Below are 144179 nucleotides of genomic sequence, written 5' to 3'. Positions count from 1 at the left end.
TGAGTGGCTGATTAAGAAATGCAGCTGCTGACAAGCAGGAATTACCTCTAAAAAGCATTGCAAAGTGTTTCAGCTATAGAAACACAGTCCACAACCCGCCAGTCCAGAGGGCAGAGATGCCCACACAAGGCTGAGCCCCGGCAGTGGCCCAGGTGGACAGCTTCCACCCAGCCGGACCCTTGGGACAGGACCACAGGGAAACCCAAGAACAAACAAAAACGAACCATGTTCAGCTTGTCACTTCCAACTCAACTGTCTTAAACACCTGGGTTTCCCTGTGACATCTTGTCACGGGCTGAGTTGTATAACCCTCGCCCCTCCCCAACTCATATGTTCAAGTCTTAACCATTAGCACCTTCCAATGCGACTGTATTTAGAGATAGAGTCTAAATACCCTAGAGTGGTAATTAATTTAAAGTGAGGTCATTAGAGTGGGCCCCAGTCCAATATGACTTGTGTCCTTGTAAGGAGAGGAGATTACAGACACAGAAATGTACAGAGGGAAAACCATGTGAGGATGCAGGGGGAATCTCCAAGCCAAGAAGAGTGGTCTTGGAAGAAACCAATCCTGATGACACCTGATCTTGGACTTCTAGCACCTGGAACTGTGAGAAAAGAAATTTCTGTTGTTTAAGCCACCCTGGAGAAGGCAATGGCACCCAACTCCAGTACTCTTGCCTGGAAAATCCCATGGACAGAGGAGCCTGGTGGGCTGCAGTCCATGGGATCGCTAAGAGTCGGACATGACTGAGCAACTTCACTTTCACTTTTCACTTTCGTGCATTGGAGAAGGAAATGGCAATCCACTCCAGTGTTCTTGCCTGGAGAATCCCAGGGATGCGGGAGCCTGATGGGCTGCCGTCTATGAGGTCGCACAGAGTCGGACACTACTGAAGCGACTCAGCAGCAGCAGCAGTAGCAGCAAGCCACCCAGTCTGTGGCACTTTGCATGGCAGCCCAAGCAGACAGATGTACGCCCAGTTTGCTTGTTCTGTGTGTTTAATGAAAGTGAACTGATGCTTTCATTTGTCGTAAGGAAAACAGAGGGGATGTGAGAGCCGATATCACTCATCTCGAGCCCAGCCTCACGGATGGGGAAGGGACTCGGTTCTCTGGACTGAAGAAAGGGGCAGATACTGAGTGACAGCCAGGCTTAAGGATAAACTCTTCACATATGTAAAGCCCATGGCAACTCTGAGAAGCAGGCATTGTTATCCCCATTTCACACATGGGGAAAACAGTCCCTAAAGTCGGTCATATATATGCAGTGGCAGAAGGGAGATAAAAATCTGCGATGGTCTGACTCCAAAGATTATGCTCCTCCCTCCAACAAGAACCAGTGAGATAAATTCTGGGAGGCAGGTATCCCCTCTGATGACCGAGTTCTGTAGCAGTGAGAATGAATACCACTTAGCACGCGTGGTAGGAAGTACCTTAATTAGAGGCATCCAGGCAGGGGATTCAGTTTCCAGTCACACACGTCTGCTCCAACACAGCCTGGTTGTAAGGTCACACTCTTACACACACACACCTCCCACCGCCCTGACTCACCATGCACCCAGGAGATGGTCTGAAGCACTGAGGGGTATAACTTGAAAGTGAACTCCCAAGTGGTTCCAGTCTGTCATTGTGGGGGGTGTCGCTGCTGGAAATCCTTAGAGAAGGGAATTGTGTTGGATGTTTCCAAACACTCTTCTAAACCCTAAAAGCCCTCAGCTCTTGAACATCTATGGAGCTTTGACAGGACACACAGCACTTTGGCTCTGCGCCTCCAGAACATTCCCCAGAGCCGAGGTCAGGGTATCCACCGGATCCTCAATGACCTCAACCTCTTCTTGCACAAACACAACAAAGGTCTGGCTAAAAAGAGCAGCAGAGGGTGTCCAGAAATGCCCTGGGTAGATTGAAACCAAGGCCCCAGGAGGCTGGATTAAAAGTTTGCTGTGTTTATTCTCACTTGGTCAGATCCAGGAAGAAAAGTGGAGAAGAGAGACTGGGCTGGCAGGTCGGCAAACCCCCCCCACCATGTGCCCCCTACATCCTGTTCCAGCTGAGGCGGGATAAGCCATTCTGCCATCATGATCCTGCCAAGAAGCTAACGACAAAGGCCAGGCTGATGGCCCCAGGCCTTGCAGCCCTCTGGTTCCAGCTGGGGTCACTCAGGCCCCCATGGAAGCTCAGCCTGGTCCTGGGGCGAAGGAAGGAAGGGCGGGCACCTGGCCAGCAGCACACGGGCTCAGCGCCCAGCCAGCAGGGCCACTCATCCCCTGCTGACCCAGGGCCTGGTGCCAACGATGTGCATCGCCCTCCATCCACTTCCCTTTCCTGCTTCCTCTCTCCCTCCCTCCTATTTCCTCCAAGCCTGTGGACCTTCATCCTCTCCAGTTCTCTCTAGCGCTTGCTCCAGAAAAGAGACTCAAGTCTGGACTGGCAGCCCTCTTGGCAGAGAAATTTCACTATAGGTCTCAGCTGTAACTTCCGCAAGCTGTAACTTTCCTGACCCGCCAAGATTGGGTTTCAGGCTATTCTGCTGCATCCCAAAAACCTTCTCTCTCTCTCTTTAGTGGCTAAGTAGTGTCCAATTCTTGTGACCCCATGGACTGTAGCCTGCCAGGCTCCTCTGTCCATGGGATTCTCCAGGCAAGAATATTGGAGTGGGTTGCCATTTCCTTTTCGAGGTAACATGTATGGCATTGCCTTGAATTATCCATTTACTTACCCTCTGCCCTACCAGAATATAAGCACCTTGAGGGTTGGAACTGTCTTTTTTCACCCTTGTATTCCTAACACCTGGCATAAGAGAGAAACTCGAGCCGCGTTGGTTGAATCAATGGATGGAGACAGATGGAAAATGTAAGGGATACGGAAGACCTCTCCACCCAAGACAAAGCCCATCCTCATTAAGTTCTACCTCAGAGGGCCTTTGGGAATGTTCAGGAAGATACTGATGGATGATCTTGATAGGAGGGATTTTATCCAAGGATCCGAAAGCTGCCCTCTCCAGCCTACAGAGGGGAGGGAGGACAGAGCGGCTCCAGGGTCTCCTGACTGGCAGGGAAAAGCCTGCAGCTCCAGGCATCTGATGACGAGAAAGGAAAATGGACACAAGAGGAGATTATTAGCACTAGTTCATGTACTCCAGCACATTAAAACATCAGAGTTGGAGCAGAAAAAGGTTTACTGCAGGGCCAGGAGACGAGTGGCTCGTGCCCTTAAAAACAAAACAAAACAAAACCCAACCTCCCAGAAGGGTTTTAGCAAATCACCTGGTGGTGGAAGGTGGGGGGTTCGAAGGTAGGTGATCAGCTTGTACACGGATTTTCCTACTGGCTGATGGTGAGGTAGCAGGGTGATGTTAGAGCTTAATATTATCAGACCCTAGACTCCAGGAGGCCTGGGGCTATGTGCTCATGGTCATCAATTAGCTAACATCTTTCATTTGGTGGGGGGGTTTTCACATCTGCAAAACAACTCAGGATATTTGTATCAAATATTACTACCTGGGTATTTCAGAGAGGGCCTAAAGCAAAATATGAGGGGGGGTCCCATGAGGGCTGGCTCCTATATAGGATGGAGGCAGGAAGGTGAGTCCTGCAAGCTCAAGGACAGGGGAAGACCAAGCAAGAGCCAGCCCCCTGACCCTAGGCTCTGCCCACACGAAGCTCTCAGGCGCACGAATGAATGTTGGCTGAGGATATTTGTAGCGATATCATATTTGTCTTTTCTCTGTCTGACTTACTATACTGAATATGACAATCTCTAGGTCCATCCATGTTGCTGGAAATGGCATTATTTCATTCTTTTTATGGCTGAGTGATATTCTACTGTATATACATAGCACATCTTTATCGATTCATCTGTCAATGGATATATAAGTGGTTACCATGTCTTAACTACTTGGCTATTGTAAATGGTGCTGCAGTGAGCACTGTGCTGTATGCATTTTTTCAAATTATAATTTTCTCCAGATATATGCCCAGTAGGGTTTCATATGGTAGCTCCCTCTTTAGTTTTTTAAGGAACCTCGATACTTTTCTCCATGTGGGCTTTCCCTGGTGGCTCAGTGGTAAAGAACTCACCTGCCAATACAGGAGACACAGACTCGATCCCTGATGGGGGAAGATCCCACGTGCCACGGAGAACCTAAGCCCATGCGCCACAACAATTGAGTCTGTGCTCTGGAGCCAGGGAGCCACACTACTGAAGCCTGCACAGCCTAGAGCCTGTGCTTCACAACTAGAGATGCCACCACAATGAGAAGCCCACACACCACGACTAGAGAGCTAGAGTAGCCCCTGCTCACCGCAAATAAATAAAAGCCAAAGCAGCAATGAAGACCCAGCACAGCCAAAAATAAATAAATACAATTATTTTAAAAAATACTAAGATATAAAGCTTTTTACCTTCTTCTGTGGGATTCCCTGGTAGCTCAGTTGGTAAAGAATCCACCTGCAATGCAGGAGACCCCAGTTTGATTCCTAGGTCGGAAAGATCCACTGGAGAAGGGATAGGCTGCCCACTCCAGTATTCTGGCCTGGAGAATTCCATGGACTGAATAGTCCATGGGGCTGCAAAAAGTCAGGCACAACTGAGAAACTCTTACTTCTTCACTTTCTTCTGCAGTTGCTTTCTTGATCTGTTATGGTGTCTTGTTTTGTTTTTTAAAGAACTTAATTTTTTGTATTATAGTCTTCAATTTACAAAAAAAAAAATGATGAAGATGATATAGAGTTCCCAGTTTCCCTTATTATTAACATCTTATGCTGCTGCTGCTGCTGCTGCTGCTAAGTCACTTCAGTCGTGTCCAACTCTGTGCGACCCCATAGACGGCAGCCCACCAGGCTCCGCCGTCCCTGGGATTCTGCAGGCAAGAACACTGGAGTGGGTTGCCATTTCCTTCTCCAATGCATGAAAGTGAAAAGTGAAAGGGAAGTCGCTCAGTCATGTCCAACTCTTAGCGACGCTATGGACTGCAGCCTACCAGGCTCCTCCATCCATGGGATTTTCCAGGCAAGAGTACTAGAGTGGGGTGCCATTGCCTTCTCCACATCTTTTGCTAGCATGGTGCAATTGATACAAGTAATGAACCAATGATGATACACTATTGTTGATTAAAGTTCACACCAGATTCAAATTTTCTTAGTTTTTACCTAATGACTTTTTCTAGGCTAGGGTCCTATCCAGGACACCACAACACTTTTATTCATCATATTTCCTTAGGCAACACTTGCTGTGACTATTTCTCAGACTGTCCTTGTTTGGATGTCCTTGACAGTTTTGAGGAGTGTTGGTCAGGTATTTAGTAAAATTCCCTCTATTATGATTTGTTCTATGTTTTCCTCTTAATTAGACTGGGGCCACGGGTTGTTGAAAGGAAGATTGTAGCAGTAAAATGTCGTTTTCATCGCATCATCTGAAAGGGGCATGCTCTGCAAAAGACTCATCACGGTTGATGTTGACCTTGATCACCTGGCTGATGCCGTGCTTGTCAGATTTCTCCACTGAGAAGTGACTCTACGTTCTCCCCCTTCCCATGCTTTACTCTCTAGAGGGAAGTCACACATACAGCCCACACTACAGGGTGGAGAGGAAGGTACTACCTCCATCAGGGTGGAGTATCTATGTAAATTATTTGGAATTCTTCTGTGGAGAAGGTTTGTCTGTTCTTCCCTATTTTAAAAATATATCTATTTGGCCACATCAGGTCTTAGCTGCAGCTCTTGAATTTTTGTTGCACCATGCAGGATCTTCCGCCGTAACACATGGACTCTCCAGTTGCCATCTGCGGGCTCAGTTGCTTCAAGGCATGGGGATCCCAATCCCCCAATCAGGGATCCAACCCACATCCCCTGCATTGCAAAGCCAACTCTCAACCACTGGACCTCCAGGGAGGTCCCTGCCCATTTATTTTTATATTCAGTCATGTATTTATATCAGCATGAGCTCATCAATACTTATTTTATACTTGGTTTATAATCCAACACTGCTTTAGTTTCTTGCTCAGATTGTTTCTTTCCGTTAACTCCCGTGCTCCTTTGATATCCTAAACAATGCTCTCCTGCACCCTGGCTCCCTTTCCATCTGTGTATATTGACAAGAATAGATAGGACATTTGACACTGAGACTGAGCCACGGGAATTGAAACCCTGGCCCTTTCACCTGTGTGTCCTCTGCAAGTTACCTTGTCTCTGAGGCCTCAGTTCTTCATCTGTAAAATGGGCATCCTGACTCTCCCCCCACTGAGCTGCTGTGATGTTCATGGATGCACGTAGCACAGCTCCCTCCTTGCCGGAAGTTTTCCACAAATGGGCTGCATTGTCACTGAGAGCTTGACTCTCTGAAACTGGCCCTGAGTTCCAAGAAAACCGGAGAAAAAACCTCTTTCGCTAAGTTGTAGAGGGCAGCTTGGGCAAGCTCTGCATCCCTTATGCCAGAAAAGATTCCCAGGTGAAAATGACCTTGGTAACATCTATATCTCAATAAAGGTTCTTTCCAAATATTCACCTCATAAATGAACTGTCCAGAGAACAGCTCACTGAAGCCACTTATATCTGCAGACTTTTCTGCCAGCAGGCCAGGGTGACCTGCAGTGGCCTACAGATTAGGCAGATGTCTGTGCATGGCGATTCTGGACCAAGAAACGGGTTGAACAGCACACCCCTCTCAAACAAACGGGTGTTCCTTGGCCTCCACCAGCCTCCACTGCTTTCTTGTAGCTCCCTGGAAATACAGGCTCTGAGAATAGTGACTTCCTGTCCATGGAAGGCCTCTGGGTTAAGGTCAGTGTCATCTTCAGGCCTGAATACCTACCTAGACCTTCTGAAGATGATGCCAACACTGCCTTCCCAAATTGACTTCACACACTGGGCAGCCTCCTTCCAACCCAAATTGTTGTTCATGAAATATATTTTAGGGTTTCAGTAGCCACGGGCCAAGCTCATCTCAAGGCTGTAGATAGTTAAGACTCCTGTGTGATCTTCATAGAAAGCATTCCCATTATTTATTGTTGTGTAAAAAAAAAAAAAACCCAAACTTCGTGACATGAAACATTTTTTATTATTATTACTGCTATTATTATTGTTGCTTCTCCTACTGTTATTATCTCTCATGGTTTGGGAGGATGGCAGGCTCAGCTCAGTGGTTCTGTCCCACAGTTATAGTAAGAGCAGGGCTGGAGCTGGAGAGGAAAGCCTTCTTCACTCGGATGTCTGGCGATTGATGCCAGGGCTATTGGCCAAAACACCTACATGTAGCCTCTTCACTTGTCCTGGGCTTCCCCACAGCTAATGTCCTAAAAGAGGAAGAATCAATTTGAACCTGTATCAACCTTTAGGACCCAGTCTTAGAAACTCAGAGAACCACTCACCCACACTCTGCTTGCTGAAACAGTTGCAAACCCCAGCCAGGTTCAGGGAAGGAGGACAAAGATTCTGCCTCTTAATGATGGGCCGTGCGGTCACACTGCAAACAGAACACGTGATGGGAGAGGCCATCACAAGCATCTTTTGAAATACACCCTGCCACAGCTATAAACACTCTGCTGTAATAATTCACAGCCTTCAGCATGAAAAATGCCCTTATGCTCTCCTCCAGGGTCCCCAGATCTCACTCCATTATGGCAGCAGCTTAACTTCCAGGAACGTTTCATCTAAACCAGGCCCAAACACCAGTGAGTTCCCGTGGTATGGGTCCTCTTCTACGGGGTCTCCACTAAAGACCCAGAACCAGAGTGACAGATTATCTGCCCCTTACACACCCAACACACAATGATGGGACAAGCCCAAGATAACTGTGGTACGCACTACTGTTCAAAAAAAGGGGACACAGGAGACAGGCCAAAGTAACTGGATCAGAGCAATTTCTCAGCTACATGTACAAAAGATCTGAAATGCAAAAATGTGCGTTTATTCCTACAAGTTGTCTTTCTCATTCTAACCTCAAATTATTAGCCCTTAACCCTGGGAAGTGCTAAATGGAAGAGAGATGAGCCTCTGGAGAGGGTAAAGGAAGAAGTGGAATATCTCTTGGCTCCTGTTGGTGATACTCGGCCCCCCACGGTCATGGAGCTCTATCAGCTGGCCCATCCTCATGACCACACCCTCCTGGCCCAGCCCTCTGGCAAATGACCACACAGCACTAGTCTCATATCTTCTCAAAATAAACTGGGACATAGAAGTCGCTGTGATCCAGTGTTGGTGCCAAGTGGGGAACACATGAGTCTAAGGCTGTCAGCAGTCATCTGCTGCTTCCCAGGGGGAAGCCATCTGTAGAACAAAGCCAGCGGCAGCAGGGCACAGAGCCCATGACTTGAGTGAACAGAGCCCCAGTGATGCCATGTGAGCCAGACCTCTACCCCAGGGCCTTCAACCAATAATAAATTCCCTGCTTTGCTTAAGATATTTGGGGCTAGACTTTTATCACTTGCATCTGAAAGCATCCTAATTCACATCCATTTCCTCCCCAAGTTCTCTGTTTTCAGCTAAGGCCTGACCTTCCATGGGCCCTCTTCATCCTTCTGTAAGAAGGGGGAAACCCGTGAAGTGTATACTCCATTCTCTAGCCATGGAGCATTCTCTGGCCTTTCTCCTCCAGTTTTTTCAAGCTCTGGAAATAACTGGAAGGTAACCATAGCTCACACAGGACACCTATCTCCACTCAAACTCAAGCCTGCCCCGCCACCAACATTGACCGTGACAGTGAACGATCCCCCAACTGTACACACACTGCAGAGGAAAGTACTAAGATGGTCTCACAAGACAGTTGCATGTTTGGTGTAGACACCCCCCCAACTCTCACCCCCCCCACCCCACCCCTGCCCGGACTCTGCCCCCACCAGGACCAGCCACTCTCCCAGGGCTCTGCCTGTCGGCTCCTCTTCCATATGACTTGGAAGCTGCTGCAGGAAATGGCTCTTTAATCACTGCAAAGTCCCTCTTGATTGCAAAGATTATGTCAACCTTTGGCCTCGGCCTCTGGGATGCCGTGAGTAGGGCCAAATGAATTTGGTTTGGTGACAAATTTAGAAGTCAGTGACAGGGAGTCTAGAGGGCTCTTTGCCTGAGGCTCATGGCCCCGCAGGGGCACCAAGAGCCCATGCGTGAACACCAGTGGTGCTGGGCCCCTTGGCTCCAGCAGCAGGCCTGGACTCCCTCCAGGCTCAGCCGACCACCTGAGCTTGGTTTGGTTTTGAGTGAAGAGACAGTGTGGAGCTTTAGAGGAGGAAGACGCCTTTGGGTGAGTCATCTGGCTACAAAAACGCACCTGGCTCTAGATCTTTCCACAATTCCGAGGAGGTTGAGGCTGGAGGCCCCACTGGCCAAGTTTTGGAGACAATAGAAAATGTTTCAGCTGCTGAGGCCGTCTGTACCCAGTGTCCCTGCATGGACACCCTATACTTTAGACTCCATAGAAAAAGGGCCTAAAAGTAGATCCTTCTGTTTCAATTTTGCAACTAGATTTAATGTGGAACAGAGAAGAAGAGTTGGGTGACATAATTGATGTACAAACCCTAAAGTTAGCATAGTGGAATAAACCTGTGCCAAGGTGTAAACTTATGAAGCAAAAGGGAAGACTAAGACCCTGTCCAGCTTAATCATAATGAAAAGGATGAAACATTTAACTAAGGCTGTGATCAAGACCGTGCAAGGTCACAAGCAGGCATGCCAAGCTCGTGAGCACTCCGTCTTGATCACATGCACACCCCCTCTTGATCACAGGTGCACTCTCTTCTGATTATATGATACCCCTTTCAAAATAACTGGGATTATGTATGAGAGCAATTAGCAATGCTGAACAGCAGCGTGTTCAGATTCCAAGACTTCCAGGCCTGTGTAGAACCAAGGGCCTTGGATAACAGAGGTCTGGGAAAGAATGACGAGGCCGGGGGGACAAGGAAGGTCACCTGTGCCAGATGCAGCAAAAAAGTTTGACTCATAAGCCATTTGGGGACCTGCCCTCTGATGCCCACCAAACTCCATGGCTCTCCCATTCTGCACTTTGACCCCAGAGAAGGTTACACATAAGGTATGACCCAGGGGAGGGGCAAGAAATTTCTTTCTGATCCTGAATATATGTCATTCACTTGCATAGACATGCCAGTGGGCTACAGGTTATAGCAAGGTTGGGATTCACTATGGCCATACCACCTCCCAGCATGTAGCTATAACTCCATCCCCTCCCTTCCACCCAAGAAAGCTACTGTCCATGTCAGCCGATTAGCTACTGCCATTAATAAGCTACCTATGGCTCAGCTCATGATAGTTTTGGATGCCCAAGATGGCAGACCTCACCATTTGAGCGGCCAATTCAACCAATCAATGGCATCAGCCTATGTCACATATCCACTCCCAAAAGACCTCTCCTCCAGTGCTCTCTTCCTTGGTGGTGCGTCCTCAGCCTTTGAGCGCGAACCTGAAAAACACTGGATCCTCATTTATTGGAAAGCCTGTTCCCAGCCAATACCCAACAGATTCTCTGATGCACCATGACATGGGGTTAACAGCGACCCCAATTCTCTCCGACTCTTTGCGACCCCATAGACTGTAGCCTACCAGGCTCCTCCATCCATGGGATTTTCCAGGCAAGAGTACTGGAGTGGGTTGCCATTTCCTTCTCCAGAGGATCTTCCCGACCCAGGGATCGAACCCGGGTCTCCCGCATCTTAGGCAGATGCTTTACCGACTGAGCCACAAGGGAAGCTCTCCAATTCTCTCCAGACACATTCATTTATTTGATGAGCCTACTATGTACCAGACACTCTTCTAGTAGCGACCGGAACAAAGATCCTCGTCCTCAGGGAGCTTACAGTAGAGACTGTAAACCTAATAAATAAAATAGACATTAAAAATAAACCTAATAAATATCCACAGTAGAATAGTATGTTATAAGTTAATAAGTGTTGGAGGAAAAAAGACCAAAAGGACAGGTAAGAGGGTTTTGTTTGCAGAATTGAACACGGTAGTCGGGTTTTGCTTTGTTTGTTTGAGCACGTACTTGAAGAAAGTGAAGAGATTTAGCCAAAGGGACAGAGAGGGAACAGTGTTCTAGGAAAAAAGCAGAGCCAGAAGGAAGCCCTGAGGAAGAACATACATGGTACCTGTAAGGAGCTGCAGGGGCCACTGTGACTGGGACCGAAGAGCCAGAGGGAGGCCAGTGGAGAGGAGACTGGAGGGGAACAAATTGTTCCAACCAAAAGGGGACATGTCCCACTCGAGGCCTGAGAGGCAGGACCTTGCATAGTCAGGCAGAGCCCCAAGAGCTTCTGCAGATCCAAGGCTCCAGGTAGACCTCCTCCTGCCTTCAGTCTCCACCCGCCTTGGTCCGCAAACCCAGGACCAGCCACCACACCACAGGACAGGCTTCTCTCTCTACCCCCAACTCCCACAGAAGCCACCCCACCCTCACCCCTCAGCCCCTGGCCCTGAGACCAGCAGGAGGGCTGAGGGCCGTGAAGAACCAAACAACAAAACTCACCCTGTCAAAGTCCTTCCCTTCAACCCGGTCCCAGAAACCTTAGAGGACAGATCCAGGCTCCTGGGATCTCCAATCAAAAGCTGGTGCCCACAGAGCAGGGGCCAGCCAGGCCCGGGAGGTGGAGTTCTTACTTCCCAAGCCACGAGGACCCAGCGGCCATCTGGCCAGGCTCTGCACGGCCAATCAGACAGAAGGCAGGTCGACACCAGGACCGCCAAGGGCACTGGGGCTGCAGGAGGTGTCTGAGGCAATGCTCCCCAAGTGCTCAGGCGTAACTGAATCAGCCTTCTCCAAGAGGGAAAGAGCACATTACCAAGCCCCTGATGTGCCAAGAGCTCCTTGGACCTATCTCCTTCCCAAGCCTCACCATCTCTGTGTGCTCAGCCCCGTTACAGCTAAATGGCTCTATTTATTGCCATCCAAGTTTTTTGCTTGGCAGGGCCCCATGGTGGCTGACCTAAACCAACAGTGACAAGTGGCTACACGCAGCCTGCAGGCGCCCAGCTAGCTGCCATGTTTTAGCATCTTCACTTTCTCCTCTTTCTCACACACAAACATCTTCTATGCCCTGTGCAAATCAGGGCGCAGAAATCACTCTCAGAGCAAGAGGACTAGTGGAAGAGGCTTCGATGAGTCACCGGGACAATGGCAGAGTCACTGGGGCTCCCTGCACCTCAGCTTCCCTTCTTATGAAATGATAGGATCCAAAAGTCACCATTGGAAGGGCTGCTACAGCTCTGAGTTACAGACAGTTCAGTGCTTTGAGAACAAGAGGAGACTTTGAACCGCAGGGAAGAACTGAAGGATTCGGAGGCATGGATCTGAATTGCTTCTCAGAGATTGCTACAAGCAATGAGAGGGGTTGAGAAAGAGAAACCCTCCCTAGAATTACCCTTTAGCTCAGACTCCCAGTGTATCCAGAGTATGGGACCGAAATGAAGTTCTGATGTTGGGTTTGGAAATCGAACGGCATCTTCACTCACTGGGGTCAACTTCAGCCAAGCTAGGGACTTGAAACTCTGATCATTAGGAGCACAGCTGTGGGTAGAGAGAGAGTGAAACCAAGGAGTCTCCCCTCAGTGGCAGAAGGCTGATGGGAAGGGTTGCTGAAGTAGAGAGACTGGTTTGGGCCTCCAACATCACTGAAGTGGGAAAAGAGGGAGGAGGGACTGACTTTGGGTGAGAAGGATGAAGATTTTTATTTTGTACATGTCTAGTTTAGATCGGAAATCAGGAAAGAGGTCATGGTGGAGATACACATTTGGGAGATATTTGCAAAGAAAGATAGAGGAGGGAATAGAATAAATAAATGAGAAAAAAATCTAGAGGGCATAGGGGAATATACTGGTTGTTGCATTTAAGAGTTGAGAGATGAGAGAAGGCTGAGTAGGCAAGAAAGTAGGTGAAGAAGAGGCATCCAGAGTGGTAGGAAGAGCCGCAGTGACACTGCACTAGGGCAGTCATGGGTACTGGTCATCAGACTCCCCTCCAGGAGTCCCAGGGGTGGGGACTCCTGACTCCTCTTTGTAGCTAGCGGGCATGTAGGACTGTTTTTAGCCAATGAGCTGTAAGTGAAAGCAATCTGTCATGTTGAGCTGGACATTTATAGCTGGTGTGAGACACCTGAGGGTTCCCTTTCCTCTACTGGAGTGACCACATTTCCAGTAAAGGCTGGGCCTTGAATGAGAGGGCATCCAGCAGAACCAGAGGTCATCAGGAGTGAGAAACCAGCCTCTTTGCTTTAAACCATTGGGATTATGGGAAACCACAGCCTGGCCTGGCCTTTTGTGATGGACACACGTGTGGAGGAATTTCTAGAAGGAAGATGATGGCCAGCATTGCTGAATGTAATAAGAGTGAGGAGACCAGGAAAAGTTGTTGAGTTTGGCAAACAAGTGGATGTCAGCGACCCTCATGCTTGGCTTGTGTGCTCAAGAACCAGACTACAAGGCATTAAGAAATGAAGTCTTGAAGGCAGAGGATGGAGACTTAAATATATGGGGGAATGTCAGAAAATAAATGAGGTAGCATTAGGGCCAGCTGGGTAGAGGAAAGGCTTAAGTTTTTGTTCCTAAGAGAAGCCAGTGAAGAAGCAAAAGAATAATATGAATGATGGTCTGATTTGCCCAAGCTCATTACTTCTCTGTCTGGTCAGGAAGCAGAAGAAGCAAGAAACTAGACCCCCTGCCCCTGCAACAGTTTCCTTTCCTGGCTACACACTCACTCCAGGAGCTGACCGAGGGTCCAAGGGACTGAGCTGAAATTGGCAGGGATGGGGGAGCACAGAACAAGAGAGGAAGCTCTTAAAAAGATCCTGGTAGTAGAAGGATGAAGGTGAGATGGAGGAAATTGATGGAAAGATGACCATCTTGAGAAAACTGGGAAATTGGCGAGCCCCTAAGGATTAACCTCCAGGACATAAGTTCCTAAATCTATAAAATGGGACCGACCCTTGGGGCACAGGGTCATGGGGAACATAAGAGAGGATATTGCAGGCATACCGATCAGCTTACAAATGGCAGGGCTCCATGCACATGGGATGGAATCGAGAAATGGAATATTTCTTGCCATACCAGGAAACGAAGAATGTCACAGTCATCAGCAATTGCCAACGTGGAAGGTGAGCTGGTAAGCCCTGAGGAAACTCAGGAAGGAAAGAATACTTCCTAGGGGGTAAGTTCCTGCCCCCTAGCAGCCATCAGACTACAGGCACTCCCTATAGTGAGCAGGGAGGAGGCTCAGGATGTGAAAAGCACTGGATTCTGGCCCCAGATAGCTGAGGTGCATATCAAACGCATGATTTCAGTGAGCCCAGACTCTCGAATCTTCCCATACTCAGAAAAAGCACAAAATTCCTTTACTTGGGATATCTGGCTTTCTTTAATTAACAATAATCTTTTGATGTCCAGACTACCTACCCTTTGTAGCAAAACTGTTATAACACCAGGCTCCTCCCCGCCCCCACCTCCTCACAGCTGTTCTCTCCCATTACTTGAGATGCTGCCTCCTGGGCTTAAGGCCTAAAAATTTCCACCAAATAAAATATAACTCTCAACTATTAGACTGCTTGTATTTTTTGAGTCAAAACAGTCATGGCTGGAAGCCACTGTTTGAGATATCTTTACCCAGAGACTCATCACCTCTGTTTGCTGCCAGTGAGACTGAACTCCCAAATCAGCCACCATGGCTTGCCAAAGAGACAACCTCAGGTCTACACCAGCTGTACACAGAGTTCTTGCACACTCCAGGGTGGGCAGATGTGGGAGACCCCAGCTTCATCTGCAGCCTCATTCCATGATCCTGGGCTAAGTCAGCTCACCTCTGTAGACCTCAGTTCCTGGTACATCACATGGGGAAAATGGGACCAGACAACTTCTGAGAGGCTTCCCTGCTCTAACATTGTAAGATACAGTGAATCAATTAGCCTTCTATTTGTACTTCTTAGATAAATAAAGCATAAAACTATTTGTAATCAATTAAACCTAAAACAGTTACTGTATTATCAAGTAGATGAATAGACACAAAAAAATAACAAAAGAACTAATAACTGTCAAGTGATATTTTAGATCTTTAATCCCTTTCACTCGGTTCTCAGCCCGATGACACACTTACTTTGGCCACATTAAAACCCCTTTACTGCCAACGAAGGCTCCAGCTGGGCCAGCCAGCCAGCGACGTGCCCTCTCACTGGCCAGCTCAGAGCCCCCCTGTCCCATGTCTGCCTCTAACAAATGGGCTCCAGCTGTGAGATGCCTGCAGCAGGCAGTGCACACGTGTCCAAGCCCGCCTGTGACTGCAGCCCACTCCAAGATGGAGAGAGTGTGTCACTGGCGCAAAACACATAAAATTAACACTTGGGTCTGTGTTCACCCTGAACTTCATCGTTGTTACCAAAGACACATGCTGAAATGCAGGAAGAGGAATCCTAAACTCTGGCCTGCTTCAGCTCTTAGTCCGGTCCCTTCCAATCACACAGCATAAAGTCAATCCTGAGATACCCTGGGGAGGCTGATACTCAGGAAAACTTCGCCTAACCTCTCCCATCAGTGTGTGAGCCAATCAACCTCTCTCTCTCATACGTATACACACACTCACACCTACTTCAGTAATGGCTACCAGGAAGTGTTGGCCACGGTTCCTAGAGCTGACCCACTGCTTGGGTTTGATTTTTCCTCCTCTCTCAGTGGCCTGAATGGAGTCAGACAACCTTGAAGACGTGGTCATAAATTAGCCGATGCCTGTGATAATAGAACCAGTTTCTACTGAAGGTACCACCCAGGCCCCGCTGCCTATTGAGGGCCAGCTTGGCTTCTGTGGCCTTATGCAGGCAAGATGCGTCTATCCTCAGGCAGCCATAGCTCATTTGCACATCCAGTTCAAGTAGGCCATGGCCTTCTGGGAAAAGTAGAATTCCAGGCTGAGCACACCCCACCACCCTAGGAGCCTGACCCGTTTCCTGGTATGGCAACTGTGTGACACCGCTGGTGTTGAGGTGAGCCGCGCTGAATCCTTGGTGGGGGTGGTGGGGAGGGAGGTCTGGGGGCAGGCAGGGCTCCCTGAGAAGTCACTAGGCCTGAGGCCGCCCTGCTTGTCCTCATTGGTATGCTACTCACCAGCTGCCCTGGGAGGCTGGGGCCAAGAGGCTCTGGCTGCATTTACTGCAGAGGTCCAGGGCCGGCAGCGTGCAAGCGCTTCTTATTTATTCAAGCAGTGCCGAAGCCACGCACTAGGGCTCAAGGGTCCTGATTCTCATCTTAGTTCCTTCCCATCTCCACGACCTAAATGGAGAAGGAAAGGTTTAGCTCTCTGAACATCACTTTTCTCCTCTCTAACATGAAATGTCTGCTCTGGACCTTTTCTACAGTTCTGGGTCCCATACAGACACTTTACTGTATAAACTTACTTCAGGGGCCAGATCTCACAAGCAGGGGGTAGAGGGAAGACCATAAAAGCAGGGGAACTCACTTCAGAGGTGCGGTGGAAGCTTCTGGCCTTCGCTATCGCCCTGGTTCCCCACCAGAGTTCTAGAAATTCTGCTGGAAGAGATTCGAGTCCTGAGGTGGGGTATTTATTCAGACTCCACCCTTAAGGGACCACCACTAGAAAATGGAACACTGGGGCAACATTTATTCATTCATTTCTTTGTCTCCTCCTGCAGAAAGCTACACTCCTTTAGCTACAATTCACGGCCTTCGGAACAATCTGGCCTCATTTTGCTTTTTCAGCCTTGTGCCCCAACCTCTTCTACACACATCTTCAGCTCAGACTCAGGGGCAGACTCACTCTTCCTTGAACTTCCCTTCCATCATCCCTCCTCTTCTCACAGGGAGAGCATCATATGCCCTTCATAGATCAATCTACCTCTTCAAAAGAAGGTCCTGAAGGGCTCCCGCAGGGAACTCCCTCCCTTGGGTGTGGGGGTGGTTCTCATCTACAGGGAGAGGGGCATCCTTACTCTGCAGACCAGAAGGAAAGAAAGGGGGGCTCAGAGTACCGCTGGCAAGTGACTTGGCCACAAGAATGTTAAGACATCCATGAGGAAATGCCTTTATTGAGACAGAATCTTCTGGTTGGAGTCTACCTAGAACTAGAAACTGAAAAATTTAGGCATGGTGTCTGAGAAATCACGAGCCCTTTAAGACGAGAAGGCAGATGGCAGAGATCAGAAACTACGGACTTGGAGGATGTGCTGTGAGAGCCACGGCTACTGGAATCCTCTGTGCCATTTTTCCCTATTCTTTTCCATCAGCAGTCAGTCACTCTCTTCTGAAATTTCTAGTCTGCCTCGGCTGCTCCAAGGAATATCAGGGTAAACTGACTTTTAGGGTAGAACCCAGGAGTAGGGTATTCAGTAAGAACAGCAATATTTGTTACCATGAATATCTTGATGAAATAGACAATTTTTAGGAATCTAAAAGTTACCAAGATTGACTCAAGAAGAATATTCTCTGAATAGACTATCAACCATGAGAGAAGTTGAAAATATTGTGGAAGAATTATCTCTGTAGGAGAGAACTATTTATAAAGAATTTTCTTTATGCAAGCTCAGTTTTATGGATGAATCCTTCCAGATTGTTCTAAAGCAGAGGAAAAAAAATGGAAAACTTCCCAATTCCTTGTACAAGGCTAACATAATTTTATGATAAACCTAGGAAAGATAATATACAAATATATGTATAATGTTATATATGTGGTACTGTATATGTATGGACACACATACACACATATACATATACATACAAACACAGACAAATCCTCCTTATGAGTATAGATTCAAAACTCCTAAATAAAAAAACCAATAAATCAAATCCAGGGGCTATTAAAAGAACAATTCACTGTGACTAATGCTATGTTTGTCCCTGGAATGTAATGATGATTTAACATTCAGAAGTATATTCTACTCTACATCAATATGTCACAGAAAAAGCAATGAGAGATACTAGTGAAAGTGAAAATCCCTCAGTCATGTCCGACTCTTTGCAACCCCATGGACTCTAGCCTGCCAGTCTCCTCTGTCCATGGAATTCTCCAGGCAAGAATACTGGGGAGGGTAGCCATTCCTTTCTCCAGATCTTCCCAACCCACAGATCAAGCCCAGATCTCCCATTGCAGGCAGATTCTTTACCATCTGAGCCACCAGGGAAGCCCAACAGGAGGTACAATTTCATTAAAAATAGAATAAAGGCAAGGATGACTTCTATCACTATCATGACTATTTCTAGCTAATAGCATGAAGCAGAAACTTAATATTTTAAAAAATTCAGGAAATCAAACCATCATTATTTGCAGAAGATACTATATTCTACAAAAACTATCAATCAATCAATCCAGGAGAAAAACTACCAAAACTAATAAGAGTTTTGTTGTGTAGTTGCTAAGTCATGTCCAACTTTTTGCCATCACATGGACTGCAGAATGCCAGGCTTCCCTCTCCTTCACTATCTCCTGGAGTTTGCTCAAACTTATGTGCATTGAGTCAATGATACCATCCAATCATCTCATCCTCTGTTGCCCTCTTCTCATCCTGCCCTCAATTTTTCCCAGCATCGGGGTCTTTCCAGTGAGTCACCTCTTTGCATCTGGTGACCAAAGTATTAGAGCTTAAGATTCAACATCAGTCCTTCCAATGAATATTCAGGTTTGATTTCCTTTTGGATTAATGGGTTTGATCTAAGGTGAATAATGACAAGTTAAAAATACACAAATCTATAGGTTACCTATATCCCAAAAAAGCTAGCTAAAAGTTAATTTAAAAATACAATGGGGGCAGGGAGAATTCTATTTAAGTGAGCAGAGAAATAATAATAAACCTAAAAATAATCTTAATGAGAAAACATACAAGGTCTATTAAAAATATTTTTTTAATATTTGAGAAAAAGAAGCATGTTTCCAAGGGGAAAACAGATTTTTTAAAAAATTCCTTCCCCACCATTTTTCAAGAAGAGTTACACACGGCAGCAGGGGAACAGTGAGGCTTGCAGGCCGTGTTCTCATGGGGGCTGTCTCCTCACACTAGCAGTGGGAGAAGGCACAGATCACACCCCACTAGCCACATCCACATGTAAGGATTTAATGTCCCAGAGAGAGGAAAATTTATAAGCTTTAGAAACATGATAGAACATGAAACACAATGATAATACTTGAAATGAGCCTGGGAAACTGTGAACCATAAGTTCTCTTGGTTCTCCGACTGTTCCAAAATCACTAGTGATTCATTAAGGTAGGAAATTAAACAAGACTGTGAATGCCTTTTCATGGAGAAAGCAGCCAATATGGTGTCAAAGTTATCTTTGTCACAATGGTCCCCAATCATATAAAGCCTATACCATCGGCTGTGGCATAAAGCCCCAGGGATAAAAATAGTATGGGGCTGCCATAAGAGTTGTCAGAGGGACTTCCCTGGTGGTCCAGTGCGTTAAGAATCCATGCTTCCATCCAGGGGTCTCGGGTTTGATTCCTGGTTTGGGAAGTTAGATACCATACGCGAGATGATGGGAACAAAAAAAAAGCAAAAAAGAGTTGTTAGATAAATCACTCAGACAGGATGTAATGCCCCAAACACAAGATTATATGAATGTATCACTTCATAAAAGTGGCATCATGCATCCATCAGTGAGAAGAGGAAGAATTAATTAACTAGTAGTAACAGCTTCAGCAATACGTGAACCGTGAACTCCCTGATGTTCAGCTGGTTTTAGAAAAGGCAGAGGAACCAGAGATCAAATTGCCAACATCTGCTGGATCATCGAAAAATCAAGAGAGTTCTAGAAAAACATCTATTTCTGCTTTATTGACTATCCCAAAGCCTTTGACTGTGTGGATCACAATAAACTGTGGAAAATTCTGAAAGAGATGGGAATACCAGACCACCTGACCTGCCTCTTGAGAAATCTGTATGCAGGTCAGGAAGCAACAGTCAGAACTGGACATGGAACAACAGACTGGTTCCAAATAGGAATAGGAGTACGTCAAGGCTGTGTATTGTCACCCTGCTTACTTAACTTATATGCAGAGTACATCATGAGAAACGCTGGACTGGAAGAAGCACAAGCTGGAATCAAGATTGCCAGGAGAAATAGCAATAACCTCAGATATGCAGATGACACCACCCTTATGGCAGAAAGTGAAGAAAAACTAAAGAGCCTCTTGATGAAAGTGAAAGAGGAGAGTGAAAATGTTGGCTTAAAGTTCCACATTCAGAAAACGAAGATCATGGCATCTGGTCCCATCACTTCATGGCAAATGGATGGGGAAACAGTGGAAACAGTGGCTAACTTTATTTTCGGGGGCTCCAAAATCACTGCAGATGGTGACTGCAGCCATGAAATTAAAAGACGCCTACTCCTTGGAAGGAAAGTTATGACCAACCTAGATAGCATATTCAAAAGCAGAGACATCACTTTGCCAACAAAGATCCGTCTAGTCAAGGCTATGGTTTTTCCATTGGTCATGTATGGATGTGAGAGTTGAACTGTGAAGACAGCTGAGTACCAAAGAATCGATGCTTTTGATCTGTGGTGTTGGAGAAGACTGTTGAGAGTCCCTTGGACTGCAAGAAGATCCAATCAGTCCATTCTAAAGGAGATCAGTCCTGGGTGCTCATCGGAAGGACTGATGTTAAAGCTGAAACTCCAATACTTCGGCCACCTCATGCGAAGAGTTGACTCACTGGAAAAGACTCTGATGCTGGGAGGGATTGGGGGCAGGAGGAGAAGGGGACGACAGAGCATGAGATGGCTGGATGGCATCACTGACTCGATAGACATGAGTCTGAGTGAACTCTGGGAGTTGGTGATGGACAGGGAGGCCTGGCGTGCTGCGATTCATGGGGTTGCAAGGAGTCAGACATGACTGAGCGACTGAACTGAACTGAACTGAATGGCAGCTGGCTAACTTTTGAAGTGGGGGAATAAATTCTCAATTCATTCTTAAGTGAAAATAATTTCAGATGAAGAAAGAGTTTAACTGAAATTAATGAAAAAACTAACTAGAAGACATAGACTAGCAGAAAGCATTGAAATTACATGAGAGTGAGGATGCTTGTTTTGTTTACTGCTGTGTCTACAGCATCTGAAATAGTAGTGCGTGCTACATAGTAAGTGCTCTATGAATTTCTTGGAGGGCTGAACAAATGAATGAATGAATCTTTTTTCCTTTATACATTTTCTGGTTATATACTTTGTCATCTTTTCTGCTAGGGTGTTTTTCTTAATTGCTATAATTTTTTTATTAACTCGCTATGTCTCCCTACATATTAAAGATAATAACTCTCTGGACATTATTTATTGCAAATGTTTTCCCAAATTTGTCTTTTACCTTTTCATTTATATGAGTTATATACATTTCCATCCCCCAGAAATTATTTATAGAAAGTCTGTCAATTCAGTCCACTTTATTTTTTAAATTCTTTTGACTATTATCATCTTTAGAAATTCCCTCCCCATCCCAAATTGCTGAGGAGGCTGAGGCCACTCCCAGTGGTCTGGTCCAAATTATTTCAACTGTGGGGCTATTCCATCCTCTCCTGGGGCATCTGATCCAGAGGGTTTCCAGTCCCAACAAGATTCATCCAACCCCCAAAGCTCCCTTTCCAGCTCACTCTTTTGCATAACCACAGAGTGAGGTCATGTGTTTAGGACCATTGTTCTGTCACCATGGAAATGATGAGAAGTCAAAGCACTGGCAAGAAGCCTCCCACACGGGATGAAGTCAAGGAAGATGGAGAGAAGAGTAAGGACCAGCCCATTAACCAGAGAACCCCAAACATCCCAAGTAGCTCATGAGGTCATCCTCACGTACACAGTTGTCACGCACACACACCCAGGTGTCAGATCTGTTCGGAAAGCACAGAACCGGGCAGGCAGCGACAGCTCCTATGCAGCACGTAGCCTTAGCAGAGAAGGTTCCCATCCCTTTTAACCGCGGGGGCTTCCAGCCTGACTGAGCTGGCTGATGGTTTCCTCTGAAACCCTCAACTTAGCTCTCCTATTTTTCTCAGAACATAACCCCCTGTTCCCAATTACTTCGCTACATCATCTTCCTGCCCCCTGCAGATTCAACTCCTCAGCCACTCTCCCCTCTGCTTCCAGGACAACCATGCTAAGGCAAGAATCTAATCGCCTTACTCATCTTCTAAAATTAATTCGGTGATTAACCATTGTCCTAAGGGAAAAAGATCTAAATTCCTTAGGAGGCTATTCAGACCCTTCATAATCTGGCTTCTGCTCCTATCTCCAGCCAACCTCTTACCGCACCCTTCTTCGTACTCTGTTCCAATTGCGTTCTGCCTGGCATTTGAAAATGCTGCGTTTTCCGTCTAAATAACTGCCTTCATTGATACCTACGGTGGGCAGAAACCTTTGAAGGTGGCATATATATTCTCATATACAAGCTTCCCAGATGGCTCGGTGGTAAAGAATCAGCCTTCCAATGCAGCAGATACAGGTTCAGTCCCTGAGTCAGGAAGATCCTCTGGAGTAGGAAACGGCAACCCACCCCAGTATTCTTGCCTAGAAAATTCCATGGACAGAGGAGCCTGGCAGGCTACAGTCCACGCAATCACAAAGAGTTGGACAATGACTGAGCACACACACACACACATATCCTCATGTTTGAGATAATGAAATTAGTAGTCCAGAGTGGTTAAATAATTAATACCAGGGTAATACAACTTATAAGTAGCAGAGCTGGGATTCAAACTCTGATCTTTACAACTTTAAAAGTCTTGATCTTTCCACTATCTGGTGTGATTGCCCTTCTCATTTCGGTCAGAACTGTTTCTACTTTTAGGGCTGAAATCCCATGTTCTGGAAACCCCTCATTCCCCAGCAAACTGGGATAACTGACTACCCTGATACTTCTTCTGCCTCCTCCAGGAAGCCTTCCAAGACCACCCCATGCCCCAAGAAGTATATTTTCTATCTCCTGTCATATTGCTGGACCTGAAAAATCACCTATGTCAAAGTGCCTTGTCTTTTTATTAGTCTCGCTTGCTAGAGGACAAATTTCTGATTATTGAACCATGTTTGGCCCCAGGGCATAACAAGGAGTAGGGGCTCAGTTCAATTTCTGTTTGGGTGATAATTGGGCAAATCTGACCAGAGCTGCTCTGTGGGTAACCAGGAGACCAAGATCTTGTGAGAAAAGTGTTTTCCACAGATAATTCTGCAGTTAACTCCAGAGTGGGTCCTGTCTGGGGTCTCCTAGTCAGCAAGCATAATAAAAGAGTTTGCTGTGCTCAGCTCTATCATGGGCCATTATCGGGTCTGTAGGTACAAACCTGACCCAAATCTGCTGCTGCTTTGGAACCGGTTGGCATGTCTAACACCCTCCTTTCAAATCTCTGGGAACATTGGGTTGTGGGACGCATTTATACATCTGTCCTGGGAGAGAAGGAGCAAGAGAAGGAAATATGCAGAATTTACAACTTTCCAAATGATTTCTGCTCTGAAGTCATGATGATGCTTGCCCTCAGCAACCCAGGAGGGAACTGCTTCTCTACCCTACACCTACTCAAAACCTCTTCCACTCCCACGTGCCCTCTGGGAAGACCCGTTGCCCTTAGAGAAGTAGAATGAAGGTGGCCTTGCTCCAGCCTGGATGATCCAGCCCTGGTGAGCGGGCAGACAGGAAACAAAAAGTGACAGAAGAAGAGATGTCCTATTGTTCACTGTAAGAAAGAGCTCAGGTGCAGACTGGTTCTGATTTATCCAAACACGTCCCACTGCTCTGACGTGCACCTTCTGGAATCAAAACCACCTGACACGTGTCAAAACACCCACATCACTGCCCACCGACAGCATATAACATCTCTCTCTTTGCAGAAGGGACCACTGTTCAATCCAGTCGCCGCCTTCTCCTTCCTACCTTTATCCCATGATGAAAGCTCTCCTCCCACAGTGACATTCTGGAAGGGCTTGAGGAAGTAAGAGTGAATAATAGTCATCTGAGCACTTGGGACAAGCACAGAAAAGTTCAGGGATGAGAAGAGATGATGGAAGTGGGAAAAACTGGTGCCCAGAAAACTCAGGAGTGAGGCCCACAGCTTAGTGGGCCAACCATATCATTTGCATCAACAGTCATCAAAAGGAGAATACGTTTATTATTCCTCAACATGACCTGCATGCGTGTAAGAGTCACAAGCGTTCATTTGCTCCCACTGAGCTCAGGACTCAACATCTGGAGTCGGAAGGGTCGTGATGATGAGTCCCACCGTGTAGATGGCAAATCTGAGAAGGTTGAACAGTGTTTCTGGTCCTCAGCTGCTTAGAACTGGAGCTCACATGTAAACCCAGGGGTGTCTTACTGACATATTATTTATTTAGCTAACATTCTTGCAGCCCTTACTGCAGTCCAGGCGTTGTTCTGGCCTCTCATTTAATCTTTCTCATGGTCCTGGGCTCCAACAGGACCCTCTTTGTTCCAACAGCATCTCCTTCAGCCGCTTCCCTCTGTCCCCTTCCTGTACTGCCAAATATCTTGATAGGTACCTGTGACAACTGAGTGTTGCCTAACTTACCACACAGCCTCCTTCAGAACCAAGTGGATACCAAGGAGACTGTGTGTCCTAACTGGGTTTCTCCACCACTTGAGCTAGACCATGCTCTGAGCATCCTCTGTGTGCTGGGCCTGCAGTCAGGAACCATGGAGCTCAAGTCCAGGCCCGCTCCCACCCCTGCAACCTTGTCCATCTGAATCCCAGCAATCCAGTGAGCCTGTAGGAAAGTTCAGACTGCTGGGAGAGCCTGAGGGGGAAGCCAGCTGGGTGCGGGGGTGGGGGGTGGGAAATGGATTCAGAGGTCAAACACAAGATAGGCTCAAAGGATTGTATCCAGTGTCCCGGCTGGCAGAAAACATGGGTACTCGCTAGCCAAGGAAGTGGTTTGGGCATTGGCGATGGCACTTCTCCTTCACACCGCAAGAGGTAAACATCCATTCAGCAAGATGGACGGCCTCTCACCACATTTGGAAGAGTTTGTTTTCATGAAATCCCACTGGCTTTTAAAACTTAAAAAAATAAAAATAAAAAAACCATTACGACTTCTCAGGACCTTTGAGAGATTTTAAAGCAGACACAGCCCCAGACAGGACAACAGTCTCTCTTCTAGAAGGACAAAGCAAGGAAACCCCTGCAGGGACTCATGCCCACCTGCGGGGACTATACTCTTATTACCAGGGCTCCGCCAATTCCCGTCCCTCCTCTAAAGGCTTCCTTGGAAAAGCCAACACCAAGCTGGCACCAGGATGGCAGAGCCACTGGTTGCTTCCCGGCTGACACTGCAGGTACAGGTTCATCCCTCATTTGGAGGGCAGCCTCCCTCCAGTCTGGTCCCAGGATTCAGCTCACCATGGAAGTTGGGCTGAGCAAGCTTCACGGGTCTCCCCGGTTTCCTGGGTTCAGAGAAATCTAATCTCTTTTGCTCCAGGAGAAACCTCTGCTCGAAGAGGAGAGAAGTTCAGTTATGAGTGTGAGAAGCTCACCAGGCTTCATTTCTTCCCCACAGTCCCTCACGGGGCCGCCCTCACCCAGGGAATCCCAGATGGAGGGGCTGGACCTTTCGAAAGTACTCTCAACTTGTCCAGAGTCAGGAATGTTCTACCATCCTTCTGGCTCTGCCCGAATCCCTTACTGGCTTCTTCAGCTGCTGGACGTGGGGATATGATGATTACCGCTCTCCCAGCAGCCAGGACCTAGAGGATAACCATCCTAATCCCGCTTCAAGCACTCGAGCCTTAAAGAGCTCAATGTGTGAAAAATAAAAAATCCTGTAGAGAAAGCCCTCATCTGCAAATGCACAGTCAACCACTTCCAAAGTGGCACTGGCCCGGCTTGTGGGTTACCCACAGGCTTGTTAGGGGCCCCAGAGCCTCCCCTATCTGGGCATCACCAGGAGAAGGGTAGAAGGTGAGTTTGGCGGGTGTCAGAAAGCTGCTTGTTTCTCTGGAGCTTCCCTCCTGGGTGACTGGAGATGGCAGATGGATTTCTGGAAATGGAGGACCACACCCTGTCGGGAAGAAGCAGCGGGAGCACCAAGACGGGATGCTCTAGGGCGGGGCACCCTCTGACTACAGCAGGGGGAGGGGAAGGCTGTCATCTTGCAAACCCGGGGCCTCCAACAGGCTGACTTCCAGGACACTGATGTGAGTTCTGAGGCACGAGAGAGGCCCTGCAAGACTCCACCACGCCCACCCGCCTTAGTGATGGGGAATTCCCCAAGGAGGGCAACAGCTGCATGCCGCCAAGAAAGAGGAGAGCGACCACTTAACGCTCATCCTAAAGGAGAGTGAGCAGCTTCTGAAAGCAGATTTCATTCATTTGAAAGCAGTAAACTCCAGAATAGGGCTCCCCAGGTGACACTAGTGGTCAAGAAGCCACCCACCAATGCAGCAAACCAGGGTGCAATCCCTGGGTTGGGAAGATCCCCTGGAGTAGGACACAACAACCCACTCCAGTATTCTTGCCTGGAGAATCCCATGGACAGAGGAGCCTGGTGAGCTACAGTCCATGGGGTTGCAAGAGTCAGGCACGACTGAGCAACTGAACACACACATACACGCAAACTCCAGGATAATATCAAAGAGGACCAGAAAGGTACACCAAGATAAAGTTGAGACGACCACCTGATCCTTGGGAAGCCCGGTGTGACCCAGAAGTATGGGCTGGGATGCCTACAAAGTTGGGGCAGGATGGGTCTCTGTACCAAGAACAGTCTTTGGCATTTTGCAGGCAAGAGATCCAGTGAAGGCCTAGCTCTAACAGAGAGAAGAGAAGATGGGAGCATTTTAAGGATTTCTTGAAAACCTTGATGCCTCCTTCCACTGACCCACTATTTACCCATGAAACACCAACATTAGCAGTAAAATCCTTTAAGAAGAAGCAAGACTGGGCCCCCAAAACCCAGCAACACTAGCATAAGTTGGCACCCACTTGGTATTATTCCCAAACTCCCAGTCCCCCTGAACCTTGGAATTAAGATAAAAAACCCTGATGATAATATTAGCATTAAAGAGCCTCCACCACCTGTCTGAACTCACTTCCTGCTCCTGCCCTTCTAGCTACATCCACTTCTTTGCTGTTCTTTCAACACCCCCAAGTGAGTTCAGCCTCAAGTCCTGTGCACCTGCTGCTCTGTCTTCCCAAGACACTGTTTCTACAAATACTCCATGGCTCATGCAGTCTCTGCATTTAGATCTTTACTCAAACGTCAACTTCTCAGTGAGGCTGTCTCTGGCCATTCCATCTAAAACTGAACTCCATACTTACACCACTTCCCAATCACCACTTTGTTTTATTTTCCATCAGCATCCATACTGATATTTAACAGACCATAAACACTGCATTTATATCCTATTTAATTCCCCAACCAAAACACAGGCCCCATTGAGGACAGGAGACTTTGACGCTATTGCTTGCTGCTCTATCCTCAGGGCCTAAACAGTGCCCAGCAGATTGTAGACATTCAATAGATATTTATTTAACAAGTGAACCAGCTATTAATACATCCCACCATGTTTGATGCTTTGGAATGGTAGTGTTGGAGAAGACTCTTGAGAGTCCCTTGGACTGCAAGGAAATCCAACCAGTCCAACCTAAAGGAGATCAGTCCTGGGTGTTAATTGGAAGGACTGATGTTGAAGCTGAAGCTCCAGTACTTTGGCCATCTGATGCAAAGAACTGACTCATTTGAAAAGACCCTGATGCTGGGAAAGATTGAAGGTGGGAGGAGAAGGGGACAACAGAGGATGAGATGGTTGGATGGCTTCACTGACTCAATGGACATGAGTTTGAGTAAACTCCAGGAGTTGATGATGGACAGGGAGACCTGGCGTGCTGCGGTCCATGGGGTCACAAAGAGTCAGACACAACTGAGCAACTGAACTGAACTGATGCTTGGGGTGGGGTCTCTCTGCTTCTGCTCCTCAGACCAGCGTTCACTTCCCCAACCTGGGCAGTCACATTCATCTTCATCCCAAGCCACAGAGGACAGGCGAGCTCCAGAGCTAGATTGAGCCTTCCCTTCTGAGTTTTGTGCTTGGCTGTGAGCCCAATCAACATTCCTAATGTCACATGCACTAATAATTAGCATCTTGGACAAACTTCTTCCCTAGGCCTCCTTCCTCATCTCCGGGACATTCTGAACACTCAGCTGGCAATGTTGAACACTGAAGGGTCATGACTGAGGTTTGAAAAACAAAGCAATGATGACAGTATGTACTCTTCAGAGCCCTCCCCACTCTAGGCCCTGCATGAGCGGCGGCTGCCTTGCAATGTCCTCTGACCCTCCAACTCCCAGGAGGATGAGTCTTCCCTCAACATGTGTTCCATGTGGGAAAGAGAAATTGCAAGTTTTTCTGAAGCTCAGGGGCAAGTTTATTTTTAAGTTATGCTCTGAGGCAGGAGACAAAGAGATGCCCCAAGACTGAAAAAAAACAACCAGGACCTGAGAGAAACACTAGAGACACAATTTTCATCAGTTTTAAACCAAAGTCCAGATTGTTCCACTTTTCTGTTGATAATTAACTTTTTCTGTGGTTCCCCTGTTGCCATGGTAACCCATCAACAAATATGTGCTACGGGAGGAATTGGATGGACTCAGAGGCAGAGGGTGGGCCTTCAGGCCAAGGGGAGCCAATCCCCCAGGCCAACCAGCCTGTCCGTCATCCACTCCTTGGGTCTCCAAGACAGGGACTCAGCAGCTTCCTACCTGGGTTCTGGACACTGTCCCTGGGCCTGCGCACTGTGACTCCTCCCTCTGACTAGCATGATCACGCTCTCACATCTTTACTTCCCTTCAGTTGCAGTAACTCTTCCTCAGAGAGGCCTCCCTGGCCATACTCTAGATGTTTCTGCTCCATCTGCCCAACAAATAGATTGTATGTTGTTAGCTTCAATTCTTTGTTGCAATCATCACTATCTGAAATGATGTTCCTTTTTTTTTTTTTTCGCATAAGACACTTTATTTTTAAACAGAGTGACACTGGTTTAAAACATCATGTACGTTTCATGTGACCTACATTGTATTGAAATTTATCTTTTTTAAAAAAGAATTTTATTTATTTATTTGGCTGCTTCAGGTCTTAGTTGTGTGCACGCACTTCTATCTAGTTGTGACACTTGGGCTCAGTACTTGTGACTTGAAGGCTTAGTTGCCCCCAAACATGAGGAATCCTAGCTCCTTGACCAGGGATCAAACCTGTGTCCCCTGTATTGGAAGGCAAATTCTCAAACATTGGACCACCAGGGAGTCCCTGAAATGATAATGCTTATCTGTTTGCTTACATACTGTCAATCCCCTCCAGTGTTTCAGTAAACTAAGACCCTTCTGTTTCACCCAACAAAATATCCAGTTGTCGCCATTTAGTTGTATTCGACTCTTCTGTGACCCCATGGACTGTAGCTCACCAGGCTCCTCTGTCCATGGAATTTTCCAGGCACGAATACTGGAGTGGATAGCCATTCCCTTCTCCAGGGTATCTTCCTAACGGAGAGATCGAACCTGTGTCTCCCGCATTGGCAGGCAGATTCTTTACCTCTGAGCCACCAGGAAAGCCTGTAATATCCAGCCCAATACCTAATCTTATTGAATGTATGAACTGATGACTTCACACAAGAGAATGAAGGCCCAGAAGTAAGGCACAGACTCAGAATCACTGTAGCAGCTACACCAAGGAGTAGGGGAGGGCTCTGTGTATCCCTGCCCACAACCTGCATCTTCCAGCCCCAAATCACATGTTGGCTTTGGCACCTGTAGAGTGAAGTCTCAGATCTGTGTCATCCAGTCCAGCCAGGAAGATCTTGAATCATGGCTGCTGTGATCAAGGAGCTGGACTTTTCATTTTATTTTAATTAATTCAAAATTTAAAATGGATACTTGAGTCAGTTATCAGAAAACTTCTAGCTATGTTTAGAAGGATTGGGGTATGTGAATCTACTTTTTCAACACTCAATTTTGCGAACTCTAAATACAGATCAGGTGTTGCCAAGAAAAATTTTGCATTTGAATTGAAAAGTGCTCAAAGTGTAAAAGATACACTGGATTTTGAAGGCTGAGCACAAAAAAAGTAAAATATCTTGTTAATGTTTTTCATACAGATTACATGTCAACACGATAATATTTTGGATATGTTGGGTTGAATAAAATGTATTATTAAAATTAATTCACGTTTCTTTTTGCTTTTTAATGGGGCTACTAGAAAATTTTAAATTACATATATGGCTCCCATTATATTTCTATTGGACAGGGTTGCTGTGCAACAGAACTGAACATCTGACTTAAAAATGGACCCTGTTTGAGATTTAGCAGCAGCAAAGCTGCAGAACTGTTAGAAGAACCTTTCACTTATCAGTTTTGCCCCTGGGATAGTGGGGAAAAAGTCAAGGGTGCAAAGGGCATCAGCACATCCTTGGCCCAACAACCACACCATGGACACAACCCACACCAGCAAATTAACCAGAAGATTCAAGTTCAATACTCAGAGTTCCTTGGGATCAGGTCAAGAGTCTGTCGTCCTGTCTCACACAATCACCCTGTTTCTTTCTTTGTTGTTGTTGCACTGGGTCTTTGTTGATGCACACAGGCTTTCTCTATTTGCACTAAATGGGGGCTGCTTTTAGTTGAGATGCACGGATTTCTCATTGCAGTGGCTTCTCTTGTGGCGAAGCACAGACTCTGGAGCACGGGCTCAATTGTGGCGCATGGGTTTAATTGCTCCACGGCATGTGGAATCTTTCCTGACCCGGGATCGAATCTGAGTCCCCTGCATCGGTAGGCAGATTTGTATCCACTGTACCACCAGAGAAGTCCAGACTGTTTCATTTCTTCTCCAAAGAGAAAAGGAAATATTCTTCCCCACTCTAATAGGACATGCTACATTTTTTATTTAGGTTAAAAGGAACTCCCAAATTAATTTAGCTGTATAAAGATGGGTTTCCAACTATGGACAAGAGTTCTGTGGAGGAATTTTGATCATTTTGTCAAAAGCACCCTCTAAACTAGTGGAGGACTTCCCCGGAAGTCTGGTGGTTAAGGCTCTACCTTCCAATGCACAGTTTGTGGGTTCGATTCATATGGAAACAACTAGAAAAGAGGCTTGAGAGGCAAGAGGGGTCCAGAGTCTGGGAAACCGTTTAGGGCATCTCTCGGATAATAAATTCAGCTGAGGAAAAACCGGTGGTAAGCAAATCATGGCCCCTTGTTTTGAGAGATTGACATTTCAAAAGGAGTTAAGCTTCACCCAGCAGGCAAAGAGTTAACAGATTTCAATGGGCCCATATGAGCCTGTCTCTGTGGAATGAATGAACTGGGTTCACTTGCAGTTTGGACCTCCCCACCTCTGCCTTCTTACCACCTCCACAGCCCCCCAGAAAGTTAAGAGCTAAATCTAAGCTCTTCTTCAGCCTGGGAAAGATTTACTTCCAGATATCCATAGGCCTAGGCACCCACAAAAATGTGGGGTGCTCAACAGGGTAGTGAGAGTCCTTCTTGTGGGAAAGAGAGCTCCTGAGGAAGGCACCTGGCCCACATCAGGGCAAGGAGGGTGCCCCCAACACAGAAGGCTGCCCAGGAACCAAATAAGAGGCCACTCTCACTCGGAACCTGTAGCATCTGGGATTATCACTGCTCTTTGCCAATTAATATCTGTGGTAGGCAAAACAATGGCTTCCCAAAGAGGCCCATGTCCTCATTCCAGGAAACTGTTCCTATGTTAAACTGGGTGGCAAAGGGGAATTGAGGTAGCAGATGGATTAATCAACTGACCTTAAAACAAGGGTCAAGTTGACAGAGGCAAGGAAACAGAGATTCCCCAGGAGCCTCCCGAAGGAACACAACTCTGCCAACACATTGATTTCAGCCAGTAGTGAGATCCATTTTGGAATTCTGCCCTCCACGATTTTAAGATAACAAAATTTGTGTTGTTTCCAACCATTGAGTTTGTGCTAATTTGTCGCACAGCAACAGGATACTAATATACCTTTCTTTCCTAAAGAAAAGAAAGTGAAGTCGCTCAGTCATATCTGACTCTTTGTGACCCCACGGACTGTAGCCTACCAGGCTCCTCCATCCATGGGACTTTCCAGGTAAGAATACTGGCGTGGGTAGATCCAGGAGATCTTCCCGACCCAGGGATTGAACCCTGGTCTTCCACATTGTAGGCAGACACTGAGCCACCAGGGAAGTCCTTCCTAGTTCAGTTCAGTTCAGTCGCTCAGTCGTGTCCGACTCTTTGTGACCCCATGAATCACAGCACGCCAGGCCTCCCTGTCCATCACCAACTCCCAGAGTTCACTCAGATTCATGTCCATCGAGTCAGTGATGCCATTCAGCCATCTCATCATCAGTCGTCCCCTTCTCCTCCTGCCCCCAATCCCTCCCAGCATCAGGGTCTTTTCCAGTGAGTCAACTCTTCACCTGAGGTGGCCAAAGTACTGGAGTTTCAGCTTTAGCATCATTCCTTCCAAGGAAATCCCAGGGCTGATCTCCTTTAGAATGGCCTGGTTGGATCTCCTTGCAGTCTAAGACATCCACAAATGCCCACCTTCCTCCTTGAGCCGACTATGAGAGATGAAGAAGAGTTTCTCTGCAGCAAATAAAACCTGGTCAGGTATTTGGTTCAACATTGAATGTATTTTTTTTTTAGGGTGTCATCTTAAAAACATATCCGCAACCTAAAAGTTGAGAGTTATGTTTTTTTCCATGTGAATTTTTAGGACTTCAAGTTGGGAGGCAGCATCTCAAGTAACCCTAAGAGAACTGCTCTGAGGAGGCAAGGGGGCAAAGCTAGGATATAGAGGAGTTATGCAACCAAGGGCAGGTATCAGGAACATCAAAAGATTACTGTTAATTAGGAAAAAAAACAGATATCCCAAGTTAAGGAATTTAACGCTTCTCTATGTATGGGAAGATGCAAAAGACTGGGCTCACTGAAATCATGCCTTTGATTTACACCTCAGCTATCTGGGGACAGTATCCTGTAATTTCACATCCTGAGCTTTCTCAGGGCTCACCATAGGTTGTGGCTTCAGTCTGATGGCTGCGAGATGGCAGGTATTCCTTTCCATCCTGAGTTTCCTCAGGGCTCACCTTGGAGAGCCGCAATCACTGACATCCATTGTTTGCTGCTATGGCAGGAAATATTCCATTCTCAAGGGTCTCTCCTCTCCCTCCCCCTAGAGGCTTTTTCCAGGAAGCCAGTAACCCAGCTGCCTGCAAGGCCCCAGCCCTAACCATTGAGCATTATATACTTCACCTCTTTCTGTGGCTGTCATTTCACACTGACCTCCCACCCACAGATGAAACTGAGAGAGAGGGAATCATTAGGATCAAGGAGAAAAAAAATACACCAATTCTCTGAAGAATTTATTTACAGGGCAGCAGTGAAGAAACAGACACAGAGAATCGATTTATGGACATGGGGAGAGGGGAGGAGAGGGTGAGCTGTATGGAAAGAGTAACATGGAAACTTACATTCAGTTCAGTCGCTGTCATGTCCGACTCTGCGACCCCATGAATCGCAGCACACCAGGCCTCCCTGTCCATCACCAGCTCCCGGAGTTCACTTAGACTCATGTCCATCGAGTCAGTGATGCCATCCAGCCATCTCATCCTCTGTCGTCCCCTTCTCCTCCTGCCCCCAATCCCTCCCAGCATCAAAGTCTTTTCTAATGAGTCAACTCTTTGCATGAGGTGGCCAAAGTACTGGAGTTTCAGCTTTAGCATCATTCCTTCCAAAGAACCCAACGGGAATTTGCCATGTGGCTCAGGAAACTCAAACAGGGTCTCTGTATCACCCTAGAGGGGTAGGGATGGGAGGGAGGTTCAAAAGGGAGGGGATATATGTATACTTGTGGCTGATTCATGTTGAGGTCTGACAGAAAACAACAAAATTCTGTAAAGCAATTATCCTTCAATAAATAAATAAATAAATACACCGATTCCATTTTCTCTATCCATGGGGGTAGGCCAGGAACCAGCCTTTTCAAACAGGTCCTTAAGCACATTCATCTCCTTCCTTGGTTCTACAGATAAGGCAGTAAGGACCAAAAATGGCAGGAACTTCCTCAAGGTCACACAGCCAGTCAAAGGCAAGGCTTGATTAGAACCTGGGGCCCCTGATTCCCAGGCCAGGGCTTTACAGTCTCTCCTGTTCTATTTGCAAGCCATTCTCAAACCAAAGATTTTTGAAATCTTCCAAGCCCCACGACGCAGGGGAGCTGCTCCCAGGGTTCCCCTGGCCCTTCCCATCTCCTCCTTCCCCTGTTCACCCTTCCCCCAGGGCTCCCTCCACCGCCCTGCTGTCAGCTTTTAGCCCCTTCCCAAATAGTTCAGGGCCTGAGACTTCCTGGGCTTAAGCAGGCGGCACCAAGGGCTTAGGACACATTAGCTCCTCGCAAGAAAGAGCTGTTGTAACCACAGCCTTCAAGAGAGCTCAGTTTTCCGGTCTCCTGTCTTCCACCTCGCGGTTGGTCGGGCAGAGCCCTTAAACCCTCTGCGCCCTGGTGCCCTGTCTCCCTTCACGATCCTGGTCAGGGTAGAGCAAACCCCACCTCTCCTCCCATTGGTGGAGTTCTGCCACCTCCCAGCATCCATGAACTTCCTTTAAAGATCATTGTATCATCAGAGGCCTTGGGAGGCTCATCCTATCTCCCCATCTTGCAGCAGATGAAAGATTCCAGTTTGCCGCCGAAGCTCAGAAGCACACCTCATTCTTTTCCAAAACTCAGCCCACCTTAGGGCACATGGGGCAGCAATCCTTTAAAGCCACCCTCCCCCTTTGGGTCCAAGAGCTGAATATCTGACCTCAGCCCCTGGTGCCTGGTGTTCAAGACAGAAGTGCTGGAGCTATTTGCATCTGGCCTTCCCTTTGCCTGCTCCCCACCAAGGCTGCTCCCCCTTCTGCTTAATTATGCAGTAACGAACAACAGTGCTCACTGAAACTAGGGCGGCTACTTGCCTCTGAAAGTCAATAATTAGCCCCATGGGATCAACAAATACTTGCAGGGCTCCCCCTGCCCCCCACAGCTGCTGCTGGAAGCAGGCAGCCTCTCCAAGCCCCACTCTGCAGGTCCAATCTGGAATGCATATGTTTCCCTTCCATCATTCACTCCATCAAACACAGCAGGGTAGGCCCGAGGGGGCGGGGAGGCCACTAGAGTCTCCCTCAGCCTAGAGCATCCTCGTTATAAAGGGATGTTGTGTTTGCAGGTAACCAACCACCCCCTGAGCATCTGGGAACACTTTGAGTGATTGCTGGGGAGAGAAGAAATTTGGGTCATAACTAATGATCAACATCCCCTTTTAATCAAATGAAGCCGTCATAATGTGTCTATCCTCCAGGGGAACAAGGCCCTTTCACCTCCCAGAGGTCTGCGGTAGCATTAACCTCTTCAGGTAAAACTCTTGCCCAGGTAGAAGGGAAGAGGGGCAGTTGTCAGACACTGAGGGCCCCTGTGCTGAGCAGCCACCCATGAGTTCTCTCCTTTCTCCCTGAGCCTTTTCAGATCAGCACTTCCTGGCCTTGAAATACCTGAAGGGCTCACTGAAGCCCAGGGTGCTGGCTCTACCTCCGATTTTAGCTTCAGTAGGTGGGGAATGGAGCCTGAATATCTACCTATCAGATAAATTCCCAGGTGATGCTGGTACTGCCAGTTTGGGGGCCACACATTGAGAACCAGGGTTAAAGGAGGAAAAGACTTCCATTTACAGTCTTCTATGCAAAACACCCTTTACAAACATCATGTCATTTAATCCTCATGGAAACCCAGTGAAGTATGTGTTGTTGTCCCCATTTTACAGAAGAAGAAACTGAGGATCAGAGAAAGGTGAGTACTTGCCCCAGACCCTGTGATCGCACCACTGGGGTGAAAGAGCTATGATTTAGAGGCCAGGTCCCTCTGATGTCAAGCCCTTAGTCCTGCCATGGAGGCAAGAGAGATTGCAAGTGCTGGAAAGATTCAGAGAGCCAAGTTCATCTCTCCCCACCACCCCTCATTGGGGATGCTGTGCCTGGCTTGACTTACCATCTGCATACAAATTATTGCCACAGCCCTGAATCCTTCAGGAAACGCTTCCTAGTCTTCCCTCTGATCCCCACCCTACCCGGTGACATCCCTTCTGCCCCTTACTCCATGCTCAGTTGCCTGTCTTTTCCTGTCCTCCCTTGGCTTACATGAGAGCATCCCTACCAGTCCCCAGCTCCTCCCAGGGCTGCTTCTCCTCCGTCCAGTTCAAGAAGGGGTTTGTCCAATAGGATCTTATCCAGCACCCCACCCCAGGGTCTCCAGGAAATGGCCTTGGCTTGTCCATCATGGTCAAGCTCAGAGCTGCTCACCATAGGCACACACTGGCCTCTCAGTAATGGTTTCTGAGAGAGCCGTCATCCTCACACCCCTGTGTCCCCAGACAAACCTCTCAAGCACATCGCTGACCACTCTTGACACTTCTCCCCAGTAAGAATCATTGAGAACTTGCTAAGAGAAGGTGCAGGAGGCAGAGGAGAAGGAAGGAGAAGCGAAGGGGCAGCACATGGAGCTCTCGCTGCGTGTCATCTGTTGTTCCAAGTCGACTCAGTGTGTAATAACCCTCTCCATCCTCCCAACAGCCCTGCGAGGGAGGCACACCACTGTGACCACCATTTACAGAGAGTACACGCAGACTCAGAAAGAGAAGAACCCTGCCCGGTGTTGCACAGCTGGTGGGCGACAGAGCTGGGAACCCGGCTTCAGAGCCCATGCCTGCAACCATGCTCTCTCGGCAGAAGGAAAGAATGGCAACAAAAGATAAATCCCCCACTTCTGGCCCTCCAAGATGCCCTAGCCCAGCCAGGGGGCAATGAGAGCGGTAGCTGTGGATATGGTAGAAGCAGCAGGAGTCGAAGGCCCTAGCAGTAGGTATTAGCGTATCGTCAGCATCAATATTGATGTTGTTACAATAACAACAGTGACGGGAAAATAACTGCCATTTGTGGAGTGCCTCTACTAATGGAAGAGACGGAATAACCTGGTGAGTGGGGCTGCAAATCCCCGAGCCAGACTGGATTCCAATTCCAGCTCCTTTTCATAACAGGCTGTATGATGGGAGACAAATCACTCAACCTCTTGGTCCCAGATTTCTTATCTGTGAAATAGGGCTGCAGGTACTTCCTCCCTCCTGCCTGTCTTATAGAGACTGAATGAAAGAATCCATAGCAAGTACTTAGTACAGACCCCAGACACAATAGATTCTCCACCCACGATGCTAGGAAGGAGGTGACAGAGGCAGAGTGCTTTAGACAGGGCATCTGCCTCGGCGCTCTGGGGTCTGAGGAGGGTGACAGGCACCATGTGAATGCAACGAAAAGCCCAGAGAGGACAGCACAACGCGGGGTGGATGCCTCTGCGTGAAGGATCTGAGAAGGCTTCCCGGGGCTGGGGCGGATTTGAACAGTGCCCGGTGAGGGACGGCCGAGCTCGCCAGGACGAGGCTGCACAGACAAGGCGCAGGTCACTGCCCGGCCCTTTCCTCCACCATCCACCCTCCAGACCCAGTCCAGCCGCCAACCCTGGACGCGCAGCCTCCCTGAGCTCTCCTGCCCTGACTCCATTTTCCCTCATCTCTGGAACGTCCTCCTACCTGTCCCTTGGTAAAGAGCTAAAGTCACTCATGCAGCCCTAGTGTTCTGAGATGGTTTTCCTGGAATACGTGGGCAAGACTGTTGTATCAGCTGGTTAAGAGATTGCTGGTTAGGCTCACTGGTGGTGGTGGTTTGGTAGCTAAGTCGTGTTCGAGTCTTGCAACCCCATGGACTGTAGCCCGCCAGGCTTCTCTGTCCATGGGATTCTCCAGGCAAGAATACTGGAGTGGGTTGCCATTTCTTTCTCCAGAGGCTCACTGCTAACATGTTTTTGAGACCCCGAGGATAGGCCATGCTTTGGAGCCAGCTTCTCCTCTTTGGTCATTCCTGTAGAGACTCCCAGGGCCATCCTGGAAAAAGAGGAGAGATACTTCAATCAGCTCTTTTGACACAAGGCCTGAGTGGCACTGGCTTAGCCTCCATGGGACTAGTCGGCTGTGATATGACAAGCTCCTGGGGACTTCGTCTGGAAGCCCTTCAGCCTTCCTTACACGCAGTTGCTCATCTGCTGAGGAACTTTTGAGCTGGGTGTCTCTTAATCAGCCTTGTGCAAGGCACTGTGAAGATATGAGTCCCCACTCTCCAAGAGCAAGCGGCTTATGAGCAGAGGTGTGGCAGAGCTTCAGGTGAATATAATTATTTGAAGGCACTAAGTGCCAGAAAATGGGAAAGAAACATTCTGAGTCCACGGATGTTGTGCTAATAATTTTCATCTGAATTGTCTCATGAACCCAACAGCAAACTTGTAAGGTAGGTAGGTAAGTTCCCATTGCACAGACAAAGAAACTGAGAATCAGAGAGGTTAAGAAAGTCACCTGAGGTCACACAGCAAGCCTGAAACCCAGGGCTGTGTGACTGTTCCCAATACCCTGGTTGCCTCTCTGTGATGTCAGTGTAAAATCAGGGAGGAGGAAAGGAAACACACAGGGCTAATTTGGTCAGAGAAGGCTTCTCAGAAGGGGTGAGACGTGTTCCAGACAAGGGGGTGAGCTGAATGATAACAGGTGGAGGTGAGGGGATGGGGGAAGAGAAATGCAGGGAAATGTAGCAGCAGAAACAGAGACGAGGGAGCTGAGAAGCACCCGGTGTGTTAGATGGCAATAAGGAGGCTCCCAGGCTGCTAGGAGGCTCCCCACCTAGAAGGTCGGATTGGAAGGGCTCCACGGGACTGACCAGGAGGGCCTGCCTGATTGGGCTAATTGTGCTTTCTTCTGGAGGCAGTGGGGAGCCATTGAAGCCTTTTGAGCAGAACTATGGGATAGGAAATAGCCCCTTGGGAACATCACCTTGGCTAGGCTGTGCAGGCTGAGCAAAGACCATGGAAGAAATGCTACTTAAGGAGACAGTTACCATCATCCCAAAGGAACAGCAGATTTGTTAAACAAATTTCAAAGTTATGAGCCAACAATGTATGGGTGGGGTTATTTTTTTTTTTAATCTAAACTACATTTCGTTAAGATACGATTTTCCAAATGTCAGGAAAAATGATCCATGTTAACCTCCAACTGTGAAACTATTACACAGGCAGAAAAACATCCTACTTTTGCCCAAACTGCAATAAAAGAGAGTTCTTGGTTCAAGAAGCCAGGGCAGAGAGTGACTTTGGAACCAGGCTGCCACTTAGCGAAGATGCCTCTTTCTGCTCAAGGAATCCCCAGTCCTCCTCACTGGATCTATTTTAATAACATAATGAGGGTCTTGCAGCCATGTCCTCCAAACTTCCCTGAGAATGCACCCCTAAGTGCCTCAAGATGTCCAAGGAACATCAAAGGAGAGGAGAATTATTCTCTGGATATACCATAGGATACAAATCCTGATATCCCACTGCTGGGAACAAAAAGCCAGGACAGCTCCCGCGGTGCCCATAAAAATTATGGACTCAGAAGATTAACTGGCTCTGATGCTACAACGCTTTAGCCAACCATAACCTGGCATTTTACATTGAAGAAAGAAAAAAGAAAGATGCCTTTATTAATACTGCTTGCCAAATTTCCCGTGAGTCCCAAGGAAGGACTCTCTTTGGCCTTCATCTGCTCGGAACCCTGTGTTAAACACTGCTGTCTTCTCTCGAAAGTAAGGCCAACGTGAGGTGTCTGGAGAAGGTGCCCTTTGGAAAACGAAGAGCCCGCTTTCTGCCAAAACATTCACCTGTTTGTCAGCTGCACGCCAGACACGCCAGGCTGAGCACACAGGCCAGAGCCCGTACCATCTCAGGGCACATCCTGTGAGTTCATCTGGTCCCTGCACCGTCCCTGTGAGGCAGGGGAAAGACAAGTATGATGCAGATGGCTTTGCAGCCATGGCATCTGAGTCTGGATGGAGGCCGTCGAGATGTAGATGGAAACAGCTAGAAGAACAGTCCTCCTGGCATGCGCTGGCAGGAGGACACCCTGGCCTCAGCTGTGAGGTGACTAGCAGTCCCAGTTAGAGACGGGGGCTAAAGACTCAGAGATAAAATGAAGGCCCTGCCCTTCTTGCCACCACTGACAAAGCTCAGTTAATTCCAGACTCCTCATCCTCCCTCTGTGCTGAGATTTCCACAGCTTACGTAACACAATCAGTTTCACCTGGTCAGCAAAACTTTCTGAGTAGCCACTGTGCATCAAGTGCCCAAGAACATGCATTGTGGACAAAAGGATGTTCTCAGGTCAAAGGGAGGGACAATTTTCTCAAAAGAATCTATAATGTTTTCTCTATAAATCTATAAGGTAAGCGAGCCAAGGAATACATAATCTCCTTTACTATGAACCATTTTTTTTCCAAATGCTCAAATTCTGAAGTGCTGCCTTGAGACCCCAAGACTTCCCACCTCCTATGCACACGTGTGCACACACACACACACCTGAATGCCCACCCCTTTCAGTGGTACACAGCACAATGGTGCCCCTTAGTAGCTGCGGCTGCTGAAGCTACTAAAAGGAAAATAGAGTTACTAGATGCCTCGAGCCCAGCAGCCTCCTCCTGGCACTGCCTCCATTCACTCCCACTCCTTCCTGGGCCTCCAGGCCCATGGTGTTCCGAACACTTTCCCCTTGGAACTGCCCCTGGGGCTTTACTGCACTGCCAGTGCCTTTTCGGCCTGTACCCTTTCAAGTGCATTCTTCAGTTGCCCACTCTGAGCCCAAGGGCAGAGACCTTGCCACCCATCATTAGGCCTCTAATGGGGGGAGGACTAAGAAAGTGCTCCATAGATGCTTGCTAAGTGAATGCAGGCGTAGGTGGGTGGGTGGGTGGGTGGGTGGGTAGGTAGATCAATCAAGCACGCGTGGATGAATGAATGTGTGAATTAATTCCCATGGAAGCAAGAAGCCCTGATGGCCAGAAAGTTAATCCCCCTGGGGCTTGTTTATTGCCATACCTGCTGTCCAAATGAAAGGCCTTCCCCGCCATGCCCCAGCTACCTCATCACATAGTCGTGGCAGCAGCTCAATGAGGTGATCCTGCCACTGCCTCTGTCACTCCAGCCTGGAACAGGTCGGACTCCATTCTCAGAAGCGAATGTGGTCTTTCCTTTTGTGGGGCTGCAGTCTCCTCAGGGGTCGTGGGACTTTTCTGAGGCTTGGGACCTTTCCCACGGCCCTTGCACCAGGATCCCGAACTCAGTTTCTCAAGGTCAGTGTTCACCTAAACTGTGGACACCAAAGGAGGAGCTTGGTGGGCTACAGTCCACGGGGTCGCAAACAGTCGGACACGACTGAACGACTTCACTTTCACTTTCACCCCTAACCAAGCCCACCCTTGCCCCAGAACTTCCAAGCAGGAGAGAATTTGATTTTGGAGGCAGGTTATTTGGGGCTGCCCAGGTGACTCAGATGGTAAAGAATCTGCCTGCAATGTGGGAGACCCAGGTTGGATCCCTAGGTTGGGAAGATCCCCTGGAGAAGGGAATGACAACTCACTCCAGTATTCTTGCCTGGAGAATCCCACGGACAGAGGAGCCTGGTGGGCTACAGTCCACCCCTCACAATTCTCTTCTAAGGAACAGTAAACCTGTCCCTCCTGCCAGTTCAACCTGCACCTTCCTAAACATCCCTAAACTCCTAGAGCTATGCATAGCAGTGCCAAGCAAAGACAGGGCCTTTGGGCCCTTTGGCCCATCTGGGCCTCTCCAAACCCAAGTTACCGAACTGAAGAACAGCCATGTTATGAGAATCTCACAGTATTTGTCACTGTCTCCCAATCCATACTCCCATTGTACAGATGGGGAAACTGAGACACGGAAAGCACTAAGTCTCCTGCCTCACAGACCAGGCTCTCTGCCCCAGCTGACAACTGAGGCTAGATGTGGTTCACAGCATACGGGTCACCTATGGTCAGAGGCTGGGGCAGCAGGCAGAGAATTTTCGAAAGGCCACCATTACCCAGCACGGGCTTCCTGCCGAGGCCACTGAGTGGAGGAAATAATAATGGAGATTGAAAGGCATTCTGCATTTGACCTTCCGCGAACCCACCGGTTTTCAGTAGAACCCGATAGGGATCAGTCACATCTGCTCTCAATAGCAAATGTAAAAAATGACCTGCAGTTTTAAGGTCTGAAAAACATAAACTTGTGTTAAAAGACTGACAAAAAAAAAAATTCCTGCACTCTGTAGCGTGATGTCATTCAAGTGCACACACATTGCAATAACCATCGCCCATCGGGGCCCGAGCCCTGGATCTGAGCTCACCTCTCCTGGGAATCACACGCGGTCCCGGTCCCCCCGCACATCAGCCATGAGGCCAGTCACAGAGCGGGGCTGTGTAATCAGGGCCAAGCTGCTAAGCTCCACTGGACTCTGCGCTACAGCGGGTATCAGCTTACCTCACTCTCCACTTCAAACACCCACATGAGTTGCGGGAAGGCTGATGGGAAGCACATTCTGGAAAGCCCAGAACAAGCTTAGCTCTGCCAGGGACCTGGGGAACAGCCTGAAGTGGCCAGAGTTCAATGGGTCTTTAGAAGTCAGGAAGTTTCTCATCGGCCATGTGGGCCAGGCCCTCCAGGCCACCACTCTGTGTGCAGGAGCGAACCAAACTTCTCCTTGGGCTGAACCAGCATGCCTCCACCCCACGGAGGTGCAGTGGTGCCACCTGCATCTCCACGCACTCTGGCCAACCCCTACCTCCATCATCCGGACTGTGGGGAGCTCTTGACCAATGCAAACTCGGAAAGAGAAACTTAGGGGACACCAGACAGCTCCCTAGATCAGCCCTGGTGACCATCACCCCACACTTGTCCAAGAGCCAGCCATTGTGCCTAGGGCCCTGGAAATTGGCCAGGATCTCAGCCGTCAGTAAGTCGTAGCCCAGATAGAGAGGAAAGACTCACCCAGGGCGCACAAGTCCAGGCCTTAAGAGGGACACCTAAGGACCAGAGAAGGGAGGACAGAGAATGACAAGGGTGTCCAGACTCCAGGAAACCCTGTGATGAAATCATGTTCTTTTAAGCTAAACTTCACTGGTACCTTCCCTGGAGACTCAGACGGTAGAGTCTGCCTGCAATGCAGGAGATCCGGGTTCTTCCCTGGGTTGTGAAGATCTCCTGGAGAAGGAAATAGCAACCCACTCCAGTATTCTTGCTTGGAGAATCCCATGGACAGAAGAGTCTGGCAAGCCCCAGTCCCTGGGGTCGGAAAGAGTTGGACACGACTGAGCAACTAACACTTCACTCCTTCACCGATAACTCAGTTCTAAATCATAACCCACAGGGGCCAATGCCTGTGACTTACAGGCTCACATGCCTGTAAGTTCTCATTGGTTTCCCTGAAGATGGAGACAAAGGGAATCAACCTTCATTTAGCACATACTGTGCGTCACCTACCAGGCTGGGGACCTGCCCATCTCCTCCTTCAGTGCTGCTGACAGCCCAGGCACCAAGGTGGGATGTGGATGTCTTGGAAGGGTTATGAGGCAGTGTTTGGGGGGTACATTTGTTTCTGCTCCATCTGGAAGCACTTACTCATGTCTCCTAAAAGGAACAGAGCTCAACCAGACCCTAGTAGGCAGGAGAGCAAATTCCACACTACCCACTGGTCCAGACCATGGAGTCTGGTGACACAACTGCCCTGGCTCAGAATGATGTGTTGGCCTGGGAGTTCCTCTCCAGTAACAGAACTTCAGCAACCTGGTGGCTCCCATGCCTGTGGAATATGGTCTGACCTGCCAGTTCATTAAACACAGGGATGCTAGGATGATTCAAACCATAGTCTCTGTTCTCAGATGGTTCGTACATCGTTAGGTGAAAAACCTCTAAACAAACAAGTGTCCCAGTGTATGAGTGCCTGAGAGACATCCACACAGAGAAGGCTACACGCACAAAGGGCAGAGTGTGAGTCTGACCTGGAAGCAACAGAAGCTTTTGTGGTGGGGGTGGCCCTGAAACTGTCCATAAACTCCTGTGAGGTGCTACTTGCCCAGGATAGTCAGGGCTGAATAAGGCATGGTCTCAGGCCCCACTCTCACTGAAGACACAGCACTCACACATCAGAGAAAAGTAGGTCAGCTGGGGAGTACAAATGGAAGATAACACTGGAGACCAAAGCAAGGAGAGGCCAAAAGGCTGATGATGCATAATAAGGCTCTTTTATGACTGCAGAGTCGAATTACACTGGGCAGGGGCAGTCGGGGAAAACTTTCTAGAAGAGGTTCTGCAGGCTGGGTCTCCACGAGTGAGGTGTGAATGATAAAAAGGGCCAAGAGAGAAAGCGTTCCAGCAGACCATGCCAACCGAGCCCAAGTTGGATATTGACATGTGGACCAGCCCAGTGGATGATTCAAACCGGCTTCCAGAGAGCAGGCCCTGGAGCCAAGCTCTGTTTTCAGGCCAGGCCCAGGTCACCTCGGCCAGCACCTCAGAACTCAACCTCCTGTCCTGAGCCTCCCCAGTGGCGAGTAGCCTCCAGCAATGGACAGGAGCTGAGCTCTGCCCAGGCCCCCTGGAGAGCTGGGGGGCCATGGAGAACTTCCCCAAATTTGGATTAAAAAAACAACCCTTCTCTGCCCCCTCCACAGGACACATAGCTTCTCTCTAAGTCAGCAGGAACCCATCACTAAGGCTATGAGAAAATAAACAAAGGGAATCTAATTGCAAGGGACACTCAGGCTCCAAGAAGAACTGCATGCTCTGACGGGCCCTTTTGCTCCAGGGCATGCTGAGTTGTGGGAACCTCACAGCTACAGTGCCAGCAGATTCAGAAGCACCGCTGCCAATGATAAAGTGACAGAGTCACACACAGGCTTCCCCAGGGACACTCCAGTACCAAGGGTTCCAGGGTGTGTCCACAAAAACCCCAAAAAGAAGCCAGAGGACTCCAGCCTTGCATTGAGTCAAGAGCTCAAGCCAGCAAACACCGTCCCCTGTCTCTCCTCGACCTGGGTCCCCTCTATCAGCTTCATCAGAATCAACCAACACCTGAATAACAACTGCGCTGCTTGCAAAACATCTGTGCTCTCTTTGGACAAACCAGCTTCCTTTTACTAACTGTTGGCAGGATCAACACTGTAGGAGGGAGCCTCCAGTGTTCCATCAGGACCCAACCAAGCTGGGCTTCAGACAAGATTCCACGGCTTTTGCATCAGTAATAAAGCCTGGATCTCAAGGTGTGGGAGCTGAATGAGTTCTTAAAAAGAAACCAAGAATACAGAAAACATCAAAGCCACTAGAGAAGCAGAAGTTATTTAACCCACGAAGTTTGTTCAGCAGAGCTGTTGGCTGGACTTAGAAGGATGTGCTGGCCTGAGCGTTTCCTTATTGAAGCAGAGTTTCAACAACCTGCTGATTCTGCAGCATGTGGAGTATGGCTTGAGCAGTGGGTTCATGAAATTCAGAGATGTCCAGATCGCTGAAACACAGCTCCTGTCCTCAAACAGCTCATGAGTTATCAGAAGGAGAGAAGAAAGAGGCTCTGATGTTTCAATATTTCAGTAATCAATAGAAGGAGATTAGCAAGGGCTGATACACCTTTAATCTCACAGAGGATTCACAAATGACAACAGAATCAAAAGGCATGACAGGAGCCCTGAAACCCAGAGGAAGGAAGGAAGAGCTCCTTGGCTCTAAGAGGGTAGGAGGCGGCAGATGAAAAGAGCTTAGGTCCAGGACAAGGCAAGGTGAGCTGCGATCCTGGCTCCTCCAGTGACCTGGGGTTGTGGGACAAGTCTCTTCTCCTCTGTGGGCCTGGTACCCACATCTGTATAATGACAGGTTTGGCCTGGGTGATTTCTGAGGGCTGCTCAGTACTGACCTGTAAGTCGACAGCTTGGATAGGAAGAGTGTTGATAACTCTGTCCACGGGTTGGAAGAACCGTCCCATGCCCAGCCCTCTCGAAGCACTCAGACTGTACCATCAAACTCTGTGAAAGCTTGAACCTGTTAGTTACTCCTCAGCCCAGAGATTTCTGAGGCAGATATGTAGATGAGCGATAGAGAGAGACTTAAACATAGATATAGATTCAAATACAGAAAGAGAGATTTTGCTTTAGCAATAGAGATAGATTTAGATACAGATATTTAGATTTAGAGGCAGATATAGACACAAGTGGGGCTTCCCCAGTGGCTAGCAGGTATAGAATACAGGAGACACAGGAGATGCAAGTTTGATCCCTGGGTCAAGAGGATCCCCTGGAGAAGGAAATGGCAACCCATTCCGGTATTCTTGCCTGGGAAATCCCATGGACAGGGGAGCCTGATGAGCTACAGTAATAAAGTAGGGTAATGAAGAGTCAGACATGACTGAGCAAATAAGCACACACAAAAAAACGTAGACACACATATATAGACATATATGCACATATATATGTATGTGTGTGCATACATGTGAGTGAGTGCATGTACCTGGATGCATCTGTATCGAACTGACCTCCTTTCCCACAGCTGAGGACAGGGGTACAGTACTAGCAATTTTGAGTTCATTTCCTACATGTATCACACCAAAATTCTCTCCATTCTTCAAAGCCCACCTCAAGAAGCTCCTCCAAAGAGCCTTCCTTGACCCATAAGAAAGGCTCTCCCTCATGCAGACTTCTTCAAGTTGCCATCTGAGCCATCCATGACCACAGGATAATGACTAATTATTTAATTATCACCTCTGGAAGTGCACCCACAAGGTAGAAATTAGCATGCCCCAGCAGAGGCTGCCAAGGACAGCTGTGCTTTGAGCTGCGCTTGATGAAGGAGATGGTGACCAGCCCATCCCTCTGTAGAAGAGGCACCTAGCAAATGCTCATATGCAGAATTCCACCCTCACAAAGTGAAATTTAACCAATGTCTCAGATCACACACCAAAATTAACTCAAGATTTTTTTACAAACTGAAATATAGAGCCAAACCAAAAGAAAAAAGAAAGCCTAAGGGGCAGTATTTAGAACTGGGAAGCAGGTAAATTTTTTCTTGACAGAGTACAAAAAGTGCTAAGCGTAAAAAAGCAATAAATTAGACTTATGCTCATTAAAACACATATAATAATGAAAAGACAAACCATGAGATAATATTCACAATACATGTATCCAACAAAAAGCTAGAATTCAGATTACATTTTTTAAATTCCTGAAAATGAATTTTTAAAAGACAGTCTAAAAATGGGAAAAGACTTAGATGGCTTAACAAAAAAGAAATGCACTTGGCTAATAAACATGCAAAAGGTATTTAACATCATTAGTGGTCAGGGAAATGTAAATTAAATCTACAATGAGTTACAGCTACACATCCAATAGAATATCTAAAGTTAACAAGACTTTCAATACCAAATATTGGCAAGGATGCAGAACAACTGCTCTCATACTTTGCTGGTGGAAATATAAAATGGTACAACCACTTTAGAAAACTGTTTGGCAATTTCTCATAAAATTAAACATCCACCTACCCGGTGATCCAGTGATTTTGCTCCTATGAAATAACCCAAAGGGAATAAAAACTTAGGTCCACAAAATGACTATATGTGATTACTCCCAGCAGAATTATTCGTAAAGGTCTAAACTTGGAAACAACCGAAAAGTCCTTCAAAAGGAAAATGGGGAGAATTTCCTGGTGGTCCAGTGGTTAGGAATCTGTGCTTCTACTAGAGGGGGGCACAGGTTCAATCCTTGGTCAGGGAACTAAGATTCCCCATGCCACCTTGCATGGCCAATATTTGTTTTAAGAAGTTAATTTATAGAAAATTCACTCCTTTAAGATTTCCCATGTGCCTAGCTTCCCAATGACTGAAACCACTTCTGCCACTGAGTGTGACCCTATGGGCCTTCCCTGACAGGCCCTCCCCATATCCTCTGCTTTAGTTCCTCTCTGAAGCATCTAAATAACAGAATTTGATCCATAGCCCACCGGGCTCCTCTGCCCATGGGATTCTCCAGGCAAGAATACTGGAGTGGGTCGCCATGCCCTTCTCCAGGGGATCGAACCTGGGTCTCCTGCATTGCAGGCAGATTCTTTACCATCTGAGCCAAGTGAAACCATAACTTAAACACTTATGCTGCTGCTGCTGCTGCTAAGTCGCTTCAGTCGTGTCCGACTCTGTGCGACCCCATAGACAGAAGCCCACAAGGCTCCTCTGTCCCTGGGATTCTCCAGGCAAGAACACTGGAGTGGGTTGCCATTTCCTTTTCCAATGCATGAAAGTGAAAAGTGAAAGTGAAGTCGCTCAGTCATGTCCAACTCTTAGCGACCCCGTGGACTGTAGCCTACAAGGCTCCTCCATCCATGGGATTTCCCAGACAAGAGTACTAGGCCTTGTCAATCTCACTTTGCACCCACACACACAGAAGCAGGGACCCCTCCCCTGCTGTTTAGATCTCCGATGTTGACAGTGCATATATAATGGTTTCAAGGAACCCATTAGAATGATAAGTCCAAAGCAGCCTGGTCAAGAAGCTTCCAGGATCGGTCTTCCAGAAGGAGCTGAAGTCTTCAAGCAAGCAGCTGACCTATTCTGGCCTCTCCTCCCAGGGAAGGCACCAGCTTTTCTCCTGGGGCCTCGACTACAGAGGGAGGCCCCAGGAGGATAGGAGGAGGGGGCCTTGACCTGCTGGCTCCTGGCTCCCCCACCTACCCCCTCCAGGGAGAGAGAAATCCAAACAAAAGCCCATTCTCACAGGCAACCCTTCCAAGAAAAACCAAGTTCTAGAGATGCCGGGGCTGGTGTGAATAAGGAAAAAATGCAGAATTCCAAAAGACAAGGTCCAAGAAACATTTCTCCCACTGAGTGTGCTATGAACAGACAGAGGACAAGGAGGTGGACATGAAGAAACCCCAAGGCACCCACAGCCCAGGAGGGGGTTGATCTCTAGCCATCACTTAGGTTCTTGGACACAGTCTGGTTTTCAGTGACCCAGGAGGTGCCCTGTTATGTTCAAAATGTTCAGCGCTACACCAGAGAACCTCTTACTCCTGAGCTGGTCTTCCTCATCTGTGAAATGGGAGTAACAACTGGCACCCTGCCCACTTCGCAGGGGTCAGAGGGGCTTCACAGGAAGGTGAGCATGGAAGTACTTTATGGACTCTGAGAAGCCCTCCATCCCAGCCATGATCAGCGCACACCCCATCTCATGGCCTTTGGATATTTATATTTTATAAAAAAGAAGAGCCTGGGTTGCAATTCTGGCTCCAATGTGCTCTAACTGTGTGGATTGGGAAACTGACTCTTTCTCTAGCCAGCTTCCATGTCTGTAGAATGAGAATGTTAATATCACCCTTGAAGTTTTCAGCACAGATTAGAAAGATTCTAAAGATGCAAGAGGAGAAGGGGACGACAGAGGATGAGATGGTTGGATGGCATCACCGACTCAATGGACATGAGTTTGAGTTGGGAACAGGGAAGCCTGGTGTGTTACAGTCCATGGGGTCACAAAGAATCGGACATGACTGAGAGAGTGAACAACAAAAGATGCTTATGAAGCTTTTCAGAGAATATCTAGTACAAAGTCAGCCTTCAGCAGCTGGGAGTTGTTAGGATCCTTACTGTGAAAAGGGATTCACCCACTCCTGCCTCTTTCAGTCTTTCAAGGAGGAAAGTCACAGAATGCTTGGGCTGGCCAGATAAAAATCATGCACAATGGCTCAGAATTTTCTGGAAAATTTGTTAAGCATCCTGCAAACATTAAGAGCAAGTGCCATATGCTGAGCCTCTCCTCTGGGCCAGACACTGTGCTCAGAGCTATAGCCTGTAGGATGGCACTCATGGAAACCAAAGGAGGCAGGAAACGTCAGCTCTAGTGTCCAGAGCTGGGTGCTGAAACCTAGTGTTCAGGTTCACACAGTCAGAGTGGCAGAGGCAGCACCCATGGGCAGGACCAGCGGTGACAGGGACAGCGCACACACACAAGATGAGATCAGAGCCTATGTCCCAGGGCTGCACTGTGCTGGCGTGCTGACCACATGTGACCCTACAGTCAGCCGAGAAACCCCAGGCAACCACAGAGGACACAGCAGTCTTGGAAGCCAGGCAGAGTCTGTAGCCTGGGGACTCTTGATCAGCAATCCGTACCCCCTACATTCTCTGCCGACCTCTGGAAAGAGTGTCATCTTTCTCTTCTAGCTTCCACTCTGCTAGAGATATTAGCGAGGGTACAGCCAACCAAAGGCAGCCAAGGGCCATCCACGTCCCACTGGATGGGCCAACATGTCCCTAGGAATATTCCCTGATGATTAGGCTACTTGCTGAGCCTGGGGGAAGTGGTGTTGGTGGGGTGGGCAGGTGGTGTGAGGCAGCAGGAAGGAGAGGTGGTGTATTACATCCCAAATAACCCCAGAAGTAGCCTTTGGAACTGCAGCCTGAAAGGGCATCCAAGGGCACAGGCTGGCACAACTCTGTCTCTTGGGCAAAGGAAGAAAAACAGAAGAGGAAGCAGTGAGCTGTCGATCAAAAGGCAGGACCGTCTCCTTTCCTGGCAGAGCAATGCCATCAGGAGAGGACATCCCAAGAATCCAGAAACATCCCTGCTTTGCATCCATTTCAGTTGCTTCACTGTTGAGGAAGCCCAGTATTTCCATTTAATGCTTCAGCCAATACTAGCTGAGCACCTACTGTGTGCAAAATACTGAGGCGGGTGCAGGACACAGGTACAGGCAGAAGACAGTTCTCCCCTCCTGGAAGTCACCATCTGGGAGGGAGGACACTGAGGTGGATACCAGTGACTACACAGCGGGGTGGGAGGGCCCACGGCCGGTGCCGGGGGAGCGCAAAGCTGGGCCTGGGTCAGCCTTAGGGAACAGGGTAGATGTCCAGGGTGGGCAAGGCCTGCACAGAAGATTGGATGTGAGGGAGGGTTTCCAGGCAGAGGAAATATTGTGAGTCCAAGCGGTATGGCGAAGAACACATAGATTCAGGAAACTTCTGGAAGACCAGTAGACTGGAACATAGGAAGCAAAGGGCAAGCTGTACAGCCTGAGACTGGACACATGGGCAGGGCTATGAAGGTTGTACTAAAGGTGAAAGTGTTAGTCGCTCAGCTGTGTCCAACTCTTTGCAACCTTATGGACTATAACCTGCCAGGCTCCTCTGTCCTTGGAATTCTCTAAGCAAGAATACTGGAGTGGGTTGCCATTCCCTTCTCCAGGGGAATCTTCCACACCCAGGGATCGAACCCAGGTCTCCTGTATTGCAGGCAGATTCTTTACCATCTGATCTACCAGGGAAGCCCCAGGTTGTACTATGGAGGCTAGATTTTAATCTCAGAGCAATGGAAAATCACGGAGGCAAGGGCCAGGCATGGTGAGATCCATGCCTCTCACCACATAGCACTGTTTAAATGAATCAAAATTAAATAAAATGTAATGTACATCATGGTGACTATAGCTAATAATACTGTTTGCATGTTTGAAAGTTGTTAAGAAGATAGATCTTAGAGGTCCTTTTCATAAGGAAACAAAATCTTGTAACTATGAATGGTAATGGGTGTTAACTAGATTTATTATGGCAATCATTTCACAATAAGCATAAAGATTGAATCAGTGTGTTGTACATCAAAAAGCTAATATAATGTTATGGGTCAACTATATCTTTAAAAAAATTTAGTTTAAAAAAATTAAATAAAATGTGACACAGTGCCTCAGTGGCCCCAGCCACACTTCAAGCACCCGACGGCCAACTGTGGCTATGGCTACCGTAATGGTCAGCACAGATCTAGGGCATTTCCATCATCTCAGAGAGTTCTACTGGACAGCACTGCTCTAGAGCTGGCCTTCTGTGTTCCTGGCCCAGAAAGTGAATGGGAGGGAAGGGGGCTAGTGATGAGGAGCAATGATGCCAGCAGGGTACTCAGGTAGAGGTTAGATAGAACCAGGTTGGAGAAACATTTGAAGGGAGAAGGGGCGGGACTTGGTAAACAATGGACTCAGGTTTGGGTGGGAGGAGGATCTGGGGAGGTCAGTAACAACCTGATCATCTAGGGGCTGGAGGAGGGTAGTACTCATTCAGAGAGAGAAGCAGAGGAGAAAAGTGGTGATGCGCTCAGTCTGGGACCCACTCAGCATCAGGTGCCTACAGGAAGCCAGCCACGAGCTGGGTCCAGAGGAGCAGCTTCTGTGCTTCTGCAGCTTGGACTGGGAGCTGCGGGTTGGCGTAGGGGAGACGCTGGCGGCTGGGCCTTGAGGCTGCGCTTAGAGACTGGCTGTATCGTGAACTATGATCTGTTGGGCCAGGGCTGGGGTTCAAGGGCAGGTCAACGGTCCAACTGGGCTGTGTCCCGAAGGAGCCAAGGCCTATGGGGTGTGCAACAGAGAGGAAAGGGTTAGGAACACAGATGCACGCCCTCCAGGGGCCATGGACAGTCTTGAAGAGCCTCCCTCTTGCCCTCAAGAGTGGACACTGTGTCTTGAGGGCACCTGGGTAAACCCACAGGAGGCATCCAAGAAGGTGGCGCAGAAGGACGGGGGCACAGAGAGCCCAGGCAGCAGCAGGCGTCCTCAGACTGGTCCCCACCTCAGGACAGGGGAACGGCGCACACAAGAATGCTGTTCTCCAAAGCCACTGGGACACTTCCTGCCAGTCCACGTGATTGAGTATTACAGTATTTAAATTACAAATTGAAGAGTATTTTTACAGGTGTCATTTTAAATATAACATGAAATTTCTTGACATTACATCAGCCCCACCACACAAACAGCTGCTCCGGGTCCGCCGGCATATGTGAGGCACATGGCTCACACTGGCCATGCAGGGAGAGAGAGTGTGTGTGTGTGTGTGTGTCTGTGTGTGTGTGAGTCACTGACCGGGGTGTGTGTGACATGGGTGTGAGAGTCCACGTGACTGGGAGCAGGAGTGTGTGAAGGCGTGTGTGACCAGGAGTGCCTCTGTGTGTGGTTATGAACACGAATATGGATGAGTGTGAGGGAGGGGGACATGTGAGTCTGTGTGTGTCCACGTGAATGAAGGCGTGGAGGTGAGAAAGAAAGAGAGAGCCCACCGCAGGATGCTCAGGCCTCACAGGTGACGCCCACCAGCCTGCCCGAGCTCTGTCTCCCTCTAGAGACACCAGGCGTTCCAGGAAGTGGACGCTTCTCTGCTCCGGGCCGAGGGGCTGCAGAGGCAGCCCAAGGTGGTGCTGCAGTGCCCTCCAGTGGACAATGCCCCCGCCCCACCCCCAGCCAGACCCACCAGCGGACGGTGCCTTTCCTGGCCTGGAGACCCCAGGCTCCAACTCCTCACTGCCCACCCGCCTCGAGTGGGGCAGGAAGAGCCTGCCCTGAGGCTCCCTGGGGTCCCCCAGGGGCAAAGACCTAGGGGAGCTTTAGTCAGGCCTCCAAGTCTCCATCTGGGGCTTTCTGCCTGCTGCTGGGCCAGGCACACCCAATCCACCCCTCTCCTTCCCACCATGGGGATGCCCCCACCTCAAGGACGCACACCAGGTGGCATCTCCCAGCAAGGTTCCCCTGAGACCCCAGTGAGATGAGCCCCCTGCCCCAAGGACACTGGGCACAGCCCTGGGCAGGATGAAAAGGAGATGCTTTACAAAGGAGAAACTGCTTCTTGGCTCTTTCCATAGAGAAACTGCAGGGGACTTTGGGGAGAGAGGGAGAAGGAGAAGACCCAGGACCTGCTGAAATTCTGCTCTGAATGCTTGTCTGCAGAGCAGGGCGCTGTGCTTAAGCCAAGAGTGTGCAACTCAAATTCAGCAACTGTCCTAGGAGGCTGTTGTCAGAGTGGAAAAGAGGGAGATCTCAGGGAGAGACTTAAACCTCATCAAAGTAAGCTCCCTGGGCCCCACACGGCGCACTGTTATTTGTGGCACCAGCGAGTGCCCGCGGGTCAGCTGGCTGCTTGTGACCAGCAGCACAAGCAGTACGCAGCACCGTCCAGCCAAATGCGTGGCCCAGTCACGACTGGGTCTCCCAGGCCAGAAGGAGCTGTCACTGAAATGTCTGAAGGATGGAAAATCAAGGACTCCAGCCTCGGGGGTTGCTGGAGAACCATGGGACAGTCACCCTGCCCTGACTGCCCTCTCACCATCTCTGGCTACCTTCCTTCAGGTGGTCCTGACTTCAGTTGGTTCAACTTAACAATTTTGCCAGGCAGCCATGTGATCACAAGGGTACACAACCAATGCACGTACAACCATTCTGTACCCACACGACCATTCCATTTCTCACTTTTAGTACAATATTCAATAAAAAAAAACCTTGAAGAGATGTTTAACACTTTATTATAAAATAGGCTTTGTGTTAGATGATTTTGCCCAAGCTGTAGGCTAATGTAATGTGTTCCGAGCACGTCTAAGGCAGGCTACACTAAGTGATGATGCTTGCCGGGTTAAGTGTGTTACATGCATCTTCAATTTATGATGCTTTCAATTTAGATGGGTTTATTGGGAGATGATCACGTCATAGTCAAGGGAGATCCGAACCAGCACGGAGCTGGGTATCCTCCAGCCCCACCCCCAGCAGCACACCAGGCCAGGTCTGAAGACCTATCCCTGCACCTCCCCACCTCCCAACCCCCAGCAGCCCAGACTTCTCCCTGCCCCGCCCCATCCTGGGCTCACTTTAGGAGGAAGAGGGAAACTAGAAGCATCTGCACAACATGGAGCAGAAAAGGGGACACAGCAGAGGAGCCAGTTGTCTCGGCAACACGTCAAATCCACAACATGGGACTGAGCGTACAAACCAAAAATCTCCAAGGAGGACTTCTCTTGGCTGTGTCCAGAATGGCCATGGATATCCAGCCCCAAGCCAGGTGCCAGCCTCTCCCCTGCAGACCTGAGAGGTCCCTTTACCAGCTGCGGGCCTGGGCCTCTCCACTTCCAGCCGCTGTGGGAGTCTGGCCAGGCGTTCCCACAGTACAGCATTACCCTCACCTCCCGTGAGAGCGGCAGGATGTCAGAGCCGAGGAAGATGGGTCCGGCGTGGCATGCGGAGACTCAGAGCGCCCCACCACAGGAAAAAGTCAAAGATGAGCGTGAAAAAGATTTGCCCACAACACGCAGCAACCCAGTGTCCACCACCTCCACTCGTTTCCAGTGGACTCTTCCAAGTCTGTGCCTTTTCTGATAACAGTCTTCTCTGCCTCTCTGGGTTGCTCTCTCTTATCTCCATCCACATGTCTATCATGGGAAGTGTATGAGAATGTTTCCATGAGGCAAACACATCAGGTGATATCATGGTTCAAACCTGGCCTCCTTGCAAAGCTCTGAGTCCTCATCTGCCCCTTTCTCACTGCTTTGAGCGCTGAAGCTTTCAAATAGGTATAAAAGTTGCTGATGGCCTTACACCAGGAGAGACGGTGTAAGAAAGGAGGCTAGAGACACAGAGGACAGCAGGGTGCACGTATAATCTAAGAAACCAGTATCATCATCGCTGTCTCTAATGGTTATTGACGTTCATGGATGTCAAGTCTTGTGCTGACTGCTTACACAGATTATCTCATTTAAATTTTACAGCAAACCAGCCAGGAAGATCCGACAGTTTTCCCACTGAACAGGTGAGAGGGCAAGGCTATGCCAATACCACCAGGCAACACAGCCCTGCCTGCTCCCCATTCCAACTTCTTCATGCTCACCAGTGTCTGACCCACTTTTTTTTTTAACTGTGAGAAGTGACCCATTAGCAAGCTTAGGAAATAAATGTAGCGGGTCACAAGAAACACTTTGAAATGAAAGAATAAAAGTAGAATGCCCCAAATGTATCTTACACAGTCAAGGTAAACACTGTCACAGGACACTTCTGTTCCAGTTACACATGTGTAAACATCGATGGATATGCAGACACACATGGGCTGCAATGGGATATGATTTTAAACATATTTCTTAATGTAGATCACAATAAAAAAAAAAGAAAGAAAAACATTAAAAGCTGTTGTCCTAGACTCTCCATCCAGCCTCTGAATTCTCTATCTGGTTCTCCCCACTCTGCACACTCTGGGGGTTGCCTTGCCACCCCCATGGCTCCCTGCTTCCCTGGTTTGCTGAAGAACAGCCAATAAGTTCCACGGACACTGCGCGTCTATCCTGGGGGCAAGGTAACTAGCAGGCTGCTAGGGCAGAGCCTTAAGTATGCCTTCTGCATCGGCTTCCTGCTTCAGTGAGGGTCTTCTGACTGCCCTGCAGGACTGACGTTTCCCAAAAGAGGCTTAACGGCTCCTTCCTCTCTGAGCTGGCAGGTTAGTGCCTTTGTCTCCAGAATTAGCACAGGTGCACCAGCAGGCGGGTGTCCTCATTAAGCTATTTTCTGCATCTTGATCCCATAAGGATGGCTCCAGGGGACCTTTCAAATAAGCACTTCATTTGCAGTGGCCTCTCCAGATTGGAAAGGGTGGTCCCAGTTTCAGCAGCAGAGGGGGAGGGAGGCCCAGTCACCTGAGTTTTCTCTGCCTGCCCACGGCAACTGGACCAGATCACAGAAGTAGAGAAGTCAGGGAAAGGGGGGAGTCTCTCTAAGCCTTTTCCTTTCCTTGAGGCTCTCAACTTGTTCTTCGCTAGGACAGCAGGGTTTCTCCTAGCTGTGGACAAGTCCCAAAGCAGTAGCGTGACCCTCTGTTCCAAACTGCTCCTCTTTGTCTGTGAGGAAAAGATTCACTGCTGGTGACATTCCAGGCGGAGGGGATGGTATTGGATAGAAGATTCCTGAAATCGCCCCATACCAATGCCCACCTACTTCTCTTCTGGGACCCACCCCCATCCCTGTCCTCTGTGCAGCTCTGGGCCCAACCTCCCCCCAGCAGCCTCCCAATGTCCCCAAAGCACATGCCAGGTACCAGGCTGAGGAGTCAGTGGGACACACTTGGGTCCTGGATTTCACTTGCCATTCTCCTGGGGATGCAGGATCCCAAGGAGGACATTTATCAATGACAAGCTGGGGGTACAAAGAAACAAAGTCGAAGATCAGAGTTAGGACCACCAAAAATCAAAAGAGAAGGGGACTTGTGGGCAGAGAGGTCATGAAAATGTAAAATTCCTAGAAATGGGAGCTGGACTGAGTTCTTAGAAAGGACATGAAGAGGGTCTGCAAGCATTGAATTGGGGTATAATGTGGAGGTCAAGCCCCCTTCCCTACTGCTCTTGTTTAGCTGCTCAGCCATGTGCAACTCTTTGCAAACCCATGGACTGCAGCCCACCAGGCTCCTCTATCCATGGGATTTCCCAGCAAGCATACTGGAGTGGGTTGCCATTTTCTTATCCAGGGGATCTTCCTGACCCAGCGATCAAACACAGTCTCCTGCTTGGCAGGCAGATTCTTTATCCACTGAGACATGTGGGAAGCCCCCCATTTCCTACAGCTGCCCCCAGATGAATAAATAAGTCCCCCTGGTGCCTCAGAGGGTAAAGAATCTGCCTGCAATGCAGGAGACCTGGAGAAGGGAATGGCTGCCTACTGCAGTATTGTCGCCTGCAGAATCCCATGGACAGAGGAGCCTAGCAGGCTATAGTCCACAGCGTCACAGAGTCAGACAAGACTGAAGGGACTTAACATGCACCCACGCCCACTCTAATATACACAAATTTACCCCATACCAACTCTACTAGTGTTGTGCAGAGTGCTGGAATTCAGCAGTGAATCAGATACAACCTCTATATACTCAAAAGTTGAGTAAAGAAGAAAAGCAAATGCAAATTCCATTTTAATAGAACTCAATCAGAGCTAAAACCAGAGTATGTACAGGACATGATGGAAGCTCAGAGGAGGCACCTAACTTCACCTGGGGGTCAGGGAAGACTTCCCCAAAAGCTGCTAACTGAATTGAGTCTTGAAGAGGGGAAATCAGTTGAGGAAAAGAGAGAAAAGGACACTCCAGACCAAGGGAACAGCGCGTGCGAGGCAAGGCAGCTAGGAACCATGAGAAGCGCGAAATGACCTAGAAACAGGTCAGGACAGCTGGAGAGAAGCCAGCACTGAGGGCTGCCCTCCTGAACAGTAGAAATATGCCGGAAGGAGCGGTTGTGTTTGCGGACTAAGTTGCTTCAGTCGTGTCTGACTCTTTGCAACCGCATGGACTGTAGCCTGCCAAGCTTCTCTGTCCATGGGATTCTCCAGGCAAGAATACTCAAGTGGGTTGTTGTGTCCTCTTCCAAGGGATCTTCCTGACCCAGGATCGAACTCATGTCTCACACCTCCTGCATTAGCAGGCGGGTTCTGTACCACTAGTACCACCTGGAATGTCCAGAAGGAGGGAGATGGGGAAGCAATGGAGGACATAGGAAGTTTGCACCAGATCTATTCCTAAAGAAGAGAAACCCACCCCAGGGCCACGGAAAGCTGGGCATCCCTTAATGGGGGTGAGGGACCAGGAGGAGTGGCATTGGGCCCCCAAGGCTGAGGTCACTGCTGCTGCTGCTGCTGCTGCTGACAACTCCGCTCCCTAGAGGTGCAGCCCCCACCGGAGGGCCCAGGGCCAAGCATGCCAAGCATCCCTCCACAAAGCCTGTTCTTAGCAAAGGTTTTCCTATGACCTTTCTTGGAGAGGAAAAGACAAACACTCTTCCCCAGAGCTGTTCCATGTCCAATTTTCCAGAGAACTCCTCCCCTGCTGGCCTTGGGAGGGGGTGAGACCCCCAGGGATCGAGCTTAGGAGAAATAACTGAAGGAAGATTTCCAGGGAACAGGGAAGAGCGATCTGGTTAAAGGCTGTCAACTACGAGGTTGTCCTCAGGGCAAGAGCTCTTGGCAGGAACGTCTCAGTTCATTCAGGTTATTCCACTGGCAAACCCTATTTTTTTTAATGGGGGGAAAAATAACCTCCAGAGATGGTGAAACGTAATTCATTAAGACCACCACAAAGCAGGTACTGAGTTTGGAGGGAAGGTGAAGAAAACCCCATCGATTTCACACATGAAAAGGCAAAAGCAGATTTATCTATGTCTCTGACACTTAAGTATTTTACAAGTATTTATAAAATCTAATATTTGGGGAACCATTCTATTTTTGCCCATAAATCTGAGCAAGATATAAATAATTAAGAGAAATTAAAGAACAACAGATATAATATGAAGACTAATTTACTAGGGAAAGCAGATGCTTCCAGGGCATGTGGTTGCCAGATCCCTGTTCCATCATTGTTTCCAGCAGATGCCGGGACAGGCAGCTCTGATGGGATTAGAAAGAATCACCCTCTTGTCTGAGCTCCAGAAGTCTCACTCACTGTGACACCCTAGCCCCCTGTGAGACTCTCTCTTGTCACACATCTGTGCCTGCTTCTGAGAGGGACCGTGAATACCAGGAGAGCAGGGATCATAGTGAGAAATGAGTCAATGTGGGTTTCCAGCCATCTAGTCCTGACCTGGAATCTCAGAAAGACATGTCACATGGACACACTTGGCAAGCCCTGCTCCTCCTGCCAGCCCTTCTGCCTGGTTCCAGGCCTTCCTCCCTGTGCCACCATCCCAGTGCCCATTAAGTCCGGTTGCATTTTCAGGTGGGATGTGCTTGGAAGAGGGAAAACTGCAATCCCTGCACCCAAAGGGAGCTGGGCCAACAGGGGACCCATAAGCCTCCTCATTGCAACCTTCTGCACGGACCTTTTGATCTGAGATCTCAATTTTGTTCAGGATGTTCCTGAAAGCTTTAACAACTCCTGCAAATTAGACCTACGTCTGAGTTTTCCTTTTTCTTTTTTTTCCTTCCTTTATTTATTCCACAGCTATTTTAAAAATTCAATGTGGAAACAGAGTCATGGACGCCTGCCACCTTCATAGGTTTATCCTAGTGAGGAAACAGACAAGGAATTGAACCCAGGTACTGGCCAGGTTCAATCCCTGGGTGGGGAGAAGGGAATGGCAACCCACTCCAGTATTCTTGCCTGGAGAATCCCGTGGACAGAGGAGCCTGGTGGGCTACAGTCCATGGGGTGGCAAAGAGTCGGACACGACTGAGTGACTAAACACACTGACCGAGTCTCCTTCCTTGTAAATAGCATTTGGCACATACCCAACTGATCCACCCATTTTGGAAAGTTCAGTGGCTTCTCTGAAGTTCTTCTGTATTCCAAGGAAAGTGAACCCCCTCATGTTGGTTTATCCACCTGTATTTCCTCCTCTGAATTTTTTCCTCTGTGTGTTACAGCTGTTTATTTATTTCCACCATGGAAGAGACCCAGACATGAACCCACCTCCCTTCCTAGATTTATACCACACACTCACACATGTAGGGTAAATTTTACAGGAGGTTTGGGGAGGTAAGGGGTGTTTATATCTCAAAAATGCCTATAACTTCCATTGAACATGAGTTATACAGTTCTTAAAAATTCTTGGCCAGTTCATCATGCTGATCAACCAGCCTCTCCCCACCTGATTCCCCCAAACTGTCTTCACTGACACCTGTATTCTCACCTAGTTCTTATACATAACAATTTAGTGATCTCTTTGGTTTCCTTGCCTCCTGCTAATCCAGGTCCCCAGAGTCCCACCTTCTAAACCAAGAGCTTATCAAGACATTTTTCTAAATAAATTCAGTACCTTTCTCAAAAGAAATTCTGTACCATTTACGAAGAAAAGATGTCTTCTACTGCAAAGACAGGCACCGACTACAGACTGTGATCAGACTATGGCATGGAATGCCTTGAATGCTCTGAGGGTGCAGAGAAGGACAGGCCTAGATTGAGGAGACAGAAGAGGTATCCCGAAGGAAGTGCCATCCCAGCTGAGGCCAGGGAAAAGTGTAGAATTAGCCAAGAAAAGAGGCAGAAGCTGAGGAGAACAACAAAATCCTAGAAGCAAGAGAGAGCTTGGCACATTCTTGGCATCACAAGAGGTCCACAGAGGCTGCAAGTGATGGGACCTGCTGGATGGAGCTGGAGAAGTGGGGGCGGCGGGGGGAGGCTGGCTCAGGCTCACCTTATTGGTCAGACAAGGAGGTCTGGACTTGATCCAGGAGGCAGGGAGGAACCATTGAGGGTTTCCAGCAGAAAAGTGACAAGGCCAGATTTGCACTTTGGAATGATGAGCCGTGGCTGAAGGACGAGAAGTCAGTGATTAAGAATCAAGACTGGAAGGAGAGACCAGTGGGAGAAAGATGGTGGTGGCCTGGACAAGGGAAGTTCTAGTGGGAAGGAAAAGAGGGAAACCACTTCCAGAGAAAGGGAGGAACTTCCCTGGCAGTCCAGTGGTTAAGACTTCGCCTTCCAGTGTAGGGGCACAGGATCAATCTCTGGTCGGGGAGCTGAGATTCCCACATGCCCCAGGGCCAAAGAACCAAAACATAAAACAGAAGCTATATTGTAACAAATTCAATAAAGACTTTAAAAATGAACCTCGTCCAAAAAAAAGATTATAAAAAAGAGAGAGAAAGGGAGCTGTCATCTCTTGATGTGGAGTATAAAGGGGATGGTACTGGACAACTCCAGGTTCTTGGACCTGCGAAGTGAGGGGGCAGGAAGTGGTGTTTGCTGAGTTGGGGAACACGGAGGAGGAGCAGGGAGTTTGAGGGAGACTCACCTGCCTCTCTCCCTGACTGTTACACAAGGCACATGTGTTCCCATCTTAGCACTACCCTGGCCCTCAAAAGTCACCAGTCAGGAGGGGACCCAGCAGGGCCTAGACAGGAAAATGCAGCTATATATTTTTCTCAGACACCATGAGAAACCAGTGGAGGAATCTGTTGGCCATGGGGGGCCCACCCAGTCTCAACACTGCCCCGGTGACCCTCTCTGGCCCCAGTGCTATGGCCTCGCTCACAGGAGAGTTCAGATCTGACCACGGCTGCCCCCATCGGTGTCTCCTGAGTTCGAAATCACACACCGCAGCTTTCCCCCAGCCTGAGAGGAGACGCCTTCTTGTTTGTTCTCTTCCACACACAGAGCCATTCATCAAGTCCAGGAGAGCCAAGCACAAAGGTAATATCACTTAGCCAGGCTGCAATTAGCAGATTAGCGGCTTGTTGCTCTTGTCGTGTGTCCCACACTATGACCTCATGAAGGCCCAGCGCGTCTCCACACAGGGCTGCTCCAGGAAAGGGCCCATCGACTTCTCTGGCAAAAAAATCCCCCAGCCTGTCACCGTGAGTTTCCCTGTTGTAGAGCTAAACTACAATTGATGTTCTGTCTCTATCAATTTCTCAGGAATGCTGGGACGCGAGCCCAGTATTAATGAAGACAGCAGAGAGGAAGGCATGAGATTGGCCCTACTCCAGAGCTGATGGAGAGCGTGGATACTGAGTAATTCCCGGAGACCTGGAGAGGCCCGAATGAGGCAAAACAAGCACGCCCCGAGGTCACACACAAGGCTTGGTGGGGCAGACAGATGCTGAAAAGGCTCGGGAGAGAATTTCTGCTGGGAAAAACAGCCTCAAGATCGTCCCTTTTATCATCACATGTCATTTTCATCATCCAAGAAAGGCAATTTTACTCCAGATTAAAAGGATATCTTCATAGGTATATACATAAGGCAGTACACAATCACACACACAGTCACACATATACAACTCACAACCTCTCACACACAGAGTTTATAGAACACATTAGGGGACCAGGGTAAAGCCAGAATTACATCTCAAGAAAGGGGTTGATGCTATAACCCCATATGTTTGGCCAAATCCCTCAGCACCCGTCAGGATGGCCTCTCCAATCAGAAGCCCTCCCAGGTCACAAGCAGGGGAGGCATTGATTGGTGTGGGAGGCCACAGTGGTGTCAAATTAAAAGTCAGTATGAGGCTTGTCTTCATCTCAGTTTAAAAAATGAATAGAAACTGGTCATAGGCTCCTGTTTCTCAGACAGTGCCATTTGGGGGCTTTTGGTTTCGAAACCTTTTCTTAATCACATATAATTCTTTAATCCTTCCAAACTGACCAGCTCCTTATAAGTTTTAAGTTTCATTGTTCCACTGAAGATGGAACAATTCGGCTAAGCCATAAACTCTATCAAACCATCTTCCCGCCCCTAGGATGTGGGTCTCCAAGGATCTGGAAAATACAGCAGGCTCCATGGGTGCACAAAGTAACCCAAGGGTGATGGTGGGACAACCCAAGCATTGAAGACAACCACATCTGCCTCATAGATGCTCAGGAGAATCAAAGCAAATAAATGGAAAGTGATGTATGTGTTCAATACGGGAACTCAATATGGCTGGAAATCTCCCCTTACCTCTTATTATCATCTCAATAATAAGAGATATTATTAGGGTTATGAACATTTTAGCACTGCTAAACCACTGAAGTGGTTGGGGGAACGGAATTTATTCATATGCTCCACAGCCCTCAGTCCCTCCTGGAATGTATAAGCTGTGATAGAACAAAGTTTAACCACTTTTTCCTACTACAACTGTTCCTGAACCACCTCACCAACAATGCGATAGTCACCGTTGTTGTTGTTTAATCACTAAGTCATATCCAACTCTTTGTGACTCCATGGACTGTAGCCTGCCAGGCTCCTTTGTCCATGGGATTTCCCACGCAAGAATACAGGAGTGGGTTGCCATTTCCTCCTCCAGGGGATCTTCCTAACCCAGGGATCAAAGCCATGTCTCCTGCATTGACAGATGGATTCTTCACCACTGTGCCACCAGGAAGAGACACTGCATATTCATAATAATTTAATGCCTCTTATATGTGCTATGAAGGGGTTTTCATGGGAATTTAATTTATAGCAGTTATAATAACTGTTGTAATGGAGTTGGCTGGAAGAAAAGATGGAAAGAAAAAGTTTACAAACTACAAAAAGAAACAGAGAAAAGAGAATGTAGTTCAAGAGAACATAGGTCCTTTACAGGTAGTAAATGCTCAGTAAGTATTTGAGAAGGCAAGTTAAATAACACACGCATCTGGAAAACACCACATCAGGAAAAGCCACTAGACTTACATAGAAATGGGTTTTTACTCCAAGTGTGGCCTTTTATACTAGACTTGCAACCTTGGAGAATACTTATGGCTTAGTCCATTTGGGCTGCTATAACCAAATAGCATGAACTATGTGATTACAAGGGGCTTCCCTGGTGGCTCAGTGATAAAGAATACGCCTGCCAGTGAAGGAGACACGAGAAACACGGGTTCGACCCCTAGGTCAGGAAGATCCCCTAGAGGAGGAAGTGGCACGCCACGCCAGCATTCTTGCCTGAGAAATCCCAGGGACAGAGCAGTCTGGCGTGCTACAGTCCATGGGGTCGCAAAGAGTCAGACATGACTGAGCAGCTGAGCACACACCCATCTTATTTACAATTCTTGCATTTGTTTAATGCATTTCCTTCTACTCCATATTCTGTCTTGTCTGGAAGATGCACATTCTAGGATGTTGCTGACAACAAATTCTGAAACATCCTGATGGGCAGGATACCTGGATTCTGTGCATATGTGTTCAGAAGATGCACCCCAGAAATGGGGTTGCCAAAAGCCGACGTGAAGCCAGCTGAGGAGCCATTGCTGCAACAAGGCTATCCAGACTCATGCCATTGTGAACATACCTTACAATATTGTGAGCATCCAAGAATCTCTTAAGATTATTTCAAAGAGCAGAAGTGGGGACACTGTGGTGAATGACAGATAGCACTTAGTTTGGGAGAATCCAGGAGATCACAGACCAATATTCCAGCTTCTGAGAGGAGATGAAAAAAAAAATCTTGGACTTTCCTTGTGGCACAATGGACAAGAATATGCCTGCCAACGCAGGGGACACAGGTTCCATTCTTGGTCCAGGAAGATTCCCCATGCCACGGAGCAACTCAGCCTGTGCACCACAACTACTGAAGCCCACGCGCCCTAGAGCTTGGTGACAAGAGGAGCCGCTGCAATGGGAAGGCTGCCCACTGCAGCAAAGAGTAGCCCCTGCTCACGGCAGCTGGAGAAAGCCTGGGCAAAGCAATGAAGACAGAGCTCAGCCATAAATAAAATGAATAAATTTTTTTAAAAAAACACCTTATGTTAAAGAGACAGGTGATGACTGAAGGCACCCAGGACTATTTTCTATGAAGCAAGGACTTGAAACAGAAGGAGGACCACACCAAGAATTCCTGCCCTGAGCTCTCTCTCTCTCTCAATGCCACTTTGCATGGCATCCCCACCAGTTAGAGCTCTGTTCATCCGCAGGCACCGATCTTGGGGGGCATCTGGGGTGTATTCATTGCCCAAAATGCTGCTCAGGTACCTTTTCCAAAAGGCCTCACCAAAGGGAGCTCTGTGGATGAAGAGCACGCCCACCAGAACCCAGGCCTCTGATGCCCTGCTCCTCCCTTTTTCTGTTCACATATGCCTCCCCATCATGGGGATGATCAGGTGAATGAGGTTACACGGGGCACGCCCTGGGCAACACTGTCAGGGAACCTACGCCTCTGACCATACTTTTTAGTGCTTACCCTGGGCAATGAGCCCTCCCCACCACCATGTTGAATCCCAAAGCACCTTTGCCAGCGTCACTTACAAGGTATTCAGGGCTTTTTGCTGCCCAAGGCCCTGGGTGCTCTTTTCCTCTGGCCCCCTCCCCAAAGGACAGTGGTTGCTAGTGTGTGCAAAGGCTGAAAGATGAGACCCAGTGTCCTTAATGCTCGAATTGGGGCTGGAGTTGGATGTTTCCCACATCAGCTGTATTGGTGCTATTTCTTCAGACGCCCGTGAACACACATGCCTCAGGGTGTTCCCTACTGTCATCTTCTTCTTTTTTTTTTTTCCATGTCTCTTTGTCCCCACAAAACCGTGGGCAACTGCAGAGCAGAGATCAGGTGTCTCACCTCTGTTATCGTATTAGGTACTATATTCACCTTAAAAAAGTCACAATTTTGTTCAGCAAACAAAGTATACATGAGCAGGAGGGAGTGTGGGACATTGTCGGCTGTCTCAGAATTGTGGCTGAGGCCCAGAGTGATGGATGAGAGATGCTGAGCATCCCATATTCTAAACGCAGAGGCAACCATCTCCCCTCACCATTTGCTTCAAGGTACCACCAGCCATCACCAACCACCAGCCGCAGTCAACACAAAAGAGAATTGGAGAGACAGATGGGGTGGCCTGCATAATTAAGATCCAGGGTTCAGGGGGCAATGCCACTCCCTCCTGCCAAAGCTAAGGAAGAGAGACTCTAGGAATCACTTGTAAAGGTTGAAAGTTGTTATGGGTTGAATTGTATCCCCAACTCCCTAAAAATGCATCTATTGAAGAACTAACATCAAATAGTTAGTACCTCAAACGTGACCTTCTTTGGAAGAAGGGTCATTGCAGATAAAATTAGTTACAATGAGATCATCCCAGAGTAGGGCAGTCCCTAACTGAATAAGAGTGGTGTCCTTATATAAGAAACACCCTGTGAGAAGAAACAGACACACACACACAGGGAGAATGCCATGTGGAAGTTGGAATTACTCCACCACAAGTCAGGGAACTACCAGAAGGTGGGAGAGAGGCCCGGAATAGATCCTTCCCTGACACCTTCAAAGGGAGCATGCCGTCAGCACCCTGATTTTGGACTTCTGGTCTCCAAAACGGTGAGATGATACATTTCTGATGTTCTAAGACAGCCAGTTAGAGGTGTTTTGCTAGGGTCGCCCTGGGAACCTAATGCAGAGATATCTGCAGGAATAAGAGACTTACCTCTCATTCATTTGCTTGATGTCGCTTTGGCATTAGAAAACTGGAGAGAGTGGTACAGTGGGAAAATGCCAAGAGGAAAGGAGAGGGGCGGAAGTGTCTGTCTGATTTCCTGGGTTCCAAGAGGTACAGAAGATGCCCGCTGCCCTGGGGTAGAACGATCAAGAACTACCCAATATAGGAGGCAGGAAAATATATAATCGATTGGGTATAGCTTAAAGACTGCCTCCTGAGAATGGACCATGAGGTGGAGTCAGATCTCAGAGAGACCTCCAATGCCTAATCGAGTCTCATAGGAACAAGCCTTTGACAGCAGGGCTCTCTGGAGCTACTCACAGTTCACAAGCCAAGAGTGCTTACAGCCAACATAAAAGACCACATTTCTAAGGGAGTAAGGTAGGGAGTAAGGGTAAGGGAGATGCTTGCCCTCCCAGGGTCTTTTAATCCCCTCCCCCTCGACATTCAAGGGACTAAATGCCAACCATACATACACACACACAAACACACTCACACATATTCACATTTTCTTTAGAAGTCACTGGCGCCAGATGGTAGGACTAGACATTGCTGAGTAGAATGGGAAGAGCTGTAAGTCAAGTTTCAGACGGAAATGTTTCCTTTTCATTAATTGTTAGGAATAAACCTTAAAACAAGAAATAAGATTCTTCTAATAACCAAATGTAACTGAAAAGTTACGGCATCTGGGTTAGATCTTGTTAAAGGAGCCACAGCCTGGGATGAAAAGAAGATTCCAGATGGTTCCATGAAAGTCAAGACTGGAAAAAATAAAATAAAATAAAAACCATCATTCAAGGAATGAGTGGTGACTCTTTAGTAAGCCTGGTACCTGTACTTAAGATAATGAATAACCATATCAACTGGTCTTGTTTATAGGAGGTGATGGAGCAAGTGAGAAACCTAAGGGCAGAGCAGGCCTTTCTGGGTGGGAGAGCCAGGAGAAACACAGTCAGGCTCAGCTCAACTGAGCCTCATCCAACAGAAGGATGGGCCTTAGACAAGTGGAGAAGGAAGCGGGAGGATGGATCAACACCTTTCTTAGCTAAGTAACTAGCGAAAGCATGTCCCTGGATGGGTGCTTGGGAAGGACTGGTGACTGGTGTGTGCCAATATCCAGAGGGGGCAGGTATCAGGTGCTGGGGGGAGGGGGTCAAATATTTTGAATAAGGGAACTGCAAAGGAGAGATGGGAGAAGGGAGGCAGGGCCTCCTGGTGGGGGTTGTCAGTGCCAACCTACATGGGACGGATCCACCTCTGAGCGTCCGTTGCCTGGGCCTCCAGCATCTGGAGGCTGACCTACCCTCACTGTTTACTCTCTTTTCCCAGGTCTGACCGCTGGCACTCTGGAACATCCCGAGGCCATGATGTGCTGGGTGCAGGATAACTGAAAGGCACGACCGAGACTTGCCAGAAGTCCCAGTTTGACCTTGCGAAGCACCTCAACTGCCAGAGCCCTCGTGTGGTAGATTCAGAGCTGCCCAGGGTGGCCCCTGCCCACAGCCCCCACTCCAGCTTGAGGAGGCAGAGTCGGCTGTTGAAGCTGGTGAGACCGTGTGTTTTCTCTGGCTTCTGGCCACCAGAGAAAAACGCAACAAAGGAAAGAAAAGAAGATATGGATTATTGGCGTGGAAGGCCTAATGACAAACACATTTGCATGTATTTCTGCAAGGAGACCCTGCCTTCTCTGTGGCCTATGTGGCTTTTCTCCTGAGTTTCAAAGTGCAAAGCCAAGTACGAGTTACAGATATAGCATCCCTTCTCCCAGGGCCCTTGGCTTAAGATGTTTTTGGGTCCCAGAATCTGGGAAATCACTGTTCCACAAGCCTGACCGATCATCTCCTACACGTAGCTTCTTCTCTATGTGGAGGGTTGGCTGGGGTTCCCCAGAGAGCATGGACCTTACTGAGTTCTGGGATGAAAGCCACAAAAGACATCTGCTTTGTTAACACCCATAAGCCAGGTACCAAGCTAAATACTTCAGGTATATTGTTTCACTTGCTCTTCACAAATCCCTACACAGTAATGGATCTTATCCCCATTTTAAAGATGAGAAAACTGAGGCTCAGAGAACATACTCTTTTCATTCCCCCACACTGCCTCCCAGTATGAGAGGAGAGCTACAGAGCTTATTAAAGATGATGAAAATTAGGATTCATAGATTTCAGTGCTGAGACGGAACTTTAAACAATCTTTCCTAATCTCCTTACCATACAGTTCATAAACCTGAGGTCGGGGGAAAACTGACTTACCCAAGTTTGCACAAAGCTTGGAAGAAAGTGCTGTGTGTGCACTCCAGCCTCCAACCCCATCATAGTTTGGAGGCATTTTGAACAAAGCCAAGTTTAAGGATAGGAGAAAAGGGCTATTCATTATCAGAGGGGCTGGGAAAAATTGCCCAGCTCCCTACTCCTGCCTGCCCTAAACCCCTGGGTATGGGAATTTCCATGAACATCATAGAGATGCTGCTACTTGGGGGCGATGAGCAAACATCCTCACATGGTGTCCACACATCTGTCACATTCAGACCCCGGGTTTCATCAGCATCCTGGCAATTGAAGGCCTGACCTTTGCTCTCCTCAAGTAAGCCAACGCCAAGCACGCAGAGAGAACACCCTGGCCACAGTCAAGAAATGGAAGGACCTTGCGAAAGCTGGAATGTAAATTATAAATTATAAACAGAGTGTCAGTTTGGATAAACTCTTTTAACTTACCAGTGGACCTTGTCCACAAAGTTAATTAGGAGGAAAATAAAAGAAGGTCAGGAGAAACAGTGAGGGAAAAGGAACAGAGAAGCAGCAGGAGGAAAGATAGCAACCAAAAGACTTCAGAGACTGTCATGCAGTGATAACCTGGCTGCCTGGAGTCCAGCCAGCGGCTTTTTACAGTGAAATCGCAAACCGACCCCATCGCAGCTGGACCAGTAAGCCTGGAGGGAGGGCCTTGGCAAGAGGCTTGTCCAGCAGCAATGCTTCAAGGCCAGCAGTGTCAGACCCACTGACCCCCACCACCCCCATTCAGATCCTATCAGTCCCAGAGCACTAAGATCCAGCCACTTCAGGTTGACCATGCTCAGGCCCTAAACTGATGAGAAACAGGCTGGGCCTGTATGAGGCCCCTCTGCCCCATAGAAGGTGAAGTCATTCTGTCCCATGCCCAGGATCCAGTGGGTCTAGTCAAATATGCATCAGGATATCAATAATGTATGTACTGAGGCTAGGGTAGTGCCTGGCACACAGTAGGGGCTCACTATGTGGTAGTTATGACTGCTTACAGTCTGTACCAGGCACAACAGAGATCAACATCCAAAAACCTTTTCCACTGGACACACAGACCCTGCTTCCATCCTCCTTTGCAGTTAGGCGTGGCTACGTTTGAGTTCTGGCCCAAGAAACGTGGGCAGAAGTGCTCTGCTCCACTTCCTCGGCCCAGCCCATTAAAACCTTCCATGCACAATTCTCCCTTTCCCCCATCTGTCCGCCAGATACAGAAAACCTGGCAGAGCCATCCACAGTCCTCAGGGAGGACAAAACCAGACAGGGGAACTAATGTTTCTAAATGAACATGGCTGATGCCACCTTGGAGAGACACCAAGAACATCACGTTGGATTTTGTGTGATGAGAAATAAACCTTCTACTCTACCAAGCCACTGAGATTTGCGGATGGGTTTGTTACAAGCCTGCAATGTGGGAGACCTGGGTTCAATCCCTGAATTGGGAAGATTCCCTGGAGAAGGGAGCGGCTACCCACCCCAGTATTCTGGACTGGAGAATTCCATGGACTACAGTCCATGGGTTTGCAAAAAGTCGGACATGACTGACTGACTTTCACTTTCTTTGTTACAAGCATTAATATTACTTATACTAACTAAAATGCCTAGACCTTACCCCTGGTTTCCTGAGAAGACTTCACAAGGACTGGAGTCTGGTTCTGACTCCCAGTTCTGAAGGAGCTTTGACCTTCTGTCTAGTTCCCGGAAGTGTCCCTGTGAGGTCTGGACAGACCTCTGCCAATAGTCCTTTTACCACTGGGATTGACTTCTTGGCATGATAGCTTATCTGCTGCCAACCCAAGAGCCATCCACTCAAGGGCAGGCTGCTGCATTCCACCCTATCCAGCTCTATACACAACAGGCTTAGCTGGCTCCTGGATTACAATGACCATCTGTGCCTTTGCTCATAGGAGGCAACAGGAAGTAATGAAAAGAATGCTAGATCCCAAATCAGTCAAAATATAAAAGAAAAATGCCAAGGCCACATGTTATAACATTAAGTCCTGGAAGCACAGGCTGTGATCCAGTAGCAGAGCTGTGGACATATTTATCACACACACAGAATGGATCAACGCCAGGGAGTAGGGACACTCCCCCAGGGGTGTGGTTAGCTGGATCCCAGGTGTGTTTCATTGTAAGTCTCTATACTTCTTTCCTTCCCTTCTCTCTCCAGCACAAGTAGCAGCTCTACCATTTACTAGCTGGAGACCATGGCCGATTAGCTAGCCTGTCTGAGCTTTCAGTTTTGTGATGTGCCGTGCTGTGTGTTGGTTTATAAAATGGAGACCTGAGTGTACTCCTTGCATGCTTAGTTGTGTTCCATGGCAATCAGGAAAGATGAAGAGGCAGCTCTGGGTAAACTCTGAAGAGGAAGCTCTGTGTTCCCGGAAGTGTCCCTGTGAGGTCTGGACAGACCTCTGCCAATAGTCCTTTTACCATTGGGATTGACTTCTTGGCATGATAGCTTATCTGCTGCCAACCCAAGAGCCATCCACTCAAGGGCAGGCTGCTGCCCTTGGGACAGCGTTGGGGTCTCATTCTACTGCTGCTGCTAAGTCGCTTCAGTCATGTCCAACTCTGTGCGATCCCATAGATGGCAGCCCACCAGGCTCCTTTGTCCCTGGGATTCTCCAGGTAAGAATACTGGAGTGGGTTGCCATTTCCTTCTCCAAGGGGTCTCATTGCTAAGTCGCTTCAGTTGTGTCTGACTCGGTGTGACCCCATAGACAGCAGCCCACAAGGCTCCCCCATCCCTGGGATTTCCAGGCAAGAACACTGGAGTGGGTTGCCATTTCCTTCTCCAACGCATGAAAGTGAAAAGTGAAAGTGAAGTCGCTCGGTCATGTCTGACTCTTTGCGACCCCATGGACTGCAGCCCACCAGGTTCCTCTGTCCATGGGACGTCCCAGGCAAGAGTACTGGAGTGGGTTGCCATTGCCTTCTCCAAGGGGTCTCATTAGGCCCCTCCAAATCCTGATGCATCCCCCACCCACATCCTCACAGCTACTTCTGTCTCCCATCTCTTCTCTATGGCCCAGCACAGATTAATTTCTCCCTCTACCTGTTGACCATTTGTTTACTTCTCTCTAGCTGTTGGCATTGCATATCTGTATCTCTAAGACAGTTATATGCTCTCAAATGCTGTTGGCTAGTTGAGGTGGGGAGGGGCTTTCCTTCCACACTAGACTGCCAAGGACTATGTGATACTCATCTTAAGTGATTTCCCCCATAAGCCAGCACACACAGCCTGTATGAAACAGGGGTTCACTTCTAGAAAAAGGGCACCTACACACACGTTTGGAGTGGGGGAAAACTAGGAGACTTCAGGAAGGATGTTTTTGACTTCAGACTCAAAAACAAACCAAAAAAAAGTAGAGACATTAACCAAACAAGTGAATAGTGTATGCAAAGGCCAGAAAACTACTCAGAGGTTAACCCGTGGTGAGGGTAGCCAGAGCCAGGGTGGGCTAACGGTAGGGAAGGGTGGACCCCACAGGTGGACAGGTCCCGGTGGACAAGGACTGACCCATAAGAGAGAAGAGAGCCTTGGAGACGTGGTCTTCAGCATGGGCTCTGGCTTCTTTGCCGTATCTAAATCCTGCTATTCCATGTCTTTTCGTTCCCAAGATAGTGACTCAGAAAGCCCTAAAGAACCATCCTAAGTTTTTCACATCCAGCATGAGGCTCAAACACGGGCATGAGATGAGCATGGGCTCGGACAGACGTAGGCTGCCCAGCCTGAGTGGCGGGGGCCCTCCACTCAGGAGTGCGCTGTCTCCCTGCCAGCCCGGGGATGGCCCCACAACATTTCAGCCCTGCCTCTTTTGTGTTCCATATTCATATTTTCTTGACACAAACCATACAAAGTTTTAACACTTGGAGACTGCAAAGTAAACCATTTGTACATACCAGGTCTGGTAACACTTTAAATAATAGGCCGGCTAGTTAATGCTGCACTACAATAAAAATTCCCATCCAAGTACACATTACGTCCTCATTAATGCCAAGTGAGTTCAGCGTGATTAATGTTATGACAATAAATAACTGGGAGATGACCGCCAGGCTGCTGCATCACAGTGGATCCCAGGGCCGCCTAGGCTCCTGCCATCCTCTGAACCACTGGGTGCTGCCTGCCCCTCCATCGCGGGCACCCCAGCCTGGCCAAAGCCCAGCTCCAGTGGAGATGGCCCGTGCCAGGGAGACCAAACCAAGCCAGCATTGCACACCAGGCTGGGCTGGTGACAGCTCAGAAGAAAGGCAAGCAGTTTATCAGAATGTGGCCTCTCCCCTCAAGAAAACTGGGAGCTGGAAACCAGGTCCCCGAGTCCACGGGCAGAAGGAGACCCTTCTTACCCTCCTGGAAGAAACTAACAGAGCTGAGCAGCTCTGATTGTTTCAAACATCAACATGAGGGGCTCAGGGAAACGAGAGAGGCTCCCTTGCAGGGACAGTGAAGGCAATGCATAGGGAAGGGGGAACTTGATCCTCATCACCCAGAGAGGCCCAGAAGAAGACAGGGGCCCACACCCTCAGGATGCCTCCATCAGTGCTGAAGAGGGAAATAAGTCCACACCATGATTGATGAAAGAAAGGGCACTATGTCCTTTCTCAGCAGTTCTCTGCCATGAGGGTGAAGGGGATGGGAGATCAGGGGAAGAGGGACCGCTCTGAAGGCAGAGACACTAGGTTAGCAAATGAGATGTTAACAACAGGGGAACGAGAGCCCTGTAAGGAGGCAAGAGATGTTTATACACCATGGAAGCTGCCCTCTTGGCCCTTGGAGGATGGAGAAGATTTGGTCTCCCCTACTGCCCTAGAGTTGAAGTAGCTCACCCCACAAGGCCCACCTTGCAGCCACAGCCCAAATGGTTGTGGATTCTGCTGTGGCCTATGGAAGGCCCGAGGCTGCTGGTCCATGCCAGACCTTATTCAAGTGCTGGCTTCTGGCTGGTATCCTCCTTGGCTTCGCTAGGGTGGGTACAGCCTGGCTTGCTCTGACCTCGCCTATACTCTGGGGCCTCTGTGCCCAGCAAGGTACTTGAGATATAATAGATGCTCAGGACATGGTGGAGCTGGACGCTGTGGGTGGCCAGAACTCTCCATCCTTTCATTCCTGGCAGTGACTACCACCACCACCATCACTGGGCCTAGAGTCATCCTGACTCAGTGTTTCCTCAAAGCACAGCCCCTCAGGGGTGGTGGGCATCCAGGCTGAGGCTGGAGCCCCAGGTGGACATGGAGGTATGGAAGGCTGAGCTGTCATTCCAACTTGGGAAAAGACCAGCTCAGATTTTCCACCCAGGCATTAAAACCCAACGCCATTGATTAATGGGGATGCTGGATTGACCAAGAAGTAAGGACAGGAGGGGCTAGAAGTGGGTGTTGACTTTTCAAACAATCATAAATTCCATGAGGGTGACAAAAGAGCCTGCTCCGTAATTGTGTTCATTATTTACACTAAAACCTAATTAAAGTCATTACGCTTTTTGTGCATTAAACAAACTGACTGGCGCACACACCAAGGCAGCATAAGTGCTGCTGGAATCACTGTGGAAGTGCAGGGTTTCAGGTCCAGCCAGAGCCCAACACCCAACCTTTCTGAGTCAAATGTTCTCTGGAAAAGAAGACTCTGGCAGGAGAAACAGAACAGGACAGAAAGAGGGGACAAGGAAACCATTACACAACTCCCCTGCGGCCTCCGTCCTGCCTCCTGCTACGATGCAAGACCGAAGATCCCTTCCTGAAGCCCCATGTCCTTGCAAGGAAAACGTGTCTGGGCCAATATGGGGGCAAAGCCCAGCACCACCAAGTATCCAGGGAAGACCAAGGCCCAGGAACAAAGATGAGTCCGTTTAACTGGGCAACCTTTCCAGATGTCTCCTGTAAACAGTGTTCAGTGGAAGGCTCTGGAAAAAAATGAGATCTATCTATAAAGTCATTGACATTCTACTAGAGATCATGAGAATGTTATGTTTATAATGCAAATTGGGAATCCTTAAAAAAATATAAGAAGAGATCACTAGGGGATCAGAGGAAGGTTGACAGTTTCTCTGGTTGGGTTCAAAACAGCTTCATAAAGTGGTCAGTAGGACTTCCCCAGTGGTCCAGTGGCTAAGACTCTGAGCTCCCAATGCAGGGTGCCTGGGTTCAATCCCTGGTTGGAGAACTAGATCCCATATGCCACAAGAATTCACATGTCATAACTAAAAATCCCACAGGCAGCAACTAAAGATTCTGCATGCCTCAACTAAGACCCAGTGCAACCAAATAAATAATAAATATTTTTTAAAAGAAAGATCAGTCTCTAAAAAAAAAAAAGTGGTAGGTGACATCAGCCATATGGCAGAGTCACAGGCTCCCAACATCTATCCCTTCACAGAAACACTGAAAAATCAACCGGGACTGTCAGAACCAACTTCGCAGAGCTCTGGGAAATGTTCTGGAGAAGGAAATGGCAACCCATTCCAGTTTGCTTGCCTGGAGAGTCCCATGGACAGAGGAGCCTAGCAGGCTATAGCACATGGAGGTCACAAAGAGTCAGACACAACTGAGTGACTAAGCACACACACACACATACACACACACACACATACACGCACAGACACACACACACACACGATGTTAGCAGTGGGTTTTTCATAAATGCCCTTTATCATGTTGAGGAAGTTCCCTTCTATTTTTAGTTTTTTGAGTGTTTTTCATCATTAAAGAGTGTTAGATTTTTATCAAATGCCTTTTCTGAATCAACTGAAATGACAATGCAGTTTTTCTCTTTGTTCTATTAATGTGGTATATCACATTGATTTTCTTATGTTGAACCACGCTTGCATTCCTGGAATAAATCCCACTCTGTCATGGTGTATAATCCTTTTAATATGCTGTTCAGTTCACTAACATCTTGTTGAGCTTTTTGCATCTATATTTATAAGGGATATTGGCCTGTAATTTTCTTTTCTTGTGATGTCTCTCTAGCATTTGTATCAGAGCAATACTGGCCTCACAGAATGAGTTAGGGAAGTATTCTGTCCTCTTCTATTTTTGGAAAAGTCTGAGAAAGATTGGTGTTAATTCCACTTTAAATGTTTGATAAAATTCACCAGTGAAGCCATCTGGTCCTAGAATTTTCTTTGTTGGCTGATTTCTAAATTACTGATTAAATCTGTTATAGGTCTGTTCAGATTTTCCATTTTTTCTTCAGTCAAGTTTGGTAATTTATGTGTTTCTAGAGACTTGTTCACTTCATCTAGGTTATCTAATTTATTGACATTCGTTGTATTCTCTTACAAACCTTTTCATTTTGTAAAGGTTAATAATAATGTTCTCGCATCCATTTCTAGTTTTGTTTACTTGAATCATGTCTTTTTTTCATCAGCTTAGGTCTGTCAATTTTCTGGTATTTTTGAAGAAATTACTTCTTTATAATTGACTCTATTGTATCTTTATTTTATAGTTCATTTATATCTGCTCTAATCTTTATTATTTCTTTTCTTACAATAGCTTTGGTTTTAGTTTGCTCTTCTTTTTCTATTTCCTTGAGGTTAGATTATTCATCTGGGAGCTTTTTTCTTTCTAAATGTAAGTGTTTGCCGTTATAAATTTGCCTCTAAGTACTGCCTTCATAGTATTATATAAGGCTTGATATGCTGTGGTTTTGTACTTCATGGAAGTTTTGTCTAGAGCAAATACACATGAAAAGGAAATAAAAGGCATCCAAATTGGGAAGAAGTAAAGCTACCTTTGGGAGAAATATCAATAACCTCAGATATGCAGATGACACCACCCTTATGGCAGAAAGTGAAGAGGAACTAAAAAGCCTCTTGATGAAAGTGAAAGTGGAGAGTGAAAAAGTTGACTTAAAGCTCAACATTCAGAAAACGAAGATCATGGCATCTGGTCCCATCACTTCATGGGAAATAGATGGGGAAACAGTGGAAACAGTGTCAGACTTTATTTTGGGGGGCTCCAAAATCACTGCAGATGGTGATTGCAGCCATGAAATTAAAAGACGCTTACTCCTTGGAAGGAAAGTTATGACCAACCTAGATAGCATATTCAAAAGCAGAGACATTACTTTGCCGACTAAGGTCCATCTAGTCAAGGCCATGGTTTTTCCAGTAGTCATGTATGGATGTGAGAGTTGGACTGTGAAGAAGGCTGAGCGTCGAAAAATTGATGCTTTTGAACTGTGGTGTTGGAGAAGACTCTTGAGAGTCCCTTGCACTGCAAGGAGATCCAACCAGTCCAGTCTACAGGAGATCAGCCCTGGGATTTCTTTGGAAGGAATGATGCTAAAGCTGAAACTCCAGTACTTTGGCCACCTCATGCAAAGAGTTGACTCATTGGAAAAGACTGATGCTGGGAGGGATTGGGGGCAGGAGGAGAAGGGGACGACAGAGGATGAGATGGCTGGATGGCATCACCGACTCAATGGACGTGAGTCTGAGTGAACGCCGGGAGTTGGTGACGGACAGAGAGGCCTGGTGTGCTGCGATTCATGGGGTCACAGAGTTGGACATGACTGAGTGACTGAACTGAACTGAAAGCTACCTTTAATCACAAATTGCATGATCTTATATATAGAAACTCTCAAAGATTTCACACACACACACACAATCTATTAGGGTTAATAAATAAATTCCCCCAAGTTGCCAAAAACAAGATCAGCATGCAAAGCAAGATGGTTGTGCTTCAGTAACCGGGATGAACAGTATGAAAAGCAAGAAACAGTTTTATTTACAATATCATCAAAAAAATAAAATACCTAGGAATAAATTTAACAGAGGCAGTGAAAGATTTGAACACAGAAAACTATGAAACATTGTTGATAGAAACTAAAGGAAACCTAAATAAAAGTTAAGATACCTGTATTCCTAGGTTGGAAGACTCAATATTGCTTAAATGTCAGTGTTGCTCAATGCAGTTTACCATCACATTTCTACAGGTAATTTCAAGTTGTATAGTGAGCACCTGCTCCTCTAAAGGGTTCCTGCCATTCTATTACTATACTAAACTTCTAACTAGAACTTTGATGTGTTTCAATAGGTTTGTTGTGGTGAGGTCTGAAGGCAATAGCAAAGTAACATCTTAAGGTTAATTTCTAAGGTCAGGGTTAACATAAATGTATACAAAATGGGCGTTTTCTATATACAATTTGAGGCCAAGTGAATTTGTTCCTATCACAGCTGTACATAGCATACACAGTGCTCTATGAACGCAGTCTCTCAGTCATGTCTAACTTTTTGCAGCCCCATGGACTGGGACTGGAAAAGGTCAGTTTTCATTCCAATCCCAAAGAAAGGCAATGCCAAAGAATGCTCAAACTACCACACAATTGCACTCATCTCACATGCTAGTAAAGTAATGCTATAAATTCTCCAAGCCAGGCTTTAGCAATACGTGAACCGTGAACTTCCTGATGTTCAAGCTGGTTTTAGAAAAGGCAGAGGAACCAGAGATCAAATTGCCAACATCCGCTGGATCGTGGAAAAAGCAAGAGAGTTCCAGAAAAACATCTAGTTCTGCTTTCTTGACTATGCCAAAGCCTTTGACTGTGTGGATCACAATAAACTGTGGAAAATTCTGAAAGAGATGGGAATACCGGACCACCTGACCTGCCTCTTGAGAAATGTGTATGCAGGTCAGGAAGCAACAGTTAAAACTGGACATGGAACAACAGACTGGTTCCAAATAGGAAAAGAAGTATGTCAAGGCTGTATATTGTCACCCTGCTTATTTAACTTCTATGCAGAGTACATCATGAGAAACGCTGGGCTGGAAAAAGCACAAGCTGGAATCAAGATTGCTGGGAGACATATCAATAACCTCAGATATTCAGATGACACCACCCTTATGGCAGAAAGTGAAGAGGAGCTAAAAGCCTCTTGATGAAAGTGAAAGTGGAGAGTGAAAAAGTTGACTTAAAGCTCAACATTCAGAAAACGAAGATCATGGCATCTGGTCCCATCACTTCATGGGAAATAGATGGGGAAACAGTAGAAACAGTGTCAGACTTTATCTTTGGGGGCTCCAAAATCACTGCAGAGGGTGACTGTAGCCATGAAATTAAAAGACGCTTACTCCTTGGAAGAAAAGTTATGACCAACCTAGACAGCATATTGAAAAGCAGAGACATTACTTTGCCAACAAAGGTCTGTCTAGTCAAGGCTATGGTTTTTCCTGTGGTCATGTATGGATGTAAGAATGTGAAGAAGGCTGAGCACCAAAGAATTGATGCTTTTGAACTGTGGTGTTGGAGAAGACTCTTGAGAGTCCCTTGGACTGAAAGGAAATCCAACCAGTCCATTCTGAAGGAGATCAGCCCTGGTGTTCTTTGGAAGGAATGATGCTAAAGCTGAAACTCCAGTACTTTGGCCACCTCATGCAAAGAGTTGACTCATTGGAAAAGACTGATGCTGGGAGGGATTGGGGGCAGGAGGAGAAGGGGACGACAGAGGATGAGATGGCTGGATGGCATCACGGATGGACTCACTCGATGGACGTGAGTCTGAGTGAACTCTGGGAGATGGTGATGGACAGGGAGGTCTGGCGTCACAAAGAGTCAGACACGACTGAGTGACTGAACTAAACTGAACTGGATGGGAGCCGGCCAGGCTCCTCTGTCCATGGAATTTTTTTAGCTAGAATATTGGAGTAGGTTGCCATTTCTTATGTAGGGGATCTTCCCAACCCAGGGAATGAACCCATGCCTCTTGTATCTTCTGCAGGGACAGGTTCTTTACCACTAGCACCACCTGAGAAACCCCATCATACACAGTGAAGTGAGTGAAAGTGAAAGTCGCTCCGTTCTATCTGACTCTTTGCAACCCCTTGGACTATACAGTCCATGGAATCGAACCCAGATCTCCCACATTGCAGGCAGATTGTTTACTAGTTGAGCCACCAGGGAAGCTCTCAATACAGTCTAGAAACCTTGTTTGAAGAAGACCCTGGCTCTCTCCTGTATTTCATTTGTGAGAAGAGCTCACGCTCTCGATGCTCTCTCTCCAAGCCTTTTCAACCTTCACTAGAGTTTTAATCTCTCACTCCATGAGAGACAGCTTTGCACACTAGTTGGAGAACTATTTGCAAGAGCTTCCCAAATTCCTTTTCCATTGGCCCAGGTCAATTGTGTAATGGACTCTTCCACATCACAGAGCTGAGCCAGCATTAAGCTCAATAGTGCACTCTTCAGAGTTTTTCAAAAATTCATTATTCTGGCCAAGTCAGACATGATATGTTCAGCTGGGCAGGTTTTGCTCCGTACAATTTGAGAGGGGCCATTCCGTTAGAATGCAATGTGAGTGATTTTTACCTTTGTCATTATCTCTGTCTGTCCCTTTTTTTATATACTCTTTTTTACAGTCTTCCTCCAGAGTCAGCATTATACGAGTAGACCCCACACTTCCTGGACATGTGGGTGTGAGTGGCCAGCTCAACACTGTCTGACTGCATGGTTCCAGTGGCTCACGGTTCACTCCAGCCTTGCAGTGCATCCCATTCAAACTCATGTCTCCAAAAAATTATAAATGACTGTGTGCCTGGGACCTCTAGTCCAAACTATAACTGTTAAATCTACCAGAGCATGCTGTTATCCCAGGCAGTTCTAGCATTAATCACCAATTCCCCCTTGCTAGGGCACCAGTGAAAGCCAAGGCCAGGGAGGGTGGAGGTGCCCCTTCTGTGTCTCCCCAGCCTCGTATTCTGCTTTCGTTCTGCTGCTTCTCTGCCATCTTTGGTGTCCTGTAATCCCCTCACATAGGCCCTGGTCCCTCTCTACTCTGTCTCGTGATGGTCCACGTGTCAGCTGCACTAGCCCAGCCTGTTCGCTTCCCTCTGTCATGACTGATATAATTATTGGACTGAATCCTCAGTCCATCTGTCATTGCTCCGAGTTCAGTTTTGGAAGCACAAAACCTTACGGCCCCATCTACCCAGCCTGCACACCGCATCTCGACTGGTCCACAAGTCTGAAGCCAGATACTGACCACTGCTGTCCCCATCCACACTAAGCAAGGGATTCTGAAGGCGTGGCTCCCCTCCAGTGCAAACGTGCTCTACTCAGGCCCCTGCAAGGAAAGCTTCTGATCACATGGCCTGAAACATCCTCTCCTGCCATCCAGAATTCCATTTCTCCAAAACTGCTTTCAAAAGATGCCTCATCAAGGTTTTCTATATGATCATGCCATTTACACCATTACAAAAGTCTCCCTTCCTTCATGGGCTTCCCTGTGGCTCAAACAATAAAGAATCTGCCTACAACACAGGAGATCCAGTTTCAGTCCCTGGGGTGGGAAGATCCCCTGGAGAAGGGAATCTTCACTTGTAGGAGAGGAAAGCTGAAAAAGAGGTGAACACCATCTGTACTTGTCACAGGCAACCCTCCTACTTCAGAAGCCTGATCAAACAGCGTCAGTTCAGTTCAGTCGCTCAGTCGTGTCCAACTCTTTGAGACCCCAGGGACTGAAGCACACAAAGCTTCCCTGTCCATCACCAACTGCCAGAGTTTACTCAAACTCATGTCCATTGAGTCGGTGATGCCATCCAACCATCTCATCCTCTGTTGTCCCCTTCTCCTCCCACCTTCAATCTTTCCCAGCATCAGGGTATTTTCAAATGAGTCAACTCTTTGCATCAGGTGGCCAAAGTATTGGAGTTTCAGCATCAGCATCAGTCCTTCCAATGAATATTCAGAACTTATTTCCTTTAGGATGGACTGGTGGATGTCCTTGCTGTCCAAGGGACTCTCAAGAGTCTTCTCCAACACCACAGTTCAAAAGCATCAACTCTTTGATGCTCAGCTTTCTTTATAGTCCAACTCTCACATCCATACATGACTATTGGAAAAACCGTAGCTTTGACTAGACGGATCTTTGTTGGCAAAGTAATGTCTCTGCTTTATAATATGCTGTCTGGGTTGGTCATAACTTTTCTTCCAAAGAGCAAGCTTCTTTTAATTTCGTGGCTACAGTCACCATCTGCAGTGATTTTGGAGAACAAAAAAATGAAGTCTGTCACTGTTTCTATTGTTTCCCCATCTATTTGCCATGAAGTGATGGGACTGGATACCATGATCTTAGTTTTTTGAATGTTGAGCTTTAGGCCAACTTTTTCACTCTCCTCTTTCACTTTCATCAAGTGGCTCTTTCTGCCATAAGGGTGGTGTCATCTGCATATCTGAGGTTATTGATATTTCTCCCGGCAATCTTGATTCCAGCTTGTGCTTCATCCAACCCAACATTTCTCATGATGTACTCTGCATATAAGTTAAATAAGCAGGGTGACAATATACAGCTTTGATGTACTCCTTTCCCAATTTGGAACCAAACATCCTCAGGGGAAAGCCCACCCTCCTGTTCCCACAGCCCTCACCTCCCAGCCCCAGAGGAGCCCACCTGGGCATTGGCAACCCCAGTTTCATGGCCAAGCCAAACCATGAGCAGGACAGAAATGGTCCCTCTGGAGATTGTCCCCTCTGGGAACCCAGGCTGCCTCAGTCCAAAGCAGAACAGACCAGGTCCGAGGATGTCTTCAGGCAATGATCTGAGGGCCCTGAGCACATCAAGAGCCATGATGGGGCCCCAGTGTCCTCTGGGGAAAAACAGCAACAACAAAAAAAGAAACAACTCCCTCCCTACTTCCTGGGAGGGCCTCTTGGAAGCCTTCTATGTACTGTTTCAATCACAGTCACCCGGGATGGAGGACACGCACCCACTAAGCCCTCCAGAGAAGAACAGAAAGCAGATTGAAAGACTTCATCCACAAAAATGTCTGATGTTTCAGCCTCATTGGTGGAGCCTGAGACCATGGTCTGACTGCTAGGAAGAGCGTTTAGGAGAGTGGGGACAGAACTGTCTCAGGATTTGGGAATGCTGGGTCCAGGCCTGCCCCCGGGTGAGAACCTGAGCCAAGACCCTTTCCCTCCAAAATCCCACTTCTTCAGTTATGAAAGGGGAGGATGATCTAAATGGGTTGCTCTTAACCAGAGCTGCTGTTAAGTCACTTCAGTCATGTCCGACTCTTAGCAACCCCATAGACGGCAGCCCACCAGGCTCCCCCGTCCCTGGGATTCTGCAGGCAAGAGCACTGGAGTGGGTTGCCATTTCCTTCTCCAATGCATGAAAGTGAAAAGTGAAAGTGAAGTCGCTCAGTCATGTCCGACTCTTAGCAACCCCATGGACTGCAGCCTACCAGACTCCTCCATCCATGGGATTTCCCAGGCAAGAGTACTGGAGTGGGGTGCCATTGCCTTCTCCACATGTACCAGAATAAACTCATGAACTTTTCATAAATATGTACATGCCTGATCCCACCCCAGATGATACCAATCATCAGATCGTCCTAGGTACAGTGAGCAAGAGAAGGTCTCCAGCTGGCTCTCGAGTATCCCAGCAACCTAGAGTCTCATGAACAGAAACTCACACTAGTCCAGCTGAAAATGCAGCCAGAGTGTGATGTTCTAGACAAGCCTGTTTCCTGACTCTAGCCTGGTTGAGGTCCTTGGCTATATCCCCAGGCCAGCCCGCACATCAGAGATAAAACCATACCCCAAGTCTGAGCATGACCATCACCGGCCATCCAGTAGGACCACGGCCACCTCCACCCAGGCCCGCACAGCTAGGCTAAAGACAAAGGTGTCCTTCACTTATCCCCCTGCCATGGCTCCGAAGGTCCCCTGTTCTCTCCTTGCCCCTTCCCACTGGACTGGCTGTGGCCATGTCACCTTTCCTGGTCACTCAGCGATGAAAGGGAATCTGTTTGCCTTCCACACTGATGGCACCGAGTTCTAGCCCACCATCCAGATTAGAAAGCTCAGAGTCTTTTCTTCCTCTCAGCTTCATCCTCAGGTCCCGTGATTCTGTTTCTGTCTCTTCCATCCCAACAACACTATCTTCCTGGACCAGCTTCTCCCTTGCCTTCAAAGAGACAAGAGCCCACAGGCAGTCATCTCTCCGGCCACCTCCTCAGTCTATCCTCATGGATAAACTTTTTAAACTGAAGTTCTGACTTAAGGGATCCATGAACTAGCAAGATAAGACGTGGTGGGGAGGGGTGTATTTGTACAAACGACTCCACTACTTTCATCGGAATCTCAAACAATTTATGCTCCAACAAAAGTGGACCGACACTGTCTACCATGCTGCCAGAATGATTTTTCTGCATCATCACTCTGTGTCCTGATCAAGATGACCTTGTGGGCAGGAACCGTGTCTGAACCATCTCTGTTTCCCCATCATTTTCTTTGGCGTCTGGCACAGAGGAGGAAGCTCCACGCATGTTGAACTGAATTACTAGCTACAGCCCAGTATGATTTCAACAGCATGTGAGCGATGCCTTGAAGAACTCTCCCTCTTGGGCTAGAAACCCAGAGAAAACTCTTGGCTCTTTCCTAGCAAGATAACAGCCTTTAACTCTGAAAGAAACATTCCATGTGCATCAATTTTGCAAATGAAAGTGAGCCTAGCAAAGGTGCCTCCAGCCTGTGGAAGGGACTTGGGGACAGGTCGCCAGCCGCAGCAGATGATTCACCCTCAGGCGTGACTGTGCACCTTGTCACGGCCAAGCCACCTGCCCCATTGAACTGACAACAGAAACAAGTCCTCCCCATTTGACTATAGGAGCCAGATCCCCCAATTCCCACCAGCCCCAAAGCTTTCTGCCAATCATTACTCTAGTCCTGGGCTCCCCTACAGATGCCAAGCTGTATGCGTCTTGTTCAGAGATGTTTATAGCTCAAGTTCCAGAGACAACTTGGAGGGCTCTCAGGCTGTAATCTACTTAAGACAAAAATCCATGACATCTCCTTGGAATCCGGGAAGTTCCCAGGGGGCATTGCAATCTGAACTTTGGGATATTTGATTTTCCTGCATGTTGTGTGCCCAGGTGAGAAATCTACAAGGTAAGCCAGAAGGTGGCTGGACCCACAAAAATGTAAAACATCTATTTGCAAAGGCTAGAAACAGGGATCGTGGAGTCCCATTCCTCACATGGGTTCTGGCAGCACAAGCCAAGTGCAGAAAGATCTACAGAGGAACCAATGTTTGCCTCACCCGCTTGGTGTCTTTCCCAGACAGTGGGCAAGCAGGGCCATTGTCTCAGGCTGTACCATGGATATTGCTTTCAATGCCCCAGGACCCCGGGGGTCAGCTCCTCCCAGACCGCAGTGGTAAAGCCTACTGAAGACCCAGACACGCCTGGGGCAAAGTTCCAGAAACACGACAGCACAAGATGAAGAACTGTTTTCAGGGAGAGAATTTGTCCTAAAGCAAGGCTCAGTGATACAGACCTCAATGTAAGGTTTCCACCTGAGCAAAGAGGGATTCTGAATGGTTGTGTCTCTCCCCTGTCTAATCCTATGGATTCTTGTCTATAGACTTTAAACTCTTTAGGATAAACTGCTAGTAGGAAAGGGCACAGACCAGGACTCAGTTTCCACACCACGAGGACCCTGCACCTCAATGCCCTGAGTGACTGGTTCCTGACCACAATTCCTGACGGGAGAGGGCAGAGCAGCAGTGGTGACCCGATGAGGCTGTGGTGACCCACAGATGACAGTGGTCAGAAGCCACATTTAGGCAGCATGCCAAGGCCTCGTGGTGAGAGGGACACACAGGGAGAGGGGCCACAGCTCCTAGAAGAAGTACAGGCACAAAGTGGCAGCTGGATAAGCTCGTGGGCTCACACCAGCCATGCCGGGGATTCAGAAAGATTGAGTGGGAACCTGGCAAGGGCGATGTGGCACTATAGATCGTGAGAAAAGGGAGCCACACATTCAGATTATTGCTTTTAGTGTGCCTTTATTTGAATGCATAGGTTGGAGAGCTGCTAGAACCTCTCCAAAAAAGCCTGAGTGAAAGAAAGAGCCTGGGTGTGGCTGCTCCTTTTGAAGTCCCAGATCAGCCTACTGTGACTATTTTCCTGATCCCAGTACAAGAATTGCTGTTGGAAACCTGAGTCCAGGCAGAGCCACTTCTCCATAAGGCCCTGTGAGTGAACCTCTGAGTCACTCAGGGGATTCAATGGATGAGGGGGGTTTGGGGTGAGAGTCCCTGGTTGCCAGCTTCATCCCTGACACCAGAGGGGTCTTCAGGGGCCAGTAGGGGCCAGAGCCCCAGCCTCTACCTGCAGAGTAAGGGCCAGGCACTTATGAGCACTGTCTCTGGAGCCGCTGCTCTCATCCTTTGGCTCCTCCTTCCCCCACCCACAAAATGCTGGGAGAGGAGGGGAGCAAAGCATGATCACAGATAAATAAGGAGCAGAACAGGGACACTCAAGTCCATCCTTCAACAGTCAGCAAACACCCCTGTGCTGGGCACTGAGCACAGGCTAGTGAGCAAGACAGACACAGTCCCTGCCTTCGGGGAGCTTACACGCCAGTGGAGCAGACAAGCTTCAAGCCAGGAACCCATAGGAATTAGCACGATGAGGACTTCCAGAAAAAAGAACAGGCCTCTGTGGAAGAGGGCAGGGCGGGGAGAGGCCACTGTAGACTGGAGGGTCATGAAAGCACCCTGAAGAAAAGTACCTAACCTGACATGGAAGGTAGGTAGGGCTGGTGTGGGAGAAAGAGGAGTCCTGCAAAAGCCTTGGACCAGAGCCCCGGCCGGACAAGAGATGAGCAGAGGGCAAGTAGACAAGGGTGAGGTTGAGGAGGAGGCAAATGGGATGCACAGTGCCTCCGAGGCCCCAAAAGTATTGCAGATCCTGTCCTGGTGCAAAGTGAAGCCAACAAGGAGACATGCCCAGTGAGGTCCCACAATCCGATCCATTTTGATAAAGAGCAGTCTGGTTGCCTGGAGACAGTGGATCAGATAAGGCTCTGGAATGGCATCAAGGAGATCCATGAACTGCAGAGAAGTTCAAGGGAGAGATGATGGCAGCTAGCACTAGACTAGGACAGAGTCGACTCATTGGAAAAGACCCTGATGCTGGGACAGATTGAGGGCAAGAGGAGAAGAGGGTGGCAGAGGACGAGATGGTTGGACGGCATCACCAACACAAGGAGCTTGAGCAAACTCTGGGTGACAGTGAAGGACAGGGAATCCTGGTGTACTGCAGTCCATGGAGTTGCAAAGAGTTGGACACGACTGAGCTACTGAACAGCAACAACAAAGGAAAGGTAGATTCACTAATAAAACACAAAACAAACTCCAGGATTGGGAGTGGGAGAATGGCTCCAACCTGGCTCTGCCAGTAACTCCCTGAACAACCCTGACCGAGTCACTTGAGGCTCCAGCCCTCAGCTGCACCCCCAGGAAAACTCAGGTCATCTTAACCCAGAGCCCCTCTCAGGATGAGGGTGACTCAAAAACTAAGGGCTTGCAAACCAAAGAGTCTGACAGTTGGGTGTCTAGGAGAGACCCTGCATCTTCCTCAATCCCTGGGAAGTGACAGTGTAGATGCCACCAACTGGACCTACTTCCCCATCTCATTCCAGAGACACAGTTCCCCCAGTGCAGAAGAGAGAGGGAAAGAAAGGAAATTACTTCCCTAAGGACTCAGAGCTAGGCATGCAGCCAACACATTTGTATTTAATGTCAGAGTCAAAAATTCCGAGACCTCCACACTCTTCCCCACAGTGTCAAAATTGGAACAATCTTAGCGCGCAATCACTTTTACTTCCACTGTCCCTGGACGTGACCCTGCAAGGGGCACAAGGCGCTTGCACACCCAGGAATCTGAATCACGGGGTTCTGGCTTTGCTGGAACCCTCACAGAGATCCAGGGCCCCCAGGAGTCCTAACCACTGCCCCAGACCCCAGAGCCACAGCAGGGCCTGACCACAGCCTCTGCACTCAGGGGACTGCACTGAGTGACATCTACGTCAGCGTATCTGAGACCACAACCGCCCCTGGACGTGAGGCTGATTAAAGAGGGTTAGGTGAATTGCTGAATTAAGTCTTCCAAAATTGGATAAAGCGATTGTGAAATCTGTTTTGAGTCAACCTATACATGTTTCATTGCAGGAAAATGTCTCGGTAAGAGTTCATGGAGGGGAAAAAAAAAATCAGCAACTCATTGTTGGCCGACCTTCCTGGGCTCCTAATATTCAGTTCCCCAAAAGGCATCTTAGCCATGTAATTTCCAATATGGGAACAATTTGAGTTGCAATTAGGCAAATCTCAGAAGGTTCTGCCACTGATTTGTTCGTTCTCTCAATATTATTCTACAGGACACACTAAAATACTGTGCCAGGTTCACACAGAGGGCAGCGGGGAACTGCACATGTGGGTTATGGAGGCTGGGTAAACACATCCCTGCACAGCAATGGGGCCTCCAGGCCTCGGGAGCTGGGCTCCTGGTCCTCCGCCCCCAAGGGCATCTACTAATGGCCTGGTTGGGGGCAGGGCTATAAGCAACTCAGAGCTTTGCACTGGGATGAAGGCCTGTCCAGGCTCTGGGCCGTCAGTAGGGAAGCGGTCAGGGTAGCTGCCAGCTCCAGTGCAGCCCCGGAGCTGCAGGTGAAGGGAGAGTTGACAGGCTCTGACTGTCACAAGAGATTCTGCTACAGGCCACATCTTTCACTGAGCACCTCTGCTAGGCCCAACCCGAGCTAAGCCCTAGGGATCCAGGGGTGAGAAAGACACAGCCTTGACCTCAGGCAGTCCTGCTAGTTGGAGGACATATCAGCAAGCAAACCCAGGTGTTACAGGAGACAGAGTTATAATAAAGGTATCGTTTTCAGAAATGTAGTGAAAACACAGAAAAGGAAGAGATTCATTCTCCCTGTGGTGGGAAAAGAAGCGGCATAGAGAAGGGCTTATTTGAGTGGGCCCTGACACATCGGTCAGAGTTTGGGAGGGAGGAAAAAGGCATTTCCTCGCTTGGTTGGGATGAGTTTGCACTTCCTGAGCTACAACGAGTGCCTCCTGTGGGCTGGATCGTGATCACCTGTTTCAACAAGCAAAACAAGCTGTCTTCAACATTAGACCTATGTCTTCTTCCCTTGTCCCTGGCTGGAATAAGAAAAGGTTATTCCAGCCCTCTGAGGCCCATCTGACCTGCCCTGGACTCCTATTATGACCTGCTCTTTGCTCTGAGTGGCTGGTTTGCTCCCAGTGGCTAAGAATGCCTGAACCCTCCTCTGCTGAGCTGTCATCCTCTCCCTGAGCAGACCAGAGCTGTACACCTGAGACCAGATCTTGCGGGAACTCTAACTTAGGTCCAGGCAAAGTCAGCCTGGACTGGGAGGCCCTGGAGGGCAAAGGATTGTGTCAGCCTGACCCTTGATTCCCCTCTTTCCCCAAACCTGCTCAGAGCCCAGCTCTCAAGAATAAATGAATGAGAAAACACAAAACAGACTTCCTTGGTGGTTCAGTGCTATAAGACTCCACGCTTCCACTGCAGGGGGCACAGGTTTGATCCCCAGTTGGGGAAGTTCCACATGCTGCAAGATGTGGTCAAAAAGGCAGGAGGGGGAAGAAGTTAAAAAAAAAAAAAATGAATGAATGAATGAGTGTGTGTGAGTGCATGAGTGAGGCAGTGAGCAGACACAGCCAACAGGTGGGGCAGCACTTCCATACCTGGGGTGGAGTTAAGTCTGACCCGTGGCGCTAGATTGTTAGCAGGAAGGATAGGAGGGGCAGCACACCAGTCCCAGAGCAAGAGGCGAGAGGCGCATTACGACAGCCCCGTGCAGAGTGAGACTTGGGGTCAACGTGGGGTCCAGCAGTCGGAAAGGAGAGTGGGTTGCACCTGGGCAAATGCAGTTTCCCAGAGTGAGACAGCCTGCAATCAAATGTGAGCTCTGAGAAGGCACGAGTTGTACATGTACACACAGGCGCGTGCATATGACTGCACACACACACACAATCCCAGAATCAAGGCCCCTGAAACTCAGCCTCTGTGACCATTTAACTTCCCTCCCCTCACACCTTCAGCATAGCCTAGCCAGCCTGGTGTGGCAGGCCCCACTGTGTGCTGGATAGCCATTATCCACTCTTCCTTAACTAAGAAATTCAGTGGTGGTCAGCAGAGGGAGGCGACCAGCTCAAAGCCTGCCTTCCCAGCACCCCGTATAGCTCAGGGGCCACAGGGTGTAGTTCTGACCAGGAGATACCAGTGGAGGCAACTTGCCCTCTGTGGACAAAGTTTCCTTTCCTGAGAAGAGCTATTTGTATCTCAAACAAGCTTCCTTAGGCTTCTTCCTGCCTGTGATATGACGGGAGGCCAGGTTGCAGCTGCCACTCTCTAACTATGAAAGAACCCTGAGGATGAAAGCCACATTCTATGCAGGTGGGGAAAGCTCCTGGAACGCTGAGGGTATCAACACCCCGGCGGTGGCCCTGGACTCTACCTGTGGGCTTCCTGTTTAACTGAGGAAAACAAGCCCTATTTCCTTAAATCAATCATTCTCTTCCTATTACACTTGGCTCAGTGGGTCCCCAGTAGATGCACCTTGAACAAAAATCAAGAAGGAGAGAAAATATCAAATGGGGGGTGAGAGGGGCAGGAGAGAGCAGACCCCACCCCAGCTCCCTCTAGCCTCATGCATTCCCTGACTGCAGAAGATACCTCCCACATGTCAGTGTTCTGAGCCCAGTTTCCTCCAGATCTTACTCAGGGCAGCTCCCCAATTCTGTCCCAATCCTGGCATGGCCTTTGATAGGCAGTTGATTCGGGATGTTTGGTCATTAATGGGCCAAGACCCAGGAAATCACTGTATTTGACAGCAGCACAGATATTGTCCCCCTCTGCCAACCAGAGCCCAGCTCCCACTCCATGGGAGACAATGAAACACTTCTGGAGAGGCGGGGGCTGCTTAGCTCCACCATCAACCACACTTCGAGGCCACTACCAGCTGGAGCAGAGAACTGAGAGTCTATTTACTTACAGGCATTTACCACAGGGATTGCCTTTGAGTCAAGAACCCAGAAACACATGCCAGAATGGTTTCCGGCTTCTTTCCCACTGATTAACAAGCTCTGGGGGAGATCATGGATGAAATGAATGCTACCGCAGGCCCATTAATCACAGCTCCTTGTAAGCCAAATCAGTGGCAGGTAGGGCGACCAACCACCCCAATTGGCTGGGGACTCTCTGGTTTCGACACTGAAAATCTCACATCCCAAGAAAACCCATGCATGTGTGCTAAGTCACTTCAGTCATGTTAGACTCTTTGCAACCCCATGGACTGTAGCCCACAAGGCTGCCCTGTCCATGGGATTCTTCAGGCAAGAATATTGGAGATGGTTGCCATGCCCTCCTCCAGGGGATCTTCCAGACCCAGAGATCAAACTCTTAACATCTCCTGCATTAGCAGGCAGGTTCTTTACCACTAGCGCTACTTGGGAAGCCCAAAAAAACCCTTATTCCCAAGCAAATGGGGACAGTCGGTCACCATGGCTGCAGAAGGCCCTCTGACATTCAGACAGGGAGCAACCCTCACAGCTGCCAAGAAACACACACCAGAGCCAGTGGAGACACCGCTCCCCAGGCTGCCCAGTCCCTTGCCACACACCCGGGCCACCAGAGCCTCGTCATGGTCCACTACAACTAGTCCGCACCCCGTAAGGTCAGCCCACCTTCAGCTGTTTGCCAGCAGGCAGGTCACAGAGCATGTGCTCCTTAAAGAACTGACGATTGTCCCAGAAAGCCTGTCCTTCAGCCTCTCTGATCTCTTCTCATCTTTGGGCCAGACTAATACGACTCATGTGGGCCCTAGATCCTGACCAGCAAGAATTCCCAGGACACATTTAAGTTTCTGGTTCGGATTCACTGACCTTCAGCCCACCCAAAACCTGGTTGGTCCAACACTTAATCTTGAGGTTTGTACAGGAGAATTTTCCAACAAGACATTTTATATCCATTTTCTAAGATGTCCTCCCGCCTTTTCTGAGTTTATCTAAGAAAGTTCTCTGTTGTCACCTCCCAAAGGTGGGGGGACCTCAAAGCTCTTCCCATCCAACTACCTCATTCTACAGTGTGAAAACAGAAACCCACTGGGACAAGACGCATCCAAGGTCTCGGAGTAAGTAAGTGACAGAGAGGTGGGAAGCTGAGAGTTTGGACCCCCGCTCTAGTAACCTTTGCACTATATAACAGTTGATGGTATCACAAAGCTAACAGCCACCTCTCTGTTACAAGTAGGTTCAGTTCAGTTCAGTTGCTCAGTCGTGTCTGACTCTTTGCAACCCCATGAATTGCAGCACGCCAGGCCTCCCTGTCCATCACCAATTCCCGGAGTTTACTCAAACTCATGTCCAATGAGTTGGTGATGCCATCCAACCATCTCATCCTCTGTTGTCCCCTTCTTCTCCTGCCTTCAATCTTTCCCAGCATCAGGGTCTTTTCCAATGAGTCAGCTCTTCGAATCAGGTGGCCAAAATATTGGAGCTTCAGCTTCAACATCAGTCCCTCCAATGAACACTCAGGACTGATCTCTTTTAGGATGGACTGGTTGGATCTCCTTGCAGTCCAAGGGATTCTCAGAAGTCTTCTCCAACACCACAGTTCAAAAGCATCAATTCTTCGGTGCTCAGCTTTCTTTATAGTCCAACTCTTACATCCATACATGACTACTGTAAAAACCATAGCCTTGACTAGATGGATCTTTGTTGGCAAAGTAATGTCTCTGCTTTTTAATATGCTATCTAGGTTGGTCATAACTTTCCTTCCAAGGAGTAAGTATCTTTTAATTTCATGGCTGCAGTCACCATCTGCAGTGATTTTGGAGCCCAAAAAAGTAAAGTCTGACATTGTTTCCACTGTTTCCCCATCTATTTCCCATGAAGTGATGGACCAGATGCCATGATCTTATTTTTCTGAATGTTGAGCTTTAGGCCAACTTTTTGACTCTCCTCTTTCACTTTCATCAAGAGGCTCTTTAGTTCTTCTTCACTTTCTGCCATAAAGGTGGTGTCATCTGCATATCTGAGGTTATTGATATTTCTTCTGGCAATCTTGATTCCAGCTTGTGCTTCATCCAGCCCAGCATTTCTCATGATGTACTCTGCATATAAGTTAAATAAGCAGGGTAACAATATACAGCTTTAATGTACTCCTTTTAGGTTAGAGCATAAAAATCCCACACAGGCATTTTCCACATACAAATAGTACACATGCTATGAACTGTTTCTGATTTAATCACCATACATCTCACAGTTTAACCAAACCGAACCCAGGTTGGAACCAGCACCACTTTGAATATCATACCCCGACCATCCCTAGCTTCCCCTTCCCTGAGTAGCGCACAGTCAGATCTGGGCCTGGAATCCAGAAGATAAACTGTACACATTGGGATTATGGCTCAGTAATATAACTGCTATTGATGTGGGAATGCAAATGACGAGGCTGCAGAGTTTTTATGGCCTGGGAGCGAGGGGTGGCGACCCACTGACTTAGTCTCACACCAAGCAGCCCCCCAGCGGTGCTAGAGCCAGGAGCACAGTCAGCTTTTCCATCATTGGCAGAGGAGGCGGCATGCCCCCGGGCCACTGCATGGTCTCTGGGAGTCCTTAGGACAGCTGAAGCTGAAAGGCTCTCCTGTGAGTCTCTAGATGGCCAGCACATCTGTCTATCCGTCCTACAAGGCTTTCTGTCACTTCCTATATTTACTCAACCACCATGGAGGAACAAGAGACTAGAGAAGATCCAGAGAAAAGTATACAGAGTCAGGGAACAATTCCAGGCAGAGATGTGGCAGACTTATGCTCCAGAATGTGGCAAGGCTGAGACTCAGTGTCCACACTCCCCAGGCTGGGAGAGTTTACAGCCACCTCTGCGTTACACGCTCTACCTGCTCATCACAGGAAACTACAAAGATGTTAATGTCATTATTGAATGACTGAATCCGTTCCATCCATGGGACTGGCTTGGTTTGATTATCTCATCCTCTGCGGAGTTTGCCCAAAGTCACTCACTGAAGAACGCCATTCAGATATTGTCTTCCATGCAGGAGGACTTAGACAAAGTGGGCTCAACGTCAGTCCCAGCAGGGACCCTTAATGCTGAGTCTGACAGGTCTGATGTGCACTTTATTCTGCTGATTCCAACAGACAGCTAAGCCGCAGGGCAACAGCATCTAGAGATGACGAACAGATTGTCCCTTCCAAGCAAAGACTCATACAAAATTCTGAAGGCTCTCCATGATCATGACAAATGTCATATACGTTCATTCATAAATCTTTCCACAGTCTCAGCTCAACCCGCTTTTTCAACCGACGTCCTGCTTGCTCTCCATCATTTACTCTGTGCTACAGTCACACCAGGCCTTCTTCCCTTGTCATTCTGCCAGGAGTTTTCTTCCTCCATCACAACCACCTCTCTTGGCTGATGGCTGAGCTTTCTCTCATCCTCCAGACTCATTGGAAGCCTCTTCCAGGAAGTCTTATGAATCTCCTGATGAGTAATTATCATCTTCTCAAAACTCCCAAAGAATGTCTTCTGAATCTTTTGTATGGCTCTGATGCTCAATAAACATCAAATTGTATTAACATCACCAGTTTCCTTAGTATCTAAACTCCTGCTTCTGGTCACATAGACAGCGAAACACACAGATCTGAGTTCTTCAGACCATAATGATAAAAGACGCTCACACTCTTTTATTCACACAGTTATAATTCAACTCCATTTTTAGTCTTAATAAAAAGCATTTGCAATGTTACTAAGGCTCCTCTGGGCCTGTAAACATTTTACTCCAAACATATCAGCTGCAAAATGTTGGAGCCCTACTCAACGAAAGAACAGTAAGGCCAGATACACTTTCAGCCAACAGCCAAGGGGGTGGGAGTGGAGACCCTACTCTGAGCAAGCTAGCTACCCCGCGCCTGGGTGGGCACGCGCAACTCACAGGCAAAATCAAACCAGTAAAACAAGAGGAGGGGAGGGGATTATTTTATTCTTTTTTCTTTTTAAAGTATCCCCCATGTTAAATATTAAGCTTCATGAAATATCTCACTGCTCAAATCAAGGCGTGGAATGCATTGAGCTGTTTGGACCCTTCACTGCTACCGTGACCCAAAGCAGTTCACACCTCCAGAGCGCAAGGCCAACCAAACCAGAGGGAAACTTGGACACCAGCTGCCTGGGGCAGGGAGGGGGCATAATTAAATCAAAAATGTAATGGCTTTACATCAGGAGGAAGTTTACCCATGCCACGCTTGAAAAGCAGAACCCTAATTTCACAGTCATGCCTCTGGACTTCATGATGAAGGACCTAGTGCCAGCAGTTGTGAAAAGGTGGGGAAGATCAATGAGCAGATGCGTGAACTGGGATTTCTGTGTCTGGCAGTCTTTTCCCTATTTTAAGAAGGCCTACCTTTTCTGAAGACATCAGTATGGAAGAATCTTGAGGATTTGTTTGGATTTCAGACATACTTTGCAGCAGGAACCCTCTACAAGATAGATTTCATGAAAGTGAAAAACCATTCACTTTGACAATAGGCCTAGAAACAGAAGACAGGGGAGTCATGAATATGCTAATGGCTTTTCTCCGCTCCGGCCTTGCGGTATTAAGGTTTCAACCCCAGCTTGTACTTCAACTGATGCCAAATTTAACCCGCTTGGAATCTTCAGCAGGAATCCCTGCTTTACATGAAACAAGTGGTCTGAATCACAGATGTTAGTGGGGTATTTCTGAATATGTCTCCCTGCAGAGTTTTGCTGATTTCATAGCTGGAGAAATGTTCTCCCTAAAAATGGAGCAGTAACCTGATAGCTGAAAGGTTATGAGCATAACAGAGCTTTAAATATTTTCTAAAGCATCCATTATAGAAGGCCACTTCAGCCAGCAGACGTGTTTGGGTCCATGGAGCTCCTCAAGGGGCTTCCCAGGTAGCGCTAGTGGTGAAAAACCCGCCAGCCAATGCAGGAGACTTGAGAGAAGCATGTTCGATTCCCAGGCTGGGAGCTCCTTAATGGGTCTTTACTTTCCTGGAATGTAAGCTCCATGAGGGCAGGGATGTGATTTTGCCCATCTGTCTATCTGCTATCTCTAAAGAAAAGGAAGGGCACATGGTACATGCCAATAAATATGTTAGATGGATTCGATGATTAATTAAACTTCATGATTGAAAAGAGTATTGCCTTAGGGGGCCCCCAGCTGTTCTAGGAAATCTGAGCCCTATCAAATACTTAGAACCCACTGGGCAGAAAGCAAACAGAAATACTTCTCTATCTCCAGAAGAGTAATGGTGCCGAAGGCAGCAATTGTGGACGGTCAAGGTACACCATCATTCATCCATCCAGCACTTATCAACCAAGCACACAGCGTGTGCTTGGGTCAGGATGGGAACCATAGAAATGACTGGAACACCACTGATGGAAGTGGCATCTTGAACCCATCCATGTACAATGATCTTTCGAGTGCTGAATGGATTTCCAACTTAGCTGAAGGCTAGGGAGCTGGCAGAGAAGCCCAGGGCCCAGCCTTCCTGCAGGAGCTGAACCTCCACCCAAAACACAATGCAGAGACATGTGTCCCTTTAATTTCTTTCTTTGTCATGTCCATGTGTTTTGCTGCAGGGGTGAGCAGAAACCTGGGAGCGGGGGTGGTCACAGAGGCAGTCCAAGAACAGTGTGTGGAGCAAAGCAAAGGCAGGCATCTTAGAAACCTGGCAAGGAAGAGGTTTCAAAGGCCCTTGGATACAGAAAGAAGAAAAGAAGAAAGCATTTTAAAGCTACAGAGGACTTTCAACAGAGTGGTTAAGAAGATAGCCTTGGATCAAAGCAACCTGGGTTAGAATCCAAGTTTTGCAGATTAGCAGTCAGGGAATGCTGGGCAAGTCAAGCTAATTGAACCTCAGTTTCCTTGTCTGCAAAACCGAGGCAATGCTATGAATGCCTCATAGAGCGATCGTGAGAATCTACGGGGATAATGTGGAATACGTTCTCCTATCCCCGGAAGCTCTCAATAAACTCCAGCTATTTTAGAAATGATAGCTTGGAACATTCACTCCCCTCACCCCCGCTCCCTGCTACACACACACACACATATACCATCCAATCTGACTTCTGTTCATGCAGGACCCTCTGCCTGAATCACAGGTCCCCTGTCTGCCATGATCAAGCCATCTTCTGAAGCCATCAGCTGTGTGAAGTCTTCCCTTGGTTAGCAAGACAAGGGGTGATCGTCTCCTCTGAGAACCCATAATGCCACCTTCCTACCCCGCAGGCAATTCTGCCTCATATCATAGAAACCAAGGTCCTCTTTAAATCTGTCTCATGAGATCAAAAGCTCTTTGAGGGCAGAGACAGCCCTTTTTACCATCTTGGTGCCAGCCTGAATGTGTGTCTGTCACCAAATCCAAGTCAACATGAGTTTAACAGGTAAGGAAGTAGGACTGGAGGTCTTTCCGGAGTCCATCAAAGGTAAAAGCAGGACTATCATTGACCGCTTGCACCCCATGTCCAAACCCTGTCCCAGGACCACCGCCATCCCCTCTGGGGACCATCTCGTGGTAGAATGTAGAGGTCACTGCAGGCCAAGCTCTGTCCAGGCAGGAAAGGAGGCTGTGGGAAACGCTGACAGCCCCTCGAGGTCCGAGGACAACGCCAAGATCCCAGCTGGTAACAGCATGTTGGCCTTGGCTGTGCCTTGCTACTGGAAACCAGGCCAAGGAAGTCTCTCCCTTATGGCCAGCACTGGCGAGTCTGGCTGAGCCTCCCGCCACCCGGGGAGCTGGCCAACAGCACCCAGATAGGGCTTGAGCAAGCACCCCAGCTGCAGCCCCCTCCTCCACATTCCCACAAGAGTCCCTTCCTCACTCCTGCTCCAGCCACCTGCTCTACGCAAGTGACGCTTCTCAAACACAAGTCCAACCACCTTACTTCCCTGGCTGCATGCTCCCACCCCCCACCTAGTTCCTAGAATTGAACTAAAACAGTGTGAAGATAGAAAACAGGGATCTCCATCTGTGGCCCGTGGGATGGCTCTGTCTCTCCACACCTGAGCCTGCTTGACTGCCAGCCTGTGTCACCTGCAGGCCCCTTCATGCATCCAGTCACCTGGACATCGATCCATTCAACCCAGACTTACTAGGAAGAGAATCTCAAGGATCCAAGGGCTGGAGAAATGAAAAGATGATAGACAGTATCTGAGCTGGACAACCAGGAACCTGGATCGTAGCCCTGGCTCTGTGCTAACTTTCTGTGAATTTCCTTACACTGGTCCCATCTCCCTCTGACTCATGGCTTCATGAATCTCTGCCTTCAGTCCCCTGGAGCCTCAACTTCCAGTACAAACTAGAGGTGACCTCTGCGAGACAGGAGTGGGGTTGGGCTGGTGACCCTCCAGCTCAGCCATCTCTCTCCCTCTGAAGGTCCTGAGGACAAGGATGAGCCAGCTTCTGCTCTGCGCACTGGGGATTGCGATCATACATGACCCAGGGGCTGGTCATCAGCTCATCTCCAGGGAGGATGTATTTTCACAGCGAACAGGGACTGTAAACTCAGCCTCTCCTGACCCACCCAGATAACCCCACTGGCATGAAAGAAGTCACTCCCACATCTACACCATTCCAGAAAATGCATAAACTACACACAACAATGGATGATTTCCGCACCAAACATGGCTGCCACCTCTACCCCAGACATCCCCCCTAAAAGCCACCTTCCTCACCTGGGCAGGCCCTCCACACGACTCAGCCAGCCACCCCAGCACCTCCTGCAGCCCAAGCCCTGAGTCAGGTGCACCCCCACAGCAGCGGGGAGGACAAGGCAAGGAAGACCTAGCCCAGCCCCCTTAGAGCTCCCAGGCTGGGGAGGGGAGCAGACAAGAACCAAGGAGCCCAGCACAGCGTGGTATGTTCTGTGATGGAACAGAACAGCGGGGCTGGGGGCAAGGGAACAGACAGGCACAGAGAAGTGCCACAGAGAAGTCAGGGCAGGAGAATAAGGCGCAAGCAGTGTTCATGGCTGAAATCCACCCCGGTGGGAGGCCTCTACTCCGGGAGCCACAGCGCCCTCTGCCTGTGATGAGCCCTCAGGAACACCCCAGCCAAAGAGTCCGAGGGCCGGCTGATCTGCAAAGGACCCCACTAGCTGAGCTGAAGATAACCAACTAATTAAAACACAGTGGAAAGAGGAAACTGGTGTTTGGGTCCTGCTTATACTAGCTGTGTGACCTCAGGCAAGTCTCTTAACCTTTCTGATCCTTTCCTTCCTTGTCTAATAATATGTTGCTGTTGCTCTAGTCGCTAAATCTGATCCAACTCTGCAACCCCTTGGACTGTAGCCTGTCAGGCTCCTCTGTCCGTGGGATTCTCCAGGCAAGAGTATTGGAGTGGGTTGATGTTCCTTTCTCCACGGGATCTTCCCAACCCAGGGATTGAACCCATGTCTCCTGCTTTGGCAGGCAGATTCTCTGTCACTGAGCCACCAGGGAAGCTCCTTACAATATGTAGTAACAGCATACATTTATTTTTGAAATATATGGATCACAATGTACTTTTACGTTAGCTGCTGCTGCTGCTAAGTCGCTTCAGTCGTGTCCGACTCTGTACGACCCCATAGACAGCAGCCCACCAGGCTCCCCCGTCCCTGGGATTCTCCAGGCAAGAATGCTGGAGTGGGTTGCCATTTCCTTCTCCAACGCATGAAAGTGAAAAGTGAAAGGGAAGTCACTCAGTCGTGTCCGACTCTTAGCGACCCCATGGACTGCAGCCTACCAGGCTCCTCCATCCATGGGATTTTCCAGGCAAGAGTACTAGAGTGGGGTGCCATTGCCTTAATTCTCACAAACCCCTCTGAGACAGGAACTGTCTCCTTTATTTCGCAGATGAGAGAAAATGGGATCAGAGAGGTCAACCTTTCTTAAAGTAAGGACTGGAGTCTGGTCTAGAATCAGATCTCCTAAGTGGGCTTTTCAGTCTTGCTTGTTGCAGAGAAGAAGCCAATTCTGACTCCATGTTGGACACTGTTTCTTTGACTTGCTTTTTGTTGCTTTTATTATAATCATACATAATGGCTCGCTTAAAAGGACCCTGCCTCTCTGCCTGACTATTAAATGAAAGTGCCTTTGTTCAGAAACCTGTCTACCTATAGCTGTTAGGAAGGAAGAAATTAACACATCCCCTGCCTGAGGCTTGCCATTCTAAGAGATGCTTGCAAGATTAATGGCCTCTTCACTTTGTTTTCTCACTCCCACCCCCATTCCTGATCTATAAAAGAACCTTGCTGCTGCTGCTGCTGCTGCTGCTAAGTCACTTCAGTCGTGTCCGACTCTGTGCGACCCCACAGACGGCAGCCCATCAGGCTCTCCCATCCCTGGGATTTTCCAGGCAAGAGTACTGGAGTGGAGTGCCATTGCCTTCTCCAATGCATGAAAGTGAAAAGTAAAAGTGAAGTCGCTCAGTCGTGTCTGACTCTTCGTGATCCCATGGACTGCAGCCCACCAGGCTCCTCCATCCATGGGATTTTCCAGGCAAGAGTACTAGAGTGGGGTGCCATTGCCTTCTCCGGAAAGAACCTTAATAAGACCCTAATAAGATGGCTACTTTGAGGCGCTAACCTGTCATCTTCTTGGTCAGCTGGTTTTCCTTGCCTCAACATCTGCTGTCTGGGATTCATTGGCTGGACTCACCTCCATGGGATAAATTTCCGGTCAAGGCTGCCCACAACCTCTTGTCACTCATGACAGTTTTCTGTTTCTTGTGACTTCAATGCCTAGCTTCCTGTGTCCTGATTTCCTGTAGCCTGGGTCCCTCTGGGGCAGCTAGAAGGGACAGTCCTCTGGCTCCAGGGATACTAAAGCCCCCCAAATAGAACATTATCTTCCACCTTGGCCAGACCAAACACTCCACCAACAGATTCCTGGAGATAAACGGTGGAGGGAGGAGGACAGGAAATTGAGAGGTTCATCGAGAGACAGATAGACTTGACAGAAAAAAGGAAAGAGGCTGCAACCACATCAGCAAACTAGCCACACGGGCCCTGACTGACAACACCCAGGGAGGAAGGCATGCCAAGAGGCACCAGAGCCAGTCCCAGGAGGCTGAGGCCTCACCTGACACCACAGCCCGCTGGGCCCCCTGCCCGCCTGGCCTCATGGGCAGCACTGACTCACGGGGGGCCTGAGGGGCCAGCCTGGCCCGGCTCTCAGCACATCTGACTCACCGTCTCCTGCCTGAGCCACTGTACGACATTCTTTCTCCCAGAAACAACATCCATCTTTAAAAAAAAAAAAAACTGGCAGAAGAACTTTTTCATGTTCTTGTGACTGTAAACTGAGCTTCGAATTTTCCTCAACTTTTCCTAGGAAGTATGCCTTGTGGGAAAGTGAAAAACAAGTCCATTTTAGGGCCTCAACATTTTCATAACTTTTGAGCTGCCTTAGCTTCTTCCAAGGTCATCCATCTGGGGGAAGCACGAGGCAAAAATGTTTCCGAGTGGCCATGGACAAAAGTAAGCATAGGGTCAGGTGGCCAGATCCACTCTGATACTTAATATACAGTAAGCTTAAAAAGTCAGAATAATTACCCCCATTTTAAAGTCATGGAAACTGAGGCTCAGAGAACTTAAGCAACTACCCTAAAGGTAAGTGGTAGAGCCAGAATTCAGTCTCAGTTCCCAAAGTTTCCATGCCTTGACTAAACCGCATGATTTCTGTCTGTCCAGGTGGAGAACAGCCCATTCTCCTGCAGTTCACACACAGATACAGGTGTGCCAAAGTGTTCCATCAAGTGGAATCCCTGGCCACCTCCATCCTTGTGGCCAGGCTGTCTGCTCCCACCACTTGTGCCCCTTCCAACTCTTGAGGGCAAAGCCCCCAGCCTTATCTACTGGGGGCAGGCACTGAAAGAGACTCTGCCACCTGGTCAGGCATCATGGCCTCCTGGGAAATTACTGACCCCTACTGGTTGTGCAAGACTCTACTCCTCAGATCCCTACGTGAACCCACCTGGGCACAAAGCAAAGCCTTCTACATAAAGACCCATGCAGGGACATGGCTGGTCCTTGGGCATTCACCTACGTGTAGGCTGATGGAAGCACCAACATGCAGATGGCCTGTTGGGCACTTCCCAGGTGCAGCCAGCCTGTGTTGGGTATTGGGTTTGCCCCTGCAGACCCCGCCCCCACACACACCACCTCTTCTGTGCCCTGAGAGCTGGCTGCAAAAAATGGGCTCTCTTGCCCCCTGGCTTCCAGCTGGGTTTGGCCCGTGGAAGGTACTAGCGCCAGAGCAGAGGAAATCTATACTTTCAGCTGCAGCCCCCTCCCCCACCATTCTCCCCAATATTACTTGCCCCAGGGCACTTCATCATCCCTTTAGTGGGCCTTGTCCATCTCACACTTTGTCAATTGTCATTTCGTTAAATTCTCCCCAGTTACCTCCGTCTGTTTCCTCCGTCAGGTCCCTAACTCATTCAAAGCCAGTTAGGGCAGAGGTGCTGACTTGTGTAGAAAAGAGTGTGGGATAAGGAAGGGCTACTTTTGTGGTTTCTCTTTGGCTTTTCTCACCATCCGAGTCTGGACATTTTACATTGCTTCTCTTAGTGCATTTGCTGTTCATTTAAATGATTGGATATAACTTAGAAGTACCTACATCCCTGCTAGCCACATCCTCAATCCCCTGGCAGCAAATTCCATGAGGACTGAAGAGAAAGAGACCTTGGCCTTGCAGCCTTCCCAGGAACTACAGATGAGCATGCTCACATTCACTACACATGCCAGGTAACATCGTGAGCCAGGGTGACACCCTGCACATGGCATGTTTTGGACTTTAGTGTAACATTTTTACTAAAATCTGTTATCTGTCTCCAATAGCACTGACTTGCTTTTAGTCTGTACAGGTTGATTTTTGCTGGAAGAGGTAAAGGTGCCCAAGACCCACTTCCTACCCTCCAGGAGATTGCAGATAAAAAAATAGTGTTACAAGCTATAAGAACACAAAAGTGGCCCTAACACTGCCTGGAGGTAGCAGGAAAAGATGCACATTGAAGGTGGGACCCAAATGAGTTTTGAAAGGTGGAAAAGGAGCTCCCCAGGTGAATCAGATGAATGAGGGCCCTCTGGGCAGTGGGAAAAGCTTATGTAAAAGTGTGGAAGTGAGGAAGAAGGGCTGGGTTCTGGGCAAAATAACCAGGACATTATGACTAATGCTCAGCATGTGTTGGGGGAATTGATAGTCATCAAACTGAAGAGTGAGTCCAAGGCCTTGCAATCATGCTCATAATTCAGAAGGAAGTAAGAAAGCACCCGTAAACCAAATGAGAAATGACTGTGTCAGCAAAGACCCATGTGTGAGGCGCTGCTAAAAGACAAAATGGCCTCTTAACTACGAAGTGCTCCACGGCCAACTCATTTCTGGGCACGAATGAATGCTCCAGAAAAATGAGACCTGAAAAGTAAGATAATGCAGGTCACATATTAGAAGTTGTTTAAATGCTAGACATTGTTAAGCACACATAGTCCATGGACTAGTGTGTATCCATGCCAGGTGGTCAGAAACAGCTCTTAAAGATGGAGATATGGATGGATGAAAGGAAGGAAGGGAGAGAGAAAGAGAAAAAGAAAGAGGAGAAACATGTTTGAGATAAAATGAATTCATATACAAATAGATAAATGACAGAGAGATTAAAAATAAATAGATGTTCCCAAAGCATTCATGAGCTCCCCTTTCCCCACAATCAAGCTTCTTCCTAACTCAGTGAATGAGAATTGCCTGCTGCTACAAAAGCAAAAATAATTGGGAATGATGGACTGAGTTGGAGGCCAATTTCAGAACTCCCAGGGCCTTGAGAACACTCAGTGCTGACCCCAGCACAGTCCCGCAGGAAGCTGGGGAGAGGACCAGTGTGCCCATCTTCACCTCTCGTTGGACCCACTCCCCTGGACAATGTGGGGATCACATGTGGGGATCCTGAGAGAGAACAGTGTTCTGGGGAACATCCCAGACTGTAAATTCCAAGGAATATTACAACCAATTGAAGGAAACTCTTGCAATTTTGTGAGCCACAAATGGCTCCAAGGAAAGTCTGGTTCAACTTTCAGACCTGGCAATACCTTCCTTCATGGCAGGAGGACAGTGGTCATGAAAAGACCAGTTTTTCCTCTCCCCATTTTCCCAAAGGAACGGGCCGTGAGCTGGGAAGGTTATATTTTCCCCACCTGCGGTTTTGTGTTCAAGCCAAGTCAATAAACTGAAATATAGCTTGGGTTCAGATGATTCTCAAAGAGGAAAACAGCAATTTTGCCTTCAAAGGGACAGAGCCTGGAGCCAGGAAATAAGAGTTATGTTTCCGGCTGCACTGGGGGAAGGCTGGGCTGCAGACTTTGAAGGGCCAAGTTCCCCCCAAGTCCAGAGGATGGCTGGGGATGGCCCAGGCTCTGGAGTGGGCACCTGTCACATAAAGAAGACAAGAGCTCATTCGTGGTCAGAACAGACCCTGAGAAGAGAACAGTTCCTGCTGGGAGAGTCATCTGAACCAGGACACAGCTGTCTGCTGGTACCTCTGCATTTAGTGCAAAGTCGCTTTACTCATGTCTGACTCTGTGCAACCCCATGGACTGTAGTCCACCAGGCTTCTCTACCTAGGGGATTCTCCAGGCAAGAATACTGGAGAGAGTTGCCGTGCCCTCCTCCTGGGGATCCTTCTGACGCAGGGATCAAACCAGCGTCTCTTACATCTCCTGCATTGGCAGATGGGTTCTTTACCACTAGCACCACCTGGGAAGCCCGTTGGTGCCTCTAAGAAGAGAGGAAATGGGGCAAAACACCGAGGAAGGAATGGTCAGTTACACAGATAAGTGGAAGCAGAGTGAAAAAGAGCCATGTGAACAGCTTGGAAGGCAGCCTTCAAAGTCATGAGGCCCCCACTCAAGTCTCTGCCTGACCGCTAAGCTCCTACATCATTTCGCCAAGTCATTCTGCCAGCCTGGGCCTCCATTTCCTCATCCATTAAAATGGACACATGCACGTCTACCCTGCTTATCTTAGCAACTCTCGAGAAAGAATGGGAGATGGCCTTGCTGCTGCTGCTGCTAAGCCACGTCATTCGTGTCCAACTCTGTGCGACCCCATAGACAGCAGCCCACCAGGCTCCCCCATCCCTGGGATTCTCCAGGCAAGAACACTGGAGTGGGTTGAGATGGCCTTAGGTTTCAGCAAAAACCACTTGGTAGCATGTTCCAGAACAGGAGAATCATCCCCAAGGGATCTTGTTATCACTGATTTCCCTGCGTCTCTGGCATAACAAGCCAGACCCCTCTATTCCTGCTCCAGTAAGTCCAACTGCACTCCTGGTCTTGCCTGCTTCCCCCATAACCTGCTATGAATGTGGGCCTTCAGGTCATCAGCTGTCCCAGTGTCCAGTCCTGGAGGACTGTATACAGTGTCAGCACACCCCGACAGTAGGCCACTACAGAGGCATGACAAAGTGTAACACAGAGCCCCAATTCATCATACCCACATCTTCCTCGGCATAATGTTGCACAGAGAGACATTAAACAGCTTTCAATACACATGGGAGCCCACGTTCCTCTCCACCCAGGGAAAATCTGCAAGATGCCAAGAGGTTTATTTTTCTAGGATTAACACAATGACAAGGAATCAGCCATATATATTGTTGAATAAGACGAGCCAAATATTTTTCTGTAATTTCTACAATAATATGAGGAAAGCTGAAAAAGAAAAAAAGCAGTCGCCGGTGTTAGGCTGGTCTTTGCAGGCGCCAGTCTCCAAGAATAACAGCCATTCCTACGAATTACCAACAAGGCTGTTTGCAAGACAGTTGCTTGATACAAGAAATGGAACGTATTAACAGGAGCTTCCCGAGAAGAGGGGGCTTAGGGAGGACAGACTGACCCGAGGTGGAGGCCTCTGGGGAGGGTGAGTGCTCTCATCTGCCAACTCTTGAGACATGCCCTCCGCACACCTCATCTCAGCCGGCAAGGTCATAGAAGATGCCACCCCAAATGCACATTGATTTCAGTACTGGCTGGAATGAGGGCCAGGACTCCAGCCACACACATCCTACGGCACTTTCAAACAACCTAGTACCTTTAACTCTGCAAACTTGAAACCTGATGGAGTGATGCTGGAGGGACAAACAGGAAACCTAAATTAAAAGAGAGATGAAGGTCAGAAAGGAAGCTCAGTGAGAAGAGAAACCAAGGTAAAACTGGAAGTATCTGCCTTGTTCCAACATATGTGTGGCCAGGGAAGTGCCCTATCCCTCCCCATACCACTCTAGGGTGGTAGCAAGGGGTTTTAGGGTGTTAACTCTCAACTTGGCAAGATGAGAAACCAGGGGAATGGAGTAAGCGAGGTCATCGTGGGAAGGAAGAAAGAAAGCACTCCAGGCTGAGAATCCAGAGAGCAGAAGTCTGATCTCTCTTCTCCACTCAATGCCTCTGTAGTCTTAGACTCGCTGGCCCCACCCCTGGCTGGGTGACCTCAGTTCCTGAGGCTGTCATTGAAATGAGGTGGGAGGGAGAGAATGAATGAAATGCAGAGGAAGCCTGGAAGTTGGTGTCCAGGATCTAGGCTCTACTCTATGTGAGGTCACGGGGGCATCTCAAAGAGAGCCCTGACTGGACCCAGCTAGAGGGAGGAACCCTGCTCTACCGGCTGCTTCCAAATCCTATCAGAGGGTACTATCTTCTGCTGGCGCAGGAAGATAGCTCCAGAGCTTGTCAGTTCCCAGCTTCTGAAGCAAGCTGATCCCAAGCTTCCAAGAAGCTGAGGTTGTGTCCACCCCAGACCCCTAAGAACAAGGAAATTATCCTGGGTGCCACCCTTCCCAGGAACTATTGGCTGACTGCTGTTTGGGTAAAGTGATGGATGGTCCATCCATCCACCAGGGCCTCAGAGGACCAAGCCTGAGTCACATGTGGGTATTTCCTGGAGTCAGACATCTGGAAAGCAAAAAGAAAAACTTTCTACCTGTCAGAGTTACCAACATAGCAGATGGCTGCCTTTGCAATTCCCTCACTGGTTCACCCAACTCTATTCTCACCTCATAACCTCCTTTCTCCCTAGGCCCTGATTTTAGCACAAAGGGGTCTGAAATAAAGAAGAATCGTGCAGGGGGTTAGGGAGGGAGAAGCGGATGGCCCTGCACCGAGCAGTGCTCAGACTAGCTGGGGAGTTGAGGCAGAGATGACCAGGACAGGCACCGATCCAATGTCCAGAGGCCCTTCTGGCTACTGGGGCTGAGCCAGTGAGAGAGAAGAAAGGGCCAGCAAGGCAGCCTCCCAGGAAGAAGCCAGCAGGAAGCCCAGAGCAGGCTCCAGCCACCCACTCCTCCCAAGTTGCAGGAACACAGGTGAGATATGGCACAGAAAAGATAGCAAACATTCCAGGGATAGGACACAGGGTCCTGGTCTTCCTTGGATCTCCTGCACCCTCTGTTTTCTCCACCACCCACCTCCCTGCAACCCCTCTCACATTCTGTTCTTCATGCCCCATGTCTGTCTGCCTGAGAACCTTGTCCACTTTGTCCTTCCTCCGGGGTCCAGCCAGGAGGATGGGAAGAGCCCTGGAGCTTACTGGGCTGTGCCTGGACTTTTTTATGTTAAAGTCCCATCTGGCCACTGAGCGCCTCGTGGGTGCAGAATATGGTGAGTGGGACACTGCCAGCCCTCGGGGAACCCCTGGTCAGTGGGTTGATGGGAGTCAGGGAGGGGAGTGTGGAGTGCTATCTGCCCCATGCCCGGCCAGCAGATGGCCTTTTCCACTGGGGAGCCAGCTATTTGAGGGAACCATGAACAAACACCAAATGCTTTACCACTGGAATAAAACTGCAAATGTCCCTGGAACCCACTTTATCCAGAATTTCCAGGGGAGTTTGGTGCAAGTGAGTCACCAAGGACACAATGGCTGCTTCCGAGTGCCAGGCCAGCTGAGCTCGGTGGATATTTAAACAGAGTTTGGGGAAAAGACGGTCCAAAACACCCGGGCTGCGCCGACCCCGAAGCCAGGAGGGTTGCCTCCATCCTTTCCAGCCCCGCCAGCTGCAGGCGGCTCTGGGGCCCCACGCTCCTCTCCGAGGCTGGCCGAGGACAGGAGGAAACCCAGAAAACAGAGAGGGCAATAAATCTCAGCCTGCCGTGACAGCACTCTGGCTGGCCCAGCATTCTTTTCCTCTGTGAGGGAAAAAAAGAGCTGTAACAAATAACAATCCCCACAATCGGAAGATTATCAGGCAAGTTTGGTGCTACTTCCCAGTCTCATTCCTGCAGACGAAATGCAGGCTTTCCAACAAGGCCTCCAGCCACTGCCTGCAGAAGCCCCCATCTCCTTCGAAATGAGCGTAGGACTCAGGCTGGGGTGGGAGTGGCAGAAGTCGTCATATTCTGTTCCCCACATGCCTGTCCCTCTGGGAAGAAAATCCGTACGGGAGAAGGTGCCTGGATTTCTAAGGACAGTTTCCCCTTAACACTTCAAGAAACTGTTCCAGAAAGTGAGAATAACCACAACTAAGTTACCATTAAATATCAATCATGTGCCACAATTTAATCCTGACAGCAACCCCTCCGGGAAGAATTCCCATTTAACAGATGAGAATGCTGAGGCTCTGAGAGACTGACTGCCCAGTCCCAGGCAGCAGCCACAGTGAAATTCACACATGCAAATCTCCATGTAAAGCCATTCCCCTGCCACTTCCCTGCCTCTCATTCTTCTTGATCTCAATAAATTCTGGCCCCTAACAGAAGTGAGCTCCCAAAGTGCAGAGGCTGTAGACATAGCCCTAATGTCTAGGAAACACAGAGAAATAGCATGGATATACCTGGAAGTGGAGCTGATTTAACCCAGTTGCCACTCTAAAGGTGAGAGTCCCTTGGACTGCAAGGAGATCAACCAGTCAATCCTAAAGGGAATCAGTCCTGAATATTCATTGGAAGGACTGATGCTGAAGTTGAAGCTCCAATAGTTTGACCACCTGATGCGAAGAACGGACTCATTAGAAGACACTGATGCTGGGAAAGATTGAGGGCAGGAGGAGAAGAGGAAGACAGAGGAGGAGATGGTTGGATGGCATCACTGATTCGATGGACATGAGTTTGAGCAAGCTCCAGGAGTTGGTGATGGACAGGGAAGCCTGGCGTGCTGTGGTCCATGGGGTCTCAAAGTGTCAGACACACACAACTGAATGACTGAACTGAACTCCCAGGTGAGATGCGCTAAACAGGTAGAGCACTCTCAACCCCACCCTGCCAGACCCGCATCACAGATCCACACCAGACCCTCACCCCTTAGTCCTTGCCAGAGTTCCCCTCCTCCAAATTCCTCCAGGTGTCCCCCTGGGAGCCAAACAGACCCCCCAGAGCCAGGGCAGGTGGCCATGCAAGCTGCCCGAGGGCAGGTGGTGGACTTGGAGGCACCCAGTGCTACGTGCACCCACTGCAGGCCTCCCTCTGACATGGCCCCAAGTTCAGAGTCCGAGTCACAGACGGGCTCTGCATCATTGTGCAACTCTGAGTCTCAGTTTCTTTTCCTGTACATTGGGAACAACAGTGGGTCCCATCACTAGAACCACTGTGAAGATTGAACATAAAAGACCTCAGGACTCTCAGCGTGGGATCCGGGCCAGAGCTGGTGCTCACTGAATTCTGCCTACTGACACATGCGTGCATGCGTGCTCAGTCGCTCAGTCATGTCTAACTCTTTGCAACCCCGTGGACTGCAGTCCACCAGGCTCCTCTGTCCATGGGATTCTCCAGGCAAGAATGCTGGAGTGGATTGTCATTTCCTCCTCCAGGGGATCTTCCAAATCCAGGGATCGAACCTGGGTCTCCTGCATTGCAGGCTGACTCCTTACTGGCTGAGTCACAAGGGAAGTCACTATGCCACCTAGGGAGCACCCATTTGATATCTACTGATATAAGAATGATTAAATGCAAAGATTCAGCTCACCAGAAGGTCAAGGCCCATCTGCTCCAGACCACACCATTTTCTGCCCATGTGTCCCCAGCCGTCTTGAAACCCCCTCCCAGCCTTAGCCTGGCTCTCAGGTCCCCTAACACATGCAGCTCTGCTCAGAAAGAAACCAATCATTCAGGCTCCCTCTGATGTGAGCAGAGCCTGGGACAAGGGAAAGCCTGTGAACCCCCATCCGCCCTGTTCTGTGGCTCTAGTTCTGTCCCACAGCACAAAGGCCATCATGAGGCCCCAGGCCTAGGACTGCCCACAGTGGGACTGAGGATCCCTCTGCCAATGTTCCCAAGCAGGCCTCAGAGCCATCTGGTCTAAGAATTCCAGAGTCCCTGGGACCAGCAGCCGGGAGGAGGGAGGCAAGTTCCTGTGACCAGGCTCCCATTAGGAGCATCGCTTTGAGCCCTTGTCCCCTGGGGAAGGGCAAGGCCAGAAGAAGACCAAAGCAGGGACACAGGGCACATGGTCAAGATGGTTGCAGTCACGTGTGTGTCCAGTACATTCACATGGCACCATGTGCGCCCCAGGAATAGAGAGATGAATAAGACCCAGGGTCTGTCTGCTGGGTCCTCAGACTAGGAAGGGAGGCTTCTTCATACCTGGGATCAGGTGAGCCCTGGGGGAGAGGTCAAAGCTGGGGGGCAACTACGGAAGTGGTAAAGCTGGTAGCAGAGGATGAAGGGGAGTCCAGGGGAGAAGAGAGGCCAGGGCAGGCCAAGAGGTGGAAATGGGCAATAGGTGTGGTGCTGGGAAAGGGGCTGCATGGGCCACGGGGACCAGTACAGTTTGGGGTATGGATGAGGAAGAGATAAGGCCCAGAAAGCAGAGAGGAGTGATCCAAGGTGATCCTGAAAGGCCCAAAGAGCATAGTTACCTGTACACATATGTATATATTAGTCACTCAGTTGTGTCCGACTCTTTGCAACCCCATAGACTATAGCCCACAAGGCTCCTCTGTCCATAGGATTTTCCAGGCAAGAATACTGGAGTGGGTTGCCATGCCCTCTTCCAAGAGATCCAGACCCAGTAATTGAACCCAGGTATCCTGCATTGCTGGCGGATTCTTTACCACGTGAGTTACAGGGAAGCCTCGAGGAGCTTAACCAGATTTTAAATCCCAGCCCCCACTTGGCCGCCACCACTGTGTGACCTCATCTACTGCCCTCCTCATCCCCCCAGGTCTCAGCACCCTCGTCTGTAAGGTGGCAGGGCCTGAGAATTCAGGACTCTGATACTGGCTTTGGGCTGGCTGGTGTATTACCCACAGTCTCCCCTTGTAAACCTGTAAGAGAACCAATGAGAACACATTCCCAGATGGATCTCTAGCTACCCCAGGTCCACAGAGGAACAAATGTAAAAGCAGTCCAGCTCTTTCTTTCTTTCTTTCGCTCTGGCCTCCCTAGACCCACAACCCTTTACCTGGCCAAAGCCTCCACCTTCTGCTCTGGTCCAAGCTCCTCCAGGAAGCTTTCTCAGCCTACTTCACCAACCCCTAATGCCACTGTACCTTCCCCCCTCACCCCCCAATGCTCAGAGCCCAACTCACTTCAGTCCCAGGCCACAGAGACAGTAACTGGTCTGCCCCTTCTCAGTACAGAACCTTGTCCCCACTCTGCATGGCTGGCACAAAACAGGGATGTGAGCAGATGAACACACGCTTAAGAGAGGCGTATGGTGCCCCCAGAGAAGTGCAACATTCATGGAGTGCCCCACCTGCTGTCCTCTGCCTCTGAGCCATGGGCCCACCAACTTCTAGATCCAGCACTTCCAGAGGCTGGACACGGTGGTAACAGCTGAGCCATTCTAACTTCTCCATGTCTTATTGTCTCTGAATTGGCCCCAGCACTGTGTGTGGACTGTCTGCTTCATGGAGGCCTGAGGCCAAGCAGAGCGGGAAAAATGCTCAGAGGGCAGCTGGTCCAACCTCATCATTTTGAAGCCAGAGGAGCCGAGGCCCCGGGGGGTGAGGGCCTCACCCAGTTTACTCCAGGTACTCACTGGAGTAAATGTCCCCTTGGCTCTCCTGCCCCCACGGCTCTGTCTTGCTCCCCTCTGCTCAGTGCCAGTGGCACCAAGAACATCTGTGGTAGCTGCAGCCACCATGCACCTGCAGTTCTAGACAATCTCCAGCCCCTACCAGCTGCAACTTAGGTTCATTGAGCTGGATGGAGCCAAGCCTTCCAGGGTTGTTCATTGCAAGCCAGCTGGCCCCAAAGCCCACCAGAGCCAATGCCTGTCCCCTCCTGGGGCACAGTCCTACATTATCAAGAAATTAGCCCCATCCATGAGCACCCCCTCAGAACATTAGCACCTACTTCCCTTAGGGAGTGACCTTGTGAAACAGCAGAAGCAATTCCTCTAAAACTTGGGGAAATATCAGAACTACAGATTTAGAAATCCAAGAACGTGGGTGCAGAAGTCATAAGACTTTCTAGGCCTCCTTTCCTGTGCTGATGATTCTCTCAACTGGGTGGAGGGACATCAGAAACTAGGGTATAAGGGGGTGGGTAACATAAGGACCTGGGCTCCCCAAGTCGATCAGTGGTAAAGAATCCACCTGTCAAGCGGAAGATGCAGGTTCGATCCCTGTTTTGGGAAGATCTCCTGGAGAACAGGACACTCCAGTTTTCTTGCCAGGGAAATCCCATAGACAGAGGAGCCTGGTGGGCTACAGTCCATGGGGGTTGCAAAGAGTTAGACATGACTGAGCGACTATACAACAACAACCACAGACATGCAGACCACGCTCTTCCTCAAATCAATCAGCCCCAGGCCTCCATACTTGTCCAAAACACAACACTCTTCTCAGCCTACACCTACCTCCAAAATTTCCCAGCCCTGTCACACACAGCCCCTCAAACACACACTGCTGTACTCAGAGCAGTCTCCTCACCACTCAGTCCCTGGCCTGAAAGTGAAGTGTTTGTCACTCAGTCATGTCCGACTCTTTGTGACCCCGTGGACTGTAGCCCAATAGGCTCCTCTGTCCATGGAATTCTCCAGGGAAGAATACTGAAGTGGGTAGCCATTCCCTTCTCCAGGGGACCTTCATGACCCAGGGATTTAACCCAGGTCTCCTTCATTGCAGGCAGATTCTTTACTGTCTGAGCCACAAAGGAAGCCCTTCGAAATTCCATATATTCCCTGAGCCTCTCAGAAAAGCAGTACCTTAGGTCTTGAAAGGAATCAAGAAGGGAAAATGAAGACAGACCAACCTGATCACAGGCAAGGAGATGCTCGGGAAACAGCATGACCTGTCTAGTGTAACAGGGTATGGGGAAGCAGCAGAGAGGAAATGAAAATAACAACTTTAGGTCAGGTTACCAGAGTCCCCAGTACCAGGCTGAGAGTCATCCACTCCAACCCTTGCAAAGTACAGGTTTGGTTAGAATTCAAGATATACTCAGAGGGTAGGAGTACACTGACATCACCCTCTAGAGTCCTGAGTCAAGGTCCAAGGCCTGTATGACAAATATATACTCAGCTTGCAGACCTCAGCTCAAGGGTCACCTGCTCTTTGAAGTTTCGTTGACTACCTAGATCCTTCCTTGACCCACTCTTGATACTTCCTTGATCCTACTCCTCCTTCTAGAGTCTGTTATGGCACCTGTGACACTTCACTGGGCTTGATAGTTGGTATTTCTACCTCCTCCCGCACTTTGAGTCTTTCATATGAAAAGACCGTCTTACTTACCTTTGTATCTCTAGAGCCCAGCAAAATGACTGCCATGGCACGCTTGCTCAGAGAATGGATGGACGGATGGACGGACGGACGGATGGAAGGACGGATGGATGGACGGATGGATGGATGGATGGATGGATGGATGGATGGACGGATGGATGGATGGATGGATGATAGAGCATGATCTGAATGAATAGGCTTTTATGGAATAGACCTTTATTTCTCAACCAACACAGACTCCATAAACATATCCTAAAATTACCACTTGCCAACACTCTAAATACATAAAAGTATTTGACCCAATTATCTCGGTTTTCCAAGGTCCCCTTCTCTCTGTCTATCTGTCTATCTATCTCATTGGTGACCAAAACTCCTGGCAGGCTCCTCACGAGAGCTGAGCTGGGACATCAGGCCCAGCCTCCCAAAGACATCATGGGAGAGGAAGAGCCACGACTGGATCCTGGCACTAGAACATCCCTTTAGTAATTACATGGTTCCAGACAGACATAAATAGACAGATTAGCCTTTCTGCATTTTTCTCATAAAAATAACAACAGTTCCTAAGCACGCTGGCATAAGTGTGGACATTAAGCATTGCAACCTGCTGTTCTTGGCAGTCGAGGGCTGGCCTTCCTTGCTGTTCCCCCCACCACCTCCTCCTCCTCCTTGGGGCTCTTGGAGGGCTCCTCACGCCTGGCTCTGTCCACCTCGATTGCCCCAGAGCAGGTTGGCAGCCAAGCCCTGAGACTGGCTAAGGACATTTATGAGCATCATGTCCATGGTTTGCTGTTCTCTTGGCTGGATCTTTATCTGCTTTTGGTCATTATGTAACTAGAAATCCTGTACACACGGTGAAATGATTATACACTCCATTCTGTACTGAGGCACTTGGGAGAATGTTCCATCTATTTCTGCCCTGACCTAGAAGAGTGGTCTCCAGGGTGAACTCCCTTGCCTCACACACGCACATATGTGGTCTCTCCCTCTTCCTCCCCTGCTCCCTCTTCATCCCCCCTACCTCCCCTGCCTCCTCTCCTTCTCTGTCTCCATCTGCCTCTTTCTGTCTCTCTCCTTTCCTTGTTGTCACACTCCCTCATCATTTTTTACTTTCCCAAGAGATGCAGGTTCGATGCCTGGGTCAGGAAGATCTCCTGGCGAAGGGCATGGCAACCCACTCCTTGCCTGGAGAACCCCATGGACAGAGGAGCTTGGTGGGCTACAGTCCCTGGGGTCACAAAGAGTCAGACACCACTGAAGTGACTTGGCTCACACACACAGGTACCTATGCTGATGTGGGATCATGACTATGACCCAAAGCACTTACACCTCCGACTTCTCTCTGTCTCCCTCTTTCTTCTACCCCTGACTTTGCCTCCTTAGGTCTCAGGGTTCCAGAATCAGAGACAGGACACTGAAGCCTGAAGTATTGACTACTGGACCTTCCTCTTAGGCACATGAATTCCCCACATGGAAAGCAGTCCCAGCCTCCTCCTCCTGCAGACCCCAATCTAGCCAGGCCTCTGGCCATGGGCCAAGCACCTGGAACTGGCTATCAGATGCCCAGGGCTCCTTCTGGAAGACAAAAGATGACCTGAACTGCTTCCTGGCCATAGAGGATTTCATTTTCCTTTCCATGTGATGCTATTACTCCTCATGGCCTCCTCCAGAAAAATCCAGAGCAAGGTACCGGAGTTTAATCAGGCTGCATCCCACACACACCCAAGCAATGATGCAAGGCATATATCACAAGGGCCCTGTCACTAAATGAGAAGAAAGGGAGATTTGAAGTCAGAGGCCTTAGGGTCAAGCCCCAGATCCACCACTCACCAGGTGTGAGATTTGGGCAAGACTCAAAAACACAATTTGCAATATAAGATTTTGATCATCACCAAATGCTGATGAAAAATAGTGTCTCAGTATGATTTGCATTACTCTTGTTTGTAGTGAATATGAAGATCTTTTCATAATTTTTTGGCTATGTGTATTTCTTCTTCTATCTGTTTGTAATCTTTGCCCTTTGTTTTATTGAGTCACAGGAATTTTAACCTGCAACTTCAGAGGGTCCATAAACCTCCAAAAATTGAATATAAATGTTGTGTGAGTAGGTGTGCCTTCATTTCTCAGAATGTGTTCATTGCTTTCATCAACTGCTCAAAGGGTCTATAAATTTCAAAAGTTAACAACCTGTGGATGACATTGCCACCAAGAACTTTCCAAGAGTTGACAACGATTCTCATGGATCCATAAATGAATCAAAGTTTAGGCTCTGAGCATCAGTAAGCACTCATCTGTGCTTACCACCTCGACAGGGTCAGACGGACTCTACAGCAGTAGACCCCAACCATTTTGGTACCAGGGCTCACTCTGCTGGAAAACAATTTTTGCATGAATCAGGATGGCAGGGAGGGGAGGATGGTTTGGGGATGCTTCAAGCACATTAAATTTACTGTGTACTTTATTTCTATTATTATTATATCAACTCCACCTCAGATCATCAGGCATTAGATCCCAGAGGCTGAGGACCCCTGCTCTAAGGGACTGGCTTTGCAAATCTAAAGTGAGTGAGCTACCCACGCAGTTGAGTTGGGAGAGTGGGAGAGTGGGTGGGAAAGTGGTGCCCAAGTTATATCACTGAGTGAATGAGGCATGAAGGCTCAGTTGTGTCTGACTCTTTGCAACCCCATGGACTGTAGTCCACCAGGCTCCTCCGTCCGTGGAATTTTCCAGGCAAGAATACTGGCGTGGGTAGCCATTCCCTTCTCCAGGGGATCTCCCTCCCCCGCCCCCCCCCCCCCCGGGAATGAACCCACGTATCCTGTGTCTGCCGCATTAGCAGGCAGATTCTTAACCATGGTGCCACCTGGGAGGCCCCATTCACTTAAAAAACTATAGTTCCTAAAGGTCTGGAAATGAGAGAGACAATACCTTTTCATTTGTGATGCTCAAATTTAGGACTTTTTTGACTAGATCTGAAAATCTCTTCCAATTACACAGATCAAGTAAAGCTCTCATTGGCCATCCGCATATCCTCCCCTAGAGATTCCATCACTATTAGACAATGGGATTTTGATTATCCTGCTGTGGGCTTCATTAACCACAATAGCCTTCTTTCTCAAGGTTAAATACTGACCATTGGCCTGTGCCACTCTGGAATGCCATCATCCCCAGTGAAATGAAGAAAACCTTTGCAATGGCAGTCTCTAACTCCATCAGCCCTTGCCTGAAGAAAATAGTCATCACACAACCTTTCAAGGCTACTTGGTGCGTCTGTCCCCAGGGTATTTCTCAATGACTTTGTAAAAAGAGTGGCATCTAGGTGATCCCTCCTATAAGAGGACACATGACTAGGTTTGCATATGATAAATCCGTTCCAATATTCCAGTCTCTTTAAGCTTTCAGATTTCTTTGTACCAAGGAAGTTCTGACATTTCAGTTTCATTTTGCACAGGCCACTGAGTCCAGGTTTAAGTCAAAGAGAAAGCAAAATTTTGGTGTCACTGCGAGAGACTCAAGCTAGCATATTAAATCAAGAATCTCTGAATACATACATCTTGATAAATTTGGCCCAAACCTACATTACATAGCATCCGCCCTTGTCTGTCACCTTGTAATTCTTCTGGTATGTATGCTTTCTCCTCTCAGGTCATACTTCATTCTCATCCCTCTTAAGCATGCTAGGATCTGCCTTAGTCTTGGATCTGGAGGTGATGGGAAAAATGAGGATTGGTGGAAACGTTTCTTAAGGAGATTTAGCACCACGTGGTCTTCAATCAAGTAGAAAGAAGTCCCCTTAGTCAGTGAAGGAGAAGGCTGCCTCTAATGGCAAAGTAAACCCAGAGAGATTGGGAGAATGGGTCAAGCTCCTCTGATTCAGCCAATCTACCCAGATGTCCACATCCCAGCTCTCACATCTCACTCTTTCTTGAAAAATGTCCTTACGTCCTGATAAGAAACCTGGTGCAACTGTGTATTATCTTGCGCTAGCACTTATAAAGCTGAGCGCCAAACAACTGATGCTTTTGAACTGTGGTGTTGGAGAAGACTCTTGAGAGTCCCTTGGCCTGCAAGGAGATCCAACCAATCCATTCTGAAGGAGATCAGCCCTGGGATTTCTTTGGAAGGAATGATGCTAAAGCTGAAACTCCAGTACTTTGGTCACCTCCTGAGAAGAGCTGATTCGTTGGAAAAGACTCTGATGCTGGGAGGGATTGGGGGCAGGAGGAGAAGGGGACGACTGATGATGAGATGGCTGGATGGCATCACTGACTCAATGAACATGAATCTGAGTGAACTCTGGGAGTTGGTAATGGACAGGGAGGCCTGGCGTGCTGCGATTCATGGGGTCACAAAGAGTCGGACACAACTGAGCAACTGAACTGAACTGAGCACCTATAACCGTACAATCAAACTTTATGATACATTAAGCTACTAGACAGTTGAAAAGCAGTACTTTGGAGCATTACAGAAGCACTCTGATTCTCCGGCCGTGAATTGCTCCGAGAAGGTAAAATCCTGACATTATTCTTTTTTTTTTCTTTTCAGTACAGTCAGAAACACCCAACCCACTCCACATCTCAGCAGCCTTCACAATCTGTATTTCCACCATAAGATTCTATAACAGCAGCCATTTAATCTGCCAAAGCTTTGCCCTCCATAAGTACTTTAATTTCAGGCAACTTCAGATGATTTAATAAACCACTTGTCAGCATAAAGCCCTACGTTATCAGTATTCCACTTTCTATTCACAAGAAAGTCATCACTAGCTCCAAATCTAACCTGAACAGATAACCAACCATTCTTCCCATCTTCAGTGGTCTGTTTTCTATAAGCTCTTGTGATATCAGGGCTGAATCAGACAGGATCCAATCAGGAAAACAGAAATCCCTCTAGGTATGTCAAGTAGAATGCAAATTCATACAAAAATATAGATGTTTATAAAAACTGTTAGAATGACTGAAAGAAATAAGATCAAGAAAGACCACCATTAGCTGTTAGGCATACCACTAGCTTTCAGGGAGTCTGAAAGTGGTAAGAATCAGGAAACCACAAAAGAGATCTGGACAGGGAAATGCCTAAAAAAATCTCCCTTCTACCTAGGCTCAACAGTGAAAGATGAATAAAGTTTCCATTCTTGGTTATGATTTTTTTACTAAAAAATTGAAATACAATTAGGAATCTGGGCAAAGATACTGAGCTGTTTTTATACTATATACTTAAAAGGACAGTATTACATACTTAGGAAAGCAAAGACAAAAATGAATTGACATGTTTATCTCAGGCTACTTTGGGTCTCAGGAAGAGGAAGGGCTTGGCTTTCTAAAATCTTAAAGTGGTGTTCTCTGTCACATGCTCATTTGATTTTGGTTTGTGTGTTAATCGCTTTCACTTGGACCCTCAGCTGGCTTGTCCATAGTTTGGGGATTTCCAGCAGCTTCTTCAGCCTTTGTTCTTTCAAGGCTTTCACCTTCTTAGAGAAAAGCTTTTAACTTTGATAATCACTTTCCACTAATCCCTGAAAAAAAGTCTTTCAGCTCTCTTCCTAAACCCCAAATTGGGTCCATACTCCAGAATGTTTCTCTTCTCTTGTGTAGAAATCACTCTGCACAAGAATTCACATAAACTAGCAATGAATTCCCCAAAATATCCTCAGGCATTGCCACCTGCAGTCAGGGTTCTCCAGAAAAGCAGAACCAACAAGATATGTGTATACGTAGAGAGAGATTTATTTTAAGGAATTGGCTCACACAATTGTGGAGGCTTGGCAAGTCTAAAATCTACAGGGTAGGCCAACAACTGGAGACCCAGGGAATAGTTACAGTTTGTGGCCAAAGACCGTCTGCAAGAAGAATTCCTTCTTGCTTCAGGGAGGTCAGTCTTTTTCTATTAAGGCCTTCAGATGATTGTATGAGGCCCACCCACATCCTGGAAGGAATCTGCTTTCCTCAAAGTCTTCTGATTTACATGTTAATCTCATCCAAAAATACCTTCGCAGAAATATTGAAAATAGTGTTTGACTAAACATTCGAGGACCATGGTCTGGCCAAGTTGACACATGAAATTAACCATCATGACACCTCCTTGAGGAAGCCTTTCTAGGTGCTGACACACTGAACTGCTTCAAAATGTATCCTTCCTCCCTTGCCCTTTAAGCATCCCCAGGCCTGCTGGCTGCTAGGGTATTTTACAAACATGTCACATCTCACCAACTTTGAGCCTCCAAGCTCCTCAAAGAGAAAAGTACTTGTTTCATCTTTGCAGCCTACTGTCCAGCCCCAGATGAGCAGAGATCACTCAGTAAGTGTTTGTGAAATGAAAGAGTGAATGATCATTGCAAGAGCCAGGAGCTTACAGCCCAGGGACTGATCCTCGCTTCTCTTTGCGCAGGGTCTTACTCTCTCAAAACACCATTTCAACAGACATTTGAATGTACAAAGCAGAGTTTTAAGGCAGACCCAGTGTGATTTCTTCATGAGGAGACAAGACATACATGAGACCAGTTTAAAAAGCATCAATCTCGCTTAATACCAAGTCCATACTACAATTGTTGTCTTGAAAAACCTTCCATGGGTCTTTCCGCTGATTGTCACTCAGTGAGTCACTATGAAGGGACAGGTATACTGGCTAAAAGCACCTTGTAAGTTAGAGTCTAGGCACTGTGGTTGGAGTCCTTTCGCTTTCGCTGGGGTCCAGGTTCTGAGGATCGAAGCTGACTTCTTCCTGCAAAGTAAACACATTCAGGTTAGTCTCCCAAACCACAGTCTTGCAGTCGGAAGGGGCTGGTGCAATGAGGCATTCGCCACAGGGCTCCCACGGGTCCCAGCCCTGCTGAGTCACTGACCAGCCTCCCCAGACACTAGTCATGGTGCCAGCAAGTCCCACGGCGAGCCAGGTCACCTCATGTCCTGATTCTCAGACAGACTCAGGGAGGGGAGCATGATCATGACACATGCAGCCCTGTGGCCATCAGCCAGGGACATCCAGAGCCCAGCCTGCTCTTTGGGGGGCTGAAGATAGACCTGGCATTCACAGAAGGGAGACGCTACATTTCCCCAGCAGAGTCCAGACCTCTTTGCTGGGAGCCTTGAAACCTCCAGGCCCCAAGGTTACTTGAGCAGGATTGGATGTAGGGTGAAGGAGCCATGCGTCCAGGAAGAAGAAAAGGAAAGGGAGCTGGTGAGGAAACAGCCTGAGCGGGAAGGGATATCCCCCCACCCTCCAGATTCACCTGATATGATGGAGGGAGCAGGCACTGCCCCTCAGCGGGGCAGGGAAACAGTGCAGATCTGGACTCAGGTCCTACAGTCAGCTGGGAGACTTTCAACTGGGACTCTGGATCTCCTAGTCTGTGTCGTGATAGACAGAGACGGCCCTCCAGCGATTAAACGGTGCCTGGTCTCAGCTTCCAGGATCCCAGAGAAGCAGTTCTCTAATTCTCATCAGAGGACGGGGTGTTCTGTCTCACTCCCCATCCTCCCCCCCCAGGAGCACAAACTAAGCCCAGGGCCAGGCACCCAGATCTCACCATAAATTGACCAACTAAGAAAAGGTTTCCAAAGAGAAAAACATGTTTTTTTCATTGACTGGTGGGCTAACAACCTGCCGAAATCCCAGGGTCCCAAACCCTAAACCATCTGAAACAGGCCAGGTGCTTTCCTCAATCACATTCTGCCAGTGGTTTTCTCTAGACCAGAGAACAGGGCCTATTCCTTCCCCTACCCAACCCTCCTAGCTGAGAACAGGACCAGACACCAACTGGGGGCTTTGTGAAGGATGGAAGGAAGGATCAGTTCAGTTTAGTTCAGTTGCCCAGTCATGTCCAACTCTTTGCAACCCCATAGACTGCAGCATGCCAGGCCTTCCTGTCCATCAACAACTCCCAGAGTTTACTCAAACTAATGTCCATTGAGTCAATGATGCCATCCTACCATCTCATCCTCTGTCTACCCCTTCTCCTCCTGCCTTCAATCTTTCCCAGCATCACGGTCTTTTCAAATGAGTCAGCTGTTCGCATCAGGTGGCCAAAGTATTGGCTTTTCAGCTTTAGCATCAGTCCCTCCAATGAATATTCAGGATTAATTTCCTTTAGGATAGACTAGTTGGATCTCCTTTCAGTCCAAGGGACAGGATGGGCAGACACAGACAGATGGATGGAAAGGGGGCCCAGTCTCTGCAGATCTTGCCTCGGCCCAGACTGGAGTTTTCTTTCCCATCTCCATTGCCCAGCTTTGTTTTGCAGGGAAATATATTGGTGAGCTCACACTCATACTTCCCCGGTGAGCTGCAGCTCACTCCTTCACCATTAATCTCTGGGAGGTTGGCTCCCCATGTGGCTCCATTTCCAGTTTTATCTGAAACAAAAATAGACTCTTGCAAACATTCCAGCCCTTGGGTCATCAGTTCACAGGCTTCGTCCAGCCCTGGCTTGGGTTCCTTTCTCTGAGCTCACTCAGAGCACCAGGGCTGCCTGGGCACAGGCGGCTGGTTGATATTGTAGCTCGCCTCCACACAGCGTGTTCTTCTTCCGGGCCTTTCGGATGGTCAGTGGATCTGAAGCTGTTCAGAGACACTGATGCCAACTGGCCGGATACTATGGCCAGGATGCAGGCCCCAGGGACCAATGATGTCCCTCACAGGGTATGACTCAGTTATCATTCAGGAGGGCTGCCACTCTCTCTGGGGGTGATCAGGGCCCATTATTTGTACAGGTCTCTCTGCATGTAACTCATTCTAGACTGTGGCTGTTTATTTATATATGCTACCCTGTGATTGGAGTGGATGCTTCTGGAGTGTAAAAGCCAGATCCAATTCTGCTCTGGGACCTGACCAGAAAATATAACCAATATCCCTCCTATACAATTCTTATTCAAAGCGACCTCAAGATGAGAGAAATATTTCTTGAGGAACTGACCAAGAATATGCACTAGTGCTTGAGGTTCTATTCGGCTCATGCTGGATGAGGCCAGGTAAGCAAGAGCTATTATTCCAGGAGGCTTCGCTTGGCACCATCATCTTTCCCATCATCTCACATCACATTTCCCTGAGTTGAATAATTCCCATTATGTCCTCTACTTGGCACTGAGAATTGAGATAAGAAAGAATCATGTGAAACACTTCTGATTTATTTATGGATGGAAAGTTGCCTAATATATGACGGACTGTCCCATTTTTGCATAAGGTTTTTCTCAAAGCATCTTATAGATACTGTTACATATATAACATCACAAAATGCATATAAATTAAAAAACACTGTAGAGCTTATTGCTGTGTTATATATGCTGCTACTGGTGAGAATTTCCTGTTTATCTTGGCCACTAACATGGCAAACGAAATGCCCACCCACCACTAGAAAATACAAGGAATGCATTTTGAGTAATTTTACCTCTGACTTTATTTTTATAATCCTATTTTCCCTTTACTAAATCCCTATCTTTTTATTCTTTTTAGGTTTTTCGGCTGCAAGGCACTTGAAATCATAGCTACATAACCAGGGATCGAACTTGCACCTCCTTCGTTAGAAGGCAAAGTCTCAACCAATGGACCACCAGGGAAGTCCCCCTATCTTTTCGTTGTATTCTGGTGTTTATAAACTGTCTTAAATTCTTTTGGGTTTCCCAGGTGGCTCAGTAGTAAAGAATTCACCTGCCAATGCAGGAGACATTGGGGATGTGGGTTCGATCCCTGGATCGGAAATAGGAAATGGCTGCTGTTGCTGCTGCTGCTGCTGCTGCTAAGTCACTTCAGTCGTGTTCAACTCTGTGAGACCCCATAGACAGCAGCCCACCAGGTTCCGCCATCCCTGGGATTCTCCAGGCAAGAACAGTGGGGTGGGTTGCCATTTCCTTCTCTAATGCATGAAAGTGAAAAGTGGAAGTGAAGTCACTCAGTCGTGTCCAACTCTTCTCGACCCCATGGACTGCAGCCTACCAGGCTCTTCTGTCCATGGGATTTTCCAAGCAAGAGTACTGGAGTGGGTTGCCATTGCCTTCTCCAAGGAAATGGCAACCCACTGCAGTATTCCTGCCTGGGAAATCTCATGGACAGAGGAGCCTGGGGGTGCTGTAATCCATGGGGTCACAAAGAGTCAGACACAACTGAGTTTGTGCATTGCCAAGTAAATTCTTTTAGAATAAATGGAGGGATAAATTAATTAAACAATAAATTCACCTATTCCATAACTTTATCAATTAAGGTAGGTAAAGTTTTGCTACAATAATAAATAATCCCCAAATATCAGTGGCTTACCACCACAAAGATCTATGTATCTGTGTGTATATTTTATTGCTCACACTCCCCTCATTTATTCTCACACAGCTCACTGGGAGCTGTGCTCCAAGCCATCATCATTCAAAGTTGCGACCTGACAAAATTTCCTACCTGCCAAAAGTTCCTCTTTGACATATGTTTCTGTGATGACTACAGCAGGAGAAAGAGGAGAAATTGCATATTACATCCTATCAATGTCTCACATCACTTCTGCTCACATTTCATTTGCAAAAATAAGTCACACAGTCCTACTTCCTAATTAGAAATTACAAAAAAGCAGGGACAGACAAAACTACTCTTGGCCTGAAAAGTGAAAAACCAGGATATTTGTGAATTATGCTAATGACAAATGTAATAGCAATGTGCTGTCCAGAATGAGACAAGTCTGAGAGTAAAAGAAGGAACCAGAATTAATAAAAGTTATATAGTTTAAAAATATTTATGTATTAAATAATAAATTGATTGTATTGCATTGATGGACCATAAAACTGTTTCAGTTCAGTTCAGTCACTCAGTCGTGTCTGACTCTTTGCGACCTCATGAATCGCAGCAGGCCAGGCCTCCCTGTCCATCACCAACTCCCGGAGTTCACTCAGATTCACGTTCATCGAGTCAGTGATGCCATCCAGCCATCTCATCCTCTGTCGTTCCCTTCTCCTCCTGCCCCCAATCTCTCCCAGCATCAGAGTCTTTTCCAATGAGTCAACCCTTCGCATGAGGTGGCCAAAGTACTGGAGTTTCAGCTTTAGCATCATTCCTTCCAAAGAAATTCCAGGGCTGATCTCCTTCAGAATGGACTGGTTGGATTTCCTTGCAGTCCAAGGGACTCTCAAGAGTCTTCTCCAACACCACAGTTCAAAAGCATCAATTCTTTGGCACTCAGCTTTCTTCACAGTCCAAATCTCACATCCATACATGACCACAGGAAAAACCATAGCCTTGACTAGATGGACCTTTGTTGGCAGAGTAATGTCTCTGCTTTTCAATATGTTATCTAGGTTGGTCATAACTTTCCTTCCAAGGAGTAAGCGTCTTTTAATTTCATGGCTGCAGTCACCATCTGCAGTGATTTTGGAGCCCCCAAAAATAAAGCCTGACACTGTTTCCACTGTTTCCCCATCTATTTCCCATGAAGTGATGGGACCAGATGCCATGATCTTCGTTTTCTGAATGTTGAGCTTTAAGCTAAACTTTTCACTCTCCTCTTTCACTTTCATCAAGAGGCTTTTTAGTTACTTTTGGCTTTCTGCCACAAGGGTGGTGTTATCTGCATATCTGAGGTTATTGATATTTCTCCCAGCAATCTTGATTCCAGCTTGTGTTTCTTCCAGTCTAGCGTTTCTCATGATGTACTCTGCATAGAAGTTAAATAAGCAGGGTGACAATATACAGCCTTGATGTACTCCTTTTCCTATTGGGAACCAGTCTGTTGTTCCATGCCCAGTTCTAACTGTTGCTTCCTGACCTGCATGTAGGTTTCTCAAGAGACAGGTCAGGTGTTCTGGTATTCCCATCTCTTTCAGAATTTTCCACAGTTTATTGTGATCCACACAGTCAAAGGCTTTGGCATAGTCAATAAATTTCAAAAATTAAATGCTTTCTAAAACTATAATTTATATAGCTGCATACATCAAACTTTTAAAATCTTCTTTATGTTGATAATCAGAACATTAAAAAATGAAGTAACCAAAATAATTTATTCTTGGTCCATATCCACTTAGTTTCTTAGACATCTCACCCTTTAATATTGTACCACTGAATTTTTATAAAGAATGTAATTTTTTAAAACAATCATAACATTTCAGATTTTTCTCATAAAATTTTCTACATTTTTCTTCAGTGTTGCACATTTTGATTAATAAATTTGGAATTATTGACTCTTTCAATTGACCCTTCTTTGTAGACCACAATTTTTTGATTGAGACAACATCCTGCCTCCTAGCAGTAAGATATCTGGTAAGCTTGGAGAAAATTTGGCTAAATGGAGGATATTGTCAATTTCAATCATTTTTCACATAGAAAAGAGTAAATATTTCACTTCAAATAATTTCACAGATGCTTTTCTTTTGCCTTAGTTTTCCTTGACCAAACATGTCAAGTAAGTTGTCTCTATTTATGACTCTTTTGAACGGTTCTCCAGTATCAAATGCTGCAAAATTATAGACCTGCTCAATTTCATTCCATTACAAAGCAGAGTAGAAATTAACTTCACTATTAGGTGAGCACCATCATAAGACTCCTCCATAAACCAAGATATCCCAGACACTCCTAAAGAATTTGAATATTAAATGTTGCACATCATTTAAGTTCTCATTTCATCTTTTCAACTCCTCCTTCACTTTCATAGAGATAAATCTCCCTTACTTTTGTAGAGATAAAGTGTGCAGGCTTTGTTCTCAATCACTGCAACTCACTAAATATTGAAAACCTGATGCATGAGGCAAAAGTTCACTTAATTTTAATTAAATATTTCTAACTGGTTTTGAACAAAAAGAACAAGAATTTAGAGGGTTTATTTATATAAAATCTCAACAACATTTGAGGACTTAAGTTGATTCACAAAGAAGTTCTTTAAAAGCTCAAAGGTTCCCCAAATCTGATTAATGATAGGCAGCAAAAGGAGAAAGTCTGTACCGCCATGCTGAAATAGTATTTTGGACTCAAAATGGGTTTGCCACAAAATTTTTGTAGTTCCATTTTTCTGAACATGTACAAAATGATTTCATTTTTTACAACAGCTTGTAATTCAATTGATAGACCAGTATGGTTATTAATTTCGTGTATACCAAACCAACTCCAAGAACATTCCTAGTCTATAAATGTCTTAACTTAGTAAGAATAGCATTTGTTCTACAACACTGTGTTTCGCCAAAATTTGTATTTTTATGATCCTGCAAAAAAAAAAAACTTCTATGTTCAGCTTCTTGACAAATTTAATTATATTTGTTTCAGCTAGTTCATCTTTGACAGAATTAACTTCCAAAAGCTTTATTTTGATTCCACAAATTGTGTGAAAAGTTGAACCAGTGATAAAATTAACTTGGTGGATATTCTGTTTGAAGCATCTGATGTTACTGATACAGTGCTGGCTTCAAACAACTCTTGGAGGAGCTGTTCTTCTGCCAGCACTGCCAACATGTCCACTACTATCACTCCACTTTCCATCCGTGCACAGGAAAACCTGGAGTTGAAACTGAGTAAAATTAACTCAGTAGAACAGTAATTTGGTCTAAATGAGTCATGAAATGATATGTAAACACATATCATTTACACATCATGTAAATGATATGTAAAAACTGTAATAACTTTGCAGTTATTAATCCTAATTATCTTTGAGCACAGACCTGACTACAAACTTTTCAGGGGCCGATATCTCTTCTTGTGTCTTCTAGTTTCCATGTGGTCAGTGGTATAACTACACTCATGGTATCAACAAGCACTTTTTGCAAGTCATACATTAAGCACTCACTTTCTTAAAAGAAAAAAAAATCATACTTAATTTTATATTAAGCATATATTTGGGGGTTTGGAACTCAGAGAGAGTATGTTACCTTCCTGCCAAATTTTTAAGCACCAAACAATAGGTGGTGGTTTAGTCACTAAATTGTGTCTGACTCTTGCAATTCCATGGATTATAGTCTACCAGGCTCCTCTGTCCATAGGATTCTCCAGGCAAGAATACTGGAATGGGGAGCCATTTCCTTCTCCAGACGATCTTCCCAACCCAGGGATTGAACCTGGGTCTCCTGCATTGCAGGCATATCCCTTACAGACTGAGCTATGAAGGAAGACCTACCAAACAACAGAGTAAATAATCATTGACATCGAAAATAAATGGCAAAATCATTCTAGAAAGAATATCCAGATTTCTTATTCACTCTACAGCAGAACTTGGCCTCAATTTTCTACACGTTTCACATACACCTAGCGTATAATTTTTCCCAGTTTTCAGTGATCCCGCGGATTTGTGACATAGCAGTCTTAGTGTACTTGACATATCATATCTGGCTGGTATGCAAGGTGAGCTTCCCCCATCAGTGCCCCAGGCCAGAACTCCAATCATGCTTAGTTGTATCAGGATGCAAGAGTATCCTGCATGCTGCCTGGAAAGGGAGCTGGATAAATAGAAGTTTACAATAGCAAGGGACCTACTTTTTATATGAAATCACACCTCTAACACGAATGTAATAAAGCTAAAGATGCAACCACTAAAATAATACCACAAAGTATACAGCTAAAAATTCAGTAGGAAATCAAAATGAAATACTAAAATATATTCAATTAACCCAAAAGAAGGAAAGAAAGGAAGAAACGTGGAACTCAAAACAGATGTGCCAAATACAAAACAAATGGGAAAATTACATTTTCCCTAAATCCAACTATATCAGTAATTAGAATGAATACCAATGTATTAAACATTATAATTAAAAGGTCAAGATAGAGTGGAATTTTTTACATTTACTTTTAACTGAGGGAAGATTGCTTTACAATGGTGTGTTGATTTCTGCCATACAACAATGCAAATCAGCCATACTTATATCAACCTCCCTCTTGAGCCTCCTGCCCCTCCCCACCCCACCCCCCAGAGTGGATTTTTTAAAAGTAAGTCTCAATTATATGCTATCTATAGGAGATACACTTGAAACAGTTTCTTTGTAAATAGTTGAAATGAAAAGAAAAGGAGGAACTATGCAAACATATATTATGAGGACCTCTAAAAGAGTCGCGTATGCAAAATCACAGGGCTAAAACACAGGAGACACGTACTTGCTCCTGGCGTGGATGAACTAGGTGAAGAACCCAGTTTCTCACCACACTCGCTTCCTTCAGCACTTCATCCTCTACAGGTCACCAAAGTCAGGCGTTGCCAGCATTCCCTCTCTCCCTGGATCTTTGAAAACATAGTTCAGAGATACCACTTCTCCTGAAAATGCCACTAACTGGTTGTTCTCCTGGACCACAGCATCCCAGGATATCTTGGGAAGCCAATGGAGGGGCCCCCATTGGTGTGAGATCCACCCAGAAGAGTAGGTACATAACTGAGATGGTTTGGTTTGGTTTGATTTTTTTACTCAAGAAATGTATCAGGAGTATCTGTTTTTCCAACTGAAGATACTTTCTTATTTTGTAAATGACTGCACACTTTGTAGTATGAGTATGAGCCATACTTCAATTAATTGGCCCCTTAATAATGGACATTAAGAGGTTTTTCCAGTTCTCCATTAATCATCAATTAATGAATATTCCAGTGCAGTCTAATACAACTTTCTGCACTGGAACAGTCTCCTTCTTAAAAGCAGATTGGCTGGATCAAAGGATATGGGCATTTTAGGTTCTAATATTTGTCAAACTGCCTTACAGACAGGTTGTACTAATTTGTACTCTTCTGAACTAAATATGTCCCAAACCCTTGACTAACACTGTTACATTTTTTCAAGCAATCTGTTTGCCTTCATACTAAACAAGACATGCTATCTCAATAATTAATTCATTAGGAGGACTGAACATCTTTTTATATATTCTGGCTACTTCATTTCTTCTTTTTGTAAATTGCCTATCCAATCTATCTGTCCATTTGTTTAGGTTGGTTGTTTTTCTTTCTTTCTTTTCTTTTTTTGCTTTTTAAGAGTATTCTGTACACTGAGATTATTAACCCTGCTGGAAATGTTGCAAATATCTTTCTCAGTTTGTCATCTGGCTTTAAATCTTAATCTGATTTTCACAAGGCAGATGTTTTTGTTAAGTGTTCGATGTTAAATAAAACTTACATAGTAGGAACCTATGGGGTGTTTTGATTACAAGATTAAATATTTAGATTAAACCTGATCCATATATTCCTAAATAACCCACAGAGAACGCAACCTTCCTCAAGGAGCAATGATCTAAGCTCTGAACAATACGACATTGATTAAATATCTTCTGATGACACTGTGTTTTTTGCTTGTGTACTTTTCCCTTCCCAGTTTCTTCTCCTTAACTCCCAGAACTCTCACGGAGGCACAGGGGAAGCCATCTGCACAGTCATTCCTTTGCAAGCCTCCCGGTTTTGAAAGGTGATGTACCTTCCAAAGTTTAGTCCTAGCACTGGAGCCTAACCCTCTGTCTCTGTGCATTTGTTTGAATAATCCTTAGGAACCAGCAAGCACTCCGCGTTCTGTTTGGCCTGTGTTGGATGGCAAATCCATCCCCTTGAAGTGCCTCTCTGGCCACCAGTGGAGTCGCTCTGTCCCCTCCCTAAAAGGGAGAAAAGAGAAGAAGACAGAGAGTCAGATCAGCAAGGGGAAAACCCATGGCAGGACTCCGCAGTCAAGGTCTTGCCCCCGCCTCCTCATCAGGACTGGGGTTGAAATGAAGGTTGTCATCTGTGAACAGGCCCAGCCTCTAGTCGACAAAGCCCAGTCATTGCCAGACCTCAATGGCCTCCAAGTGCACTGTGGCAAGAGTCCACTCAGAGAGATGACTTCACCAGCTCAGGGTAGAGCCAAGAACCGAAATACTTTGTCTTCTGCTGTTTATTTTTAAATCGTGATTATGTGTTCCCTCTTCTTTCAGGGACATCTAACATGCAGGAACATTGTGCAGGGACTTCTGGGGGGCCTGGCCACTGGCAAGAGCATAGAGGAGATGTCAGGCAGGTGCAGGGAACAGCGTATCCATGGCAGATGTTCAAAGGGCTGACCACACTTGGCTAGACTTGTGGTGTACTAAGTGTGTCTGGTCCCAAGGCTGTGGTCATCTGGGAACAGTCACGGGGCACATGGCTCTCCTTCCCTAAGAACACTACTCCCCCCACTGCATCCTCGAGAGGAAGCTGCTTATCTTCAAGATCAAGAGGGGAAGCTGACACTTTCCTTGACCTCCGGCTCTTCCAAAGCAATATTTCTTCACTCTGTGCAAACCCCAGCTCTTTGCAGGCTCGTACCTGCAGGCAATCTCCCCACTACCAACTCCCTCTCACTGATCATTTGTCAAAGACTCCAGGGTCAGGAACAATTATCTCCACCAACCAAAGTACCTAGATGACCTCAACATCTGTACCCAGCACCCAGCTTCTAACTCCCTTGACCTAACAATCAACAGTGACCTTTATCCCAACTCTACCTTCACCATCACCCTTATTATTACCCACTAGACCTTGTCTTCATCTTGTACTTCACCTCTGAAACTTCGAGTCCAGTCACCCTGGTTTCCAACCATAATCTTGAATTCTTTCAGCCCACTCATTTTCATGTACTACTGCAATATAAATATGTTCCTCCAAGTCATATAGGTACCTTCTGCCCTCATTTCTTTGTCTTTCTCCATCTCTCCCTTTCCTCCCTCTATGCATCCCCCCCTCAATCCACCTGAAATGTCACGGTTTAACACCAAAATCCCTTTCTCACCAATACCCTCAGATCAAACCCTTGTCCCTTTGATGTTTCACCCACCCAACAAAACTGCAGCCCTGGATCATGTGGACCAATGCATTCCCTGTGCCTAAATCTAGGCAGCTAAACCCTAGGGATGAAATTAGCTCAACTGTAGGTTTGGAGTCATTTATGTATGTCTGGCTACCAACTAACACAACACTGCTCTCATATCTCCAGGGGGCTGGTTCAAATCTTTACTCTCCACCCTCTGACTCTGCCTCTGCACTCTTTCATCTCTCACTCCAGGGAGACCAGCTTCCTGCTCCTTCACAGAAGAGAGAGCTCCCAGTGGATGGGGTTTTTGCCAGATGCTCGCCATCAAACCTACCACCTGCTCCATCTGCCTCCTTTCCTCTTCCCTCTCAGTTAGATGAAACATGTCCTTCTTTTGCTCAAAGCTAAGCCTTACACTAGTTCTTCCTCTGATCTGCTTCATTCTTAGAAGTCTCAGTCTATCGATTCTCTATCCTCTTGTCTCCAACTCCTTTGTCTTGCTGTTAATTCCTTGCCATCAGTACTTAAACATGCTTAAATCTGCCCAAGTTTAAGCAAAGATAAAACCACCTTCTTCAACCTGAGATACCACCCCAACCCTTCTCAGACTCATTTCCATAGTTATAGTCGGAAATGTTGAGCCTTCTTTCTATAAAATATAATACAGATACAGAAACCCAATGTTAGTAAATAAAATTAATGAATTCAATCAGTTCAGTTCAGTCACTCAGTTGTGTCTGACTCTTTTCAGTCCCATGAACTACAGCACACCAGGCCTCCCTGTCCATCACCAACTCCCGGAGTTTACCCAAACTCATGTCCATTGAGTCGGTGATGCCATCCAACCATCTCATCCTCTGTTGTCCCCTTCTCCTCCTGCCCTCAATCTTTGCCAGCATCAGGGTCTTTTCCAATAAGTCAACTCTTCACATCAGGTGGCCAAAGTATTGGAGTTTCAGCTTCAACATCATTCCTTCCAATGAACACCCAGGACTGATCTCCTTTAGGTTTATTAAAAAGTAAATAATTTCATCAAGATGTTCAAGAAATTCTAGACCTTTAACTATATCTGAGTCTCCCTTCATTTGAGAAGCCAAAAGCAAACCTAAAATATTTTTCTTTATATTTACTAATTTTTGCCATTTGTATTACTTTTGTGGCAAATTATAAGTTTATATAGGCTAGCACTTTTCTGTTGGAGTTTCAAGCTTTCTTTATAACACTGTACATAATAAAAATTAATATTTTGCCTTAAAAAAAAGAAATGGCACTTTTCTAGCTACCCCAGAAGTCATTCAGGTGCTCCACCTCAATGATAAATTCCCCTTTTCCAAAAAGCAAGCACCATTTTGACTTTCATAGTAATTACTTTATTGTGGTTTTCATAATTGCATCTGGAGAAGAAAATGGCAACCCACTCCAATATTCATGCCTGGAGAATCCCATGGACAGAGGAGCTGGTGGGCTACAGTGCATGGGGTCACAAGAGTTGGACATGACTTAGCGACTAAACCACAGTTGCATCACCACAGCTGTGTCCCTTGACAGTGTAGTTTAGTTTTGCCCCTGGGTGCTTTGACACAGCTTTTGAATATATATTATCTACATGTCCCCCCTTGATCTCTTTCTTTTCCTTTCTTTCACAATGTTTCAGTTAAAGAACTCTGGTCATTTGACCTGCAGAGTTTCTTGCAGTCTGGATCTTGCTGACTGCACTTTCTTGGTGAAGTTCAACATGTTCCTCGGTCTTCCTCTGTCCTCTGTTTTCCAGTACATTGGCCCCTGGATCTGGGAGCTTAGTCAGGCTCCATTTGATTCATTTGACAAGACGATAGGTGGTGGTGTTTCTTTCATCAGAAAGTGTTTAAAGTCCAGTTGTCTTTCTTTTTAAATGTTGGAAATTATTGATGTACAACGTCTAGACCCTAATTCTATCACTTCCTTTTGCAGCTGAAATTCTTCTGTAAAAGATGCATTTCCTCTTTTACAACTTGGTTACATGTTGGTATTGCTGCTATGGAAAAGCCTGGATAAAATCGCTGCTATGGAAAAGCCTGGATAAATGTTTGATTCTGTCCTTATCTTTACCCAGTTGTTAAGATAATAAAACGTATTCCCTAATATCCTCTCAAGGTGGCAAGTGGTTTTTTTGTTTTGTTTTGCTTTTGAGTATTATTATGAACTCATGAATTCCCATCTTTTGCCAGTGGAAGCCTCTTCAAATTGGCTCCTGGGTCCCTTTAACACAGACCTAGCAGCTTTCATAACTCCTTGGCTGTGTGATATGGCATGATAGTCCAGGCTCATCTTTTATATTTTCTGTCCCAGACCCAGAATTTGCCATTTTTCCTAGAAGACTTGATTTCTTTTAATGGAAATGATTTTTCAAGATCACAATCTTGGTGATAAGGATGCTCATGGATATTTAGACCTATGTCTTAAGAACATTATCTTCACTCCTCTATCCCCACTTACTCCTTGGTACATCCAGCTTAATTTCTGCCACCACCACTTCCTCAAAAATATTCTTACCAATTGCTACGTGAAACAGGTACATCTGAATCTTTATTCCTAATGGATAGAATTGACCTCTCCTTTCTTCTTGAAATACTCATTGATACACATGATACCACCTCTTTTTCCTCCTACATTTTCAAGCGCTTCTTCTCACTCCCCATGGTGTCTCCCGGCTAGCCTTTAAATGCTGTCCTGAAAGGGTTGAAGATATCTAAAACTTTCCTCTTTTCACTGGACCTTTCTCTCTTGCCTATATCACCTACTTCATGGCTGAGATTAGTTTATATGTTGATAATTCCCAAATCTCCTATCAAGATCTCTCTCCAGAATATAAGACTAAGCTAGCCAGATCTTCACTTGGATGTCCTGCCCAGATACGCATCGTATCCTCATTCCTCCACATGGTCCCGCTACCTTGATTCTTGTCTTGGATGTCCTGCCCAGATACGCATCGTGTCCTCGTTCCTCCACATGGTCCTGCTGCCTTGATTCTTGTCTTGGATGCCCTACCCAGATATGTGCCACCTCCCCTTTCCACCACATGGTCCTGCCACCATGGTTCCTGTCTCGGTCATAAGTGTCTGCTCTTGCCTGCTTCGGGATCCAAGCATCCACCTTTGACTCACTCTTTTTCCTCATCTCTAACAATCACCCTGCTTATTTAACTTACATTCAGAGTACATCATGAGAAACGCTGGGCTGGAAGAAACACAAGCTGGAATCAAGATTGCCAGAAGAAATATCAATAACCTCAGATATGCAGATGACACCACTCTTATGGCAGAAAGTGAAGAGGAACTAAAAAGCCTCTTGATGAAAGTGAAAGAGGAGAGTGAAAAGGTTGGCTTAAAGCTCAACATTCAGAAAACGAAGATCATGGCATCTAGTCCCATCACTTCATGGGAAATAGATGGGGAAACAGTGGAAACAGTGTCAGACTTTATCTTTTTGGGCTCCAAAATCACTGCAGATGGTGACTGCAGCCATGAAATTAAAAGACGCTTACTCCTTGGAAGGAAAGTTATGACCAACCTAGACAGCATATTAAAAAGCAGAGACATTACTTTACCAACAAAGGTCCGTCTAGTCAAGGTTATGGTTTTTCCAGTGGTCGCGTATGGATGTGAGAGTTGGACTGTGAAGAACTGATGCTTTTGAACTGCGGTGTTGGAGAAGACTCTTGAGAGTCCCTTGGACTACAAACAGATCCAGCCAGTCCATCCTAAAGGAGACCAGTCCTGGGTGTTCATTGGAAGGACTGATGCTGAGGCTGAAACTCCAATACTTTGGCCGCCTCATGAGAAGAGTTGACTCTGGAAAAGACCCTGATGCTGGAAGGGATTGGGGGCAGGAGGAGAAGGGGACAACTGAGGATGAGATGGCTGGATGGCATCACTGACTCAATGCACATGAGTTTCGGTGAACTCCACGAGTTGGAGATGGACAAGGAGGCCTGGCATGCTGCAGTTCACGGGGTCACAAAGAGTTGGACATGACTGAGCGACTGAACTGAACTGAACTGACTGAACCCAACCAAAACCTGGAACTGACTCAGTCCAAGCTCCCACCTAGCTGTCCAGTGTATTCCCACTTCTCTCCGCCAATATGACCCTTCCCCCAGCTCATACCACCACCCTCCAGCTGCATTTAAGCAATAGCCTCCTACCTGATCTCCTGCCTCCCGAGAGGCCCCTCCAGTCCATTCCCAATCTTTCCAAAACACAAACTGGATCATGTTATTCTACTGTTTAAATGTCTCCACATCAGTCTTGGAATAAAGTCCCAAATTTTTCTCAGGATTTTTTTTTTACAAGACCTCTGCTCTTTTCAGAGAAGTGAGCAGATAAGTTCTCCTTCTGCTTACGGTAGTTTGGGTTGAGATCTCTACCCCTGGAAAATGAAAGAGCCAAATGGATATAATCCTATTGTCACTTAACCCATCTCAGGTCTTACCGGTCCATGGCAGACATCTGGACACATTAACAACAGGATGGTGGCTCTTAGCTGCCACCTACTGTACAGAGGCTCAGCACTGCCCTCCTGAGACTCACTCAATTATTTTGTGGTGGTGATTTCCCCAAGAGGTGCCTCACATGTGTTCAGAAATAGTTTGGGTCATGTTCTTTTATAACTTACTGTGGCCAGAAAGGTGAGTTAAGTTGACTGATCTTGGTATAATCCTGGGCAGAGGTGGGGGGAGAGTGAATGTGGTTGGCAGCCTCCACTAGGACCACTCGATTAATGTGGAAGAGTGGCCATCCCATAGAGAAGAGAGAACTGTTATCAGCAGAACAGGGGAAGGGGAGCCAGGCAGACAAAACGATGGGGCCCACCAAGAGCAAGGAGGGAGGGCCACCAACAACTGATAACAAAATGGTGGCCTAGGGAAGGAGGAGATGTGTCCGTGGTCACCAGAGGAGGAAGGTACAGAACCCAAACTCCACGGTGCTCCCCCTGCTCACTCACTTCCTTTGCAGGAGGGCTGGGCACAGTTTAGAAAGAGCCAGGAATGCTCACAAATTCACAGGCTAGTTGTTTCCAACCCATTGTCAAATTTAAGCATACCTTGGAACAAAGGTAAAGGCATGGTCTGTTTAAAAGCCCAACATCCCCTCAACAAGAACCCCAGGCTCCCAGGCTCCCCTAGATGGAAACTGCCACAGAACAGACACCCAGAATACTCAGCCTTCCTCAACTCAGAAAATGGCCATTTTATGGAGTTGAAACTTAGCCCTTTTGCCCCAGCCTTGATCCAAGTACTTCCTGACACACACCCACATTGGTCAACCCTGTGATGCCAAGATCCTGCAATAAGCAATTGACCTTCCCTGCTCATTTAGACTTTTGGTTTCTCTCCATCATTCCAGAATTCCCTTTTCCATTTCTATAACCTTAGAGCTTCCCTCTCACTTCCTTCTGTAAGACTTCTCTTCTTTAAACCAAGACCCAACCCAACCTCCAAATCTCAGACTGCTCAACAGAAAGAAGCTGAAACTGTGAGCAGGAACCTCGAAAGTGGAACATCCCAGGACTGTTTCCCCAATGACACCGAGCCAGTCCCTCCTTTTCTCAGGCTCAAGTTTGCCCTTCCCAATGCCAAGCACACACACACCAGACTTTTCTCCATCATCTGACCACTATAAACATGAAAGATCCCCTTCTTTCCTCTCCCCCGACCCCAATCTTCCTGACGCCAGTCTCCAGCACTCACACCCACTGGGGCTGCATTCTGCTCCCAGGCTAGACATGAATGGTGGGAAGAGATGGTCTTGGCCCTAGAGACTTGAGGGTCCAGGGAAGTTTCTGTTTTCAAAATAAACCACATGACTCTTTCAGATTTGGGGGCTGAAGAGCAAAAAGAACAGGGATATGAGAGAAGCTTCAGGGCTGATTGCCAACACTTTTTCCCACCCTCCAATTTCTCTAACTGGGAGAATCTCAAGGGGGAGCTGGCCATGTGGTCTTGAATTAGTACAGCTTCACTCATCAGGCTGGTATCCTCAGGCATACTGGAAAGCCAACAAGTGAGCCTTTTCACAGCCCCTTCCCTTCTGTCCTGGGGACTGGCCCATGGCCAGGAGGGAGGCCCCAGAGCAGGAGCCTCTTGCAGCCTCCCAGGAAGCTGCTCCTGCCGCATAAAATCCCTTCCAGCTGAGCCAGGAGGAAGCTCTGCAGAGGATCACTCAAGCCAGAGAGTCGGGACAGATGGCTCAAGAAGTCAAACCCTGAATGGAAGTCTCGAGACAGGGCACAGGTTTGAGGGACACGTGTGACCGTAAGCATGGATGACACCATGGACAACACCACACACGGCCAGCCTCCGTAGGTGTCATCTCTCCTCACACTGGTTCACACTCACAAGGGTCACAGTCCCTGCCTGCCGGAGGGACATGCCCAGTGAGCTCTGTCCTCACAGCTGGGACCTCACTGACTCCCAAAGTCCCTGCAAACTGGGTGTTGATCCCATGCACGGACTCTTGCTCCATACACACACATACTCCCAAGAAGACCATCATCAGGGAAAGTTACTCAAGCTATGCCAAGATTTCACTCTCCATTCCAGATGAAGAGCTAGAATGCATGTGTCTGTTCCCCACAACTACCTGCAGGATGGGGTCTGTTCACTGAGATCCTATGCTGTGATCTATGATGGAGTCCTGCAGCCAGCATCTATGCCCCAGGTGTGTGTCTGTGGAAACAAACACGTGCTCGTTAAACACCGAAGCCCTCAGATATACATGAAGATGAAGAAATGTCTCTTGAGAGCGCCAGCAAGTTCCTTCTGGAGTTGGCTATTGGAGATCAGAAAAGAACTCTGGGAAGTCAAAGAGGGAGTGCTTAACAGTTTGAGGGCTCCTCTCTCGCTTGGTGGCTTTTTCTAAGCATGATCCTAAAGCCAGCAAAGGCATAAACCCAGCCACGGTCTAGCACCAGATGCATTTTCCCACCAAAGGATCTTCCATGGAACGTCCTTTCCTGACAGTTGGAGGCATGTTCCCTGACTTCTGAGTAGAGCCTGGCCTAAACGTGTCTCCTTACCCAACCAAGGGTGCCTGCCCCCTAGCTGTCCAGGCTTCACACTCACAGGCTGCGAAGCAGCTCATCAGATCTGTTCTGGGGCCCTGCCTGGCATGGGGAGGACTCCCAAGCTCCCTGGGGCTCAGTCTATAACCCACCAGGAGACCCACTGTGGGTGCAAAGGATGAACCAAGTAGGGTGTTTCCCAGGGACGAGGTGCCCTATCCCCCAGCTTAGGGAGCGGACACATTTAATGACTGGGAAGCACACCAATGGTGACAGAAGAAAGAGTCAGACTCAGAAACTGGCTGTTCTATTTCCAAGACCAGAAAGTTCTAGAATATGCTGTTTTCCAGTCAGATGGGCTTGGTGCTTCCCTAAAGAAACTCCCAGCTATGCTCAGTTTTGGGAATATCCCAGTGTTAATGGCCTTCACAGATGATGGAAAGCGATAGAGGACAATACTCCATTTTCCAAATGGAAAACTGAGGCTAGAGGAGAAGACAGTCCTGTCCAAAGCAGTGCAGAGCCAGACTGTTCTCAGTTGCTGTTCCAACAACTGAGAACACAGGCTTCAGAGACAGGAGGTCCTGAGTTCAACCCAGACCCCACAGTAGGCCAATGGTCAACACCAGCATCTCCAGGACCAGCATCCTTGCTGGTGAAGTAAGAACCCCACCAGCCCACAGAGTTAGGTGAGTGCTCAGTGGGATACTAAATGGAAAAATCCAGCATGCAGTAGGTGCTTCATAAATGCCGGGCTCTGCCCCTTCCTGCTTCTCCCTTCTTCCACTACTCTGAACACTGCCTTGGTGGCTTCCTGACCATTAGACTGGGCCTAAGGTCAGGAGACCCGGCCCAAGCTGAGAAGGCTGCCTCAGTGGATGGGAGTACATTGGCGCAACCCATAACAGGGTCAGGGCCACCTGAAGCCCAAGATTCCTGGGGGAGCAGGAGGACCCTTTCCCTCCAGCTAGAGTTCAAATCCTGAACCACCCTTCCCCTTAACGCTCCAATCCATCACGTCAGCAGTACCAAGAAGGGAGACCCCTCCTCATTTCGTGGCTTTGGTGGCTATCCCCGAGAAGGAGAGAAACCTTATTCACAGAGTCTCAAAGCCCCATGTGTGGCTGAGGATTCTTGTCATTGGAGGATCCTGTAGGGCTTCCCTGGGCTGGAGGAGCACATAAGCTTCATGGCCCCAGAAGGCAGAACCAGGTCAACAGGGACAGCTACAGCCTACTGGGAAGTCATGGAACTGTCATACCTACTTCATCTATACTGCTTTTTCATAGAGAAATCATTACAGGAAGCTTCTTGTCTATTTTCTCATCTCAGAGTATAATGGGCTCTCTTGAAAAGGCCACCTCCAAGATAGATGATAGCAGAAGATGACCACTCGCCAAAGATCACGCTAGGAATTTCTCCAGTGACTCAGAGAGGAGAGAGGTGGCTTTGAGGTCCTTTCCAGACCAAGGTGTCTTCAAGGCATCAGAGGATTAGAGTCTAGCTCCGTCGGAATTTCAGGGCACTGATGGCTAAGCACAAACATCACACAGGGAGAAGCTGGTTGCTTTTACAGGGCCCAAAAGGATACTTCCTAGGCCAGGTGTGTCCAACAACTTAGCCACCCGTCCCCAGCCAGGAAAGCCCAAGCTAAAATGCCAGACCTCCCTCCCCAACCCAGAAATTGGAAACTCACTTGCAACATGAGCCTGGCGGAGCAAGATCTATGGTACTGACCCAGTGAGGGAACTAGGCCACTCAATGGGGGGTGCTTCCTGTGATTGGCACCTGCTGTGAAGCATTCGGGCTGAGCCTCCCAGGACACACATATCTCTGTCAGCTCAGTCTCCACACCATTAACAAGCAGAAATTTCCCTTGACTGGTCCTCACCAGGCTAAATGGGGTGGAGGAAGGCAGCTTTCCCGGGATGAAGAAAGTCACTTTGTCTGGAAACTTATCATAGCCAAAGTGGCCCATCTCTCTCTCTGGATTCTAAGACCTGCCACTTAGACGTGCCAGGGATGGTGAGAGAGATGGAACCCTGGGGTCAAGTCCAAGCCCAGGAAGTGGAGGAGCCTGGGAATTCACAAAAAGGGCTTCAAACCTCAGAGGAGGAAGAAAAAGCTTGCATGAAAACACAGGCCACCTCATCATCTCTGCCTTAATTCTTGAGGCTTATGGAAGCTCTGTAGCCATTTTGGTTTGATTTGGTTTGGTTTGGTTTGTCAAGGTCAGGGTGGGCTAAGAATCAGAACATCATGTATCACCATGTCCTTATACGTGACCCACCCTTGCGGTTTTCAGACTATGCTTTATGGAACCCTGTGGATGCAAAGAGTCCTTTAAAGAGTGCTAGGACAAAGTAGGGCTCTGCCACTGACCACCCTGCCCTCCCCGGCAAAACGCAAATCCAAGTTTATCTATCCTATACGTGGGGCTTTTTTTGCAAGAAAGTTTCTCATAGATCTTTTTTTAAAAAAAAATTTTTTTGGATGCTTCCTGCTTTTTAGAAGAGAAAATAAAACCAGGGCCCAAAGAGTGAAGGGAATTGGCAAAAGCCACTGATGGGATATAATGGTCTGTCTAGTTTCTGTCTAGTCAGAGTTCTTTTCAAACAATTCACCCAAACTTTAGCACAACTTTAGAGGAAAAGGTACCCAAGAATATTGAAATTGAGAGGTGATTCTTGTGAATTGTTAGAAACGCAAATAGGTGTGTTTTGTTTGTGGGTTTGTTCTTCACAGAGAGAAACCACACACAATCCAGGCTTGACCAGAGCACCTGGGACCTGCACAGGTACCTGTGCCAGCTTGTCCCCAGGTCACACTGATGCCCCCCATGTCACCAAGCCCAGTTTCAGGGTGACCACAAGACCCTGCAAATGCCTCACGTTCCTGAGTTTGTCTGTGAACTCGAGCTTAAAGGCGATCCTAGGGGAGTTACCTGGCTCAGGTATGGAATTTTTCAAGGCCCCAGACCAGAAGGCCCCAGGCAGGGCCCCAGCGGGGCTGAGTCAGTGTCAGGAGGAGACATGGTGTCAGCGTCTAGCTAATGCGCAAATAGATCATGAATAATTTGCTGGAAGCAACTGAAGGCCATACGCATTCTACAGCCATCAAATGTAGACTGTACATTGTTTTCAAACTTATTTCATTTTCTCTTTTGCCAGAAAAGGGGGGAAAAAAAGACACAAGTTTTGGGCCATGAGATCAACCCTGTTCATCTGTGCTGTGGCCCTGTGTTCTCCAGGCCTGGGCTTTTATTGGTGTTTTGTCTGCGATGGGCTTTGGCCATGGAAATGCGAACAAAATGAGGTAACTCACACTTAAATCTTCTGGATATACTGTGGCTGATGGCTAGTGCCGCTGAGTGTCAGAGGAGATAGGCAGGCAGACAGGCAAGTGCCTGATTCGAGTAGCCATATGGCCAGGAGCCAGCATGTTCCACAGATAAGGGGTTCAGACCACTGGTCAGGGATGGAGAGGCTCAGGACTGCAGGACAGGATGACCCTGGCTGTAGGCTATGGTGTCTACTTCGTGACACTGAGCACTAAATTTCATCATCTCCTGGGTGGCAGTGGGCCCCCCATCCTGCATGTAGCACAGAGGGGCTTCACTGCCCTGAATGGAGCACACAGCCCCTGGCGAGGGGAAATGGTTAAACGGAAACCACAGCCTGCTATTCTCTAGCCTGTCCTCATTCACCCCTGCAGAAATAAAGGAAGAGCGAAGAGGAGGAGGGGGTCAGATGCAGGGATCGGAGCGGTGGGGGTCGGGGGGGGGTGGGGGTAAAGGACACAAAAAATGAGAGAGATTGGACATCCCAGTCGCCAGGAGGCTGGGGACCAAGCCAACTTGATTTAGAAAAATGAGTGTGACATTTCTTACACCCAAATGATGGGGATCAGGTTCGCCCTGGTTACACTTGTTTTGGGGGCTTCTCCTGTGGCTCAGCAGTAAAGATTCCGCCTGTAATTCAGGAGACACTGGAGACTGGAGTTCAATGCCTGGGTCAGGAAGATCCCCTAGAAGAGGATCCAGTATTCTCCAGTATTCTTGCCTGGAGAATCCCATGGCCAAATGAGTCTGGCGGGCTACAGACCATAGGGTCGCAGAGTGAGACACGACTGAAGGGACTTAGCACACACACATACTTGTTTTAAGTGTATCAAACTTAAAATCTGCCAGCTATCCTCATCTACAGATACTAAGTATCCTTTTTTTTTTTTAATCAGCTTTTCTGTGGTGACTCTGCTCAGCCAGAGAAGTTCCCTTGCACACCCAGATCCTGCAACAGGTAATGGGCAGAGTCTTTCCATCACAAGGGAAATTTGGGGCCTGGCTGAGGGGTTTGCATTTAGAAAAGTGAAAGTGAAGATAATGTTAAGACATCAGTCTAAATATCCATAAGCATCCTTATCACCAAGATTGTGATCTCAAAAAATCATTTCCATTAAAAGACATCAAGTTCAGTTCAGTTCAGTCGCTCAGTCATGTCTGACTCTGCAACCCCATGAACCACAGCACACCAGGCCTCCCTGTCCATCACCAACTCCCGGAGTTCACCCAAACCCATGTCCATCTAGTCGATGATGCCATCCAACCATCTCTTCCTCTGTCGTCCCCTTCTCCTCCTGCCTTCAATCTTTCCTAGCATCAGGGTCTTTTCCAATAAGTCAACTCTTCGCATGAGGTGGCCAAAGTACTGGAGTTTCAGCTTCCACATCAGTCCTTCCAATGAATACCCAGGACTGATCTCCTTTAGGATGGACTGGTTGGCTCTCCTTGCAGTTCAAGGGACTCTCAAGAGTCTTCTCCAACACCACAGTTCAAAAGCATCAATTCTTCAGTGCTCAGCTTTCTTTATAGTCCAACTCTCACATCCATACATGACCACAGGAAAAACCATAGCCTTGACTAGATGGACTTTGGTGGCAAAGTAATGTCTCTGCTTTTGAATATACTATCTAGGTTGGTCATAACTTTCCTTCCAAGGAGTAAGCATCTTTTAATTTCATGGCTGCAATCATCAACTGCAGTGATTTTGGAGCCCAGAAAAATAAAGTCAGCCACCATTTCCACTGTTTCCCCATCTATCTACCATGAAGTGATGGGACCAGATGCCATGATCTTCGTTTTCTGAATGTTGAGCTTTAAGCCAACTTTTTCACTCTCCACTTTCACTTTCATCAAAAGGCTCTTTAGTTCTTCTTCACTTTCTTCCATAAAGTGGTGTCATCTGCATATCTGAGGTTATTGATATTTCTCCCAGCAATCTTGATCCCAGCTTGTGCTTCCTTCAGCCCAGCATTTCTCATGATGCACTCCGCATGTAAGTTAAATAAGCAGGGTGACAATATACAGCCTTGATGTACTCCTTTTCCTATTTGGAACCAGTCTGCTGTTCCATGTCCAGTTCTAACTGTTGCTTCCTGACCTGCATACAGATTTCCCAAGAGGCAGGTCAGGTGGTCTGGTATTCCCATCTCTTTCAGAATTTTCCACTGTTTATTGTGATCCACACAGTCAACAAAGCAGAAATAGATGTTTTTCTGGAACTCTCTTGCTTTTTCCATGATCCAGCGGATGTTGGCAATTTGATCTCTGGTTCCTCCGCCTTTTCTAAAATCAGCTGAACATCTGGAAGTTCACAGTTCACGTATTGGTGAAGCCTGGCTTGCAGAATTTTAAGCATTACTTTACTAGCATATGAGATGAGTGCAATTGTGCGGTAGTTTGAACATTCTTTGGCATTGCCTTTCTTTGGGATTGGAATGAAAACTGACTTTTTCCAGAACCAGACATCCTGGAATGTGAAGTCAAGTGGGCCTTGGGAGGCATCACTACAAACAAAGCTAGTGGAGGTGATGGAATTCCAGTTGAGCTATTTCAAATCCTGAAAGATGATGCTGTGAAAGTGCTGCACTCAATATGCCAGCAAATTTGGAAAACTCAGCAGTGGCCACAGGACTGGAAAAGACATCAAGACTTCTAGGAAAAATGGCTCATTCTGGGTCTGGGACAGGAAATATAAAAGACAAGCCTGGACTATCATGCCATATGACATAGCAAGGGAGTTATCAAAGCTACTGGGTCTGTGTTGCATGTGTGTGAAAGTCGCTCAGTTGTGTCTTACTCTTTGTGACCCCATGGACTATATAGTCCATGGAATTCTCCAAGCCAAAATACTGGAGTGGGTAGCCATTTCT

Source organism: Capra hircus, chromosome 11 (genome assembly GCF_001704415.2).
Source record: "Capra hircus breed San Clemente chromosome 11, ASM170441v1, whole genome shotgun sequence".
NCBI classification, from domain to species: Eukaryota; Metazoa; Chordata; class Mammalia; order Artiodactyla; family Bovidae; genus Capra; species Capra hircus.
Note: the sequence above shows the minus strand (reverse complement) of the source record.